Source organism: Camellia sinensis, chromosome 4, assembly GCF_055761805.1.
Source record: "Camellia sinensis isolate YWXY chromosome 4, ASM5576180v1, whole genome shotgun sequence".
Classification (NCBI taxonomy): Eukaryota; Viridiplantae; Streptophyta; class Magnoliopsida; order Ericales; family Theaceae; genus Camellia; species Camellia sinensis.
Window position 1 is genome coordinate 185715572 of NC_138964.1, and position 144179 is coordinate 185859750.

Sequence of the window (144179 nt, forward strand, 5' to 3'; positions counted from 1 at the left end):
AGAATAAACGTTTAGTACAATTTTCAGAATAGTTTCACCAAATATTCAAATAATTTTCATAATAATATTCGATGTTGTTTTATACTTGACCCATATTTTATTTTAAGAGAACAGGAAAGTTACGAATAAATATTTATGATTTTAAACGATTCGATAGAATTAAAAATAAACCAACAGTGATAGAGGGTTACTTACCTCAAACAGCTAAACTAATATTTCCCAAACTAATCTCAAATACTCAACTCCACCACTTCAATCGCACGAACCTAATAAATATAACCTCAAACAAGTTAATATTTTTGTGTCTTTCACATATCCATAAGAACCCACTGCATATATGAGATGCTTTAATATACAAGAAATATCAAATCAATTCCCTTAATTTAATAGTTAAACACACCTTATCTAATATACCAAATTCTCTTGCAAAATTACACCTACATAATAATTTGCACTGTGTCCAATAACCCATACAATTGCACATACACGTTGTTCCATGCATCCAAACTCTCAATATTTAGGTATCCACACAAATTTCCTTCCCAAAACCATCTGACTACCTATTAACCCCTGTACATAATATAATAAACAATTGATCCCTTTACATAAAGTAAACAATGGGGCAAAAAATACCTCAGTCAATGGGCAATCAAGAAAATTTAGTGGCTTCAATTTCCAACGGTCGTTCCTCCTAAGGATGCACTGCGCAGCCGCGATAAAAAGAAATATGACCCCCTTTTCCCCTCTTTTTCATTATTTATATATATAAATATATATATATATATACATATTTTAGGGTTATCAACCTAATTTCTTAAAATTACAAGACTACCCATCTCAGTAATAGAAATTATCATGCCACCTCATAACTAATTCTTGATATTACTAAGTGACCCATATAAATTAATGTAATTACCAATCTATCCAAAAATAATAATATTCAAAACTTGGGTTTGACAGTTATATTAGTAGAAAAATACTAAAATAACAATTCCTGAGTTTTTATAGTACTCTTTGGATAAATCGCATCAGGTTTGGAAATTTTTTTTCTATCAATAATTGTCACTATTTTGATGATATTTATCATCTTTGAAGAGGTTAATTTCTGTTGTCGCTATCTATTTTGGTTGGTAGATTAAGAAGCCCTTTTCTCAATGAACTCAAATTCTTTCTGTTTTGATACGTTTGTTAATCTTCTCCCATGTATATATTTTTTGTCAGCGACATTATTTAAATCCAAATCTTTGTATAAAACAGTTTGTTATTATTGAACTTTTGTCTTGTTTGCTTTTTTTATTTTTTCTACACTGAACAAATGTTTTGTACTCATTACTCATCCTTGTAGCATGATACAGGAGTGCTTCTTAATATCAGTTCCAAGTTCCAATAGTCAATGTTCTCTGTTCTATCATTCTCCATGTGTGTTGTGTGTGTGTGTGTCTCTCTCTCTCTCTCTCTCTGCAGGTGTCTTTCTTGATTCTTATTTCTATATACGAATTTTTCAGTACTCTTATGAAGTCAAACATGAGTGGTGCGAGAACTCTTATCCAACTGAGGCTTCAATGAAGATGTTGATCAGTGAAGAAATGTCCAAAGGACCAAACACCAGACAAAATGTACCGAGTGTTGTGGCCCGTCTGATGGGAATGGATATGTTATCATTCGATACAAAATCTATAGCTCGGCAGGATTGAAAAAAGAATCAAAAGCCAGGAACCAATTTGCATAAGAAGGAACAGAATAAAAAAGGCTCAGGTGGCCATGTCCATTGTAACTCAAATTCTTCTAGACAGATGGAGTTTAATTCTTTTCAACATAACAAGGACAAAGATCCTGATAGTCAGCATGTTCACATGAAGTTGAAAAAGCCAAGGTCACGAGAACATCCTCAAGAGGAGGAACTACAGAAGTTTAAGAAAGAATTTGAAGCATGTCAAGCAGCAAGGATCAGGGAATGCTCAAAGGTTGTTGAACTTGACAGAATTCCTAGCCAGTGGCTTGCTCAAGAAGCCCTCAACAAGGAAAAGGTTGCTCTCTATTCAAATTCAAGAAGAATTACAGCAAGTGAGAAGCCTATAGATTTTATGGGTCATGCAGTAAAAGCAAGCCCATGTGAAAGTGGGTTGCAACATCATGGATTTAGGGAGGAACTTTTTCCATCTGAGCAGAAGGGATCATATTCTTCAAGGAACCGAACCCTAATTAGAGATTTTGAGCAGCCATCTCTGATTAATTCTGACCAGAAGCTGGATATATCTTCTGCTCCAACAAGGATAGTGATCCTGAGGCAACTGAATGAACTCGATGCTGATGGCCCCAAGAAGACAGTCACCAAAGAGCAGCCCTTGGAAACTGAAATTGCAGAGTTAGAGGATGAAGCAGAAGCTTACATCCGAGACTTGCTTGTTGCTTCAGGTCTGTACGATGGTTCATCTGACAAAGTTTTATCAAGATGGGACCCACTAGCAAAGCCTATAACCAACGACATCTTTGAAGCAGTAGAAGAGTCTTACAAGAAAATGACCAAGGATAATGAAGGGTCCAGAAGAGATCACAAGTTGTTGCTTGATTTGTTAAATGAAGCACTTTCAGTTGTACTTGGACCACCTGTGACCATGTCTAGATTCAGAAAGGCTATTGGTCCTGCACTACTTCCTCCACGTGGACAGAAGTTATTGGATCGTGCATGGGAGATTGTTCGTGCACATCTATACCCTCCAACAGACAAATTTCATTACTGCATTGATGATATGGTGGCCGAAGATCTGGGGTTCACCACTTGGTCAGGGTTGATGAATGATGACATTGATGCTGTGGGGAAAGAGATGGAATCCCAGATTACCGGATATCTGATTGAAGAAATAGTGAAGGATATACAGAGTCATAACGGTGCATAGAAAAGCCTCTTCTTCTGTGTTGTGGCCATTCTGATGGTCAAAGGGACCGTGGTAGAGGGTGCAGAAAGTGCTGAAAATTTCAGCTCGCGATGTGGGATCTCTTTCCTCACAGGCAGAGGCAAAGGCAGAGGCAGTGTTAGTTATTGTAGGCAGTGTTAGTTATTGTAGGTGAGTGTCAACAAAATATTGCATATCTTTTTTCATTGGGGATGGTTGTGATATAGGATATGGGTTGGTTTGGGGTTCCTTTTGAGTGTATATTGAGTTTATTATTTGATACATTGACTATTTTTTTGTATTGGACCAGTCTGCTGGACAATCCCAGATCAGTAGAAGATTGTGAACCACCGTATTTGTTTGGGTAAATTATATTACTCCCCTTGATGTCTGAAAAAAATATAATAAGTCTTACAAATTTGAAGTAATTATATTTGGTTTTCTTAAAATTTTAATTCATACAACATGTAAGCTATTTTCATCAAGAATTCATTACTTACATAGATGAAAAAATAATATTATCATCTCTTTTACATAAAATATATGTTCTATCTTGTATATATTTTTATTTTCATACTATTTGTATTAATTGAGTCTTTTTAATCTTAAAAAAAAAAAAAGGTACAATTAATGTAAGTTACTCTATTTTTTTTTTTTTTTTTTTTTTGTTGAGGTCGTAGGATTAGGGGTACAACTCAGACGGGTTCAACCCGAGCAATTCGAATCCAGTCTGAATTTTTTTTAAGGTTTGGATAAAGATATTTTCAAATTCGGTACAGGTTTGCGTAAAAATTCATAAGACCGAATTAAATTTGGGCGGGCTTGAGTAAAGACGTCAAACAACCTGAAACTCGAATTATATATATATATAGATATATAAAAATATTAAATATACATATAAATTATTAGTCATTACATGATGTTAAAATAATTTAGATTATTAAATCATAGTGAATATATATTATATATACAAATAACATAAAATCTTACTTTTTTATTTTCACTCATAAATTGTACTTTCTGCTTGTGGGTTTAGTGAAAGAAAGCTTTTTTGTTGCTACTTTGTTTGAGCAACTGTTTTGTGTTCATGGGTGTACCTATTTGATGCAATGCAACAATCTTGGGAACTTATAACAGTAAAAAGGGTGTTTAAATTTCTGGGTATCATCAACATACATGTAAATCTTGGAAACTCTGCTAAAGATATTCAATTTATCTCAATGCCAGAATGATGATTTACAAGATTTTACTTGTGGAGTGTGTATGTGTGTGTACTATTTGAAGAATATCACAAAATGTTTTTGTTATGGGACCCGAGTTATGCGTGATAAACTCTGACCTGATGATCCAACAAACAACAGGATGGATCAATTCATGTACTTCTTTGGAGCTTATTTTTAAGTGCATTCCTTGTCAAACAATTTATTTGGAAGCCTGTTGAGAAAGGTGAGAAGCTAGCAAAAAGGGTTTCTTTGCTCTGAACTTCTGTTTGCAGGATTTAATTTGTTTGGTTTATATTATTAGTAATAGCTTCAAGTTAATTTGGACTGTTATCCTTGTTTGGAGGCATTGCAAAAGCAGAGGGCATTTCTTTGTCATTATCATAAGTTTATTTATCCTGCATTCTCCTTGTCTATCATCATTTTCTTGTGAAAATGGTTTAGTTCGCCAAAGTTATTGCACTATTCGGACCATATGATCAAGATATGAGAGTCAGCTGAGTTGTTTAAAAAACATTAACAATTTTTTTACATGTAACATGAAGTGCTGGACCAATCCCTTTAATTAACATATTGCACTTTGTTTAAAAAGTTACAACTGCAGAGTTCTTTGTTATGGTTTCCCTACCAAGAATTGACATGTCTAAAACTTATTGACAGATCATATGTAATCAGGCTTGTCCATCACCAATTTAGGCGCTCACATTAGTCTATCTTTATTTGCTTCAAAACTGTGTGTAAGTTCATTTGTATTATCCTGTCTATTTCACAACTTTTGTGAAATTATATTCTTCAGTATTTAATTGTTGAGGACATATTGAAACACATTGCTGAGCAGCACGTGTATTATTTATAATATTTGTCTGGTATTTTTAAAATTGACTAATGATAACTCTATTGTCCTTCTAAGCAACACAAAGAAAACACAAACATAAACAAGCATACATATATCATACAAGCCTACAAGGGAAAGAGGATTTGTGAACATGTATATTGTCTTGCAGCATAAGGTTCTCTCTCTCTCTCTCTCTCTCTCTCTCTCTCTCTCTCTCTTGGTCTGCACAGCATAAGGTTCTCTAATTCTTGAAAACACAAGCCATTTGGTAATTACATATTTTTTTCCACAAATTTAGACTATTACACCGGCCATTTTTTCTGAATTGTATCTATGTTTTTGATATATGGACTATTAAAAAGTGGTTATGAGAACAAGTTGGATAACATTCTCTGATATTTATCCACTCTCTCTCTCTCTCCCCCCCCCCCCTAAAAAAAAGATAGTCTACAAACAAATTAGAGTAATTCCCAAACAAGTAGTATGAGGATAAGAATGCTTGCTGTCCTAAATTAAATCTTCATTATGTTATGTGCAGTTGATAGCTGGTTTTTTATGATGCAAGATTGCGGCTGTTACTTAGCTTCCCTTATATTTTTTCCTTTTTTTAACTTCCCCGCAAGATAAGCTAGTTGTTTATTTGTTTCATTTTGGGGAGGTATTTTCATTACCTGTTCACTTTGTTTTATGTCTTAATGTTTCAGAGTCCATCATAATCATGCCAGCTTTTGGAGTCCAGCTTGAAACTCACTACAGCAGGTACTTCCTTATTTTTTTTATGTATGAGAATTTTTCATTTATTGAGAGAGTGGATCTAACTCCCATTTGCAAATATATGTTAGGTGTCAAACTGGGAAAAGGAAAAGTTGGTTCAATGGTACACTCTGTTTATTAGAATGTCTCTGCTGGTTCTTTGAATAGCAATGTCCAAAAAAAAATATATGGATATTGATTGGTGCCTATTGGGACTGCAAATGAATCAAACTGTTCATGAATAGGCTCGGCTCAGCTCGTTTAATAAACGAGCCAAGCTCTAATAAGTTCGGCTCGTTTATCTTTATTTAAATTATATAATAAATATTTATATATTCAATAATATATAAATAATTACATTATTTATATATTCAATAATATAAATAGTATTTTTTATTTAAATAATACAAATAATATTAAAAAATATCTTATCGAGCTGAGCTCGAGCCCAGTTATTTATTGAGCCAAGCTTTGAGTCCAGTTACTTATCAAGCCGAGCTAGAGCTCAATAAACGAGCTCAATAAGCAAATGAGCTGAGCTCGAGCTTAGCAAAGCTCAGCTTGTCTCGGCTCGGCTCGGCTCGTTTGCAGCCCTAGTGCCTATATCTTAGGATGCTTGTTTTTAAACAAAACAAAAGCTATGGAACTCATCCATTCATAAGTATATTTGTGATATTAAACTTAAAAATCATATCTATCAAACTGAAGCAACAGTTACAAAAGAGCACTGGTTGGAGTATCTCTTCTTCCCTTTTTTTCCATAACCCAAAACATTCTCCAGTTTTTCTAGCCTAAAAAAGAATATGGCCAACCTTGCCTTTAGCTGCTCAATAGCACCACTAGAGTAGTTTATGCTTAGGATCTCCCTTCTATTCACCAGTTCAAACAATCACGAAGAATAATATTTTGTTTTGCCTGTTATATGTATTTTTTCTCCTTTTGTCATTTCTAATCATCGGCTTCACTAATACTACTCTTTTTTTCCTCACATAGTGGGAGAATAATCCACCGCTTCATTCCCATTGAAAAGATTTTGAAACCTGTCCTGAATGAATGTGTGACCCCAGTCACTTGTTATTGGAACTTGTCTCTGATTGTACGTGAGGAAGAAGAACTTGTGTTAGTTTTCAAGGTAAAATGATGTTTTCTCATTTGTACTTTCTATGCTTTTCGGAAAAACCTAATGATGATTATAACTTAAAAAGTCACAAAGAACAAGTGAGCCTTGAAGTGCATATTATAGTGCATAGAGGATTTTCACACCCCACATGTGGGACCCATCCTATGTCCCATTCTGTGAAGAACAGCTGATTGCTAAAGCAGTTGAATAGGGTGATTTATTGTTTAATAAATAAGGAACTATTTTTTGCAAAGATGTTGCCCCTTGTTATTTCCATTCAGCCCCCACTCTCCCTCTTTGTACTGACTCAAATAGGGCTTGAATTCTTGTCCAGGAACTTCACCCACCAGTGAAAATGTTAATCCCAATCTGGAAGGCGTTATGTGCTGCCACTGACAACCCGGTCACTCAAGTTCCAAGTAGATTAAATAATCAATGGTGTTGAACTGTTTCGAATAAAGAGCTATGATGCACCACAATCTACCTTCTCGGACAGTTCCTGGTCAATGGTACCTGATATAATATAACATCATTATGAGATTGGCGACTGTGCTAAATTTTGTTCCCTCAACTGAGTGTTTTGTACATGATTGAATTGATATACATTTCATATTCTGCAAACGAAAGATGGGAAATTTTAAGAAATTGATTTTACCAATCTATTCATTAGAAGAATCAATATAGTGTCTGCTTTAATCCTTTTACTGGTCACTGCACTTCAAAATATGTAAATCATAGGGAATACCTGCATGGACATCATTAGCATGCAGTAGATTAAGCCCACCTGGTTGTTGGATGATTGAATTGCTGCTTCTTTGAGAAAGATGGTTGTCAAATTTTTTCATTCAATTATATCTTCTGTCCAGCTGCCGTGCTGTGTTGATTTAACGTCTATTGTGTTCTGGATGATATACATTGGGAATTTTTATTTTTATTTTTTTTTGTTGTCCAACTTCATTCACAGTAATGGGGTTATCTGGAGGTATTTACTTCAAATTTTGACGTAGTCCATGTATGATTTTAGCACTCATAATTTTAGTATATTTGCTGGACAAAGAAAAAAAAAAAAAAGAAAGGGACAAGAGAAGAAGCAACTATATCTAGCTGTTTTGATCACACATCTGCCAAGTAGCTTTGCCTTAAATGATTTTAAAAAAGAGGTGAAAAAATAAGGTGTGATTTTATTGTGTGCAAATAACTGTCGTTACAAACTACAAGCGACTCTGTTACACTGGTACAACATATTATTGGTACTTCAGCGGTCAGAATGAGAACTATACATAACAAATTGAAAGAATGGGTTCACAGTGGCAAGGAAAAAAGGCGCGTTGGTGGAGAACCACAGCCACCACTGAATCTGGAAAACCAACTGGTTACTCATCAAGACAGACCTCTGGCAGAGCTCAAACGCTGTGCTGCACGTTCTAAACTGGGTTCATGCTGATGTAACCCATGCCACAATTCATTAGAACCACCATTCCACAATCCAAGCTTAGCTATCTGCTTATGCAATGCCTCCAAGTTGACAAGAGGGACAGTTGTTGGTCGCCCGTGAGCACACTGCAAAACAAACTCTCCAGAATTATCAACAATGCAGCTAAGCAATCTCTCTCTCTCAGCTAAGCAAAACAAACTCTCAATTTTTTGTATTGATTGACAAATAGACTAGGATACTGTCAACTCACTTGGAAACACAATGATGTTTGCTTCAGCTCTTCAACAATTAGGGAACACTCTGAAGGTAGCAATGTGTCCCCAAACATTATTGCACCTAAATAGTAAAACCAATAAGCAAAATTAAGAACATAATCCCCAAGAAAGAAGCTTTCACCCTTTTAAGAGCAGGAAATACAACTCCGGTGCAGCTAAAAAGTTGCTAACATGCTGGAAATTTGAGATGTATCAGGAAGCAAGAAAGAAAAACCACGGCAAATGGCAAATGACACTAGTCCATATGAGAATATTTTGTGGACAAGCATCACCTCGCATAAAGCATTAAATAACTTAATTTGTGGATGATTGGTAACTAATGCAACTTTTACACAGACTAGCATTTTTCCTAAAGATTGAGGTTATTATACCTCTACATGCTTTGGAGTTAAGGACCCGATGAACGGATGGCGGTATAGTTGATGATCCATCTGTATCAGCAAGCTGTTGATCACAAATACAAACTGGAGTGAGAAAATCAACAAATATAGTTTGGGAAAATTTTAGATAATGAATGATGAATCAATAAACTCCAGAAATCATGGAAATGGAACTGTAAAAACTTCTCTTTATTACCTGTTGAAGAAATTCCAAGAGATCTACATCAGTCAAATTGACTCCTACAATACACGGCACCTGCACATTAAAGTAATTGTGATATTCAATAAAGAGACAAAATAGAGATTGTGGATCTCTGAATTATGTCAATAATGTTATACATCTTGAGTAAATATACAACATTGAGGACACTTAAACATTTAAAGCACCTGGTTGGTCAATGTGTATGTCTATGGAAGTAATAACAATAACTTCTCTGGCAATAATATTTTCCTCTATATATGCATGTATATGTACGTAGTTGACAGACTAACTAGTAATACAATCAAGGGAAAAAAAAATAAAAATTTAAGCTTGTAAAAGAAGTTCAATGGCTGAGAGAGAGAAAGAGAGAGAGGGGCAGGAATGTTCTTCACCACATTAAGTGTGACAACAGTTGGCTGCCTGTGTAGAAGATTCAGATTCCTGTAAAAACACAAAAGGGTGTACACCAAAAAAATCTCAGAATTTAAAAGATGAATTGTATAACAAGACAAATGCAATATATCATGCATTCTCTAACACCATCCATTTAGCGGGGAAAAAAAAAATCATCCCAGTAAATCCTTAACGAAAGATATGAAGCAGGAGATCCAAAAGGTTCTCCAAAGTCATCAGCACAAACAAAAATCTGACAAACTTGTTCACCAACATTGGTATGGGGTTAATATCTTTGAAGGTCATTCACACAATGATTGACACATAGATCAACAGTACTAATTAAAGATTTTCTAGACACAGAACACAGAAAAATTACTTTTTAAAAGACCTTGAACCCAGAGAACGAATGTTGCAGAGCCAACCCCAATTTTGAATCTGATCAGCATAGTTGTGCAACAACTGATACCCTATTTCAGGCAGGACCTGTTTACAGTTTCGAAAACAATAAAAATCAATAGTGAAGATCTAAAAATTTTCAGATAAATGTTTAACTTGGCACAGCATCTAGGGCTGTAATAGAACCCCGACATATACTGTGAAATGGAAATACCAATTTTTGCTCAGTATCTAGGTAAGTGACTGTCTTCATTTCTCCAGATAGCACCTACGAATTTCACTAGTCTATTAGCCACACTGGATTTGTCATTTTAAAAAGTTTGAACTACAAAAGCATTTTACCTTCTGACGTAGTTCTTCCAAGCGGATCCTTTCATCTGCAGCGTGCTGTAAAAGACAATCACTTGCAAAGTAAGAAATGCAGCCAAATGCTGGAAGCAGACTCCAAAACCCTAAGCCAATAAATATGATTATGTGTGTTGGTATGTACACGAATCAAGCCCACACATGTTTGCATGTAGATGTATATATACTACCAGGCATCTACTGGCTAATGCTGACACGAGAGATTTCCCAGTTACAAGATTCTCATATGAGAAACTGTTAACCATTCCATGTCCTCAATCCACTTCTAAGATTTCCTGTGCTATGTACATCTCAACAATTGGTGTCATTGAACATTCTGCCGAGATAAAATAGGCCTCGACTGAGAATCATGAGAAGCAGTACTAAACTATGTTACACGGACTCGGGTGTAGATATTGGGTGTGGGCGCAGGTGCAGGTACATCTAGGGGTCGGATACTTCAAAATTAAAAATTGAAAATACATAAATATGGATCCAAATTTGGATACGAGTACGGGAATACGGTAAATAGTTATTTTTTAAATATATTTATTATATAAAGATGAGTTAAATAGTTATTTTTAAATATATTTATTATTTTTATCTTATGTATTATTTTTATTGATAATATTTTTAATTTATTTATATAATTTATTTTTTTTATTTTTAATTGATATATATATTATAAATAAAAAAAATATAACAAATAAAGAATAACAAAATATGTTAAAATAAATAAAAAATAAAATTTGGATGATTTATTTTATAGATTTTTATAGATTTTTTTTTTATTATATATGATTTAATTAGATTTATTATTATATAACAAATTATATTATTTATTATATGTTAAAAACGGGAGGGGGGAGAGATAGAGAACACAAATCGACGAGAGAGAGAGAGAGAGAGAGAAGAAGAAGAAGAAGAAGAAGAAGAAGAAGAAGAAGACGAGGAGGAGATGATGAAGAAGAGAAGACAGAGAGAGAGAAGAGGAGATCGACATAGATGAAGACAGAGACAAGACGACACAGAGACACAAATCGACATAGATCTTCACCCTGTTGCTACCATTGCTCCACTATAAGTTTCTCTCAACAACCCTTCTTTCTCCTCTCATGTCAGCCATGTCCAAGAAACCCATGCCGAATCTGACACATATCTCACACCCGCACCCATGTCGTATCGTGTCGACACGGGTACTCTGCCCTAATCTAGCGAGTCCATGTAACAGAGGTACTAAATAGTCCACAATTACAACGTCCATAGCATAATGTTTTAACTTGTGAACTAATGTTCTATTTGGCTCACTAGAATAAGATGGAATGGAATGGAATAATCATTCCTTAGGCTCCCCTATGGAATGATTAGTCCATTACAATGATGAATGATGATTCCATTTGCAATATATTTTTTAGTCAATCAAACATGGGAATGGATATTTTGATGGAATGATAATTCCATTCCATTCTATTCCAGTGAATAGAACACTACCTAAATATATCATTTGACTACGGTCTTTCAAAAATTTAAAAACATGAGATAGATAGATCTCAAGAAGAAAAAAAGAAAGAAAGAAGAGCAGTGCTTAAACCTGGTCAATAATAGCAAGCACTCCACCACCCACAATTGGAATGAACTTCTTATCCACCTGTTGGAGAACTTTGGCATCCTCCAGACAATTCTTATTGATAGATTCAGGAACTAATGAATCACCAGCCAGATGCAAGATCCCAGAAGAGACATCAAGTATATTACTCTCATTGTGAAGATTATGTAATTTGTCTCCCCTCTGTATAGAAAACAAAATCACTTTGTAACCACTAATTTCATAACTTGACAACCCCAAGTTCTTTTAACAAACTGGTAATCATGATAGAATGTGATTTCAAAAAGAAAAGAAAAAACGCTAAGGTACTCAATTGCAGTCCGTAGACAGCTCTTCTGCCATTTTAGCCCAGAATCTAATGGATCATGAGATTCATTCAATGTGCAGTCTGAAGGTTAAGAGAGCATAAAATCAGAAGTATATCATTTATATGGGTATGATGAAGGTATAAAGTGATAAGCAACAAAAGTAATAATCAAATAATGGTGAAGAAAAAAAAAACAAAGTTAAATTTATTCTAGGGTTTTTTACTTTTTTAGTCCCTGAAGTATGCAATTTGTCATTTGGTCACAAATGTCTAAAATTTGTCCCTAACGTATAAAAAAGTGTTTCACTTTAGTCCCCCAACCTTACTCTATCGGGAAGTGTTGTTAAAGTCAATGGTAAATGTGGAAACTCAATTAATAAAAACACATTTTTAGTCCAGTTAATTCCATTTGCACACCCCTCATTTTCTCAGTGCCCACACCATCTTCTAATTTTTTTATTACAGTTTTGTCCCTCAAACAAATTACTCTTTTGGATAAAAACCTAAACCCTAATTTCTCTATGCACCCATCTGTAGGGCTCGCAAATGTCGGAAGCAACATATATATACATGTTGGATGGCAGGAATATTTCCTTCTAAAGATGTTGGTTCTTTTTTTTGTTTTTAGCAGATATGTAATTATGATTTTAACGCTTTACCCCTAGTTCAGACGGAGAGAGACAAAATTATGTTAGGGGACCAAATTGAAACACTTTTTATAAATTGGGTAGTAAATTAACACAATTTAAACATGGGGGTCCAAAATGACACGGATCACTACTTTGGGAGCTAAAAGTGTATTTTTTTTAATTGAGTTTCTGCATTTACCCCTAAATTTAATGAAGTCTACAGACAAAGTTAAGTTGGGGGACCAAAATGAAACACTTTTTATACATTGAGGGCTTAGGCCTCACTTGGAGAGTAACTATTTTGGTCAAAAAGTCACTATAAGTTGTCATATGACTCCCTCTACTTTTCTGCACATCTTTTCGTAAAAAGCAAAAAACTTACTAAAATAGCTTGTTCCCAAACTAGGCCTTAATTGACACAATTTAAAATTTGGGATCACAATGACACATCACATTCTTTGGGGACTAAAAAGGTAACTAATCCTTCATTCTATAATACATTATTCATAAATGCTTCCATATTGTGGGAGAATAGGCAAAATAATATTAACTGTTCAATCTACAATCCTACATAATGCTACATAATCTTAACAGATGGAAATCTACCTAAAAAAATCTGGTACTCACCCATAGATCAATGGGAAGCATAACTTTTGCCTACACATAACAGAATTATTTTCAACTGAATCCATGCCGTAAATGTGGAGGCGCTTTGACTTTTTGCATTTTAAATTTTTGAATGTCAATTATGTCTTACGATGCTACATAATACTAACACAATCATAATAGATGGACACCTGCCTAACAAACATGGTAGCTTCTCCCATAGATCAATGGGAAACGTAACTTTTGCCAACACATAACAACGGCATTACCTTCAACCAAATCCTTACTGTAAATGTTAAGATCCTCTGATTTTTGCGTATCACATTTTTTAATGTCCTTCATGTCATGTGCTTTCTTCTTATCTGGTCTGAAAGCAAAACCTCAGTGAAGTTAGCAACTATCAGATTTGATCTAGCATTTTAAGCTTGACATGGAAATACTAAAAGTAATTATACCTGGTGTAGATCAATGGATCTTCCACAGAATTTGGCTCAGAATATAGTTGACATTCACCAGATGATTGTTGAGGATGCTTCAACCCACTCGTTTCTGCACAATACACATAAATCTTAACTGGTCTAGCTTATTTGCACCACCACCAAGTCCTACAAACAGTTTGTATTAAAGCAACACCTTGTGAAGTAGGGGCATTATTGATGGCCTGGGCTTTGAGTTTTTTTTCTTCCATGGCCCAATGTGTATTTAAGGTGAAGAATTTTTTCTTGCCTCTGTAAAAAGGTGGAGTTGAATGGCTTCTTTTTGGCCTTCTCTTACAAACATATCCTTCTTGTTGATATATAATCGGATCCTTTAGGCCTTCATCCACAACATCATAAATTGCTGAAGAAATATGGTGTGACGTTACTGCAGAACAGTTGGCATTATATTTACCATGCGAGTCTAAACATAACCACTCTGTTTCATCAATAAATATATCGGGACATTTTGAAAAGAGAACATCATCTAGATTATGTTGTTGGATAAATCTACAATTATCTTCCTTGGAACGAACACAACTTTCAAAACCTGAGCACATGTTTGCAAAACTTGTTGAGAAGTCTTCTTGGCTTGAGCTTTTTCGCAAAGAATCATCAAAATAAAAACCACGGTCCTTAACAACCCTTTCCGCTAAATAGTCATATCTATTGTCATATTTGATACGCCTCTCAAGTGCATTCTCATCAAAGAAATTATCCACATTCTGAGATTTGGTCCTAAATAATGGATCTGACATTACAGAAGACCATTCAGATTTAAGAGACTGACGACTTGAGAAAAATTTTCCAACACGTGCAATTGAGTCTGGTGGAAGGTCATTCTCTCCAGCTAAACACTCTCCACCTATTGCAGAAGACTCTATTGAATCCCTTGACAAAAAATCCAGACCTGTAAGCACGTCACACTTAGACATGGGTCCGGGGGAAGACCAAGCACTTGCTGCCTCATCCTGCCATAGAGTCCCTGGAAGGAAATCAAACCTCTGGTTATTGTCATCAATTTCTCCAACACAAACCCAATCATTAGGTTCAAGACTCTTTCTTTTGGCTCCAAAACCATTAATCCGAAAGTCAAATCCTTCAGAGCTTGCAGGTGATGCCCCATCAACTGGAAGGCTTCTCCTACAGGAGCAATTATGCAGAAAGGGCTTTAGATCCTCGCTGATCTTGTCCACATCATCACCTATTTCAAAACAATCAGGAGATAATGCACTCCCATTAAATCCATTACTTATGCTGGCATCCACATTGAAATGTGCATCCTCCAATCTAGAACCCAAAATATAGTCTGTGTGCTCACTGGATCTTTTTTCCCCAAAGAACTTATTCCCCAAGAAATGGTCTTCAGAAGAGAAAACATTATGGTCAGTTGCCTGCAGATAGCTAGCACTCTTTTGGTTTACAGTTACTCTGGATGGGGCAAGCAATCCATCACACAATTGGAATGAGTAGTCAGTTTGATACAAAGATCCCAACCTGATCTGGTGTTCTGAAGCATCTTGACAAGAAAATCTATTGTCTTTCCAGTGAAACATATGGTCACTTTCTTCAGTTGGCATCTCCAGCTGGGGGGAGAGAAGGCCAAAAGAAGCACGGTGATTGTACATCCTGCACCTCCTTTTTGCAATTTCATATTTTTCTGGCAAATCTACCAATGTTTGGCAACAAAAGAAATCTTAGGATACACATGAAGGAAATCGATTGGGTAAATTACACCTTTGCTCCTTGTTTGAGCCAAATTTCAGTTTAGTCCCTATAGCTTCAATTTCATCAATTTAAACCTCATACTTTCAATTCCGTACCAATGTGGTCAGCTGTCATTAACATTTTGGATGGAAAACATGTGCGAAACTAGAGGGACAACAGTAGAATTCAAAAGAACTATAGGGACCACAGGTGTAACCTATTCATTTTTCTTTTTGTGCAGGAATTGCTAAAATTTCCACATGTTGCCTTTTTCCGTTCAAAATGCTAACCACAATGGACAGAGGAACCACATTGAAACGTAATTGAAAGTATGAGGTTTAAATTGATGAAATTGAAACTACAAGGACCGAAGTGAAAACTTCACTGGACCTAAAGGGACCAACAGTATAATTTACCCAAACAGATTTTTTGCCAGTTCACAAGCAAGCTATATAAACATCATTCATGAAATTTTGTTACTCTGGAAATGTGTTCTCTCTTCTCCAAATAGTTTTGAGGAAAGTAACTATTGAAACAACTAGATCAGGGTATTCAAACTCTATATACAGAATTATCAGAAGCAAGACATTCAATAATAAAATATAGATCCTACCTTTTCCTGGTGATGAAACATCATTACCTTCCCTCCAGGTATTGTCTTCTTCTGACATAACAGTACCACGGCTGGAGGAATTTCCTTGAAACATATCAAAAGTCAAGACAAGTTTAAGAAATGAATTAACAAAAATAATGTTAACAGACAGGAAAAAGATTATTCACAAATTTAGCAGTTTACCGTGAGAAAATTTTTCAGTCCACAAGTGTGTGATGGCCTTTTCAATAAAATTAATAATGGGAGACCAATCCTGAGTGAGAGAGAGAGAGAGAGAGAGAGAGAGAGGATCAAGGGAACAATTAGATTCCTAAATTACTTCACAACAGAGTGATAACCAAACAAATTAAATTAGTAAGACTAAAGCCCTGAAGGAAATACTAGCACACTGTAAGTGAGAAGAATGAGGTAGACAAGCCATCTACAGCATTTAGGCAAATGAATCACACACATGGAGGAAGAAACAACACCAATCATCCAAAATTGACAGAAGGAAGGAAAATATATGTATATATACTGCTATATCAAGTGTAATGCACAAATGAAATTTTTTCAACAGAAGCATCAATCCCCAAAAAATCCCTGTTTCAACAGAAGCATGCGATCAACAGTGATCGATGTGAAATCGATCCCTCACTTTGAAAGTGATCGATCCCTTATTAGTTGTGATCGATTGCCACCCTAGTTTTCACAAATCCTTCGTAAATTGGTTTTGGAAGCTGAGTTTCAATATAAACACCTCTATAACTTGGTTTTCTATATCCCAACCATTGTTTTTTCACAGTCAAAATTCTGTAAACTCTAGAAAAATTCTGAGCAAATATTTTGATCATTGTGAGAGAATTTTCTCAAGATAGTTTTCCAAAAACCTTACATATCTTTGCATTGTTGTGTTCTGCACACAGGGTTGATTGGGTAATTGGATCCGTTCAAGAATAGAGATCGAGGTTGTTGCTTCGTAGTGTCCAGAAGATCAAAAAGGCTGACTAAGTCAAGCTATGCTCATGGAGTAACTACAAGTCATCAGAGTTGTAGATAAACCTAGGTATATGGTTGTAAGTTTTCTCAACTGTGTCCTGTATTCTATCATCGTTTGGTGGATTTTTGTTGGGTGTTGTGGCCATGGTTTTTCCCTTTTGGGCTTTCCACGTAAAATCTGTGTTATCGTGTGATTGCTATTTACTGTGGTAAATTTTGATTAAAAGGCTAAAATAGGGCTAATAAACATAATTCACCACCCCCCCCAACCCCTTTTCCGTTTCTAGGCACATTTTACTTAAGTCTCCAATATTTCAACTTTTTGAGAAATGACAAAAATCACTTTTCCACTCAAAACAATCTAATTGACAAAGGGCAAACAAACTTCATAAGCCAGGAAAATTCTCAATCAATTAGCTAATTATATATATCACAGTTCATGATCAAACAAGAAGAAATGTTACCTTGAATTCAACAGAAGTCTTTGATGGTTCAAATGTTATATCATACCAAGATCTTGGGCAACTTAAATTCAAAATGTATGTTTCATAAGTTTGAGACCTACTTTGCTTCCCATTTTGTAACTTCATGTTAGCCTCCTGCAGATCCGAAGAGTTGAACCTAGTGACCAACTCATTCAGCAGTTTATGAATTGGGCCCTTGCAGATATAAAGAGAGTTGATGTCTACATAAGTGAAGGTCAAGAAAATCAAAATTCTCAATTATCTCAATTGCCAATCTTTTTGTTTTATCAGTATCTTAATTGCTAATCTATCTAGTGCAATATAACCTTTGCACACTAACAAGATAATCAACTTCACGGATACAGACAAATTGACAGGCCTGCAAGAAAAAGGACCCTCAATTAGCACTATTGACAGTGGGGAATCAGTAAAGCATATCAAAACAGTTAAATAGTTATATCATCAAATGAAGTATACCTTCACAAATGAAGTATCACGAGGACTAGACATATATCCAGAAAGCTTTAATACACCATCAGAGACATTTAATTCATGTAGAGAGCTGAAAATCTCAATTCCAAAACCACTCGTCAACAGTGACAAAGGAGATGAGGAAGGAGTCGTGCAGAACAACTCATCCTCACTGCATGCAGGTAAAACAAAATGTAAGCAAACACATATATGACCCTCCAAGTGCTATATTGACAAATGTAGAGCAGGAACACCTCTCAATATCAACAACTTCGAAGAATACTTTTGGATGAACAATGGCAATTCTAAGAACACATTTTTTGACTGAGTGCAAGACCTTCTTCGGGCTTCCAATTTCATTATGTAAATCACAACCAAATCAAGTTAGTGCACATCATCACGAGTAAAATGATCATATCAGCTAAGGTAGTTGGCTATATCATTAATAAATTTAAACCCAAAGCAAAATATGTGCAAAGTAAGAGGAACCTAGATTGGATATGCTTCCTCCGAACTGGTTGGTTGTAAAATAAATCCCGAACAATGACTGCAAGGACCCAAGACTATTCTTAGAAAACAAATCAAAGCTTATCTGCATCATAATCAACAGGAAAAAGGAAAGGCAAATTTATTCACCATATAAAGCAGTTACAAGCCTACAATTCACATACACTCTAGCATTCCTAAAAGCCAATATCATTTGAAAGAAAGATATAAGAAAACTGGGACAAATACTCAGAGTAGTTCATACAAGAAGCACAAAGTGACCCAACTTTACAATTTTAATGGACAAATCCAATAGTACTTTGGTAACTCTTGCCCATTGATATGATTTTTGTGTTGTTTGACTTCCTCAAAATAAGCTACAAAAATGGATTCACGCTGCAAACATTGATGCTTTGATGATCAGTTTAAACAAACTTGTAAGGCATTGACACAAAGTGTGTTTATAAATTCCACCTCTCCTTTTCACTAGACAATCTACCAAAGTAACCTTTTATAAAGGACAATTTCTCAATGTAATGTGAAGAGAACAATGTTATGGCAGATTAAAACAAAAATAGTTATTTATATAAAATTTGGAAACAATAATGTGATGAAAAGCAGTCATGCGACACTAGAAAGACGCTAATTAGATGTTATTAAGAGGAGGCTTCTAAGTGGAATTTCTGGAAGGCTGATCCAATCCTGAATTTGTTCATTTTCAACACTGAGCTAATTAAGCCAGAAACTCCCTGTTCCAAACAATTCAAAACAAAGAAAAGGAACGGTGATTAAAAGCGGCTTATCATTTTGTTTTCAGGTGAAGTTCCAGTGTTGTTCTTGTAATGCTAAAGAAGCAATCTTTACTTGTGCACACATAAGGCCAGCTCCAATCTATTTGCTTACCTTCTACCAAACAGAATAATGCTCTCCACCATAATATACTTGTGCAGGTTCTTGTTACTTACAAATCCAATTTTTGTTTTATTTAAACTTGTTATCAAACATTTAACAGTGTCAAGAAAGAGAAGAAAACAACAGGCAAAAAAAGCACAAACAGATCTTCCAAATGGGAGAAATAATAGACTACACAACAATTTTTACCTGTTGTGCCTACATCTTGCCTACCATCATCAATTCCAAGATACAAACATTTGCATCCCTGAAAAGAATGATGGGAAGTCAACCACCAGGATACTTGGAAAAATGGCAGTAAAGACGATCAAAATTGACAAATGAAAAATTAAATTCGAAACATTGAAGAACAATCCATGCCTTCATGACTTTACGATATCCATTTGGCCTCCCATGAGCTTTTGTAATGACTTCTAACAATGAAACATCAGAAATGGAGCTCAATGCTTCTCCTTGATAGCCAAAGCTTCCACTAATAGCATTAGTATTAGCTAGCTGATCAACTTTTGACGTTGCTGGTCTCATAGTAAACACACAAATCATTAGATAACATGGTCAATAAATAAATTGTATTTGTAGTTATCCCCACATGATAGCAATGGTTAAACAGTCCAACTAAGCACCTACATTCCAAAAACTAAGAAGTAGGCTATCAGTCATCAATACTTTCAAAAGTAAAATAATGCCACACTTTCCAATGTATAAGATTTCCCTGTGCTTATTCAATGTTCTATAATAGCATATTCAACAGAAGAAATGCTATGGGTCGTGCAATAGATATACTCTTTCTTTTCACCAACACATGGGATTGACCAGTTTTCTTAAAAGAAGAGAGAATTTTATTCCAACTGGCATTCATATACGAGACAGCCATATATAGGCAGCTAAGAAGCACAGATACTCCAAGATTGGTGCTGTGTTCATATGTGCCACGACGGGGATGTGTGTCCTTGTGTCCGACGCACCACGTGGCATGTCAATTTTTTTTTTATTATTTTTTTTGTAGGGCATGTGGGGATTCTTCATGAACACACGCGTCCTGTGTTTGGACATCAAGACACCTTTGTAGATTTATTTATTTTTTTATAATTTTAGAAAGATGATTTGGGGTCAAAGTAAAATAATGGAAAATAAAAATATAAAAAATAAAAATACACCCAAATATATATCGATGCTTCTCGTATCTATACATTCTAAATTTATATTCATATATATAATAAATAAATAAACAAAAAATTGCCGTATCCCCTCCATGTCCATATCCAACAAGCAAACACACACACACACACACAACCAAAAAAAAAACACACTCGTTGGCTTATTAGTTGATTTTCACACGCATTCCATCTAGAAAAAATAAATAAACAAGGACAACAAAAGAGTATGTGAAACTCAAAATTTAAGGTAAGTGTCCCTATTGGAATGAGCACTATTAGGTGTTCCATGATGACTTAAAACAGGTTTTTGCTAAAAATCCCAATTCATATTGAGAATTTTTACATCTGAAATTGCGAGATTGGTTCCCTCTAAGATTTATGACACGTCCTATGATCAACAAACTATAAATTCTTATCCCTCACTATTATTTCCTATGTTACATGGACTATTCTAAATGTGCAAAATACCAATGCCGGACACTCAACACATGGATAAGGGTATGGAACAAAGGTCAGACATGTATAGTTGGGCATGCATCCAACAAGCTTGTATGGATCTACTTGTTTGCATCGTGTCAAGAATCTCAGCAGCCAAAATAGAAGTTTTTCAGAAGAAGAAAGATATTCAGTTACCGTATCTTTCTCCCAACAATACCAACCCATCCCAAGTAATACCACATCCTGCAAGTAAACAGACATAAAAGGCAAAAAATCAACTAGAGAGCTCAGGGTGCAATGTGAGTTAACTATTGAGAAGGGGGAAAATACAACTAACCATTGTCCACTACTTTAATGTAGTGGGTCCCAACACCAACTGCAACAGACACCTGAAAGAACAAATTAGTCCTCAGTGGAAAAAAAAAAAAAAAAAAACAAATGTAAAAATCATGCATAGAACAACTATATAATGGTAAAACTTACGTAGTGGTTTAGCAACGGTCTAATTTCAACTAAAGGGATACACAATTCTTGTTAGGGGTGTGCATGGGTTGATTTGGTCCGAGTTAGTGCCAAATCCAAAACTGAACCAACCTATTCAATTATCATTTTTAGGACCCAAAACCAAACCGAAAACCTTTGTTATCAAAATATGACCATTCACAATTCAATTCATGTGACTCTTGAAACTATCAGGCCCAACAAATGGCAACCTCATTTTCCTCTCTTTTTTTCTTTTTCTTTTTTTTTTTTTCTTTTTTTTTTTTTTTGTAAATATGTCATAATACAACTTCTCAAAGTGTTTAGTACAAAAATAATCAATATCTAATCATGATTTGTTGTTATTTTAGTGATCACAGGGTTAATAGGATCCAATATGAAAAATGTCAAAATACATCTAGATGATTAAGGCTAAAGTAACTTGCACCCATGAATTATCTATTGCTAATTTGGTAAAATAAACATGGTTTAATATGGTATGAGACAAGCCAATTGGACACAACGATTCCACAACTTTTTTTTTTTTTTTTTTAACTTTCTTTTAACAATAAGTATAAACAATTTTAAAATGTTTTAGGTTTTAAAATAAAAGGTTTCAACTTATTTTTTCTTCTTATTCTATGCTATTTAGGGTTTTTAGGTCCATTTTTGAATATCAAAGGATAATATATTATGATTTTTAAATGCTTTTATGGTTGATGGGATTTGTACTTATATCGCTTACAATTAGACAATGTAATCACGTCCTTATATAAGAACTATTGTATAACATATACCAAAATCAATTTATTTTATGTTTGGATAATGGTCAAAAAACAGGGTGCCCCCTCCAAGTTTAATTTGTGACACAACCCTCCTAGGTTCAATACCATATTGAAAAAATGAATGGTTGATAGAATAGTTAAAAAGACAAAAATAACCCTCTTATTTCTTCTCTTTTGCTTATATCCTCTCTTTATCTTTCTTTGCCTCATCTCACCACCATCACCATCCATTGGCATCACTAACACCCTCCACGACCACCAAAATCACAATTACCATCCACCACTACCAATCGCCTCCACCCAAAACCACTATCACCACTCATCACCACCACCCAAAATCACCACAACCACATAGGCTACCTCATTCCCCCTTCCCCATTCTCCTAACCCCCATTCTCCCTCCTCCACCTTACCTTATCCTTTGATTCTTCTTATAACGACTTCATCATCTATCATTCTAGCATCAAAGGTGTCCCATCGTCATCTACTAGTGAACCTTTGACATTGCCACTAACAACATTGACAGCAGCTCTATACCCTAGCCAACTCAGTTTGTAGTTTACACCCATCACCACCACCACCACATCGCTTGACCTCTTCCCTTTCCACCCACCCCCAATCTCCCTGCTCCCCACCAAAATAAGTTGGTTGCCCCTTCCCCTTTTCCCCAACCTTTGACCTACCTCCTTCCTATTCCCAACCAATCAATTGCCTCCTTTCCCAACTTCTCCACCTGTTCTCCCTCTTTACAACCCCAACCAGTTGGCTTCCCCCTCACCCACCACTGTCCTCCCTCCTCCCACCCCAACTTAGTCAATTACCATTCCTCCACCATTGTCCTCCTTCCTCGCATGACAACATAGTCAACTATCCTCTCCCCCACCATCATCATCCTTCTGCACTAGGGCCAATCAGCTAGCCATGTCCCCTACCACCCTCCTCCCTAAGCCAACCTAATCCACTGCATGCTTCATCTCTATCCACCACCTTCTTTCCTCATCCTACCATAAACCAATTATTGCCCCCTTACTCCCTCCTACACCTTAAGCTAGTCGTTAACCCCTTCCCCTCCCCCCCACCCCAAGCCAATCATTGCCCTATTCCCCCCAACCATGTTCTCCCTCCTCACCCCTAGCCAATATGCAGCTTTGAACCCTTCAGAATGGCAGAATTGAAGCTTAAAGAATGGCATGTTTAAGGTTAAACAAAGGAATAATTGGGGGCAAGAAGGCATAAATATCATTTCAAAATTTGAATAATTCAATTTAAAATTAAAACAATATTTGACACGTCACGCCTTGGTACTGTTAATTTAGATGGAAATAGTCATTTTTTTCATTTTGATATTGACCTAGGGGGAATTAATATCACAAATTAAAACTTCAAGGGGCGCTATGTTTTTTGGCATAACCACATGAGAGTGAAATGTAATTACCCCTTTTTTCATCTATACAATTGTTTAATTAAACCAAACAACAAATGGATGTCAAAAAACAAATGGAACTTAATTAAACCAAACCAAGAAACCTTGGTGTCGTTCGGGGTAACCCACAATTCAAGCTATAAGTAAATATTTTATAAGGCTTGATAGATGTCCATTGTAATTTGTAAATTCTATTTTTACAATAATTCTCTTATATGTGATGATAACATTTTTTACTAATAACTTGAAAATATCACATGTACATTTGTACATCATACAAGTCTTTTAACAAAATACATAGAGGGGCGGATCTTGGTTTTGTTCAGGTTACTCAAGGAATGAACCCAGAACCAAGCCGAGCCTCTCCCATGATCAAATGAACCCAACACAACCCCATGGTTGGAACCAGACGTTGGGTTGGTTAGGTTCACAGGTCACATGGTTCTTTTATATAGCCTACATCCTTTGATTACATCGGTTGTCCTTATTTATAACAGTATAAAACCAGACCCTTTGAAAAAAGAAATTCTATTGAAAGGGTTTCAAAGTGAATACTTCAATAGACATTAAAGCAACACATGGCATCAAAAGTACTAAAAAGTACGAAGTGGAAATTATTTCGGTTTCACATTGATCCATGTTCCAAAGAGGTACCCCACTCCTATCTTTCCTTAATAAGTATAACTCTCCTGAATTCAACCTATTAGCTCCAAGGATGGGCAATCCTAGCACAGGGTAAAAACCAGCTTGATCACTACACAGGTTAACATAAACTGCTTATTCTAGGCATATTTTGTCATCAAAGAGTCTACCAATTGTCCAGGTAGGTGTTGAATATTTTGCCATTAATAAAATAAACGTCCGCCGCAGAAATCTTATTCCTCTAAAAGGGATAAAAGATCAAGACGTTTGAGTTATCAAACAAAATTGTAGCTAAATCATTATTTACATATGCACACAGATATAATCTATCTTCTTCTGCTATCTATATCTATCTATCTATCTTCTATCTTCTATCTTCTATGTCTATCTACCTACATCTATCTATACTATCATAAGGGGAAGGCGTGAGTTGGTATTGATGTCTCATTTTTTGGGTTTTCCCAAAATATCCCTACAGCAGTTACATGGCCATTTATACCTAAATTCAGTTTTTTTTTTTTTTTTTTTGGAACTTCTGATTTTTCCAAATTCATTTCAGTTTTCAGATTTTAAATTCATACATTTTACAATCTTATAAAAATACATTTTAAAATTTTACCTTGGTTGCACGAGCATCAAGACTGTTGAAAATCAGCTCTTCCACGACTCTGGTCAAGTTGAACAAGACAATGCCAGAACGAACCGAGCTGCGAACAGCCTCAGGCAAATGCTTGATGTCCCTCATACTGACCCCAAATCATAATAATTCTTCAATCATTTCATATCTGAACTACAAAACCCATAATTCATACATTTACAGGCAAACCCCACAAACAAAAACTACCTGCAATTACAGACCCAAAACGAAAATTTGAAATTCGTAATAGCTAGTTGCTAACCTGAAGACGACGATAATTTTCGCCTAGGGTTAGGGTTTTGATCGATCTTCGAAGACAAAACAGAGAGGAATGAGAGGTTCGATTTTGGTGGGCATGGATTTCGAAACCTGAAGAAAAAAGGCGGTTTAGAGCTCGCGGGAGTGTGTGCGCCGGACTGTTCTAAGTTGCGCTTACAGTGTAGTGTAACTTGCGGGGAAACATTAAAGATACTCGCGGGGTACTGTTTGTGTGGGTGACCGATGATTACGTCACCCAGTTAAAAGTTGAAGTCACACGTGGATTCTGATTGGTCAGCAAGTACCAACTCCGGTTGGTAGCTCGAAAAATGGATTGCTAATGCCCCGAATCCAAAATGACATTCATATTGCTTGGTTACCACTTTTTAAAAATGCTTTTCAGAAAATTTTACTTTATTCTTTTTCGTGTTTTTTTATTTTTACTGAATTTTTTTAATATTTTGAGCAATTTTTTTAATTTTTAGACATACTTAACATAAATATACTTAAAAAGTAAAAAAAAATTGAAAAAAATCTTTTAAAAATTCACTAAATACCAAAAATATAAAAATAAATACGAGAATTCAGTACATTTTTTATATTTTTATATATTTATTAATTTTTTTAAAAAAAATTCACAAATTTTTTACTTTTTTGATACATCTAAGTAAGGTGTATCTAAAAAAATAAAAAAAATATTTAAAATTTTAAAAATATTCACTAAAAACAAAAAAACACGAAAACCAAAAAATTCAATTTTTAAAAAACTTAATTCAAAAAACTCAAACCAAACACACTGATTGTTGTGATTTTTTATTTTTTTCACTTTTCTTTCCTGTTTTACTGAAGATGAAGAAGATGAAGGTGAAGAAAGAAGCAGCAGCAAAGAAGAAGAATAAGAATAAGAAGAGGAGACAAGAAAGAGAGATAATCAACACATCATCATCTTCAACAAACATCAATACAGAGAGAGAGAATCAACATCTTCATCAACATTATCATCATCATCAACAACAACATCTTCATCAACACATCATCATCATCAACAATAAGATCAAGATCCAGATTCAGATCTACTAGAAAGGGGAAAAAAGAAAAAGAAAAAGAAAAAGAAAAAAGAAAGTAGAGAAAATAGAGGAGGCGGTCGGCGATACCCATCGGCATTACCGTCGATCCCCATCGGCATTACCGTCGATCTTCCTTCTCTTCCTCCTCCGCCATCACCGCCATCGCCTCTTCTCTCTTCCTCTTCTCTTCTCTCTCTCTCTCGCCTCTTCCCTTCTCTTCTCTTCTCTTCCCTCTGTCTGTTTGTATTTGAAACCAGGAAAAAGAAAAGAAAAAAAAATAAAAATACAAAACGACGTCGTTTTGTATATTCAAGCCAATTTCAAGCCACCGTTTTCGAGCAACGAAGTATTATTCAGCAAGTACGTTACATACACTTCTGTTGCTGTTTTGTGATTGGCGAAAGCAAAATATGATTTTTATTACACTTTAGATTTCGTTTGACAACTTAATATTTTAATTTAAAAATTTAAAAGTCACTCAAAAAATTAAAAAATTAAAAAATCAACAATATATATCAAAAAGTTAATGATTCTTTTTTCTCTCTACAAAAATTCATTTCGAACATACTAATTTTATACCTCATATTTTAGCTAAAAAAATAAAAAAGTTACTAAAATAACCTATTCCCAAATGAGGCCTTATTATATTACCAAAATTAACCCTAAAGTAAGACTCTTCAAAACTCTTTTATCTCTTTACACTAATAGTTTTTTAAGGGAAAATAAGAGAACAGAGAAAGACGCAACAAAGGGAAAGAGAAAGATGCAAGGAAGATACTGAGTGGAGCCCACAACGAAGTGCCTGTTCGGTCACACAGTGCTAAACAATTTACATTCCTCAGGTGTTATGTTGCCGGAAAAAATAGATTTCTCCAACGTTTTGTTGCTATACATTTACAGAGCAATTTTTTTTTTCCAAAAAATGATTTTTAATTTGTGTCAGGCCTGTTCGCTAATACAATGCTAATAAATTTGAATTAATCCAATGTCATGTTACCAAACAAACTTTTTTTCCAAGCAATATGTTGCCGTTCGATTGGATGATAACAATAAATTAATTCGAGATCACTTGTGAAGTGTCTATTCGGTGATACGTTGCTATATAAATTAGATTACTCTAGTGTCATATTGTCAAATTATAATAGATTTGTTTAGCCACTTATCGCTATATGTTGAAATGTTTACTTTTTCCCTCAAGCATATAAAAAAAATCCATAAATCAAATACGCATCCATAAAATCATATATAAAAAGTATCTATAAAAATATTCATAAAAATATCAAGTGTACAAACATCCATAAAATCTGTCATTGTTTGCATCTATCAATCAAACATGTTATCACAATTCCTCTATATCGATGGTTTCGGTAGTTACTACATCAGGATCGACAAGCGTATGTAATTGATGAATACAAGTAGTATAAGTTTTCTCCCATCCACTAGCATGTGGGTGATGAAAACAAATCCAGTTGTTTGACATCTGATGTCTTTATAACAATGTCAAATCTAGTATTATTCCCAACGTCAGAAACCCATTTAATTAATACTTGACTACTACTAAAAATCTAAAAATAATAAATACATTTATATGTCAAATTATTAATAAAACTCAATACAAATTAAAAATAAGAAAAAAATCGTATTCATAAAAAAACTTAACAAATCTTGTCTGTAATAAATTTATGACTGGAGTCCACTAATAATACAATACTTACATTATTACAATGAGTATAAGCATAATCATAATCCTTTCAATCAAAAAAATAAATAATATAAAAAATAAAACTAGAAATACATGGTAATGAATAGCTGGACAAATTAAAAACATTCGGCCTTGGATTATCGAAAATGTGTCTTTTATTTGGCAATTGGTTACCAGACATATATTTTTTGTTCGGCAATGTAATGTTGGACTATTTTAATTTGTTTGATTTCGAAATACCGAACAAAAGTCGAAGAACAGTCCAGAAAAATGAAACAAAAACCTACCAAATAAATAATAATAAAAAAAACTCAATATTTCACTTTTTTCATGGTTCTTCGCCACAATTATTTCATTCATTGCTTTCTTGTATGATCAAAATACTATGATTCTCACTTTTTGAAAATAGATGTGTAAGAGAGAAAAAAAAAAAAAAAGAAAAGAAGAAGAAGAGTAGGCATTGAAGACTAAGAGGTGTAAAGAGATAATAAAATATATTTAATTTTAGTATTTTGTCCTTAAAGGTAATTTCACACATAGGTAAAATTGGAGAGGGGGGGAAATCTCATATGGAGGGTGTAAAGAGGTAAAGTAGTGATATAAGTAGAATCACTTGAAAAAAAATTGAAATGGAATGTGCAATTACGAAATTATCCTAAGGTTAGGTTTGTTTGACTATTTGAGAAAGATGATTGAATTAATAGTATGTGAAATTCACTTAAAGAGTGTTTTGTTGAGAACATGAGTGAGATGATTAACTATTCCCTTGTACTAATAACCCCCCATGTAGTACGACTAACAAAGCCATGGAAGCCTTGAGATTATAAATTGAGTGAGGGAAAAAATACTAAAACTTAAAAAAATATTAATTTTATATATTAATATTATATATAGTATTACTAATCTAGTGGTGTACAAATAAACATTTTTTATCCTATATCTCTAACCTAATACCACCATATTAATAATTTTCTCAGTTAATTCCACCATATTTTTAATCTCCTCCATCTAATAAAACCAAACCAACGTGACCTAAGTTGTTAAGGTTGCTTAAAATTTGTTAATTTTTCTTTTCCAAATTTTAATTACCCAAATAACAAAAAAAAAAAAAAATTAAGACTCCTAAAATGTTTCTCCGAATTTACCATGTAAGTCCCAAATTCTCTTATCATGGAAGCTGTTTGGTGTAACTTAAATCAGTTGCTTATAATTTATTTTAGGATAAATTACAGTAAATCTTATTAAATTATAGGGGTATTTGGTATAGCTGTTAAAACAAATTATAAATTATAACTTAACGGACTATAAAATTATAGCTTTTGTCATAAGTTATTGTTCTATTTGGTGAAGCTGCTTAATTATAAATTTAAATTGTTGAATAGTATTTGGTAAATAAGTTGTAAAATAATTTTTTGATGTGTAAATGCATTTTTACCCATTGTTAATTATAAATTGAATTAACATTTATTAGTTATAAATTGAATTAATTTTTATTTTTTGTTATTTACTCATATTACACATTTTCCATTTAAAAAAATAATAATCTATGGCCATTTTGGGTCTTTTATATTAAAAAAAAAAAAACTAAAGGTATAATTATAAATTAACATGTCCACGACAGAAACTGACAATCAAAAGTAGGGGGTGACCAGTTTCTTAGAGTTAGATTTTTTGAGTTAAAATAAGTAGCTAAATCAGAAATTATTTGAAATAAATTTATCCAAACAGTCCAAAATAATTTTTTTAAAGCTAAAATCTATAATTTGGCCAAAATAATCTATGCCAAACACCTCCTATGACTCATATTTATTTTCCTTCTTGAACTTCAAAACGCAGTTGCTAATTGTAGACACCCAATTTTTGACCGCCCTTGCGACTTGGACGTTAGCGCTTGCACACCCAATGATGAGTATATATGCTCGTTTAAGTGCTCGAAGTCCTCAGCGGAATATCACAATTTTGAGCCTTTAAACCCTACACACCTGTTGCCTTATTTTTGGACCAACACCATAGATTTTCAAACCTGCAACCTCTTGTGGCCTGCCGGCCACTGCTTCTGGTTGCCGGCCACAAGTGTGTTTTTGTAGATATTTTTCTGTCAACTGTGCCAGCAGTTGGCATAGATGTATGTACTTTCTTACACGTGTATGTATTGATATTTCTGAGGGAGTTGCATGATTTTCTATAAATAGGAGGCCTTCCCTTTCATTTTCAAGGTTGGAATTTTTAGAGCAAAAATTCTCTCTCTCTCTCTCTCTCTCTCTCTCTCTTACAATTTCTTAGCTTTTTGCAAGCTTTTGCCTATACACTCTTGATCAAACCTCTCCATCTTTAAGCTGAGGTACCTTTGAACCTTGTTTGAGCTCTCAAGGGTGTGTTTGCTTTGATTTGTTGCCTAGAATTGGTCTTCTCTTCAGGATGTATAAAGCCTTCCTTCTCTACTTGCTTTAATCACTCTTTTTCCTACTGTTTTTGGGCTGTATAAACTCTGTATTTTTGGGCTGAAACTTGGGTTTTAAGCCCAATAAGGGTTGAGGGGTGGTTCACCTTTCTTTACACCTTGCTCTCAAGGCCTTTACCCTTGTGTTTTTCATCTTTACACTATCTTTTTTTGAGCTTTTAAACACTAATTTTTAAAGTTATTTCAGTGGTTAAAATGTTGTTTTGAAGTCCAAAATTAGAGGGGTTAGCCACCCCTCCTTGTGTTTTGCTTACTAGCCTAGCATGATCTATGTTTTAGCTTATTATTCTAGTTAATTCCAGCATGTTTTAGGACTATTTAGTACTATTTTAGGACTGTTTTTAGTGATTCATTGCATTTGAGCCTTATATTGTATGCTTATAGTGTGATTATCCTCACAGGCTTGGTGGTTCAGGCTTTAGCCACCAACCTATTTGAGTTAATAGCATTTGTTTATGGTTTTCCATACTTGTTTCACCCCTAATCACTTTTGCAACCTCCCTCATTTCTTGGCTTTTGCTTTGCTTTGCTTTGAAAGTTAGTTTAAACTGGTTGCTTGTTTAAAGCATGAGATTGAGGTGTCATGCTTAATGGTTTAATCCCTTTGGAGGTTCATTACCAATGGTATGATGTTTCTTTTATGCCCAAAGCAACACTTGGTTTGAGCCCTCTTTCCATTAGAGGACTTAAACTCACTTTTGGACTTAATTGATTAAAGAATTGAAAGGTAACTAAAATGGAGTAATAAAATTGGTAAATAAAAAGGTGCAAGATAGTAATTTGGTTAGGGTTCAATCGGACGTTAATTGAACCCTTGAGTCTTGAGTCGTTTTATACTCATTTGTGATGAAAACGGTTCAAGATTCATTGTCAACTACTTCCCTTGATATTTTATGATAGGGAGGTGGTTTTGAGAGTCTTATTTTGTTGCATTCATTGAACTTACACACTTGGTTCATAAGCCATCATGCAATGAAATTGTATCTATTGGTGGTTTGTGAATCAAACTTACTATTCTTTTGAGCTATTTGATGATAACGAGGGGTGAGTTATGCAAACAAACCCTTGAGAATACCCTGTTCCTACTCTGTTTGCTCTCTGTTGCAGCAGGAAAGTCCAGTCATCAGTGGCTGGCAAGCCACTTGCTGGCCACCTTCTGTGGCCAGCAGGCCATCACTACTAGCATGCCGGCCACCAGTGCAAAATCTAGCAGTGTACTTTTGAAGAATAACATAGTTGGTTCTGAGGTGGAAATTAGTGCAAGTGTTCTACTGTGCAACAGAGGCATTTGACAGCAGAAACAGTGGCTTTTTTGAATGGAAAGTTCGTGCATGCATGAGGATTCCTCGTTTCCCGAGGCGGAGTAATTAGAATAACTAGCTTAGCACCCTTTTTACGTTGTTTTCATGTAAATAATTTGTTCATTTTGATTTGTTGTAATAGTTAGTTAGCTAGAATAGTTAATTAATTTGTTATAATAATTAATTAAGTAGTTTAGCTAAATTATTCATTTGGGTTTGTAATAACTACTTAATTAGTTTAGCTTCAATTAGTTAGCTAGTTAGTTCATTCGAACCCTCCTGTGTGAAGGCACAAATGTTGTAATAATGTGTATGTCTTCCAACCCTACGTCCTTCTCCCTTTTATTTAACTATTTACAATGGTTAGATTAGAGCATCATGCTTTGTTTAGCATAATCCATGTTTGCATCCACTTGTATTGCATGCATTGAGCTCGGCGCATCAGTCTAACTTGCATTGTCATTTAAATACTTCTTTGAATACGTGCTTAGACCGTATGCTATCAAATTGATTCATATGCTATATTAGTAAGCTGAGCCTAGTAATTGCATATCGCATGTGTTGCATTAGTCATGTTGCATTAGTTAGGATCATGCATATTTTCTAACTCTTTTGCTTGTTTTGGCTCACCTCGGAGTACTAGGTGAGTATTTTTGTACTTTAGCATATCGCATGAGTGTGATTGTTGCCATGTCTATCATGCTTGCCATGAGGCTAATTGCTTAAGTGATAAACTGTTTGAATACCTGTGGATAAAGGCTAATTGCTTGAATTAGAATAATTTCAGTAAATGTTCATACGCGATCACTTTTTCAAGTGGTACATATTTCAAAACAAACATGAAATCAAGTGTTTCAATTTTTGCAAATTAGTCTATACTTATATGTGTGCGTATCACATAGTAATGCTAGCTTAATAATCGGAACAAGAGCTTATAATATAAATAAGATTCACATCATGATTAGTAGAGGCTGATCTTTTGATCAGGCAAGCCGGGGTGCTCAATTCATGACCTTCTCCTCTCGTACCTAAGTTCTCGAGTCGAGACAATCTTGGTGATGACGGACACGTGGCCTTTGGCACAAGTTATGAGTTTCCTAACTTTCTTAAAAATATTTAGGTGGCGACTCTGTATCTGGCAAAACAGTCAATTTTTGGCAATTTGATTCAAAATCGATTTTCTAAAAGATTTGTCGGATTTGGACTCTTTGGTATTTATCTATTTCACATTGCACTTGTGAGATCAGATTCAGAACCGCGGGAGTCCGATACTATAGGGCTTATTCATCTTCCGAAAGGGGGCACGAAAAGTCGAGTTACAGTTTCTGACAGCTCTGCTGGGGAAATTAGAGAACTTGACTAGAAATTCATGATGTGAAATTTTATCTACACTTATATGTTTCTTTGCATTGCATTTGCATTGGTGCGCTTAAGTCACTTTGCTTGCCATCTGCTATTCTTGAACGGTTTACTGGAGGCTTGCTTAAAAGCTTGCCAAAAGGCTGACTAGTCATGGGCTCTGCCATGATAGGAACACAACCCTTGGATCTGGATTACCGCTGTACCGTTTGATTCTCCTTTCACTTCTCGGTGTTAGGTGTGAGAGGTATATTAGGTAGTCTTGCTGAGGTACTCTTTGACCATTCAACCTAGTTACATATCGAAAAGTCATAGAGACTGTTCCAAACTAGGACAGGATACTTACCCGAATATAGAATTGTGTGAAGATGCTTTGTTTGAATAGTGAACCCTAGTTCTTGACGAAACTAGGATAGGGTAACCCTATCCTCTCATAGGGGTGTTTTGGTTCTCACTTAACTGGTATGTGCTTTACAGTGAAATTGTACAGAAATGTGCACATCAGTTGCGAGTTTGGTATCTGTTTTTGGGGCAGAATTCAGTGTTGAGTGCAGTTCTACAACTTTGATTACATCTGTGTTTGTAACATCATTAGCTAAGGTGCTGTGCAATTTCTGATTACTATTTTTTTTTGCTTTATTTCTTTTTACTAGGTAGTTTAACACCATAGCTTTAAAAAGTTAGGATATCCCCTGAGTACTCTGGACCCGAGTCAGAAGGCTTTGCAAAGCTGGAGATCTTGTTCGAGGACAACCGGTGTTTACTTCACTCCCATTGGTTACAAGACAAAGGAAAGTCATGCAGAGTTCACCGGTCCAGTTTTTACAACAGTCACCCCTCAATTCACCTGTATCCAGTCAGGTTCAAGGACAATCTTTTACCTCTAGTCCAATATAAGATTACTCGCCTATTCCGATGACACAGTATCCCCCAGTCAGTATGGAGGAATTGATACATCATCTTCAGCAAACAGTTGAAACCCTACATCAAGATGTTGCCTGTTAGGCTGAGGTCATAGCCCGTCAGGCTGAGGTAATAAACAGGTTACAACAATAACAACCATAGCCGGTAGCGGCCTCTGCATCCCATGCACCTCCCACGAGTATCCCTGCACCCGGAGCCACTGCCCATACTGCTAATGTCCAAGAAAATCAGGGCAATCCAGCAGAGCCGATCCCAGCACAAGCCTCCAAAGCACCTGTGTATCAAACTGAGGCTCAATTTGAGTTTGAGGTGGACCCGACTATGCTTAAGGTTAATAAACTGGAGAAACTATTCAAGAGAGCACAGGGTGTTAACTTCATTCTCGATATAGAAGATAAGTATACCGACTTTGCAGTGACATTGCTAGATCGGTTCAAAATGTCGCACATCAACCGGTTCGACGGCTCCAAAGATCCCATGGTTCATCTACGGTTGTTTTCAGACATCTTGTAGCCGATGAGCCTGACTAGATTACAAAAGCTGTCACTATTTGGCCGTACCATGTCTGGTATAGTGATTATTTGGTATGCGAAGTTGGAGGATTTTGTTAAGCAAAATTGGGAGGAGATGGCCGAGGCCTTCATCGCACAATATTCGTACAATACACAAATCGAGGTCACAATTCGTGATCTCGAGGCAACGCGCCAAGAGTCGAAGGAGGACTTTTCGGAATCTGTGACGAGGTAGAGAGCTAAGGCCTTAATGATGACCACAAGGCCTTCTGAGAAGGATTAGATAAGGATGGTAGTCCATAATTGTAGACTCGCCTTTTTCCGCGCCCCGCCTTTCGGAAAGGTTTGAAATGAAAGGCCTCACAGTTCGGACTCCCGCGGTTCTGAATCTAGTCTCACAAGTGTAATGTGAAACTGATAAATAGTCCGAATCTAGCAAATCTTTTTGGAAAATCGATTTTAAATCAAATAATGCCAAAATTAGACTGCTTTGCCAGATACAGAGTCGCCATTTAAATATTTTATTTTTGAAAAATTTAAGAAACCTTGACTCGTGTCGAAGGCCATGTGTCCTTTATCACCAAAGTTGCCTCGGCTTGGGAACTTGGGTATGAGGGGGGAAGGTCATGAATTAAGCACCCCCGCTCGCCCGATCAAAGATCGACCTCTACTAATCATGATATGAGTTTTATAAACATTATGTGTTCTTATTTTGATTATTAAACTAGCTTTACTATGTGATGCGCACAAGCAAGTATAGACTAGTTTGCAAGACTTGAAACAATTCAACTCATGTTTGTTTGTGAAAAGGATTTGAATTTGCCACCTCAAGTGGGCTTAAAGATTGTTGATTTGCCACTCAACAAAGTGGGCTTAAAACATACATTCGTTGAATCGTTCCAATCCAAACAACAAGCCTTCATCCACAGGCATTCATGCAGTTTAGCATTTAAGCACATAGCCTCATAACAAGCGTGTTAATCATGGCAACATGGCAATCACACTTATACAAGTATGTTAAAACGTAAAACTCACCGAGTACTCTAAGCCAAAACAGAAACTAGTTAGAAAGATTGTCACGACGCAAACCCACCCCTATAGGTTTAGCATCATAACCGACCAGTAATCCTTGGATTACTGAAGGCCTCTGAACTGATTAACAGAATTAAGGGGCTAGCGAAAGCAAATACATAAATATAGTTGTCCAATGAGCTGTGCAGACTCATATAAAATAGAATCCACAACTGCCCCATAGGTTCTATTATCTCGCCATCCTGAGGCGATGGAACCTATATCTTTTTTTCTATTTAGCACATCGGCTAAGCTCACTTTGTCTTTTATTACCGAGGTCATCATACGTGGGCTTAATACGACCAAGACTTAGTCTGTTTTGTCAATGCCTTAGAACCAAAACCCCAAATTTTTTCAAGTTCTTTGGCCGAGATCATACCCATAACCGAGATCTTGCTCTATTAAATCAAGAACTCCAAGAGTTCAACACGTGTATGAGCTGTCACGCACAGAATTTCAACCGTTTCTGCCACGCGTCCTTCCCCTACTGAGCCGTTCTCGACACGCGCCATCAAGTCGCATCGCTCTTGCGTGCGCCGTCTGACAAGCACGTCATCCTAAGCATAGTAATTGCGTTTTTGCCGCCATTTCATGTGTTTGATCAAAACTACATCTCTCTCTCTCTGTCTTTTCACTTTTTCACCATCATTTTTCTGCAAACACTCTCTTTCTACTCTCAAATCCTCCATTGTTTCAAACTCTCAAGGTCTGCAACCACTCCGTTCACCTCCTCCGACGAGACTTTTGCTGCCCTTCTCTGATCGCTGTTATCATCTGACTCCAGCGTATCTCACTCCGGCTTCTTGTTCTTTAGTGAGTTACTTTTTCCCCCTTCTTAAGTTTTTCATACTTCTGTTGCCTCTGCTTACTTGCCATGACGAACACATTCATGTTCTTCAGTCTCTGTCTGTGATTTAAACTTCATCATTCGCATGTTTATTCGATCTACTTTTGATCTATGACCTTTATGTACACATTGTTCATACACTTGCTTATTTTGCCACTGTTCCTGACCTAGTTCACCTGTACAAACTGTACTCAGTGTTCTTTGAGTTCTTACTCATTTTCTTAAGTCTGAATCATGTTCTTGTTTTTGTTTCTATTTTCTGTGTGTTTTCCAGATTCTTGCCTTCAATTTTTGTTTCCATAGACTTAGGTTTTGGGATTTACCTTTAGAACTTCCAGATTTTAGGAAGAATTGAAACAAATTTCCTTCAGATCCTCAAAAACCCTTGCCCCAGCATCCGTTTTGAGTTTAAGCCGAGGTCCTTAAAACCCCAAAAAACACTTTCTTCTAAAATCAACACCCTTCCTATTTAGCCGACATTATGGGTATGTTCAGGTGGAGAGTAAATACCCCAACCAAGTTAGAATACTTTAGGTAGGAGTTTTCCATCCCTGTCGACGTTCATCTTAGGTTGGCTGGGAAGGACGACTCCATCATGCCCAAAATAGATTCCATGCCTTTCCCAGTGGTAGCCTTTCTAGAGTGTGGACTTAGGCTCCCACTTGACATCCTTTTCTGAGAAGTTCTACACTACTACAAACTGAACCCAATGTAGCTTGCCATTAACTCTTACCGAGTTATCAATGGCATAATTGCCTTAGCCAAAAGAGAGAACGCTAGGGTTACCCTTGCCGACATCCAATACTGCTACACCATGTGTGGCCTTAAGTTAGAGAAAGGTTACATCTACTACCTTAAGCCGAGGTCGACAGAATACAAATTCGTTGCCGACCTCCCAGACTCAAACAAGGGTGCTTGAGACGATTACTTCATTGTCTCGGGCAACTGGGAGTTTCAACCAGTTGATGACCTTCACCTCTATCCTCTAAGCCGAACAGTTTTCAGAGAGGGAGACGGTAAAAGCCAAGTGTCACTTTTTCTAGCTTTTAAGTCTTTCTTATTTTGATATTCTTGCATGTGTTGACGTCCGTTCGTTTTGTCTCTGCAATTCTTCCTCAGCCCCCGAAGGACTTCCGAAAAAACTTCTACCCCAACAAGGATTTCAAGAAGCTACTGGACTTGCCTATTAACAAGCGCAAGGCTCCTTTACTTTTGAATTTTATCCCAACTTACAGATCTGTACTTCCCGACGTCCCAAGGAAAAGCAAGAGCAAGTCTCCTCGATCAGCTACAACTCCACAAGCTGAATCGTTAAGGCCTGACCAAGGATAAACTTCTGATCTAGCAGAGCAACCATCAACCTCCGCTCCACAACTAATCCCACATTCGCAACGCAAATTTCAACGTAAAACTGTAGCCGCTGCCAAGATGGGTCGTAAGAAGGCTATAGCAGATGACCTTCTAGCCAACATCCCCACCACTATTACGGCACAACCATCACCATCCCAATCTCAACCAAAGCCCAAAAGGCTGAAGAAAGCACAACCCAAGGAAACGGTAACTTAGATTGACTCTGAGGACACCTTGCCGATCTCCTAAATTGCTGAGGTGGAAAAAAGTGCCTTAGTGGCTAAAAAGAGGCCCGCCGAGGCCGCACCCTCTGAGTCAACCAGGTCAAAGAGACTGAGGTTCGAGTCGGCAACAACCTCGGGCTCTCTGAAGTCTAATGCCCCCTGGGCTCCCCCAATCACCATCGAGGACAAGCCGGTCAGAGCTTACGACAGTGCCGACGACATTGAAGTCGGCGTTGCCCTCTCTACCGCCTTGCTCCTTCCCAATGATCTCAATCGCAATGCCGAGATGAGTGAGTATGAAAATTTTGCTTTGATGCTGTAGCGCTCCGTACAGGTAAGCCCCCATCACTTGGTACTCTCCACTTCTGTCTTTTTATACTTAGAGAATTTTTACTAACATTTGTTTTTTCCATTTCTTCTAGGCGATCCAATATAGCCACTCCTTTGCAATGCAAGCCTTTGCTATCAAGAAGGAGTTGGCCAACAAGACCAGGGAGGCTGTTGGCTTGCAGAAGACCATCAACAAGGCCGAGGCAAAGATGAAAACCTTGACAGATCAGGCCGAGGCAGCCAAGAAGGCTCAGGATGAAGCCAAGGAAAAGGCTGATGCTGCAGAGGCCATTGCCAAGGTCCTCGCGGCTGAAAAGAAAGAGGCCGAAGCAAAGATGATCGAGGCCCAAAAAGAGCTTCAAGATGCCTTGGCCATAAAAGAGGCCAAGATCAAGGCGGTAGATGAGAAGGCATACGCCGAGAGGGTGGCTGACGTCAAAAAAGACTACAAGAAGCAAGTAAAACAGGCATGCAACGAGGGTTTCACCCTTGGTTGGATGGCTGCTTTGAAAGAACTGGTTGTCCCTGAGGACTCCCCTCTTAAAGACAAAAGCCGACTCGTTCCGCCATTCCCCCCTACTCCAAGCCAATTCAAGGCTGAGTCCGAGGAGGAAGCTGAGGCCGAGAAGACGGAAGAGGCTCCAGGGGCCAAGTCCTCAACTTTGAATGAGCAAGTTGACTTAACTCAGGATGAGGAAGATAAAGTCTCAAAGGGTGCCTCATCCCATAAGACAACCTCCGAGGTGCCTATCACCGAGAAGAGCATCGATCTGACTCTTCAAGAGATCGACGCTAAGCTCGAGGCTGAGAAGGCTGCCGAGAAGTCTTCCCAACTGTCTTCTGGAACCGAGACCCAGCCTACCGAGTAGTCTTGTTATAATCTTTTTCGTTGTTTTTTGTACCTTGTACTTTTTTCCTTACTTTTGAAACAATTGTTATCTTTAATTTGGTCAACGTGCCTCCTTTGTAACCCGAACAAGTAATCTCTTTGTCAGGCCGAAGTGCCTTTTTTCTTCTTTTAATGCAAGTACAGCTTCCTCTTTCTTTTACTAAGTGTTTGAATGCTTGTCTATCTTGTATGCTTCCATGCTTAGAATATTTTGCATGTTTCTTCAAAGTACACCTTAACTGTGTAATTTTTCCGGGGTAAAATACCTCGGATATACTTACTAGTAGTTTTATCTCGGCCTTGAACTAACAGTTGAAAATATTTTTGATATTATTTTCGCAGGTGTTATTTACTATTTGCCGACTCACTCTTACTTACCAAGGCTTCTGTCTTCCACTATTTTTCAAATCTTGGTAATATGGTAATCTCGGCAATATTTTACAGATACTTCTTTAGAAATAACTTTGGATTAACTTCAACTTGTAAATTCTTCTCAAAATTTCAACAAATGTTAAACCAGTTTTAGCATGTAAACTCCAACTTCCAAGCATTATTCTCAACTCTCTGCCCCCTAATATGAACTTAAGTTCCACTTGGGTTCTCATTAAGCATGTGGCATTGATCTTGTCATCGAGATCAGATTCAAACAGAGGCTAGCCGAGGTCATTAACCTCGGTCTCCCTATTAATCTAACTGATATAGGTTAATTCAACTTTTGGCATCCCCTAAATAATCCATCTTTTTATCTTTTTATCTTTTTTCCATCACATCACCTCTCTACTTTTTTGCACATCTTTTCGTAAAAAGACAAAAAGTGCACTTATTTAGATCATCCCAAACAACCCCATGCAAGTAAAAACTCTGCCATATAATAAGTCTAAGTTATTCGTCATTTTCAAATAGAAACATCGCCAACTTAGTTCAACTCTATTATATGCAAGTAGAAACTCTGCCATATAATAAATCTAAGTTATTCGTCATGTTTCAATCAGAAATGTGGGGACATGATTTTTGAATAAACAACACGTGGCCGAGGTGGTACTGGAGTGCCAACCGAGGTGCCACGTGTCTTGGACATGACGCCAAGATAATGTTGGCTAGGCCGAGATTATCTGCGAAGATACCGGAATTCGAGATAAGCGAATAAGGGACAAGAGTCCTAGAATGAGAGAGGACTTCAGTTTGGGTAAAGATAAGACTCTTAGAGAGTTTATCCCAATCTAACTGGGAGTCCTGGATTAGCATTGAGCCAGAGACCATTGAAGCTAGGCTTCTATTGGGATTAGGTCAGTGTTGGCTATAAAAGAGAGGCACCCTCGTGGGTCTAAGGTACGCTTTTTGTATTTTGAATAGTGAGTTAAGCACTTTTGCTATCTTTGAGAGATAACTGACTTGATCGTCGGAGTGCCCCTGGGTGGACGAACCACCGCTGGAGTCTTTTCTTTTTGTTTACAGGTCATTCGGGCTTAATCTATTCTTCCAGTGTTTTCCAGCTAAGTACCTGTTTGGCAGTGTGGTCGGAAATTGACACACACAATTTGGCGCCGTTTGTGGGAACGAAAGAAGAATAGATGGCTAACGACGGACATAAAGAAAAGGTTAGGGACGACATCCCTACTGGGAGTGGTAAACATATTGACCTTGACGTCGAAGAAGATAATTGCAACGAAGAAACTCGGGATCCGAATCCCGGAGAGAAAGACGTCGGCAAGGAAGGTGACGTACCAAAGAAATCAGACCGCAGCGGGTATTATAACGAGAACGACCTCTAAGTATAGAAAGATAGATGCCTGCGTAGGGACGAAGAGATAAAGGGAATGATAGACAAATTAGCAGACCTGCAAGCGGTCGTCAATTTCATGATGCAGAACAACGTCATGCAGCCACTGTTCCCATTACAAGACACACCGATTCCAGCGGCCAAGAACAATACCCAGAAGGGAGGGCAGAAAACAGTCCCAATAGCCACCCAGCACGCCAGGACCAAGGAACACTCACACCGGCCTTCAAGGGAGGTCAGGTGAGGAGATTCAATGAAAGGAGATTCACGGAGGACACATCATACCAAAGAAGCTGACCCCAAAGAACATCGGCATGTTCAAGTGAAAAAACTTTGTTTTAACGCAACTAACGGAGAGAGATCCAAGAGGACTCACAATGACACAGGAAGCAGCACGTCGAAAAGGCTAAAATTTGGAGATAGTTGAGCTCCAGAACGGACTAAGGAGGATCTGAGGGATTACCTCCAGAGGAAGTAACAAAATGCCAAGGTAACCTCCCCGGTTAAGCCGAGAACGCCCGTTCTCGGTAGAGTTGGACAAATTCGAGGCCCCGAAAAGGTTCAGTATGCCAAGGTTCTAGATATACAATGGTAAGTCAGACCTCAACTTTCACGTCGGCCTGTACCTAAACTCGATGGCACTATACACTGGGAACGAGCCGTTGCTTTGCAAGGTGTTCCCCTCGTCTTTCGAGGAAATAGCATCGGACTGGTTTCACAAGTTGCCGAAAGGAACTGTGAAAACTTGGGAAGGCCTGGCCGAGATGTTTGTGGCCAGGTTTGTGACAAACAAGCTACATCCATTAAGGGTGGACTCCCTAATGGCTCTAAGAATTAGTGAGGATGAAAGCCTAAGGGCCTATGCCAAGAGGTACTATACAGTATTCAACAGGATACCAGGATACAACCAAGAGGTGGTGGTCGTGTCTTTTAAGAACGACATAAAATATGATTGTTTGCTTAGAAAATCATTAGCAAAGACACTGTCAAAAAGTATGGAGGAACTGATGGCCAAAATTAAGAAGTATGCGAGGGCCGAGGAAGACACGCCGGGGACAAAGGCGTCGAAACAAGAGAAGGGAAACGGCTCGCCGAAACGAGGCCGAGGTAATGGCGGGTACAACTAGCAAGAGACAGTATTAATGGCTGCGCAGACAGGATTAATGGCTGCGCAGGCAGTCACAACTGTATTCCGAATCCCAATTTACAAGGTCTTGGAGAAAATCCGAAATCAGCCTTATTACAGAGCACTAGTAAGGGCCCTTGGTGAATTTATGAAAAGAAGCCTTGGCAAGCACTGCGCTTACCACAACGAAGATGGGCATCTGACTCAAGGATGCAGAGCCCGGAAGGAACATCTAGAAGACCTGGTAAGGCAATATCATTTAAGGGACCTTGTAGCCGAGGTCATGACAAGGGAAAGCAAGCAAGACTACTGCAGGCACCGGCAGCACCGCCTCTTCCAACACCCCAACCGCAGGCTGGCGGATCTCGGGTGATCAATGTGATTGACTCGAAGGTCAATGAGTATGAAATATGTGGGGAGACTCAGAAGGTAAAAAACTTGCAACATGTGTACCGGGTCAGGTAGAAAAGACCTAGGGCAAACAAGTGCCAGGGACCAGTGGTGTCCTTTACTGAGGAAGACCTGGAGATGGTGCAACATCTACACAACGATGCCTTGGTAATATCCCTCCAGATTGGAGAATGCTAGGTAAAGCGAATTCTAATCGATCAGGGTAGCTCTTGTGACATCTTTAGACACCCCATTTTTGACCGCCCTTAAGACTTGGGCGTTACTGATGGTTTACTTGGTGGAGAAAGGTGTGCAGGGCAAAAGTTCAGTTTCTTCGGCAATGAGAGAGCCAAATCTCAACTTCACACCCCATTTTGGACCAAAGCTATTTTGGATGGTTTTTAGACTTTAAAACCCTCTCTTTCAAAACATTTTTGAAATAAAATTCCTACAATGCTCTGAGACTCACATTTTGTCAAATAATGCGCTTTTCGATAAACTGAGCAAGGACAAAGTGGAAATTAATGAAAGAGAGATGAAGTATTTGAAAAATATTTCAAAACACCTTACTTAGGGGTTTGAAGTTGAAGAAAAGAGGAGAAGAGGGGAGAAAACAAGTTGGAGAAGAAGTTCGGCAAGGATCCGGGTAGAAGAGAGTCGAACGACCCTCGCTGAATCAGGCTTATTCATCTGCATACTTGGATTTTAGCTATGAGGCCACCACCGTTGGAAAGCTTACTTCCGGGGCTTCATTTTACACTCAAGAATCTCCTAAAGCCAAGTCTGGGTGGGGGAGATATGGTTAGTTGAAGTTGGGCATCGTCCCGGTTGGATTGAATCTGCGCGGCTTCACCAAAAAGGGCATAACGTTTTTCACAGGAGGAATTTTAATGCCAGGTTTGCGGCATTGGAAAGCTAACTTCCGGGGCTTCAATTTGGACACCCACTGGCCATTTTTTGACCTTGGCAGCATCTATTGGCAATCTATTTAGCCGACCGGCAATTTATTGTGTTGACCGGCCATTCATTTTGGCCGACGACCTCCTTTTTTGGCCGGTTTGACCTTTTTGCACCTTCCAGGCATGGTGCATGCCAGTTGTGCCAGCTGGGATGCACAAACCCGTCCCCCCATACACATAGGTGGTTGTTTTAAGCCATTGACCCTTTTTTTTTGCACCCTTTGCTCAAGGCTTCTTGAGGAAGCCTTGGCCCCTTATCTTGGCTTCCTCAAGAAGCTTACCAGCTATCCTAGCTTTTGTGAGAAGCCTTGGCCCTCTTGCCCCCCCTTGACCCTTTTGTGTAGCTTCTTTGAGAAGCTTTATGCCATTTCCTTGCTCTATAAAAGAAACCCATCCTCCTCCATTGTTTTGGTTCAGCAAAATCAGACCTAATACATAGATACAACATATATATCACCCTCTCTCTCTATATCTCCCTCTCTCTCTACATTTGGGTGTGTTAGAGTGTTCAAAGACCCTTGTTCTTGGCCTATTGCACCACACCTCATAGCCATACACCACTACCATTGGACTGAGGTTCTTGGGAGGGTTTATTGAGCTCCAAAAGCTGGTTTTTGGCCCCTGAAGCTGCTGGTCTCGAATTTGGTCTTCAAGGGTAAGTTTCTTCCCCTTTTTAGCACTTTCTTGTACCTCATTTTAGCCTGTCTTGCTTGCTGATTTGAGTTTGGTTTATAACATAAAAAAGTTTTATTTTTTTGTGTTTAAGATACTTCATTAAGACCACTTTGGTGTTTGGGGTTGTTTGACCCCTCTTAGGCCTTGTTTGGCCTCATTTTTGTGCATTTTTAGTGAGCTCCGGGACCACCTTGTTTGGACCTCCTCACCACTGAAATCTTGAGGGATTTCAGTGGTGAGGATGGTGGTTTAAGGTCCTAAGAAGGAGAGGGCCATCCCCTCTCCTTGTTGTCTTGTTTGATGCCCTTTTTGGCCTTACAAAGGGGCCTATATTTGCACACTTCTTAAGCTTGGTTCAGGCATTTTTCAGTGGGTTTTAGGACCCCCATAAGCCATTTCCAGAGTTGTTTTGGTCATATTGAGTGTCCCTCTTGCATGTGTATAACAACCCCTTGCATGGCCTTCCAAAGGAGCACCTCATTCTAACATGTGTTGGCTCTATTTCAGTAGGTATTTGGTGTTTATTTAGCATGTTTTACCTCTGTCCCATGTCGGTTTGTTGACCCTTGGCATGCATCATACACTTGCTTTGTATTCCTCTATTTCGCCTAGAAATGCATCTTGCCTTTGGACCACCATGCTTGCATATTTTGGCTTAGCTTTGTGAAGTTTTTGGTCATGTTTTAACATGCTTAAGGTCTGTCTTAGGTCTTTGGATTCATGTTTTCCATGCTTTGTATAGCTTCTTTGCATTCTAGCTTACTAGCCTTAGGTGTGTAGGTCACTAGTATGCTTTGCTTGGCTTGTTTTCATGATTTGGCATCATTGGAGACCACATTTCAGTCCATGTTCCATGCTTGCATACTTGCATTTTCCATCCCTTTCATGCTTTGAAGAGTTGATGGCTTATGCTCCATGTTTAAGGCCTTGTGCATGCATGCTTGTGTGTGTTTTCATGCCTTTGTTGCATCATTTTGGCCACTATTTGGGACCTAGTAGAGAGCTGTCCAAGTTAGTGTAAGACCATCCTTTGCATGTTGATGCATGCTCACCTTGTGTGTTGTGGCATACTTGTGTGTTGTTGCATGCTTAGGTTGCTTAATATGATGCATGCCTTGCACACTTGCATGCTTAGATCACATCTTGTATGCTTGTCACTCCCATTATTATTCCATATCTTGCATGCTTGCTCATTTAGGTTGTGCGCCTAACATGCATTGTGCATTACTTGCTTGCATGCCTATGTTGCATACTTAGTTAACATGCCTAGGTCGCATTGCATGAGCATACATGCCTTGCCTCTTGAATTGAGTATGATAGAGGTTGGATTTCACTTGTTTGTTTGATGTGCATCTCATTTGAAATCAAAGTGCATACTTGGTTTCTTGGGCCATCACGCATTGAAATGCGCGATTGGCGGTCCGAGAATCGAGGACCATGTCCCTTTGAGTCATACACATGATGAGGGATAGGATTAATGCATACATTGCTTGAATTGCATTGCCATGCTCTGCCTTGCCCTCTGTTGCTGTCAATTGTAGATTCTGCAGGAACTTTCTGCCAACCGGCAGTGTTTAGTGCCGACCGGCAATCCTTCCTGGGCCGATAGCTTCATGAACAGCCGATGATTACACACCACAGCCGGTGATAATTCTATTCAGCCGGTGGTGTCTCCCGATGTCCAGGGAAGCAATCCTGAGACTTTGGCAGTCTCTAGAGGAGTATAGCAGGGAAAACAGAGGCAGCTTGTGTATGGCAGTGTACTTCCGAGCAGGACCGAGCATGCATTGCATTGGGCTCTCTTCCCGAGGCGGTTTATCTGTTTTCCCTAGATTAGTTAATCTGCTTAGCTAATTAGTGGCCTGTAATATTTAATTAGCTTGTAGGTTAATTATCTGTAATATTTATTCGGTCCCTCCGAGCAAGGGCAAATTTGTAATAAGTGTGGGTGAGTGTGTGCATGTCTTCCAACCCCCGTTTCTTTCTCCCTTTTAGTTACCTGCTTTCGATGGTTAGTGTTAGGGCATATTTAATTTAGCATACCTTATGCTATGCATGCGTGCATCCATACATTTGTCTTGCATGTATCGGGCTCGGCGCATCATACTAACTGCATTGTACTTCAATTCCAAGTCGAATACATGTTAGTTGTATCATCATCATATGCCATCCTAGAATAGCTGAGCCTGTCTAGATTGCATCTTTGCATGTGTTGCACTAGCCATTTTTAACATGAACTAGGATCATGCATGTGATTACTAACTAGTTTTTGTTTTGGCATGGAGTACGATGTAAGTATTTATGCTTTAGCATCCTTGCATGCATGTGAGTGTTGCCATGATAGCATGATTACCATGAGGCTAGTTGTTTATGTGATATAACTGCTTGAATGCCTGTGGGTGAAGGTTGGATTGTCTGAGTTGGGATGACTCATTGAAATCCGTGTTTTAGCCTACTTGCGAGTAGCAAATTCCAAAACATTTTTCCAAAACAATCAGATATGCAATGCTTATTCCCAAATTAGGCAATCTAGTCTATACATGTTTGTTGTGCACATAACATAGTAATTCTAGGCTAATAACCGGAATAAGAACACATAACGTTTTCAAAAACGGATATCATGGTTAGTAGAGGCCGATCTTCGGATCGGGCGAGAGGGGGTGCTCATAGCTGACCTTCCCCAATCGTACCCAAGTTCCCGAGCCGAGGCAACTTTGGTGATGACGGACACGTGGCCTTTGGCACCGAGTCAGGGTTTTCTAAATTCCCCCAAAATAAAATTTTTAGGTGGCGACTCTGTATCTGGCAAAGCAGCCCATGTTTGGCACTTCTTTTCAAAAATCTATTTCTCAAAACGATTTGCTGGATTTGGACTCTTTGGTTCAGATTAAGAACCGCGACAAACAAAATTGAGTCCGAACTGTAGTGAGGCCCACGGGCGCATCTACAACATCATGTATGTCAGATGTTACAAGGAGCTTGACCTCCACCAAGATGATTTGGAACAATTCAATGGTCCAATGGTCGGGTTTAATGGAACGCTGACATGGCCCCTGGAAGCAGTTAGTTTGGAGGTGCAGGCTGGCACCAAGAAGGTAAAAACTGAGTTCAGAGTAATTGACACTCCCTCCCCTTACAATGCTATCCTAGGAAGACCATGACTGTATGCAATGGGGGCTGTTCCCTCAACATTGCACCAGTTATTGCGATTCCCAACAGAGCATGGAATTGAGGAGGTCAGAGGGGATCAAGTACAGACAAAGAATTGCTCCATGGCAGCAATGAAATCCACCTACAATATACGAGAAGCAGAATCAGCAGAGATTGACGATGAGGACATGGAAGTCCTGGAGGACGTCGGCAAAGAGCAAGCCGAGAAGAGTGAGGAAGACCTGAAGAAAGTCCTTGTCCAACAAGGGGATGAGGAGCGCTACTTCCTTCTCGGCTCGGGCTTGGCCGAGGAAGAGAAAAAAGAGCTAGAGGCATTCTTGAGAGAAAACCTTGAGGTGTTTGCCTGGACGCCGTACGGGATGCCTGGCATTGACCCCGAGGTCACTTGCCATAGACTGAATGTGGACAGGTCGGCTAAACCTGTCATCCAACGAGCAAGAAGGCCGACATTGATGCATGTCGAGGTGGTAGAAGAGGAAATAGATAAACTTCTGGAGGCCAGGGCCATTCGAGAGGTAAATTACCCGACATGGTTATCAAACACAGTGGTTGTGAAGAAAAAGAATAGCAAGTGGAGGGTCTGTGTGGACTTTACTAGCCTGAACAAGGCTTGTCTCAAAGACAGTTTCCCACTACCCAAGATTGACCAGTTGGTGGATGCCACTTCAGGGCATGGAAGGATGAGCTTCCTGGATGCATACAAGAGGTACCATCAGATAGCTATGTACCCCCAGATGAGGAGAAGGCTGCATTTATCACCCCAAAAGGGCTGTATTGCGACAAAGTGATGTCGTTTGGATTGAAAAATGTAGGAGCAACTCACCAGAGATTGGTGACTAAGATGTTCAGACATCTGATAGAAAAAATGGTGGAGGTATACATAGATGACATGGTCGTGAAGACCAAGGAACTTGAGGATCATCTGGAGGACTTAAAGGCAGTTTTTTATATCCTTAGAACATATCGGCTATGACTCAATGCATCAAAATGCGTATTTGGAGTTGGGTGTGGTAAGTTTTTAGGATATTTGGTTACCAGAAGGGGAATTGAGGCTAGCCCCGATCAAATCAAGGCCATTTTGGAGTTGGAGAGCCTAATATCGGCAAAACAAGTGCAGATGTGGGTTGCAGCCCTGAATAGATTCATCAGCAAAAGTTCTGACAAATGTAAACCTTTCTTCAGTTTAGTGAAGAAAGCCACAGACTTCTTATGCACAGAAGAATGCAAAGCCGCCTTGGATGACTTGGAAAAGTATTTGACCACAACTCCAGTTCTCTCAAATCCAGTACCAGGAGAGGAGTTGTTCTTATACTTGGCAGTGTCAGAATATGCAGTGAGTGCAATAATAATCAGAGAAGAAAAGGGAGAGCAAAGGGTAGTTTACTACGTGAGTAAGACCCTAGCAGATGCAGAGACTGGATATCTACCCTTGGAGAAGTTAACACTGGCTTTAGTAATGGCTTCTAAGAAGCTGAATCATTACTGTCAAGCCCACAAAATTGTGGTGTTAACTGAGCATCCCTTGAAATCCCTACTACAGCAAGGGGATCTCACAGGTAGAATAGCCAAATGGGCAATGGTGTTAGGCCAATATGACCTAGAATTCAGACCTAGAACAGCAATCAAAGGCCAAGTTTTGGCCGACTTCGTGGCCGAGTTCACACTAGGTGCCATCACACATCGGGCTCCGTTAAGCCGAGGTGAACAAAAAGAAACCCAGTTGAGGATAGCCAAACAGAGGAAATAAGAGAAACTCAGGCCATGCAGTATTTACATCGGCGACTCCTTCTGGCTGTTTGTTGATGGGAGTTCAAACTGACAAAGAACGAGAGCAGGAGTAGTGCTAGTATCACCAGATGGACAGGTATTGGAACAATCCATTTGTTTGGGGTTTAGAGCCTCTAACAATGAAGCAGAGTATGCGGCACTGATCGCAGGGTTAAAGCTGGCAGTAGCAATGGAAGCTGACGAGATAATAGTCTTCTGTGACTCCCAGCTTATTGTCAATTAGGCAACAGGCGAATACGCAGCCCGAGATGAAAAGATGTCGGCCTATGTAAAGGAGGTAGGCAGACTGGTAGCCTTATTCCAGAATTGCTGACTACAGCAAGTTAGCCGAGATGACAACAACCATGCTGATGCTCTGGCCAACCTGGCTAGTGCAATGAAACCTGGAGAGGCAAGGATGATAGTGGTGGACTACTTGTCAGGTCCAAGCATAGAGCCACTGAACACAGAGCATAAAGCAATGTGTGTGGAGATGGAACCAAGCTGGATGGATACTATAATAGCATTCCTTAAAGAGGGAAAACTGCCAGATAATCATAAAGAAGCACATAAGATCAGACTGAAGTCAGCAAGATTCAGTTTGATAGCAGGGGGCATCTCTACAGAAGGTCTTTTACTGGTCCCCTTTTGAGGTGTGTACATCCTTCACAAGTTGAAGACTTCTTGTATGAGATACATGGAGAAGTATGTGGAAGCCACACTGGGGGCAGGTCACTTGTTCATAAGGCCATTAATCAGGGGTCCGGTGGCCCTATATGTAGAAAGATGCTGAAGCCTATGTCAGAAAATGTGAGAAGTGTCAGAGGTTTGCACCTTTGATACACCAACCAGCAGCAGATCTGAACCTAGTGTCCAACCCTTGGCCATTTGCCCAATGGGGCATGGATCTTGTTGGACAATTGCCTTAAGCAATTGGACAAAGGAAGTACCTACTAGTGGCAACAGATTACTTCACCAAGTGGGTGGAAGCTGAACCCCTCGCAAAGATCCAAGATGTTGATGTGAAGAGCTTCATTTGGAAGAACATCATCACCAGGTTTGGGATCCCAAGGGCAATAATAGCAGACAATGGTACACAGTTTGACAGTAAGCTAATCAAAAGCTTCTGTGCAAAGTACAAGATCAAGAATTACTATTCCACTCCAAGTTTTCCTCAAAGCAATGGACAAGTAGAAGCATCCAACAAAGTTTCTGGAAAATCAAGCTAAGTCTTTATTATTACTTCGGCTAATAACAAGAAATTCAAAAAATCTAATGATAGAAAAACTTCAGATTGCAAGTATTCCAGGTTCTTGGCAACTCTTTGCCTTCACTGCCTTCAAGCCGATATGCACCATTGCCCAGGACCGAGGTGATTCTATAAGGTCCCTCCCAGTTTAGTCCAAGCTTGCCCTCTCTGGGATCCTTCTTGTTACCGATGACCTTTCTCAAGACGAGGTCCCCAACTTGAAATTCTCGTGGGTTAACATTTTTATTATAAGCCCTGGCAAGCTGCTGTTGGTATGACCCCAGCTGAATTGTTGCATTCTCCCTTCTTTCTTCAAGTAGGTCCAGATCTCGGGCAAAGAATGCATCATTAGTCCCATTTTCTACTCCCTGGGTTATGATCCCTGGGATGCCGACTTCCAGTGGAATAACTGCTTCTGTGCCATAAGCCATAGCAAATGGGGACTCCCCAGTTGATCTTCTCGGCGTAATCCAATATGCCTAAAGTACACTGGGTAACTCATCCACCCACTTTCCCTTAGCTGCTTCCAGACTCTTCTTGATCCCATCCAAGATGACTTTGTTGGATGCTTCTACTTGTACATTGCTTTGAGGAAAACTTGGAGTGGAATAGTAATTCTTGATACTTTGCACAAAAGCTCTTGATTAGCTTACTGTCAAACTGTGTACCATTGTCTGCTATTATTGCCCTTAGGATCCCAAACCTGGTGATGATGTTCTTCCAAATGAAGCTCTTCACATCAACATCTCGGATCTTTGGGAGGGGTTCAGCTTCCACCCACTTGGTGAAGTAATCTGTTGCCACTAGTAGGTACTTCCTTTGTCCAATTGCTTGAGACAGTTGTCCAACAAGATCCATGCCCCATTGGGCAAATGGCCAAGGGTTGGACACTGTGTTCAGATCTGCTGCTGGTTGGTGTATCAAAGGTACAAACCTCTGACACTTCTCACATTTTCTGACATAGGCTTCAGCATCTTTCTACATATAGGGCCACCAGACCCCTAAGTAATGGTCCTATGAGCAAGTGACCTGCCCGCAGTGTGGTTTCCACATACTCCTTCATGTATCTCATACAAGAAGTCTTCAACTTGTGAAGGATTTATACACATCAAAAGGGGACCAGTAAAAGACCTTTTGTAGAGATGCCCCTCTACTATCAAACTGAATCTTGCTGACTTCAGTCTGATCTTATGTGCTTCTTTTTTATTATCTGGCAGTTTTCCCTCTTTAAGGAATACTATTATAGCATCCATACAGCTTGGTCCTATCTCCAAACACATTGCTTCATGCTCTGTGTTCAGTGGCTCTATGCTTGGACCTGACAAGTAGTCCACCATTATCATCCTTGCCTCTCCAGGTTTCATTGCACTAGCCAGGTTGGCCAGAGCATCAGCATGGTTGTTGTCATCTCGGCTAACTTGTAGTAGTTAGCAATTCTGGAATAAGGCTACCAGTCTGCCTACCTCTTTTACATAGGCCGACATCCTTTCATCTCAGGCTACGTATTCGCCTGTTGCCTGGTTGACAATAAGCTGGGAGTCACAGAAGACTATTATCTCGCCAGCTTCCATTGCTACTGCCAGCTTTAACCCTGCGATCAGTGCCTCATACTCTGCTTCATTATTTGAGGCTCTAAACCCCAAACGAATGGATTGTTCCAGTACCTGTCCATCTGGTGATACTAGCACTACTCCTGCTCCCGTTCCTTGTTGGTTTGAACCCCCATCAACAAACAGCTGGAAGGAGTCGCCGATGTAAATACTGCATGGCTTGAGTTTCTCTTCTTTCCTCTGTTTGGCTATCCCCAACTGGGTTTCTCTTTGTTCACCTCGGCTCAATGGAGCCCGATGTGTGATGGCGCCTAATGTGAACTCGGCCACGAAGTCGGCCAAAACTTAGCCTCTGATTGCTGTTCTGGATCTGAATTCTAGGTGACATTGGCCCAACACCACTGCCCATTTGGCTATTCTGCCTGTCAGATCTCCCTGCTGTAACAGGGATTTCAAGGGATGCTTAGTTAACACCACAATTTCGTGGGCTTGAAAGCAATGATTTAGCTTCTTAGAAGCCATTACTAAAGCCAGTGTTAACTTCTCCAAGGGTAGATATCCGGTCTCTGCATCTGCTAAGGTCTTACTCACATAGTAAACTGCCCTTTGCTCTCCCTTTTCTTCACTGATTATTACTGCACTCACTGCATGTTCTGACACTGCCAAGTATAAGAACAACTCCTCTCCTGGTATTGGATTTGAGAGAACTGGAGCTGTAGTCAAGTACTTCTTCAAGTCATCCAAGGCGACTTCGCATTCTTTTGTCCTTAAGAAGTCTGTGGCTTTCTTCACTAAACTGAAGAAAGGTTTACATTAATCAGAACTTTTGCTGATGAATCTATTCAGGGCTGCAGCCTTTCCAGTCAACATTTGCACTTGTTTTGCCGATATTGGGCTCTCTAACTCCAAAATGGCCTTGATTTGATCGGGGCTAGCCTCAATGCCCCTTCTGGTAACCAAATATTCTAAGAACTTACCAGACCCAACTCCAAATGCGCATTTTGAAGCATTGAGTCGGAGACGATATGTTCTAAGGATGTCAAAAACTGCCTTTAAGTCCTCCAGATGATTCTCAGGTTCCTTGGTCTTCACGACCATGTCATCTATGTATACCTCCACAATTTTGCCTATCAGACGTCTGAACATCTTAGTCACCAATCTCTAGTAAGTTGCTCCTGCATTTTTCAACCCAAACGGCATCACCCTGTAGTATTACAGCCCTTTTGGGGTGATAAATGCAGTCTTCTCCTCATCTGGGAGGTACATAGCTATCTGATGGTACCCCCTGTATGCATCCAGGAAGCTCATCCTTCCATGCCCTGAAGTGGCATCCACCAACTGGTCAATCTTGGGTAGTGGGAAACTGTCTTTGGGATAAGCCTTGTTCAGGCTGGTGAAGTCCACACAGACCATTCACTTCCCATTCTTTTTCTTCACAACCACCGTGTTTGATAACCATGTCGGGTAATTTACCTCTCGAATGGCTCTGGCCTCCAGAAGTTTATCCACTTCCTCTTCTACTGCCTCGACATGCATCGACGTCGGCCTTCTTGCTCATTGGATGACAGGTTTACTCGACCTGTCGATATTCAGTCTATGGCAAGTGACCTCAGGGTCAATGCCAGGCATCTCTTACAGCATCCAGGCAAACACCTCAAGGTTTGCTCTCAAGAACGCCTCTAGCTCTTTTTCCTCTTCCTCGGCCAAGCCCGAGCCGAGAAGGAAGTAGCGCTCCTCATTCCCTTGTTGGACAAGGACTTTCTTTAGGTCTTCCTCACTCTTCTCGCCTGGCTCTTTGCCGACGTCCTCCAGGACTTCCATGTCCTCATCGTCAATCTCTGCTGGTTCTGCTTCTCGTATGTCGCAGGTGGATTTTATTGCTACCATGAAGCAATTCTTTGTCTGTACTTGATCCCCTTTGACCTCCTCAATTCCATACTCTGTTAGGAATTGCAACAACTGGTGCAATGTTGAAGGAACAGCCCCCATTGCATGCAGCCATGGTCTTCCCAGGATAGTATTGTAAGGGGAGGGAGTGTCAATTACTCTGAACTCATTTTTTACCTTCTTGGTGCCAGCTTGCACCTCCAAACTAACTACTCCCAGGGGCCATGTCGGCGTTCCATTGAACCCGACCATTGGACCATTGGATTGTTCCAGATCATCTTAGTGAAAGCCAAGCTCCTTGTAATATCTGACATACATGATGTCACAAGAGCTGTCTTAATCGATCAGAATTCGCTTTACCTGGCATTCTCCAATCTGGAGGGATATTACCAGGGCATCGTTGTGTGGATGTTGCACCATCTCCAGGTCTTCCTCAGTAAAGGACACCACTGGTCCCTGGCACTCGTCTACCCTAGGTCTTTTCTGCCTGACCTGGTACACATGTTACAAGTTTTTTACCTTCTGAGTCGCCATGTATTTCATTCTCATTGACCTTCGAGTGAATCACATTGATCACCCGAGGTTCGCCTGCCTGCGGTTGGGGTGCTGGAAGAGGCGGTGTTGCCGGTGCCTGCGGTAGTCTTGCTTGCTTTTCCCTTGTTCTGACCTCGTCTACAAGGTCCCATAAATGACCTTGCCTTACCAGGTCTTCTAAATGTGCCTTCAGGGCTCTGCACCCCTGAGTCAGATGCCCATCTTTGTTGTGGTAAGCGCAGTTGTGGACCCGGCCCGAACGTCCCGGCGCTCCGCGGGCAAAAATGGCGTGGGATTCCGTTTTGTCCATTGGGCTTATTACAGTTCGGACTCAAATGTCACGGTTTTGAATCTAATCTCACAATGTGCAATGTGAGACCGATAAATCACCAAAGAGTCCAAATCCAGCAAATCGTTTTGGAAAGCTGATTTTTATAAAGAAGTGCCAAACATGGACTGCTTTGCCAGATATAGAGTCGCCACCTAAATATTTTATTTTAGGGGAATTTAGGAAACCCTGACTCATGCCTAAGGCTACGTGTCCGTCATCACCAAAGTTGTCTCAGCACGAGAACTTGGGTACGACTGAGGAAGGTCATTTAATGAGCACCCCCGCTCGCCCGATCAAAGATCGGCCTATACTAAGCATGATATCTTGTTTTTGAAAACACGTGTTCTTATTCTGGTTAGTTAGCTAATCTTACTATGTGATATGCACAGCGAACAAGTATAGACTAGATCGCCTAATTTGGAACAACACATTGCATATTCATTTGAAAACGGTTTGAAGTTTGCTACTCGTAAGTAAGCTAAAATGCGGTTTTCAATAAATTGTTCCAATTCGAGTAATCCAACCTTCACCCACAGGCATTCAGGCAGTTAATCAACTAAGCAGTTAGCCTCATGGCAAGCATGCTTTCATGGAAACATTAACACACATGCAGTATGCTAAAGCGTAAACACTCACAGTCTACTCCGAGCCAAAACAAAGAACTAGTTAGAAATCATGCATGATCCTAGTTCATGTTAAGATGCCTAATGCAACACAAGCGAGAATATAACTAAAATAGGCTCGGCTATTTTAGAATGTCATGTGAAATGCAACTTGGTACATGTATTCAAATTGGAATTGAAATACAATGTAGTTAGTATCATGCGCCGAGCCTGGTGCATGCAAGACAGATGAATGGATGCACGCATGCAAACATAAGGTATGCTAAATGAAATATGCCCTAAAACTAACCATCGTAAGCGGTTAAGTAAAGGGAGAAAGAAATGGAGGTTGGAAGACATGCATCACACACACGCACACTTATTACAATAATGCGCCCTCTTGAAAGAGGGACCGAATAAGAAACTAACTAGCTAATCTAAGCTAATTATTACACAACAAATTAATTAACTAATCATAGTTAACTAATTATTACATAACGAATTGAATAGCTAACGCATTAACTAATTAAAGTACAAATCAAAGCGAAAGCGAGCTATCTAAGCATGGTAGCTAAGAAAAGCAGTAAATCAAGAGCCTCAGAGGAAGAGGAATGCATACAAGCCTGGTCGCCTCGTTTGGAAATCCAATGCGATGCCCCGATTTGCCTCTGTTTTCATCTGTCCTCAGAACTCTGCACCAAGCTCTAGAAAGATGAAACTCCACTTAGAGAAACCTGTGGGAGGGTGGCCGACCACTTTTGGTCTCTCCAGACACCTGCCGACCACTTTTGGTTGTTGAAAAACCAGAAAAGTGGTCGGTCAGCTAATTTTTCTGACTGGCCGGCCAGTTGTTGCTGCTGAACTGCAATTTGCTGCAACAGAGAGCAAGAAAGGGCAATGCAATGTATTTGCAAGATATGTGTGCACAACCACCCTCCCTATCATGTCATGAACTCAAGGGGGTGTGGTTCTCGAGCCTCGGGCCACCAATCGCGCATTTCAATGCATGATGGCCGAGAGGCGAAGTTGCACAATTCAATGTAAAATAAATGCACAAGTACACACATAAAGCCTAGAACTCTATCATGTATGAACAAAAGCTTAACAAAGATGCTCAAACATGAGGCATATGATGCAAGTAAACAAAATACAAGGAGAGCGGATGATCCTCTCCTATTTAGGACACCAAAACCACTTTTCCACCACTGAAAATCCTCTAGATTTCAGTGGTAGAAAGGTCATGCAAAGGCTTCAACAAGAGCCTAAAGGGATGGCTCAAAATAAGGCCTAACAAGGGGTAAATCACCCCAAACGAAAAAGTGACTTTAAACAAAGATCTTAAGCATGCAAAAACAAAACTTTTTCTAGTTAAGAGTTAAGCTTAAAAATGTATGCAAGAAGGGCTAAAAGCTTAAGCAAGAATGGGGGATTTAAGGGCTAAAGACTCACCCTTGAAGACCTCCTTTATAACTGCAACTTCATCAAGTTTTCCAAGCTTAAACCAACCCAAGAACACCAAAAACAACTTCAAGAAGCCTCAGCAACACAAGTAAGGTGTTTGAGTGTGTGTTTGTGTACAAAAGTGAGACAAATCTACACTTTAAGGCACAAAACAAGAGAGAAATGAAGATGTATAGATATATATTATATGTATGGCTCAAGGAAGTTTTTTTTGAACCTAGAGGAGGGAGGAGGAGCCTCCCTCTTATAGAAACCAAAAGGCAAAGCTTCTTGGAGAAGCTAAGCTTCAAAAAAATCCCTCCATACACGTGTATGGAGGATAGCTCTAATGCCCACCAGCTGTGCCAGCTGGAGGAAAATATCGTCAAAAGGTGCCAAAAAGCAGCCGACCACTTGAAGTGGTCAGCCTGCTACTTAAAGTGGTCGGCTGACCACTTTAAGTGGTCTTCCAGAGCAACAACTGGTCGGCCATAGGTGAGAGAGGTCTAGAGCATGAAAGAAGACTAGTGGTGTGGTGGCCGACCAGAAAATATGGCCCAAAGTTCAAGCAAGCCAGTTATCCGACCAGAAAACTGGCTGACAGAAGGAAAAGTGGTCTCCAAAGAGAAAAAATGGTCTCCCACCCTTGTACCACCTTCCAAACAAGGAAAACAAGGTTTGTACAAAAAAAAAAAAACCAACGCAGATGCAAGACGAGAGATCAGGAGGCAAAGCACGCGGCCGAAAGCCCCGAAAACTAGCTGACGAGCATCAAAAGTGGTATGCCACCACAAAAGTGGTCTCCCGGACCACAGTGTTCCTCTAGGCAGAGGCAACAAGGTGTGGTTCAAAAACTACGTCAAACGGAGAGCGTTAAGCAGTTTCGAGCCAAGGCGCGCAGCCGAAGGCTCCAAAAACCGGAAACTAGTCTCCAAACAGGAAAAGTGGTCTACGACCACAAAGAGATGGTCTACAAGATCACTCCCTCCCTTCGGGAAGAGAAAACAACATTCGGTCCACAAATTGAGCCGAAGCACAAAAGAGTTCAGAGGCCCGGAGGCAAGGCTCTCAGCCAAAACTCCGGAGACTCAAAATGAGCACAACATGCGCCATCACCGAGCGCTCAATCGATGACGTCTAAGTCTTAAGGTCGGTCAAAAATGGGGTGTCTACAGTTGCCCCTCTTTGACAGAACTCGAAAGTCATAAGTGACGGAAGTGAATGTCAAAGCCTAGAGATGACCCATTTTTGACGAGGCTGAAGACTTAGACAAACATGCAAGATAATAAAGAGATGTGCCCGCAGGCTGGGACAAGGTGCAAATGACATGCACAAAGCTGAAACTTATGATCATGCAAGAAAGCTGTAACGAAGCAAATATACACAATAAATGCAACAGTTTAAGCAAGCGAGAACAAATCAAACTACATTATATGCAGAAAAGATGTAAGAGAATTATACAATTCTCACTACGTCTCACATGGAGTACATACAATACCGTCCGATTCGTTTGGTTGCACCAGCTTCAAATGAACCGTACATACAATATCGTGCCTGCAAAAGAAGGAAACTCAACAGGTACAATATCGTTAAAAACATGCATAGCAATGCAAGTGAAAAGTGCGTGACAACGCAAGTGGAGGGGTGCATGACAATGCAACCTAAGCGTGACGCATAACAATGCGAAAGGGATTCAAAACAATGCAATCTAAGCGTGACACATAACAATGCGGAAGGGATGCAAAACAATGTAACCTAGGTGTGACGCATAACAATGCGAATGAAGTGTACAAAACAACGCAAAGCACTAACAAGTGCAGGTAAGGTGCGCAAGATAGCACGAATGATACTATGTAATGCGCAAAACAGTGCAATGTGCTAAACAGCGCGATAAAATGCATGCATAATGCAAGTAATGGACATAGCGCAAAATAGCGCGATGCGCAAAATTGGGCGATAAAATGCATGCACAATGTAAGTAATGGACACAGCGCAAAATAGCGCGATGCGCAAAATAGCGCTATGAAATGCATACACAATGCAAGTAATGGACATAGCACAAAATAGCGCGATAAAATGCATACACAATGCAAGTAATGGACATGGCGCAAAATAGCGCGATAAAATGCATGCACAATGCAAGTAATGGACACAGCGCAAAATAGCACGATGCGCAAAATAGCGCGATAAAATGCATACACAATGCAAGTAATGGACACAGCGCAAAATAGCGCGATGTGAAATTGTACAGAAGATGCAAAGGGGTATGTATTCCAACCACACTTGGAATGAAAATAGAGGGAAAAACAAATCCCAAAACAACCAATCAGGAGTGTGCTCAATGCAGCCTGAGACAAATTCCAAACACGCTAAAATCGTGTGAGGAAGAACCAAACTCTAACCACGCTGAAATCGTGAGAAGAGGTCAACAAATTCCAAACACGCTGAAATCGTGTGAGGAAGAACCAAACTCTAACCACGTTGAAATCGTGAGAAGATGTCAACAAATTCCAAACACGCTGAAATCGTGTGAGAAAGAACCAAACTCTAACCACACTGAAATCGTGAGAAGAGGTCAACAAATTCCAAACACGCTGAAATCGTGTGAGGAAAGGGACAGAGAGAGAAACAAAGGGACATATCCCAGTGTTTCGGAAAGGCATAAGCATTGGAACGTATTCCAAATGCTCTTAACCGAAAAAGGAGAAACATAGGGACATATCCCGGTGTTTCGGAAAGATACAAGTATTGGAACGTATTCCAAATGCTCTTAACCAAAGAGGAAGAAACACAGGGACGTATCCCGGTGTTTCAGAATAAGAAGGAGAAACATAGGGACGTATCCCGGTGAAAGAAGAAGAAACAAAGGGACGTATCCCGGTGTTTCCAAAAGAAGGAGAAACAAAGGGACGTATCCCGGTGTTTCCCGAAGGAAGGAGAAAGCAAAACAATGCAACAAGAGGAAAGGCGCACCTCTCATCGTATCACACGCGAGAGAGGAAAGAGAAAACCTCTCAGCGTAGCACACGCGAGAGAGGAAAGGTAAAACCTCTCAGCGTAGCATACGCGAGAGAGGAAAGGTATCCAAATGCGCGCCAATACGCGAGAGGAGAAAGGTACCAGTCAAACTGGACCGAAACTTCTCTGAATGAATAGCACACACAATACCGTGCATGAATAAGAAAGAAACTCGATATGTACAGTGCAATACAATGCACGATGCTAAAAGAATGCAATAAACAAATATAGCGGTGCTTTAAAAAGGACCTCACGGGGTGAGTGGCGATAAACTACTCTACTCTGACAGGGATCTCCCCTTGTGTTCTTCGAACTCTTACCTTCAACTCACAGTACAAAGGTCCTGAAATGCTGACAAGAAGCAACGTCTGCTGGGGAAGCCACGGATGCCGCTTTTCTTTGTGATCATACTCACAACTTTCCCTATTCTTCAACGGGGTGACAGACTAGGTTGATTCAGTATCCAGAATCGAGAGATACATGCTGCCTTAACCTATTGGGCTTCCATACAGATTTCAAGCCGGGGATACACCCCTGGGTATTTAAACCAGACTTTAGTCTCGGAAATTCCAAACCTTTGTGTTCTAGGCATCAGCAATTCGAACTCTAGTTTCTACCGTCGCAGTTGATCTCCTAGGAACTCATCGCAAACACAGCCAAGATGCCCCTGGCATGGAACGATACTCAAGAAGAGAACTTCTGATTGCCATTCTGGCTTTGAAACAGTCAACACAGTATTCTGTTCACTTCGAACACACAGTTTGTACAACACACTGCTCATTCTGAACACACAGCCCATAACACAGTACTCGGTTTATTTGGCACACAGCTCATATAGCATACTGCTCACTCTGAACACACAGTTCATTCTGAACATGCTGGATGCAATAACAGCACTTGAAAAAGTTGAAACAAACTCGGATGCTCCAAATTTTTCCTCTTTTCTTTTGCTTCGCGGTCTGGAACCTATGTAGCTTCAGATAGGTCCTTGTTCTACTATTTTGACATGACCTGGGTTGAACCCTGTGGTTTTATGAAAGGACAAATCCTGTTTTGCACAAATGTGGAGAACGGCACGGCGCTCTGAACACAAAACGATTTTTTGAAATTGAGAAATAAGTTCTCGACCGGGTATTGAAAAGACTCAACAACGGAAAATAAAGGTAAACAACCTAAACACATCGAGAAACACTCGAAACGACTCAAAGTAAGAATCGAGACAAACAAAATAATAGACACGACACTCAGACGTGTACCACCAGTAGGAGACTCCTCAGTTCGCGAGGACCCTGTTTCTTCGGGTATTGCTTCCCATCCTTTCAATTTGTCTTTCTCACGTCACTCGACCATCAGGCTCTGTTTTTCTAAAAAAGCCCTTTTCTCACTTTTTCTCTTAGCGCACATCTCTCTATTCTTCAATCTCTCATTTTTTATCCCTCCCTCTGGGTGGTTGATGGATAAACAAGAAGTTGTGGGCTCTTGCCCCTGGCATCTTGCTAGATTCTCATTCTTCTACGCATAACTAGTGAATTTTCCCACAGAGGAGTTGCGACAGGATGTGCAATAGATCTATAGCTGACAACGGTTGGCCAGTATGGATATGATCACACCTGTCTAGATGAGGGAGTGGAATATCCTAATCCATTCCAATTTGTGCTTCGCACTTAGCTTGATGCCTCACTTCTTGGAGGGTGAGAGAGCTTCCAGCCCTTGGCTGTTGGCTTCAGTTGCGCCCTTCTCTGGTAAGTAGAGTGCCTTTCCTGGCAAGTAGAGTGCTCTTTCTGGCAAGTATGTTGACAATGGGGAAAAGACAGAACATCTGACTCAACTGTGCCCCTAGTTCATCATTTTGACCATTTTTTGTTTTTGCTTTCTACTAAAACAATTTTTGACCAATATGAGAGTTAGATTAACATACTTATTCAGTTTTCTGATTTGAAATCATGCAAGTCAGGCTATGAGCACTGAAAATTTTCCTTTTTTGGGTCCAAGAAATGGTCCAGATTTGGAAAAATGGAGCAATTTTTGAGAAAATTAGTCAACCTCAATAAAAATTCTCAAAAACTGTTTTTGCAAATGGCCATTGCTTGACCAAAGCAAAATCTACTCTTGAGATGCATAACCTCAGATCCGAAGGAAAATTACCCCCTGTCTGAACGGCACTGTATGGCAATGGAAAATTGCCCCTTGTTTGAATAGCACCACAGCGCACTGTATAGCAACGAAAAGTTGCCCCTTGTTTGGATAGCGCCGCAACACACTGTGACCAGCTCTCATAATGAAGGTGACAACCGAACTCTCGGATACAGAAATGACAAAGATGATCTAAACCATTACATAGACACAATTGATTTGGAAGTGTTTATGGCTGGACTTCAGAATGAAGTTGCCTACGTATCCCAAACATGGGAATCAAGCCTTACGTAGTTTCGGTTTAAGGTACACTCGAGTATTAACCTCGCCTTTTGCGCTCTAACTTTTGCCAAGTCCGCCCTTCTGGGTTTTCAACCTTGCGAGCTATGTTTTTCTTTTCTTTTCAATTTTTTCTTCTTTTTTTATCTTTTCTTTTCATTTTCTTCATTTGTTCTTTTTCAATTCTTTTTCATTTGCTCTAACTTTTGCCTGGGTCGCCCTTCCTGGTTTTCGGCCCAGCAAGCCTCTCAAAGGTAAAAGTGTAGCTTTGTCCATGTCAAATGGTTTTAGGATCTCGAAGCCATCTGAATCCAGAAGAATGGCTGCTATTTGTTGATGATGTAGAAGTCCATCCAATGGGGGCTGAAGTTACCCCTGGTGTTGTGGATAGGAACTCGGTTGTCCTTCAGCAATACTTTCTTCTTTCCTCCCTTTTGGGATTTGGCATTCTTGTCGATCATCATTGGCTTGAGAAATGTCGCAATTTTTCGCTCTTCCAGCACATTTGAAATTATTTCGCCCCTAGTTCGAGGGTTGCTTCTGATCTAGCTTCATAAGTTTCTTTTGAAAACACCTGATCTTCTTGATCTGATTTTCTTTGCCCTAGTTCGAGGGCTGCTTCTGATTCGGCCACACAGGCCTTATATTTTGGTTGACCGTTGAATATTCTGAATCTAAGTTCAAGGTTTGAAAGCAAAAGGGGGTCGAGTCTCGAGGCTGAGAGCGATCCTAGGTTGCACAATCTCAAGAGCGATTCCACACAGGTCTTCGCAAGACCGCGTAAAATATTTTTTGAAATCTTTTAAGAAAGCGACAAATTGCTCGTGTTGAAAAGAGTATAGAACCAATCTAGATCAAGCCAGGATCCTTCTCAGTACTCACATTAACAAACATGATCTCATTCATTAAGGGCTTAGCACGCCTCTCTTTCTTTTAAATGATCAAATTTTGCAAAACCTGAGGAATTCCTTCCTCTTTGTTTTCACCACAGTGTTCAAAAAGTTTTGAAAAACTTAGGTCACAGCAATGATTTAAAAGGCGCAGAAAAGCAGATGAAAAGCATTGCCGTTTCATTCAAACTTCTGGCTCAACTGGCGTAAGGCAGAAGCAATTACGGCTGTTTCATTCAGATCTATTGGGACAACTGGCTCCAAGGCAGAAACAAACTCAAAAGAAAGCAAAAAGACAAACACGAAACAAAATAGTGATGTCCGAGGTAACACCCCCGGAATCACTCGACTCCTATGCAACAAGACTGACTCGATACAACAAGATAGACCCAACTGACATAGTACGAAAAGACTGACTATATACAAGACCACAAAACTGACTGAATACCCAAGTCAGAAAGTACAAAAACTAGCATTTGTAAATGCTCAAAATAGTGCGTGCCATATACCACATCTGAAGTAAACTGAGCGCTGCCTGCAGGTGGTTCATCCCCTGATCACATCACATTATCTTTCAGATTCACTGATCCAGTGGCAATAGACTTTGCTGAGCTTGGTGGGAGGACGAACTTGCTGTCAAACAAGTCTTGTACTTCATGGCGAAGACGGAAGCAATTGTCGGTGCTGTGACCAGTCTGTTGATGGTACGCACAGTACTGGATAGTATCATGACCTAGTGCAAGACGAGCAGGGAGAGGCCGAGGCTCGAGGGGTTTAAGATGCCCCTTTTCAACAAGGATTTGAAGAGCCTTGGACAAAGGCATATAGAGGGCATGAAAGACCCTGCAACCTCAGGGTTGATACTTCGAGGTTTGTGGATTTTTACTGGATGCACTAGCAAAGGGGTCAGCAGGTGCTGGCTTGGTTTTCTGATCTTTCCCGAGTATAGAATTAGGGTTGGGAGTAACAGTTCTGGTACGACAACCCTTTTCCCGATTTTCCCCTTGGCTCGAACTGCCCTCGTTCTGAGTGACAAAGGTATCATCCACAGTTTTGGTAGCAACTGCGAGCACTTTCTGTTTGTTCAGTCCCCTGGCTTTCAAAGCCTCAACAGCCTGCAGAAGTCGTTCATAGGGATCAATGTATGCCCCCACCTTGTTCTTACCGCTCGCCTTAGCTTGGTCGAAGGTTTGGGTTGCTGCATCAGTGCAAAGCCCTGTTGTTGTCAACATGTTATTGCTGGAACTTAGGATGGCTTCAGGTTGGCTGAGTTCAATTACAATCTGTCCCAATAGTGGGGGCTCCTCTGGTATGAAGTTCTCGACATGTGATATGATCGATGGCGGAGCCGACATTCTAAAGGCTAGATCAACCACAAACCTCTGAAGATTGCCGATCATTCCCATCAGCTCAAAAATGGTGGGCTCACGGGTTTGGAATAATTAGGGTTCCCAGATTGGATGTGCGGCAGGTGACCTGGGTGGACGTTGCATTTCAACATTGGTCTCACCCTGCATGGCGATTCCCTGGTTTAATGCTGCTACCATGATCACAATTTCTTCTGAATTTTGCGTCATCACGAGTATGCTGAACTGAACAGAGGTGATGTGACTGGTGACTAATGGGTCAGATGAACCAGTGAGCCTTGATTGGCCTTTCTCTACCTTGCCTCAGCGAAAGAAAATACCAGCTGCTCTTGAACTGAATCTCTGACCTGACAAAGTCTATCAGCATAAATCTAATGAACCTCGGGGGATATTGGAGCCTTCTGAAGCTATGTTTCCAAGACTACCTAGCAAAAGAGAAAACAGGCAGCATCTCAGCCCAATTTCACCAAAACAGATATGAGTGTAGCTGAACGACTATGCTCTCTATTGAATTCTTCCCAAAATGCTGCCTGTAAACGGATACCCTCAGGTAAAACTAATTCCCTCAAAAAATACTGATGCCCTCAGGCCTGATACCCAGACTTGCAAACTGATATATGCATCCCTGTAGAGGCACACTCTAAAAGCACATAGCAAGAAAATGAGAGACAAAACACCCCTATGTTGGGGTAAGGTTTCCCTATTCTATTTTGTCAGGAGCTAGGGTTTCACTACGCACACAACGATTTCAAAAAACCTACAATCGGGTAAGCAACCTATCCTAGTTTGGCATAGTCATTATGGATTCCGATATGCACTAGGTCGAATGGTCAAAAAGGGTGCTTCGGTAAAAACTGAGGTTTGTGTTCCCGTCATGGCAAAGCCCGCAACTATGGCACATTTCTTAAAGCGAGCGTCCGGCAAACCGTTCAGGAATAGCATATGGTAAACACGGTGTCCTAGGCACACCAATGCAAATGCAATGCAAAGAGACACATAAGTGTAATCAAAACAAGATATCATGTGTTCGAGTCAAGTTCTCTAAATCCCCAGCAGAGTCGCCAGAAACTGTGGACTCGCCCCGAACGTCCCGGCACTCCACGCGCGAAAATGGCGCGGGATTCTGTTTTGTCCATTGGGCTTACTACAGTTCGGACTCAAATGTCACGGTTCTGAACCTAATCTCAGAATGTGTAATGTGAGACCGATAAATCACCAAAGAGTTCAAATCTGGCAAATCGTTTTGGAAAACTGATTTTTATGAAGAAGTGCCAAACATGGACTGCTTTGCCAGTTACAGAGTCGCCACTTAAATATTTTATTTTGAGGGAATTTAGGAAATCCTAACTCGTGCCTAAGGCCATGTGTCCGTCATCACCAAAGTTGCCTCAGCTCGGGAACTTGGGTACGATTGGGGAAGGTCATTTAATGAGCACCCCCACTCGCCCGATCAAAGATCGGCCTGTACTAAGCATGATATCTTATTTTTGAAAACACATGTGTTCTTATTCCGGTTAATTAGCTAATCTTACTATGTGATGTGCACAGCAAACAAGTATAGACTAGATCGTCTAATTTGGAACAAAACATTGCACATTCATTTGAAAACGGTTTGAAGTTTGCTACTCGCAAGTAGGTTAAAATGCGGATTTTAATAAATTGTTCCAATTCGAGTAATTCAACCTTCACCCACAGGCATTCAGGTAGTTAATCAACTAAGCAGTTACCCTCATGGCAAGCATGCTTTTATGGCAACATTAACACACATGCAGGATGCTAAAGCATAAACACTCACAGTGTACTCCGAGCCAAAACAAAGAACTAGTTAGAAATCATGTATGATCCTAGTTCATGTTAAGATGGCTAATGCAACACATGCGAGAATGCAACTAAAATAGGCTCGGCTATTCTAGAATGTCATGTGAAATGCAACTTGGTACATGTATTCAAATTGGGATTGAAGTACAATGCAATTAGTATCATGTGCCGAGCCCGGTGCAGGCAAGACAAATGAATGGATGCACGCATGCAAACATAAGGTATGCTAAATGAAATATGTCCTAAAACTAACCATCGTAAGCGGTTAAGTAAAAGGGAGAAAGAAATGGAGGTTGGAAGACATGTATCACACACACGCATGCTTATTACAATAATGCGCTCTCTTGAAAGAGAGACCGAATAAGAAGCTAACTAGCTAATCTAAGCTAATTAAACTAATTATTATACAACAAATTAATTAACTAATCCTAGTTAACTAATTATTACAGAACGAATTGAATAGCTAACGCATTAATTAATTAAAGTACAAACCAAAGCAAAAGCGAGCTATCTAAGCATGGCAACTAAGGAAAGCAGTAAATCAAGAGCCTCAGAGGAAGAGGAATGCATGCAAGCCTGGTTGCCTCATTCGGAAATGCAATGCGATGTCCCAATTTGCCTCTGTTTTCATCTGTCCTCAAAACTCTGCACCAAGCTCCAGAAAGATGAAACTGCACCTAGGGAAACCTGTGGGAGGGTGGCCGACCACTTTTGGTCTCTCCAGACACCTGCCGACCACTTTTGGTTGTTGAAAAACTAGAAAAGTGGTCAGCCAACAAGTTTTTTTGGCTGGCCGGCCAGTTGTTGCTGCTGAACTGTAATTTGCTACAACAGAGAGCAAGAAAGGGCATGGCAATGTATTTGCAAGATATGTGTGTACAACCACCCTCCCTATCATGTCATGAACTCAAGGGGGTGTGGTTCTCGACCCTCAGGCCACCAATCGTGCATTTCAATGCATGATGGTCGAGAGGCGAAGTTGCACAATTCAATGTAAAATGAATGCACAAGTAAACACATAAAGCCTAGAACTCTATCATGTATGATCAAGAGCGTCGGCGACCGAGAATTGAGGCACGTTTCATCACTTGGAGTACGAAACATCCCTCGTTCCTCGTGTTTGGACTAACGTCTATTCCAAACAACAATGCAACACATTACATGGCATACACAATGCGACTCAAGCATACAAACATGGGAGGGATAAGCATGCAAACATGCAATTAACATACTAGCATACACAATGCGAATGAACTATATGGCATACACAATGCAATGACTAACATAGCAATCTCAATGCAATATGATCATGGCATACACAATTCGAATCAAGAGCATGGCATGCGCAATGCAAACAACAACATAACATGCACGATGTGATGTGACATGGCATACACAATGCTCAATGGGCTTAAACCGAATGTGGGTAGACCTCAGCCATGCCAAAACAGAGGCCATAATGCTAAAATGAAGACACCGAAAACACATACAAGCATGCATGCCAATTGGCTCACCAATTAAGGCACTAAGGTGTAACTCTCAAGAACACTTAAAAAGTAAAAAACATGGAAGTGTAGCAATACTAAGTGCACTGAAATGAGCTAAGAAATGATGCCAAATCATTCAAATAACATAAGTATGGCATGTTAGGGTCCTTAAAGCATGAAGCTAGTAAAGAGGACTACAAAGGAGGCATGCAATACATGGCACAAATGCATGAACTAAGTGTGGACAGAGCTCAAGTAGGTCAAAATAAGGACCTAAACATTAGCTATACTTGCAAGCATTTTCGAGCTTTGACATAAACTGAAAAGAGTCTTATTTTGAGTCCCTCTTGAAGTTTGTTTAAGGAAATTTTTCTGTTAGAGGTCATCTACCCCCTTGTATGCTCCATCCCTCTTTTAAGGCTTATTTTACTTCATATCTTAGCCTTACTTGGAAGCATTTTCGAGCCTTGACATAAACTGAAAAAAGTCTTATTTTGAGCTCCTCTTGAAGATTGTTTAAGGTTATTTTTCTGTTGGGGGTCATCTACCCCCTTGCATGTTTATTTGCATCTTATTTTGAGCCTTGCATCTAGGCCTTGGTTTTGTGCTTTGTTTGGCCTTCTAGCCACTGAAATCCAGTGGATTTTTAGTGGCTAGAATACTATTTTGAGAGCCAAAATCAGAGGGGGGTGACCCCCTCTCTCCTTGCCATGTTTGTTGGCCCTTTTGGCCTTACAAAGGAGCCCCTATTTTAATGTTTTCAAGCCATGTTTCAGGCCACTTTTTGTGAGTTTTATGACCTGCATGAACTCTGTCCAGATTTGTTTTTGCCATATTAGGTGTCCCTCTTGCATGTGTAGAGTAACCTTCTTCATGGCCTTTCAAAGGAGCCTTTACTTGCATGCTTCCTAGCCTCATTTCAAGCCCTTTTCAGTGAGTTTTAGGGCCTTCATAACCTCTTTCCAGAGGTGGTTTTGTCATATTGAATGTCCATCTTGCGTGTGTAGAACAACCCCTTACATGGCCTTCCAAAGGAGCACCTCATTCTAACATGTGTTGACTGAGTTTCAGTGGGTTTTTGGCCATATTTTGGCATGCCATGTTTCTTTTTTTGGCTGGTTTGGTGACCTCTCATGTGCTACATATGGTTGTAGTGCAAATCATGGTTCACTAGCTTGTATTACATGATCTTTTGGCCCTCTTTCCTAGCATATTTTGGCCATGATCCAAACTATTTTTCTTCATATTTTAGGCTTCCCTAGCTCTGTTTGAAGTGTTTTAGGTTATGCATGCATTGTTGTATATGATCATAGTTCAATCAAGCTTACTAGGTTTGCATATCGGGTCCACTAGCATGCGTTGTTTAGGCCCTTGACATGTTTTGGCATCATTGTGTATGACATTTCAGACCTTATACTTGTGCTATACTTCCACATTTTCCATGCTTTAAGTGCTTTCTAGAGTTATGCTTGTGTGCCTCATTTACCGACCATTGCATGAGTTTCGTTTGAATGCATTCCGAGCCACCATCCCAACACATTTTGCCACTGATTTTGGTCTGCATAGGGACTGTTTGGGGTTGGTTTCATCATTTGAGCATTGGTTTGCATACCTATAGTGTAATCCATTCCACTAGTTTCGGTATTCAGGTCATCTAGCATACATCGGGTGAGGTGTTTACATGTTTCGGGACCATCTTGTATGCTATTTTAGAGCTGGAATTTGTGTCATTGTATGCCATATGTCATCCCTTGCCTTGCCTTGGTAGAGTGGCATTTGATGCCTTAGGTTCGGTCCCCTGCATTAGGCATGTTTGCATAAGCGCTCTTGTCTAAATTCAATTGTGTATGGCTGCTGATTTGGGGTGTGGCTGAGGTCCACTCACATTGGTATAAGTCCGTCTTGCATTGTATGTGCCATATAGTTCATGTTGTTGCATGTTTGGCCATTGCATTGTGTATGCCTTGATCATCTCATCATTTGTCTTCGTATGTGCATTGCGTATGCCATTTAGTTTGTGTGCATCGAGTATGTAATTCTTAGTTCATAGCATTGCGTATGCTAATTGCATGTGTGCATATCATCCCTCGCATGCCAGCATGATTAGGTTGCATTGCATTTAGGGTTGCATGTTAGTCACATTGTGTATGCCATCTCATTGCATTGTGTTTGGAGCAGGGCTAGTCCAAACACGGAAAACGAAGGATGTTTCGTACTCAAAGTGACGAAACGTGTCTCAATTCCCGGTCGCCGACACTCCGGATTACCTATGATGGAGTTTAGGCCTTGTTATGTTTATATGTGCATTCATTTCATATTGAGTCATGCAATTCGACTCATCGGCCATCATGCATCGAGATGCGTGATTAGTGGCACGAGAATTGAGGTCTACACTCCCTAGAGCTTGTGCAATTACGAGGAGAGTGGTCGTGCATACATATGTGAAAATACTTTGCCATGCCCCTTTCTTACTCTCTGTTGCAGCAAACCGGAAACCGACAGCAAAAACTGGTCAGCAGCCTTCTGGAGCTTTGTACAGCGTTCCAGGATCAATTGCAAAATAGAGGCAAATTGGGGCATCACGAGGAATTTCTCGACAAGGCGACTCGAATATGCATGCATCTTTCATCATTCGGAACAGAGCTAAGGCAGTCCATTCATTTAGCTTGCATGCTAATTTATTTTGCTTTCTTAGTTAATTTGTTAATTAATTAAGGTTGTGTAATAATTAATTTAATTAGCTTAGATTAGCTAGTTGGTTGTATATTATTTATTCGGATCCTCTGAGGAGGGCAATGTTGTAATAAGTGTGCGTGTGTGTGATGTATGTCTTCCAACCCCATGTCTTTCTCCATTTTATTTACTAGCTTATGATGGTTAGATTAGGGCATGTTTTAATTAGTATACTTATGCTCGCATGTTTGCATCCATTCATCTGTCTTGCATGCACCAGGCTCGGCGCATCATACTAACTGCATTGTATTTCAATTCCGAGTTGAATACATGTTATTTGTAGCATCTCACATGCCATTTTAGAATAGCCGAGTCTATCTTAGTTGCATCTTGCATGTGTTGCATTAGCCATCTTAACATGAACTAAGATCATGCATATGATTACTAACTAGTTTCTGTTTTGGCCCAGAGTACTCGGTAAGTGTTTATACTTTAGCATCCTTGCATATGTGTGAGTGACTGCCATGATAGCATGCTTACCATGAGGCTATGTGCTTATGTGATATAACTGCCTGAATGCCTGTAGGTGAAGGTTGGGTTATTTGGATTGGAACAATTCATCGATTGCGAGTTTTAAGCCCACTTGAGAGTGACAAATCATCATGTTTTCTAAGCCCACTTGAGAGTGGCAAAATTTGCATTTTAGCCTACTTGCGAGTAGCAAACCGTTTTTCAAAATAAACATGAGATGTTTTGTTCCAATTCAAGCAACCCAGTCTATACTTGTATGCTGTGCGCATCACATAGTAATTCTAGGCTAATAAACCGGAATAAGAGCACATACTGTTTTCAAAACTCGATATCATACTTAGTAGAGGCAGATCTTTGATCGGGTGAGCGGGGGTGCTCATGAAATGACCTTCCCCAATCATAACCAAGTTCTCGAGCCGAGGCAACTTTGGTGATGGCGGACACGTGGCCTTAGGCACGAGTCAGGGTTTTCTAAATTCCCCAAAAATAAAATATTTAGGTGGTGACTCTGTATCTGGCAAAGCAGTCTATGTTTGGCACTTCTTTTTAAAAATCTATTTTCAAAACAATTTGCCGAATTTAGACACTTTGATGATTCAGCGGTCTTGCATTACACTCTGCGAGATTAGATACAGAACCGTGACTTTGAGTCCTGAACCGTAGTAAGCCCATAATAAACGAAACGGGATTTCCCTCCCGGGGCGTTCGGGGACGTCTATAGTTGTCCATTCGCACATGCTCATTAATCTGTAAAAACAGAGGGAAAAAAAAAGTAAAATAAAGAAATAAAAAACAGTAACATAGTAAATGTAGAATGTTCAACGGATAAAAAAAATTAAAAAAAAAAAAATAGTAAGAATGGTCTTACCATAGCACTACCTTAAGCTGAAGGTTCTTTTTTCACACTCTAATGGTGGACTAGATTCGAAACAAAAAAAGGACACTACAAAATTTTCTTGCTGAAAATTAACTTAAAAAAAATTTCATAATAATTTTTCCAGATTATAGACATAGATTGGTGATTCCAAAATTTCAAAGTTTCATCAGTATCCAAGGCCAAAAAAACTAATTCAACAAAGTCATAAAACCATCGTTATAAAAACCTCTTGTACTGTTGAAACAATTTAAGGAGTTTTTTTTTCATTAGATTATACTATTATAAATCTCCAACCTTCTGCAATCGATGTAAACATCTAACGATCGAAATCACCCTGCGTACGGATCTGTAGATTAGCGCTGGTAACCAAAACACATTCCGTTGAGCCGATCTACATCGGCGGCGAGTTCGACGGTGATGAAACCGACTCTGACTCCAATGGTATTTGCAGTGGTGGTGGGGAGGAAGAGAAAGAAGGAGAGAGAGAAGAAGGAAAGAGAAAGGCGGGGAGAGAGGTGGCGGTCGGCGGCGAAGGCAGTAGTGGTGGTAGAGCAGTTTTCATTGCTAGTAACAGGAAACCTCTAAAGGTCTCTAATTATGAAGCAAACCCTAGAGGTCTCTCTCTCTACTCTCTCTCATGGTGTCGATCAATCCAGCATTGACATGCTTCGGTGATGCTACGCGTAAATGGTGATGAGCGAGCGAGAGAGAGACGAAGTGGACAGAGAGAGAGAGAATGAAAGTGGATGTCGATGGCTTCTAGAGACAAAAAGAAGAGAGAGACTTGGGTTTGGTAATGGATTCAACAGATAAATTTGTGGGAATACATAATGGTAATGGCTTGGTTTTTAGTTTTTTTTTTATTATTATTTGAGGCTAAAAAGTCTCGTTTAGAATAGATTTTTTGATTTTTTTAACTTTTTGTGAAAAAAATAAAATGATTATGAGTTAGATGTGATATTTTGTCTTATTTGACTAAAATAATCAATTTTATCCTGTATAACTATTTTGATCTAAACTTGCTTCCCAAACAGAGCCATAATAAAGTAGTACCTACACCATTAGACAAACGAAATTTAAATTTTTGACCCGAGCGTCCTTTTTTAAAGAGTGAATTACAAATACACTCCTTGATATTTGCTTAAAATATAGATTGTCCCTTGTGGTTTGGATAATTACAAATACCTCATTGTTAGTATTTTTTATTTAGCAAAATTAACTAAAAAAATGAAATTCATAATTATTCTACTATACAATAATAAAATTACATAAATCATTAATTGAAACATATTTTTAATATCATTAAAAACTGTTAATTGACTTGATGATTTAATAATAAAAGGGGTAATTTGTTATGAAATTTAGAAACGTCAGGGGTGAAATGTAATTTTCAAAATCACAAGGAGCGATTTGTATTTTAATCAAATTTTAGGTGGTGTATTTGTAATTTACCTTTTTAAAAACTTATTAAATAGTTTTAACTTGTAATCATAAAACAATTTAAATATTTTTAAAAAAATTAAGAAAAAACAAAAACAAATAAAATTTTATAATTTTTTTTAGGGTAAATTATAACTTAACCCCCTGCGATTTGCCTAAAAAATACGGAGCCATCTTATAGTTTTATTTGTAACACTTAAATCCCCTATACTTCATACTAAAGTGCAATTTTTGATGGAACTATTTGTTTAAACGGAACGTGTGTTGCACGACCATGAATGGTGAGTGGAGTAGTTTTTCCTACCCAAAAACATATGGCAAATGACCAAAACACCCTTATTGCCCTATATATACATAGAATGGTATAGTGCAACAGAGCATGAGTTACAGTCTTGGACCATCACACAGGTTCTCTCTTCCTTATTATATAAATATGCAACACCATCACCTTCCATACAAAACAACCACCATCACTTTCCATACAAAATCACAACCAACCAACATCACCACCACAATATTCCATGCAAAACCACAACCAACTTCTTATTCTATGCAAAACCACCACTCAAAATCACTACCACAACTTCTCTCTCTAAAAATTATCCAAACTCACTTTTCTTCTTATAATTCATATTACTAACAAACCCAACCCATGAAATCAAACAATTAATATGTGTAAATATTTAGATTTTTGAAATAGCATTGATGGGATTCATACCAACCAAACTCACTTTTTCTTCCCGTTTCTGACATTTCTTCGCTTTTGGACTCCATAATTTTCTCGATTCTTAACAATTTTATCTCGTTCTTTCACCAATCTCCTCACCTTACTTTATACTTCATCTTACGCTACCTCGTTTTCTCACTTCTTCCTAAAATGGGTGGTTTCGGCATGTCGAAAGTTGTCCGAAAACTAACTTCACACATTTCAAAGAAACATCTCCAAATCTATTTCTTTTTTTTTCATCATCTACCCTCTTCTGTTGCTTCATCTATATAACTTTGTAAAGGGTGGTTCGTGGTTTTGATGGAGGATATATATATAGAGAGAGAGATACGAAGTAATATAAGATCGCTTTTCCTTATGCAAGATAACTGTTAAAATAGGTATTATATATATCAGTTAATATGTATATATATATATATATATCATATATGTATAATTGAAACTACTCATCAATTCTTTCATATGTATTATTTATATATTATATATATATATCATATATGTATATTATTTATCAAATATGTATCATATATATATTATATATGCCAGTTAATATGTATATCATATATGTATAATTTAAATTCTAGAGAGGGAGAGATGAGTATTTTTTGGTCTAAATTCTAGAGAGAGAGATATGTATTTGATGATAATATGAGAGGTGTGTGGTTTGCCATGGGATGAAGAAGAAGAAGAAGAAGAGGCATACAAAAAATATAAAGAAAAATTAAAGAATATTCTGATTTGTAATAGGAGAAAATTAGAGAAATAAATAAGGGTAATTTAGACTTTTTACAATTTCTGTTATGTCGGTCCAAAATTACACTTTGGTACGAAATATAGGGGATTTAAGTGTTACAAATGAAATTATATGAGAATTCCGTATTTTTTAGATAAACCACAGAGAGTTAAGTTATAATTTACCCTTTTTTTATTTATAATAATCTATATGGATTTAAAAAGTAAACTTTTGTAACTCAAAAAAAAGGGAATGAAATTTTTTGAAACATCAAGAAAAGAAATTTGTTTTGCCATTTATACAAAAAAGAAAAAAAAGGAAAAAAAAAAAAGGAGCTTGTTTGGCTTCACTTTTTAATATTCACTTTTTAGAAAATTAAAATTTTTAATTTTTATATTTTTTTATTTTCACTAAATTTTTTTAATATTTTAATTAATTTTTTAATTTTTAGATATACCTAACATAAATACATTTTAAAAAATATAATATTTGTAAAAAAATTATAAAAAAATTCACTAAATATAAAAAATATAAAAATTCAATGCATTTTTATATTCTTGTATATTTATTAATTTTTTAAAATATTTTTTTTATAAATATTTTATTTTTTAAATACATCTAAGTAAGATGCATTTAAAAAAATTGTTTAAAATTTAAAAAATATTCACTAAAAATTAAAAAAAAATATATGAAAAATAATGAACTAAATTTCTAAAAAATTAAATTCAAAAAATTTAAACCAGTGATTATTATTAAGAACTCAACCAGGCCTTTCGAATTTCTTTTCGTTAGAGAGAATCTTATAGATCAGTAGAAGAGAATTTTATTTGTATAAGAATAATTTATACCAATTATATTAAAAAGAATAATGTTTGGTAGCTTGAGGATTTTGCCCCCCGAATCCCCCTAATGCCCAAAACGACGTCGTTTTGGGCATTAGGTTTTTTTTTTTTTTTTCCTTTTTTTTCTTCCATTTTCGATCTGAAACCGATCTGAGAAGAAGAGGAGAAGAGGGAGAGGGAGAGAGAGAGAAGAAGAGGGGAAGAGGAGCAGCTGGTGGTCGTCACAGCTCCCTGCCGTCATCGCAGCTCCGGCCTGCCGTCATCGCCTCGCCGCCAGCTCGTCACAGCAGCAGCTCCAGCTCTAGCCGCCGTCTCCATCTCCGGCCTCGCCTCCTCCCCTGTTATTAGGCCCCCTCCAGTCCTCCTCCTCCTCCTTCCTCCTCCTCCTCTCCTCTCCTCTCCTCTCCTTCTTCCTCTTGATTTCTGCTTCTTAAAAAAAAAAAAAAACAAAACAAAAAAAACGGCAACATTTTCGATTAGAGGGATTCGAGCTACGTATCATGACTGTATTAAAAAAAAAGTTTAAAGTTAAAATAAAATAATAAAAAAAAAAGAAAAAAGGCCATCTCTCTTGAGCTCCACTACCCTATCGTTTATTCACTCGCGGCAACAACAACAACAACGATCCAATCTAGAGAGGGAGATGGAGGAGGAGAATGAGGTGGGTAAAGAGAAGGGAGGAGATAAAGAAAGCCCTAAAATCAACAACCAAACCCTAGAAGAAAATCTCAAGCAGAAGATGAACAACAAGGCAAAGTCATGCAAGGGTTGTCTTCTCTATTCCTCCACCCTTAACTCCAATTCTCGCAACCCTCTCTGCCTCGGCATCCTTCGTTCTCTTCCCCAAGGTCTCTCTCTCTCTCCTTCATACATACATACATACATACATACATACATACCCATTTGATATGTATGTACTTGCATAGAAAACCCTTTTTATAGTAGGTATTTTGTGAGTTTTGTAGCTAATATGAAACTAAAACTCCTATTTGTGGAAACAAATTTTAGTTTGGATTAGAGATATGATCAACTCTGGTTTCAAGGCACAATAGTTGTGGTATCTTTTGAAAGGTACCTTATTAATTGAAAATTAATTTATTAAATGAATAAAAAGTTGAGTAAATAATAGATATCATTTTCAGAACAACCATTAGTATTGAATGATTTGAAATCATAATGTTTTCTAAAATAATTTTTACATTTGAAACAAGGGTTAATTATTTTTTAAATCAACAAAAATATGTCTTGAATTGAATTTGAACTGTATAAAATAGATTTGATTTGAAAATAAAAAATCATTATAGAATGGAACTAATATGGTTCTTACAGAAGCAACTAGCATGGTCCTCTGAATTGTTGATGTGGCCAGTGGCCCTATGAACTTTAGGAATGAAAGAAAATTAGCAATTTTGGAATCGGTCGTATAATTCAACTAAGAATAATCACTCAGTAAATAACAAGAATATACAATTAGATTTAAACAATATGCCGAACAAATTTGAATTAGTCGTGAAGGTTTCATGAATGGAAAATTAAATTTAAAATTTACTTATCAAAAAGGAATTTTGAATTGGTGCGTGTTCTTTTCCTTTTTTAACCTCTACACTCACTTTTAGAGCTATGAACCATGCTCGCTAACATATTTAAGGAGTGTTTATATAGTGAGGTGATGTCAAAACTGTAAATATGCAAAATGTCCATTTAAGGCAGTTGCGAAATTGATCTCAACTATTTATATAAACACTTAGTGTACACGTCAGAGAGCATGGTTATCCGTAGCTTTATAAGTGTGAAAGTGCTAGGTAGCTGAAAAAACAGAAAGTCCATGAAATGTAATGCACTGCTATTTGACAATTTTTTAGGTTGTTAACTAATCCTGAAAGTAGTTCAAAAAGAGGAAAAAAAAAAAAAAAAATCCTGAATGTCTTATGAGTGAGTTATGTTGGGAACACTATTATTTGTGGACTTTCTATTATGTTGTGATTGTTTTTGTTTGGTGGTTCTTAGTGCTTGAGCCCTTACCAGTGTACTTCATTGACTGCCAGTTACTTAAGAGGCTTTGGATTTGCTTAACTTGTGGAGGGAAAAAGTTTTTGCCTCTACACCTGTATGAATGTACCTTTTAGACTGAAATGATGTCACCTTTTCCAGTAGAAATTCACAAAGTTCTATTCTTTCTGCACTAACTATTTGAAGGATGTGTTTTACAGTATGGATCTTGGAATGTTGTACACCCTAGGGATTGCACAATGCATTTCTTATTAGTTTACTTCATACATATGTTTTCTGGTTGGAATTTTTTCACTGCAACTACAGATGGATACTGATTTCCAAGTGTGATGACTAGTACCACGCCACGTTGTTGGAGAATCTGAGGTGGAAGCCTCTAGAGAAGGTAGAAGCCTTGCAGAATTCAAATATGCTTGTGTTGGTTACTCTGTGTACTCAAATGGAAAAGATCCTACAGCAGATGTGCAAGAAACACAAGCAGAATTGCCGGTCTGTGTTGGCCTAGAGGTTATCATCTTGAGTTTCCTTCTTTTTTTTCATGCTATTTTGGTTCTCTTAATTTGCATAATTTTATTAGAGGATATATCAAAGACTAATGAAAGTATACACTTTTCAATGTTGTTATGTCATTTTGCATCATGTTACTCCTCTTAGTTCTTGATATGATTATTAGAGACATGTGATGCTTAATGCCTTTTGATCATTTGGGAATTTCTTTTTTGATTGATGTGTTATATTATAGTGAATCTCAATGAATCATAATCACAGTGAAGATCAAATAAAACGTATAATTAATATAAAGAAACTCCCAAAGTTTGGGGGAGGGAACCCCGAACAAATACATGGGGATTAAGACCCCATACACTGTACACAGGTGCTGCGATTTGCACCCCTGACCTCCTAGTGAGATCGTAAGGGTTCTGACCGGTGAGCTAGCTCCTGTTAGTTAAGGTTTGACTTAAACCAACAGTGTGCATATTTGCTTTATTAAATAAAGCATATAAATTTTGAATTTTTGGTGTAAATAGGAGGGTGGTGTTGGTGTATGGCTTACATGCGCATGTTTCATTATGTTTCACTGACATAATTAACCCTTGCTGCAGGTTTTGTATGACAAAAAAGTTAATGCTGCTGACTCTGTTCCTGCTCATGTTCATAGCAGAGAAGGTAATTTATTTAGATTTAGAAATGCGAAATCAAAGGTAAGAAGCTTAGTTTAGAACAATTATAGTAACAAGAAGTCATATATAATTATTTGTAGTTTTGAACAGTTTGACTTGCAATCCGAGTTGTTAAATCGGAATACAAATTGAGTATCATGTTTTTTCTCTAAATCGTGTATCGTATCGTGTGTCTAAGATACTTTAGCATCTTTAAAAATAGGTAGAAAAATAAATATCCTATAAGAACAAGACACCAAACAATGTATAATATTTAAAATTGCAAAAGTAATTTTAAAGATAAATGCATATACAATGTATTATTCTCAATACTTCATGCATATAATATAAAATAAAGAGTGGAGTTAAAACATGTATAAAATACTGTCTTAACTAACCATTTAGGTTTTAATATTTAATTTACACCTTTTAAGTTCTCAAGGTACTTGTCCATAGTAGACAACTTTGAACTTCAACCGGTGTCAGTAGGTCTAAATCAACAACACAATATGCTTAATACCTTACCAGATCAAATAAGTAGATATTTGTCAAAAAGGTAGAGAAAAATAAAAGATAAGTACCAAAAATATTCTTTGTAATAAGTTAATGAAAATTTGTAATAATATTAATTGTCATAAAAAAATTCAATTATTATTATTATTATTTTTTAAATTGCTAAAAAAATTTAAGTATTTTTGTATCGTATCATGTATCATGTATTGTATATTACATTATGATATGTATCGATTTCTCTCTAAAACTATTTAATCGTAAGATATGTATTGTGAATACTGACAACACTGCTTGCAATTAACTTAGATGGCCAAAGTGTCATCGAATTCTAAATTACAGTGTTGAAATAATGTTATTACTGCGGTGAGGCATAATTCTTTTACCTTGTGCACATGTTATAATTTTTTTTTTTTTTTTTTTTTTTTTTTAATGTGTGGTTTTGGCTTTTTAATCTTTGAGTTCTGAATTGGTAGGCTTGTTCTTCATTGTATTTCGAAGGCATTGGACATAGCAGGGTACAATTTTCGTAGGTTGACGAGGTGACATTAATCTTTGGAGTGGATTGCTTTTATTAATAGTTTAAGCTCTATTTGGTAGGTTGAGATACTGGGAGGAAAGGAAGGAGGGGATGCAGATAATTTCCATGTTTAGTAGTAAAAATAAATAGAACAGAAGGAAACATAAAGAGGTGTTAATTCCACTAGCCTACTATTTTCTTTTTGCCCAAATGTGGATGGAGAGGAGGAAGGAAAGAAGGAACCTTTTTAATCTTAGCCCTTCTTACAGAATGTTAAAATAAAACAAAATTACTGCTTTTTTCTTCTTCCTGCTCAACCAAACTAATTGCAGGAAAGACAATGTCCGTTCCTTGGGTATCTTCTCCATCCCTCGTATCTTTTAACTTCTCTCAATACTCTATTTTCCCTACAAATTGGAGCCTTATGATTTTACATTTACACAAGCCCATAGTAGTAGCAATTCTGTTATACAATCTTGTATAATATCTTCCTTTTCTTTGATGTAATTCACAGCAGACTGCCTTTGGCATAGCTTGTGGTAGTGCTTGTGCACTAATGCATCAAGTCAGCTCTGGGATTTTGTACTGTTGTGGTCTTGTTTAAATACACACACATACATATGTACACGGCTTGATCACTTGGAGGGTGTGCGATTGCCTATTTTGTGCCTTCGATCTTGGTTACTTTTTTGAACTAAAATTTGAAAGATGCAACTATACATTGAATTTATATCTCATAAGCAAGAAAAGAGTGGGCATATTTTTGTCAAAAATTGACGTGTCATAGAAATTTCTGTGCTTCTTAGGCCCTTGGTTAGGGTTGAACGTGGTTAGGGTTGAACGTGCTCTTACCACAGGTGATATGGTGGGGTTCCTGTCTCAAACTTGGCATAACCACTTGGTGAGGCTATATAGATGTACCTATATGGAGATCTCTATTTCTCTCTCTGAGAGTGGTCAGTAAGTAGGTTCCTTGGGAACATGGATGAGTAACTGGATGAATTCTAGCCACCACATCACATATCCCTAGAAGTCTCGTAGGTCAAAATCACAACACCTACCCTGAGGGATCCCTAAGTCTAACATTTCTAACATATGTTGTGTGAGAACATTAAGGTGCCATTGGAGTGAAATGACTATGCGTCATAGGATGGATACATTAAGGTGAAGAGTTGTTTGTTTGTTGAGCCAAGGAGGGTCTGAGCATTTCATCACTTAGAGTAGAAAGGACATGCTCAAGTGGAAGCTTGCTTGGTTGAGCTGAAGGGCCCCAAGCATGTTACATAGACTTTTTAAATGTGTGAAGTATTGACAGTGGGCACTCAACACTTGGTTAATGATATGAATATATGTTCAACATGTTTAGTTGGAGGGCACCCGACAAATATTTTCACTTGCAGAATTTTACTGTAAAACTCTGGTAGAACTTCCATGCTATAGATACACTGCTCTATGTTATTTTATAAACATATTTTACCCTAGAAAATGAAAAAGAATGTTAATATAATAGAAATATGTAGCCATGCCATGGTGTCCTTAGACTTCGGAATTAGATGAATTGATGTTGAGACACATCTTGCACTCTGTACTTACATCCAAGTTCATGTAACTTGTCTTGAGAGTTGAGACTAAGGTGCTATGTGCGTTAACCTCATTTAGGAACAACATAGCTTGACCAAGGGAGGAGCTAGTATGACACATTTGAGTGGTCCACATATCACCTCATGAGATTGACATGGAGGGATCTTGGAGATGATGTGGCAATGGCATGTGGCATGTGGCATGTGGCATGGTGGGACCAGGTACCCACTGGTTTCAAAAATTATATAACCTTAAGGAGGGGTTAATATGTACAAATTCGTAATTTTGATTTTGATCTTTGGCCCCCATTTTATTTTCTTCAAACCTGCATCAAGATTCAAGATGTGCTTTATCTGTGTTTAGACCATAGACATGCACGTTCTGCATGTGTCCAAAGTAATGCTGATTTTGGGTGGGGGTAAAAAAAAAAAAAAAAACTAACTATAACAATAACAGGACATGTTTGATGAGTGTTGGTATCCAATGTTTGTTGGGCATGAACATTTCTCTGAATCCATGCTCCCTAGGTTTTGGACTTCATTTTCTTGGTAAATATTTCCTTCAAAAAAATTATTGCAAGCTTTTTAGTGGCCATGTTAACAATGAAGATATCATCTTGTTTTTCCTTGTGGCATTTACTGGTTATGAAAAGTTTTCCTCTAGTTCTATCTATCAACTATTTCTTATTTGTGCTCCTAATTTTGTATCATATGGAAATTTCTCCATTTACTGGCATTTTTTTTAATGATTTGAATTCATTACCTGGAATGTTATGTGGCTTATGTTTCGGTATAATTACTGTGACTCTAATATATGGTATTTCTTTCTTGAAGATGCTCGTGGATTTCCTCAGCCTCGAATACAAAAACCTGCTTACTCCGTAGGGGATGAGTTCTTGAGCAGGCAAGCCAATTATATGATTACTTTTTCAATCGGTTAGAATTCGATGTTAATTCTCACAAGGTTTAAAATTTGTATTATGTTTATAACTGCAGATTTTCTAGAAATGCAAGCGTGGTTGCAACGGGGGTGGCCAAGAACCTGCATAGAGTAAGCAATCACATGAAACGACGTCTTGATGACATTCTATATCCGTACCGTAGTCGACCCAAGTAAAATTCCCAATCTTGTGGTCACAAGATTATGAAGAAAATAGCAATAAGTAGAAATTGGCTTTGACCTAATTATGCATTCCTTTAAACCTTAGCTTTGTTCTTCTATGCAATGAGCTATGTTCTTTATCCGAACTGTGTCATTACAATCTTGTTTTTGTACAGTGTCGGTGTTTATTTATAAGATAGTAGAGTTCCTCAGAGACTGATGAATGTACGAGTTTAGACTGCTGAGGCATTCATAATCGCACGCTGCCAAGGCATTCGCACATTCCATTTGTTTTGTTTAAGCTGGTGGTTCATTTTATACTCTATTTGCTTCATTAATGTGTGTTGTGTGTTCTAACATATTTCATAGAACACAGTAATGCTTGTGCATTATGAAATGCCAAGTATCAAATTTCTTTTTGAATATGCACTTGCTCAAATTGGTCAGCTTAACATGTTCTTGGAAGGCAATATCACTAGAGGGCTTGTGTCCTTTGAATGGTAAGAATTAAAGAGAGAGAATGAAAAACTCATTATAAAAAATTATGTTATTAGTAATAAAATTATTGTGCTATTATTATTTAAGCAGTTGTTTAATAATAAATTTTCTATAATAGAATTTCTTGGGGTTATTATTATTTTTACTCTTAAATGATTCAGGTTATCTACAAACATGAGATTATTAGGGGTAGTGTGGGATTAGATTTTTGCTTAGTTAAGAAAAATGATTACAGTGTTAGTAGGTATTATCCCATTCTAATTAGTTACAAACAGTAAAATTATAGAAATTTGGATTCACATTTTCATTTTCCCTCCAAATTTCTATCATTGGAACTAAGGTCATGTTTGTTTTCCTTACTAGGTAGATTGGGTTAGTGAGTACGGTAAGATTGAGTGATGAGATTATTTACTTGTGATTTGGGATTTACCCTAATATCTAATCATTTTAATTTTTTGATAAATTACATTGACACCCCCTAGGGTTTATATTTATTACAGTTCCCCCCTCAGCTTTTGGAAATTACATCACCCTCCTTGAGATTTAAAGTTTCATTACAGATTCTTCCTTTCAGCAATTTAATTTTTTTAAATACCAATTTTGCCCTCACTGGGTGAATTATATTGACACTCCACACATTTTGGAAATTACAATCCCCTCCTTAAGGTTTAAAGTAGAATTACCAATTGCCCCCTTGGTTAGCATTAGTTGGAAAAAAAAAATCATTGAAAAGAAAATTAATTGGAAAAAAAATTATTTGAAATAAAAATTAATTGAAAAAAAAAATTGTTAGTAAAATTTTTAAATTTCTGTTTAAAAACCAACGTAAACTCATTTTTGAATTTACGTTTTTTCCTCAAATTTACAAACTGGGACAACCATTTATAAATCAAAAAAATTATCAAACAAATTTTTATGACAGTTTTTAAAATTTTTATAAATTTAAATTGAAAACTGAATACGAAATGTTTAGGTAACGTTTGATAACGTTTACGTTTTTGGTTTATGTTTACAAAATTTTTATAAATTGATTTTTGTTTATTTTAAGAAAAATATAAATTACAAACGCGTTTGGTTTGAATAAAATGTTTAAAAAATTTTAAAAGCATAAACTAATTTATATTTATTTTTATTATTTATGATAATGGAATCACACACATTATAATTGAAAAAAATTAATTAAAAAATTAATTGGGAAAAAATTATTTGAAAAAAAAATTCATTGGAAATTTTTTTTTTTGGAAAAAATAATTGAAAAAAAATTATTTGGAAAACAAATTATTTGAAAAAAAATTAATTGAAAAAAAAATTGAAAACTGAAAACGTAAACTCATTTTTTGAGTTTATGTTTTTTCCTCAAATTTATAAACTGAGACAACCATTTATAAACCAAAAAAATTATCAAACAAATTTTTATGACAGTTTTTAAAATTTTTGTAAATATAAACTGAAAACTGAAAATGGAATGGTTACCAAACAGGCTTCCGAGACTTGTTTGGTAATCATTTCGTTTTCAATTTTCAATTTATATTTACAAATATTTAAAAACTATCAAAAAAACTTGTTTGATAATTTTGTTTAGTTTATAAATGGTTGTCTCAGTTTGTAAATTTGAGAAAAAAACGTAAATTCAAAACATGAGTTTACGTTGATTTTTAAACAAAAATTTAAAAATTTTACTAACAATTTTTTTTTTCAATTAATTTTTTTTCCAATTAAAATTTTTTTTCAATGACTTTTTTTTTCCAACTAATACTAACCGAGGGGGCAATTGGTAATGCTACTTTAAACCTTAAGAAATGGATTGTAATTTCTAAAATGTGAGGGGTGTCAATGTAATTTACCCAGTGAGGGCAAAATTGATATTTAAAAAAATTAAATTACTGAAGGAGAGAATCTGTAATGAAACTTTAAATCTCAGGAGGGGAGATGTAATTTCCTAAAGGTGAGGGGGAACTGTAATAAATATAAACCTTAGGAGGTGTCGGTGTAATTTACCCTTAATTTTTTGGGTAAATTACATTAACACCCCTTGAGGTTTATGTTTATTATAGTTCCCTCTCACCTTTTGAAAATTACACCACTTCCCTAAAGTTTAAAATTTCATTATAGATTGCTCCATGAAGTTTAAAGTTACATAACAGTTCCACCCTTACCGTAATGATCATCATACATAAAATTAAATTAACAGGGGAGTTAGCATAATTTTTCAAATGTAAAGGGAGAATTGTAATAAACATAAATTTCAGGAGTGTCAGTGTAATTTATCTTAATTTTTTATATAAATATTTTACCTAATAATTTTACCTAATAAGTTTTAAAATAAGAATGATCCAAATAATGGAAATTATGATAGATTAGGATATTTCTTTCAAAGAAATTAGGACAGCCCGCGGATCACTCTCCCTCCATATTACACCACTACATTCATATTCGGTTGCCTTTGGTGACACCACTACTACCTTCTGCCTAATTCTCTTTCATAACACACATCAGTGTTTGACGCCATTACACAGTCCATCTCTCTCTCTCTCTCTCTCTCTCAAAAATGAATAAGGTTTTTGCCGCCTTTTGGTACTCCGGCATCCTCCCCCTCTTCTGCACCACCACCATCCCAACCACTACCACCACCACTTTCGAAAACCATGAGAGCCTGTCACAGCCTCAATCCGCCAAGAAAGCTAAGAAAGCAGGGACGAAAGCGAAACAACAACAACAAAATCAATCTTTTGAGGAGTTGCAAGAAAAGCTTCAACAGTTGAGGATCGAGAAGGAGCAAACTGAGGAGCTATTGAAGGCAAGAGAGGAGACTTTGAAGATGAAGGAGAAGGAGCTTGAAGCAAGGGGGAAAGAGCGAGAAACGCTTCAGACGGAGCTGAAGAAGTTGCAGAAAATGAAAGAGTTCAAACCCACCATGGTTCGTTTTTTTTTTTTTTCCCTCTTCAATACGATGTTTGGTTGCTGAGAAAATTTGGTAAATTTCCTACATATTCTCAGAGACTGAACCCAGATTAATGGTTCAGAGTTGATGGGTATGTTTGGTTTGGTTCTCTTTAAAAATTGTTTTTGGGTGAGAGTTTAAAATTTTTTTTGGTTTGTTTGGTTGTATATTTTGAAAGTAATTTTGGAATTTGAGGGTTTGAAATGATTTGATATTTTGTTAAAACCAAACAAATTTTTTAAAAAAAAATTCCCAAATTACTTTACAAATCCAAACCAAACATACCCTAAATGTCCCCTTAACTTTTTTTTTTTATTTACGAAAAGGAGTTAATAAATAAATAAATAAATAACAAATTTTTGAACACATTAAAAGTCAAACTTAAACCGGTTTCAGAACTATCTTTTTAAGTAAATTGTTGACCATTATCTTATCTAAAAACTAAATCTTCCTACATTTTCTTGAAAACAGAACAAAGAGAAAGAGCTAGAAAAGAAAGACAAGAAGAAGAAAGAACCAAAAACTAGACGAAATGTACTGAGTGTTGTGGCCCGTCTGATGGGAATGGATATGTTATCATTCGATACAAAATCTGTAGCTCGGCAGGAAGGAAAAAAGAATCAAAAGCCAGGAACCAATTTGCATAAGAAGGAACAGAATAAACAAGGCTCAGGTGGCCATGTCCATTGCAACTCAAATTCTTCTAGACGGATGGAGTTTAATTCTTTTCAACATAACAAGGACAATGATCCTGATAGTCAGCATGTTCACATGAAGTTGAAAAACCCAAGGTCACAAAAACATCCTCAAGAGGAGGAACTACAGAAGTTTAAGAAAGAATTCGAAGCATGTCAAGCAGCAAGGATCAGGGAATGCTCAAAGGCTGTTGAACTTGGAACCATGAAAGGTAGCTAATTGATTTTGACAATTGATTTTAATCAAAACTTTTGTTAATGTACTTTGATAAATTCAGTCAATTGACTACTTCTCAATTCTGAATTTCTAGAAACCATGAAAGGTAGCTAATTGATTTTGACAGTGATTATGGAACAATAGCTATGGTTTTACCTTGGTTAAGTGTTATAGGTATCAGAATGATGTCAGCTTGAGTTTGACCTATGCCAATTGCAATTAGCTGACATCATTCTGATACCTATAACACTTAACCAAGGTAAAGGTGATTATAGACTCTTTGAATAAAAAGGATGTGCAAATCTCTTTGCTTCTCAGGGAGGAGAACCACGATTTAACTACTAATTTGACTCACAATATTGTCATATTAGATGATGCACTAGCACTCGTAAGAAAATGATTACCACCACAAGAAAACCTCATCTCACCTGGTTATGGCAAGAGAGAATAAGTTTTGAAACACATTTTTCCATTTGAATCTCTTTTGTGCTTTTTAAATTAGTAGGGTAATGATGCTGATACAACTATACAGGCTTAGAGGCTCCTCAAAACAGCCTGGAGCTTCCAGTAGAAACTTCGCAGAGCTATTACGCTGTTGGAGACAATATCCCGGTAATAACATCATCGCTTACCTTATTTTATTTGAGCTTTATACTATGTTTATGGGGTGGAACCTTTGAACGGTTTACTATTTCTTGTCGTTATTTTGTGACTAAGAGAGGATAGGATGTTAGCTTTTGATGTAAACTGTATTTGAAGTGTTCAAACTGCAGTTTACTCTCTGCATTCTTCAGAAAGAAGGGATTTATTGTTGCTCTAGCTCATGGTGTTCATTTTAAGAGATTGCTTGACCCGATTCTTTTTAGTGTAGGCTCACAAGAACTGGGCAACAGCTCTTGTTGGAAGGAAGTTTGTTTTGAGGTTTTACAAACACTTTGATGGCTCACCAAAAATAAAATAAAATAAAACTTGGGGTTGAAACTTTTACAATTACCATTGTGCAGTGCAAATTGTACTTGGATGAAATTTCCAAACAAGAAATTAAGGGTTCAAGCCAAAATGGTTATTGTTAAAGTAAAATTGAATGTTGTTATATTAGTAGAAAAATACTAAAATAACAATTCCTGAGTTTTTATAGTACTCTTTGGATAAATCGCATCAGGTTTGGAAAAAAATTTTCTATCAATAATTGTCACTATTTTGATGATATTTATCATCTTTGAAGAGGTTAATTTCTGTTGTCGCTGTCTATTTTGGTTGGTAGATTAAGAAGCCCTTTTCTCAATGAACTCAAATTCTTTCTGTTTTGATACGTTTGTTAATCTTCTCCCATGTATATATATTTTGTCAGTGACATTATTTAAATCCAAATCTTTGTATAAAACAGTTTGTTATTATTGAACTTTTGTCTTGTTTGCTTTTTTTATTTTTTCTACACTGAACAAATGTTTTGTACTCATTACTCATCCTTGTAGCATGATACAGGAGTGCTTCTTAATATCAGTTCCAAGTTCCAATAGTCAATGTTCTCTGTTCTATCATTCTCCATGTATGTTGTGTGTGTGTGTGTGTCTCTCTCTCTGCAGGTGTCTTTCTTGATTCTTATTTCTATATACGAATTTTTCAGTACTCTTATGAAGTCAAACATGAGTGGTGCGAGAACTCTTATCCAACTGAGGCTTCAATGAAGATGTTGATCAATGAAGAAATGTCCAAAGGACCAAACACCAGACAAAATGTACCGAGTGTTGTGGCCCGTCTGATGGGAATGGATATGTTATCATTCGATACAAAATCTGTAGCTCGGCAGGATGGAAAAAAGAATCAAAAGCCAGGAACCAATTTGCATAAGAAGGAACAGAATAAAAAAGCCTCAGGTGGCCATGTCCATTGTAACTCAAATTCTTCTAGACAGATGGAGTTTAATTCTTTTCAACATAACAAGGACAAAGATCCTGATAGTCAGCATGTTCACATGAAGTTGAAAAAGCCAAGGTCACGAGAACATCCTCAAGAGGAGGAACTACAGAAGTTTAAGAAAGAATTTGAAGCATGTCAAGCAGCAAGGATCAGGGAATGCTCAAAGGTTGTTGAACTTGACAGAATTCCTAGCCAGTGGCTTGCTCAAGAAGCCCTCAACAAGGAAAAGGTTGCTCTCTATTCAAATTCAAGAAGAATTACAGCAAGTGAGAAGCCTATAGATTTTATGGGTCATGCAGTAAAAGCAAGCCCATGTGAAAGTGGGTTGCAACATCATGGATTTAGGAAGGAACTTTTTCCATCTGAGCAGAAGGGATCATATTCTTCAAGGAACCGAACCCTAATTAGAGATTTTGAGCAGCCATCTCTGATTAATTCCGACCAGAAGCTGGATATATCTTCTGCTCCAACAAGGATAGTGATCCTGAGGCAACTGAATGAACTCGATGCTGATGGCCCCAAGAAGACAGTCACCGAAGAGCAGCCCTTGGAAACTGAAATGGCAGAGTTAGAGGATGAAGCAGAAGCTTACATCCGAGACTTGCTTGTTGCTTCAGGTCTGTACGATGGTTCATCTGACAACATTTTATCAAGATGGGACCCACTAGCAAAGCCTATAACCAACGACATCTTTGAAGCAGTAGAAGAGTCTTACAAGAAAATGACCAAGGATAATGAAGGGTCCAGAAGAGATCACAAGTTGTTGCTTGATTTGTTAAATGAAGCACTTTCAGTTGTACTTGGACCACCTGTGACCATGTCTAGATTCAGAAAGGCTATTGGTCCTGCACTACTTCCTCCACGTGGACAGAAGTTATTGGATCGTGCATGGGAGATTGTTCGTGCACATCTATACCCTCCAACAGACAAATTTCATTACTGCATTAATGATATGGTGGCCGAAGATCTGGGGTTCACCACTTGGTCAGGGTTGATGAATGATGACATTGATGCTGTGGGGAAAGAGATGGAATCCCAGATTACCGGATATCTGATTGAAGAAATAGTGAAGGATATGCATGCAGAGTCATAACGGTGCATAGAAAAGCCTCTTCTTCTGTGTTGTGGCCATTCTGATGGTCAAAGAGACCGTGGTAGAGGGTGCAGAAAGTGCTGAAAATTTCAGCTCGCGATGTGGGATCTCTTTCCTCACAGGCTGAGGCAGAGGCAGAAGCAGTGTTAGTTATTGTAGGCAGTGTTAGTTATTGTAGGTGAGTGTCAACAAAATATTGCATATCTTTTTTCATTGGGGATGGTTGTGATATAGGATATGGGTTGGTTTGGGGTTCCTTTTGAGTGTATATTGAGTTTATTATTTGATACATTAACTATTTTTTTGTATTGGACCAGTCTGCTGGACAATCCCAGATCAATAGAAGATTGTGAACCACCGTATTTGTTTGGGTAAATTATATTACTTCCCTTGATGTCTGAAAAAAATATAATAAGTCTTACAAATTTGAAGTAATTATATTTGGTTTTCTTAAAATTTTAATTCATACAACATGTAAGCTATTTTCATCAAGAATTCATTACTTACATAGATAAAAAAATAATATTATCATCTCTTTTACATAAAATATATGTTCTATCTTGTATATATTTTTATTTTCATACTATTTGTATTAATTGAGTCTTTTTAATCTTTAAAAAAAAAAAAAAGGTATAATTAATGTAAGTTACTCTATTTTTTTTTTTTTTTTTTTGTTGTTGTTGAGGTCGTAGGATTAGGGGTACAACTCGGACGGGTTCAACCCGAGCAATTCGAATCCAGTCTGAATTTTTTTTAAGGTTTGGATAAAGATATTTTCAAATTCGGTACAGGTTTGCGTAAAAATTCATAAGACCGAATTAAATTTGGGCGGGCTTGAGTAAAGACGTCAAACAACCTGAAACTCGAATTATATATATATAGATATATAAAAATATTAAATATACATATAAATTATTAGTCATTACATGATGTTAAAATAATTTAGATTATTAAATCATAGTGAATATATATTATATATACAAATAACATAAAATCTTACTTTTTTATTTTCACTCATAAATTGTACTTTCTGCTTGTGGGTTTAGTGAAAGAAAGCTTTTTTGTTGCTACTTTGTTTGAGCAACTGTTTTGTGTTCATGGGTGTACCTATTTGATGCAATGCAACAATCTTGGGAAATTATAACAGTAAAAAGGGTGTTTAAATTTCTGGGTATCATCAACATACATGTAAATCTTGGAAACTCTGCTAAAGATATTCAATTTATCTCAATGCCAGAATGATGATTTACAAGATTTTACTTGTGGAGTGTGTATGTGTGTGTACTATTTGAAGAATATCACAAAATGTTTTTGTTATGGGACCCGAGTTATGCGTGATAAACTCTGACCTGATGATCCAACAAACAACAGGATGGATCAATTCATGTACTTCTTTGGAGCTTATTTTTAAGTGCATTCCTTGTCAAACAATTTATTTGGAAGCCTGTTGAGAAAGGTGAGAAGCTAGCAAAAAGGGTTTCTTTGCTCTGAACTTCTGTTTGCAGGATTTAATTTGTTTGGTTTATATTATTAGTAATAGCTTCAAGTTAATTTGGACTGTTATCCTTGTTTGGAGGCATTGCAAAAGCAGAGGGCATTTCTTTGTCATTATCATAAGTTTATTTATCCTGCATTCTCCTTGCCTATCATCATTTTCTTGTGAAAATGGTTTAGTTCGCCAAAGTTATTGCACTATTCGGACCATATGATCAAGATATGAGAGTCAGCTGAGTTGTTTAAAAAACATTAACAATTTTTTTACATGTAACATGAAGTGCTGGACCAATCCCTTTAATTAACATATTGCACTTTGTTTAAAAAGTAACAACTGCAGAGTTCTTTGTTATGGTTTCCCTACCAAGAATTGACATGTCTAAAACTTATTGACAGATCATATGTAATCAGGCTTGTCCATCACCAATTTAGGCGCTCACATTAGTCTATCTTTATTTGCTTCAAAACTGTGTGTAAGTTCATTTGTATTATCCTGTCTATTTCACAACTTTTGTGAAATTATATTCTTCAGTATTTAATTGTTGAGGACATATTGAAACACATTGCTGAGCAGCACGTGTATTATTTATAATATTTGTCTGGTATTTTTAAAATTGACTAATGATAACTCTATTGTCCTTCTAAGCAACACAAAGAAAACACAAACATAAACAAGCATACATATATCATACAAGCCTACAAGGGAAAGAGGATTTGTGAACGGAAAAACGACTTTTAGCGGCGTTTTTACGCCGCTATATGTATGAAAAACGCCGCTAATTTCTTTAGTGACGCTTACCACCAAACGCCGAAGACGCGGCCGTCGCTATAAGTTTATGACGCTTTAAAAACGTCGTAAAATAAGTATAGGCGGCGTTTAAAAACGCCGCTAAATATGGCAGCCAACAGTAGCATCACGTCACAGTCATTCAGCGACGCTTCAAAAACGTCGTAATAGCTTTTTTATTATTTTAAAAATATAACTATAGTGGCGTTTTGAAAAACGATAGATTTTAAATTTTTTTTTTTAAACTACTAATTTTGTAAGATTTAACTTTAAAAATATACCTATAAAATAGCAATAATGAATAAAACTTTGTACAGACATATATTTCTGTGAGATTACTATTCCCTCACATCTATAATAGTACCCAATACAACATTCTTCAAGAAAAAAATCCAATAAGTTCAATCCCAATATCATTCTACCTGTGTATGTTTTATCTTGGGCAAAAGCATTAAATAGAGAGAGTATAATATCTACAAAAAAGCTCATCGTCAACAATCCAATAGAAATTAAAAGAAACAAATGCCAAAGGAATGAAATTACATCCCGCCAAATGCATTTAAATTGTTTATTGATAGAACATCTCTGTTGTGTTTTCCTTAGCCACCTGAAAAATGAAAATCCAAATTACATTAACAACCTGTTTTTATAGCATTAAAGATCGAAATTTGACTAAATACTTGAATATTTTCTAAAGGGGTGAAACTGAGGCACATACCAAATACATGTAATCGTCATGCCCCCACGATATTTTCCAATGGGTTCCTACTATTCCAGGGATCGTGTCAATCAATTCATGCTCGTTGAGATCAACAAAACATAGAAACACCAAATACCAAAATTTGTTAAGCCATTACACAAACACCCTTCAAGAATCTCTAATTCTTTTCTCTTTTTTTTTTTTTTTTTTTGATAAATATTCAAGAATCTCTAATTCTAAATACATATTCAACACAAATCATAACCTTAATTTAAATTAATATCCCTTCAAACTTCAACTGGAAAAAAGTTGAAAACAAGAAAACCAATTGGAAGCCAATTTGGTTTATGCACAATCCCAATACTCTCTCTCTCTCTCTCTCTCTCTCTCTCTCTCTCTCATAATATAACAGAACCATTATAGAAATTAGTCAAAAAACAAGATAACCCAATAGAAACATAGTAAGACAAGATCCAAAACCAAAGGTAGTTGCCAACCTTGATTCAACAGTCGGCTGCATATGGGAACGCCTTGCATGAAAGGTTCAAGCTTCTGGTGCTTTGCTAAGAGCTATGCCAAGTACTGACTACAAGAAATTAAGAATACCCAGAAACATATAAAACCCAATTCAATCAAAGCTGTTGCTGTAGTTCATTCATATGAAGATGGCATGCCTGCTGGATCTCTTAAGACCAGACTAACAGCTCTGAATGTATGTCTGTTTGGACCTTAATATTGTTGCATTTGTCTCCTTGATAAATGTTCAGCTTGGCTGTCTTTCTGTAGTAGGAAGAATATAATGCAGTTTTTTTGAGAATGCAATTATTTTCTGATAGTTTGTTAAAATAGGTTCCCCCTATGGGTTTGTTCTACCCTATGCTTTTGGTTCCAGATGTGCATCCTCCTCCACCCCGTTTTTGGTGTGTAACTTTCAAGATTTATGGCTTTACATTGTTAAGTTACTTGTGCTGAATTACTTTTTTTCCTTTTTCTTTCTCCTACCTTCTAACATACTGATTTTACTTCACTAGGTTTAATGACCATGAAGATATGCTGGAAGATACATGGCATATGGAATTTCCAAGAAGAAGTGATATGTCAGATGGTTTGTATTCCAGCATTAATGGTGGGTTCCCAATGTGGGACAGCTACTCATTTTTTCAATCTAAACCAAAGAAAGAAGATTGCATTGGCCTTGCAGAAGCTATCACAAAGAGCATTCTTTCAACAGGTAGATTGCTTTCAAAAGTGATATGCTCTCATAGGGGAAGATTTACATCAAGAGTTATCTGTTTGGTTCTCTATTGACAGGGCGTATAGGCCTCCAAAGAAAATTATTTTGTAGCATACAACTGGTTAGTTTCGGAGTTTGTGTAAATTGCGCAGAGTACTACTTTACATATACTAGTTTTGGCATAGAATTAATGATACTGTTATTTGTTTTAGTTTGGTGGTGTTGCTTTGACAGCTGGTCTCATTTCTGCTGCAGAAGAGAGGTTTGTTTAACTCTTGCTTATGTAGTATTAAAGAAAGTACTAACTTATATAATCTATTATGATGCTTTACACATTACACAATTTGAAGAGATTCGTAATTTAAGTCTGAACAAGCAGAAACACATTACAATAAGTTCTCATCTTAAAAGTTAACCAGAAACGACAGCTACTTAGTGGTTTCATCTGAGGGAATATACGAAAAGCTAACCGTGAGGCATTCCAAAGGTTATGAAATGTTGAAGCTATTCCCTTCTTGCGATTATCCATCAGCCGAATGCATAGTAAAGACTGCCTTTGAAGAAGGCAGCATGGATAACTTGTCGACCATTGTGGTTCCATTGAAGTCAGCTAGTCTTCTGTATAAGAACCTGCAAAATAGAAGCAGCAATGACGAGGCATTCAGTCTTTAGCTTTGCATTGCTTAGGATATTGTACAGTAATGACAATATACTAATTGGTTGAATTGGATTTTATTTTATTTTTATTATCAATCGACACGAGATGAGCTACAAAAATTACAAATATTACGCGAAGTATGTTAAACTGGACATTCACGAGTACATCATCATTATTCTACACTCAAATGTATTGACAAAAAAAATTCTTTTCCTTTCCCTTGAACAAATCCTAGGTCCCAAACATAGCATGGTAGTATTCTACCCACAATGTAGCGATTATAAAAAATATAAAAAAAAAAAAAAAACACTCCAAAACCTCAATAGTACATGAAAACTCTAAAACTCTTAACTTTCAAAAGTTATCAATCCTATCTCAAATGAGTTTCAGAGCAAATGAAAAACATGCTCTGTTTGTCAAAGTAGAAACTTGAAGAATATCGATCTGATTGCAGATGCCTTTTGAAAGGCTAAAATGGCTGATTTTCCAAAATCACAAATTCTGTCCAGCGGGTTCTTGGGGAAAACCAGTAAAATTCAGTGGAATTACAACAGCTGACAAGTTGTCCCTACTGCCTTTCTTGAACGCTTTGTTGACAATGCGGTCAGCCAATGAGGAAGAGGATGAACATGAACATGAGCTTTTGGACATTTCATCTACTTGGACATTTGCATCCCATAAAAGATCACAAACTTTCTGTGGTTTCAAACTCTTGAAGATGCCATCAGATGCAACAACCAAATAGCAATCATTGGCAGTTAAATGCCGCCAACCTATCACTTCAGGCACGGGACTAACACCATATCTGACAGTTAAAAACAAAATAAACTGTGAAAAAACGTCTCATCCCTAGTTATATCAGCCATGTAATAATGATCAGTGCAAAGTTCACACGTTTGACAGAGAATGATAATATCAGAGATCGGCAATGGGCTCACCAAAACTATTTGAAAATTACATAATTCTCATCATTACCATAGGATGATGGCTAAAGAGCAGAACTAACAGCAAAACATAAAAAAGTGAAGAGGAAAAAGATGAGCAGACTAAGCTAACTTTAGCTTCCGAAAATTCACCTTTTTAAGTACACATCACCAATAGATCGGGATACAACTAAGATACCATTGACACGAGGCACACCCCACAAACGTACAAACCCACCAGCAGCTTCTATTCGGGCTCTCTCATCATCTCTATCTGGATGATGATCTCTTGTCAGTTCTTCCACATCAAGCACTGTTATTGAAGCACCTGTTATGTCCAAATGGCTTGAAATAAGACTTCTAATTATGGGTATACATGTAGATTAGTTGTCATATGCTAATAACATGCAAGACAAGTGTATTTTTTTAATCTAGCAGTGCCTAGTGAATGTGAGTCCAACCACAAAGGGACTTGATAATAATGGGAAGAATTAGACCTTCATCCCCCAAAGCAGACTTGATTTTCTCCAAGCACAGGAGTGCTTTTGAATCACCAACACTAGCAACTAAAATTTGACCATCCACCAAGAGAACGATGGTGGCCGTGGATCCAGAAATATATCTGTTATTGAAAGCTTCCTGGGAATGTAGGATGATCACAACAAACTAATGAGAAACACTTGTTTTGAGAAAGAAAAATGTAAAGACTGAATACTTACCAGTGAAAATTTTGTATCAATATCATGAATTGTCCTCAACAAAGCTTTTTGCAGAATTTCATGCATTGATTCATCACCAGATACAGGTAGATCTTCATCAGAACTATGACGACATAACAAAAATAAATCAGATATCACTAACCCATGCTAAAGGTGGTATTCTTATTTTAAAAAGTCAAACGGGTCGATATTTGAACGATATAAATAATACACAAACAAACAAAAAATAAAATTTAAAAGTTCAAGTGGATGCAATAATAAAACTACAGAAATCTCAGAAAAAGGGTCACCATGTGGATAAAATGGAAATACTGAAATGCAATTATAAGCAGAGACTTTTAAGATGAGTATGCAAATAAATTCAAAAGCAAAAACTATGCTTGAGAATAAAAAGCTTCAAAATTTTGGGGAAAGCTTATGTAATATTCCGGAGAGGTCACTGCTGGAAAAAATCAAATTTAATCAATACCCAAATTAACCAATAGACAGACTGAATTTTAAATTGGTCCCAACTCAAACCATCGTCTGATTCTATTTATATAACTACAGCAAACAAGATAAGTAAATCTTTCTACCCATCATCTTAACAATAATTTTGTCAATAATTTTGGCCTATCATAAACTCAAATTTTAGCCTATCTTTCTACCTCTTCCAAGGTTTTCCTCCTATTTGTTATTGGAGCTGCAGAACATAAACTCAAATTTTGGTCACTCTAAATACTCTGCGGGTCCATCAGATAAAATCCAATAAAATTTTGATGCACATATAAACAAACACACAGATACATGGCTTTTGAAGACATTAAAATTTATGGAAAGTAGAAGAAAAACCAAATGCACAAACGACAGGGCTAGACAGATCATAAGCAAGGTAAGGAAGGAGGGAATCAAAGAAGACTCACCAGAGTGGAAATCAGGTGTCTGCAGTGCACAAAACCCATTGTGAGGAAAAGAGACATTGCTGCTACAAAGATTGACACAGTATGGTTGTGATGGTGGTTCTGTGACTCTATACACAAACGCAATAGAGATTAGCCTCAATAGACTAACCCTAGAATTGCATACAAAGCACAAACGCAAAGATCACCACGAACGAGTCAGAAATAGAGTTGGTTTGAAGATGTTAATATGCGCATAGGGACTCAAACTTACAGATCTGAACGAAAGCAATCAATCGATCAAATCCAGAGAAGAGTGTTCGATCACGATCAATAAATTAAAAATCAATCAATCGAGATTTGCCTAAAAATCAATCAACAGAATAAAAATCGATCGCGATCAATAGACATAAATTAGTATATATATATATATAACAGATTTGAGATCGTAGATCTAAGTTTGTATATAAACAAAATGAAAAAAATCAGAGGACTCACAAAATTAATCTTCAAATCGGACTGATTGAGAGCTTTGAGCCAAGATGGAGAGAACCAGATCGTGAATCGGAGCCTACCAAGCTCGATCTAGTGAACTTTCACCATAAGAAAGAGGAGTGATGAAGAGATAGAAAACCTAGATCTATCAATTGCTGCGTGAAATAGAATAGAAGAATGAATAACGCGTGGGTCTTAAAGGGAAACATGTTCGTACACCAAAAGCACGCGTGTTTTTTAAAATGAGTTATTTACAAAAATATTTTGAAAATCTTTAAAACGACGTTTTTTAAAAAAACGCCATAACAAAAGCGTGGTTATATGCTACTTTTCTTGTAGTGCTTGCAGCATAAGGTTCTCTCTCTCTCTCTCTCTCTCTCTCTTGGTCTGCACAGCACAAGGTTCTCTAATTCTTGAAAACACAAGCCATTTGGTAATTACATATTTTTGTCCACAAATTTAGACTATTACACCGGCCATTTTTTCTGAATTGTATCTATGTTTTTGATATGTGGACTATTAAAAAGTGGTTATGAGAACAAGTTGGATAACATTCTCTGATATTTATCCACTCTCTCTCTCTCTCCCCCCCTAAAAAAAAGATAGTCTACAAACAAATTAGAGTAATTCCCAAACAAGTAGTATGAGGATAAGAATGCTTGCTGTCCTAAATTAAATCTTCATTATGTTATGTGCAGTTGATAGCTGGTTTTTTATGATGCAAGATTGCGGCTGTTACTTAGCTTCCCTTATATTTTTTCCTTTTTTTAACTTCCCCGCAAGATAAGCTAGTTGTTTATTTGTTTCATTTTGGGGAGGTATTTTCATTACCTGTTCACTTTGTTTTATGTCTTAATGTTTCAGAGTCCATCATAATCATGCCAGCTTTTGGAGTCCAGCTTGAAACTCACTACAGCAGGTACTTCCTTATTTTTTTTATGTATGAGAATTTTTCATTTATTGAGAGAGTGGATCTAACTCCCATTTGCAAATATATGTTAGGTGTCAAACTGGGAAAAGGAAAAGTTGGTTCAATGGTACACTCTGTTTATTAGAATGTCTCTGCTGGTTCTTTGAATAGCAATGTCCAAAAAAAAATATATGGATATTGATTGGTGCCTATTGGGACTGCAAATGAACCAAACTGTTCATGAATAGGCTCGGCTCAGCTCGTTTAATAAACGAGCCAAGCTCTAATAAATTCGGCTCGTTTATCTTTATTTAAATTATATAATAAATATTTATATATTCAATAATATATAAATAATTACATTATTTATATATTCAATAATATAAATAGTATTTTTTATTTAAATAATAAATAATATTAAAAAATATCTTATCGAGCTGAGCTCGAGCCCAGTTATTTATTGAGCCAAGCTTTGAGTCCAGTTACTTATCAAGCCGAGCTAAAGCTCAATAAACGAGCTCAATAAGCAAATGAGCTGAGCTCGAGCTCAGCAAAGCTCAGCTTGTCTCAGCTCGGCTCGGCTCGTTTGCAGCCCTAGTGCCTATATCTTAGGATGCTTGTTTTTAAACAAAACAAAAGCTATGGAACTCATCCATTCATAAGTATATTTGTGATATTAAACTTAAAAATCATATCTATCAAACTGAAGCAACAGTTACAAAAGAGCACTGGTTGGAGTATCTCTTCTTCCCTTTTTTTCCATAACCCAAAACATTCTCCAGTTTTTCTAGCCTAAAAAAGAATATGGCCAACCTTGCCTTTAGCTGCTCAATAGCACCACTAGAGTAGTTTATGCTTAGGATCTCCCTTCTATTCACCAGTTCAAACAATCACGAAGAATAATATTTTGTTTTGCCTGTTATATGTATTTTTTCTCCTTTTGTCATTTCTAATCATCGGCTTCACTAATACTACTCTTTTTTTCCTCACATAGTGGGAAAATAATCCACCGCTTCATTCCCATTGAAAAGATTTTGAAACCTGTCCTGAATGAATGTGTGACCCCAGTCACTTGTTATTGGAACTTGTCTCTGATTGTACGTGAGGAAGAAGAACTTGTGTTAGTTTTCAAGGTAAAATGATGTTTTCTCATTTGTACTTTCTATGCTTTTCGGAAAAACCTAATGATGATTATAACTTAAAAAGTCACAAAGAACAAGTGAGCCTTGAAGTGCATATTATAGTGCATAGAGGATTTTCACACCCCACATGTGGGACCCATCCTATGTCCCATTCTGTGAAGAACAGCTGATTGTTAAAGCAGTTGAATAGGGTGATTTATTGTTTAATAAATAAGGAACTATTTTTTGCAAAGATGTTGCCCCTTGTTATTTCCATTCAGCCCCCACTCTCCCTCTTTGTACTGACTCAAATAGGGCTTGAATTCTTGTCCAGGAACTTCACCCACCAGTGAAAATGTTAATCCCAATCTGGAAGGCGTTATGTGCTGCCACTGACAACCCGGTCACTCAAGTTCCAAGTAGATAAAATAATCAATGGTGTTGAACTGTTTCGAATAAAGAGCTATGATGCACCACAATCTACCTTCTCGGACAGTTCCTGGTCAATGGTACCCGATATAATATAACATCATTATGAGATTGGTGACTGTGCTAAATTTTGTTCCCTCAACTGAGTGTTTTGTACATGATTGAATTGATATACATTTCATATTCTGCAAACGGAAGATGGGAAATTTTAAGAAATTGATTTTACCAATCTATTCGTTAGAAGAATCAATATAGTGTCTGCTTTAATCCTTTTACTAGTCACTGCACTTCAAAATATGTAAATCATAGGGAATACCTGCATGGACATCATTAGCATGCAGTAGATTAAGCCCACCTGGTTGTTGGATGATTGAATTGCTGCTTCTTTGAGAAAGATGGTTGTCACATTTTTTCATTCAATTATATCTTCTGTCCAGCTGCCGTGCTGTGTTGATTTAACGTCTATTGTGTTCTGGATGATATACATTGGAAATTTTTATTTTTATTTTTTTTGTTGTCCAACTTCATTCACAGTAATGGGGTTATCTGGAGGTATTTACTTCAAATTTTGACATAGTCCATGTATGATTTTAGCACTCATAATTTTAGTATATTTGCTGGACAGAGAAAAAAAAAAAAAAAAAAAGGGACAAGAGAAGAAGCAACTATATCTAGCTGTTTTGATCACACATCTGCCAAGTAGCTTTGCCTTAAATGATTTTAAAAAAGAGGTGAAAAAATAAGGTGTGATTTTATTGTGTGCAAATAACTGTCGTTACAAACTACAAGCGACTCTGTTACACTGGTACAACATATTATTGGTTACTTCAGCGGTCAGAATGAGAACTATACATAACAAATTGAAAGAATGGGTTCACAGTGGCAAGGAAAAAAGGCGTGTTGGTGGAGAACCACAGCCACCACTGAATCTGGAAAACCAACTGGTTACTCATCAAGACAGACCTCTGGCAGAACTCAAACGCTGTGCTGCACGTTCTAAACTGGGTTCATGCTGATGTAACCCATGCCACAATTCATTAGAACCACCATTCCACAATCCAAGCTTAGCTATCTGCTTATGCAATGCCTCCAAGTTGACAAGAGGGACAGTTGTTGGTCGCCCGTGAGCACACTGCAAAACAAACTCTCCAGAATTATCAACAATGCAGCTAAGCAATCTCTCTCTCTCAGCTAAGCAAAACAAACTCTCAATTTTTTGTATTGATTGACAAATAGACTAGGATACTGTCAACTCACTTGGAAACACAATGATGTTTGCTTCAGCTCTTCAACAATTAGGGAACACTCTGAAGGTAGCAATGTGTCCCCAAACATTATTGCACCTAAATAGTAAAACCAATAAGCAAAATTAAGAACATAATCCCCAAGAAAGAAGCTTTCACCCTTTTAAGAGCAGGAAATACAACTCCGGTGCAGCTAAAAAGTTGCTAACATGCTGGAAATTTGAGACGTATCAGGAAGCAAGAAAGAAAAACCACGGCAAATGGCAAATGACACTAGTCCATATGAGAATATTTTGTGGACAAGCATCACCTCACATAAAGCATTAAATAACTTAATTTGTGGATGATTGGTAACTAATGCAACTTTTACACAGACTAGCATTTTTCCTAAAGATTGAGGTTATTATACCTCTACATGCTTTGGAGTTAAGGACCCGATGAACGGATGGCGGTATAGTTGATGATCCATCTGTATCAGCAAGCTGTTGATCACAAATACAAACTGGAGTGAGAAAATCAACAAATATAGTTTGGGAAAATTTTAGATAATGAATGATGAATCAATAAACTCCAGAAAAATCATGGAAATGGAACTGTAAAAACTTCTCTGTATTACCTGTTGAAGAAATTCCAAGAGATCTACATCAGTCAAATTGACTCCTACAATACACGGCACCTGCACATTAAAGTAATTGTGATATTCAATAATGAGACAAAATAGAGATTGTGGATCTCTGAACTATGTCAATAATGTTATACATCTTGAGTAAATATACAACATTGAGGACACTTAAACATTTAAAGCACCTGGTTGGTCAATGTGTATGTCTATGGAAGTAATAACAATAACTTCTCTGGCAATAATATTTTCCTCTATATATGCATATATATGTACGTAGTTGACAGACTAACTAGTAATACAATCAAGAAAAAAAAAAAAAATTTAAGCTTGTAAAAGAATGGCTGAGAGAGAGAAAGAGAGAGAGGGGCAGGAATGTTCTTCACCGCATTAAGTGTGACAACAGTTGGCTGCCTGTGTAGAAGATTCAGATTCCTGTAAAAACACAAAAGGGTGTACACCAAAAAAATCTCAGAATTTAAAAGATGAATTGTATAACAAGACAAATGTAATATATCATGCATTCTCTAACACCATCCATTTAGCGGGGAAAAAAAAAATCATCCTAGCAAATCCTTAACGAAAGATATGAAGCAGGAAATCCAAAAGGTTCTCCAAAGTCATCAGCACAAACAAAAATTTGACAAACTTGTTCACCAACATTGGTATGGGGTTAATATCTTTGAAGGTCATTCACACAATGATTGACACATAGATCAACAGTACTAATTAAAGATTTTCTAGACACAGAACACAGAAAAATTACTTTTTAAAAGACCTTGAACCTAGAGAACGAATGTTGCAGAGCCAACCCCAATTTTGAATCTGATCAGCATAGTTGTGCAACAACTGATACCCTATTTCAGGCAGGACCTGTTTACAGTTTCGAAAACAATAAAAATCAATAGTGAAGATCTAAAAATTTTCAGATAAATGTTTAACTTGGCACAGCATCTAGGGCTGTAATAGAACCCCGACATATACTGTGAAATGGAAATACCAATTTTTGCTCAGTATCTAGGTAAGTGACTGTCTTCATTTCTCCAGATAGCACCTACGAATTTCACTAGTCTATTAGCCACACTGGATTTGTCATTTTAAAAAGTTTGAACTACAAAAGCATTTTACCTTCTGACGTAGTTCTTCCAAGCGGATCCTTTCATCTGCAGCGTGCTGTAAAAGACAATCACTTGCAAAGTAAGAAATGCAGCCAAATGCTGGAAGCAGACTCCAAAACCCTAAGCCAATAAATATGATTATGTGTGTTGGTCTGTACACGAATCAAGCCCACACATGTTTGCATGTAGATGTATATATACTACCAGGCATCTACTGGCTAATGCTGACACGAGAGATTTCCCAGTTACAAGATTCTCATATGAGAAACTGTTAACCATTCCATGTCCTCAATCCACTTCTAAGATTTCCTGTGCTATGTACATCTCAACAATTGGTGTCATTGAACATTCTGCCGAGATAAAATAGGCCTCGACTGAGAATCATGAGAAGCAGTACTAAACTATGTTACACGGACTCGGGTGTAGATATTGGGTGCGGGCACAGGTGCAGGTACATCTAGGGTTCGGATACTTCAAAATTAAAAATTGAAAATACATAAATATGGATCCAAATTTGGATACGAGTACGGGAATACGGTAAATAGTTATTTTTTAAATATATTTATTATATAAAGATGAGTTAAATAGTTATTTTTAAATATATTTATTATTTTTATCTTATGTATTATTTTTATTGATAATATTTTTAATTTATTTATATAATTTATTTTTTTTTATTTTTAATTGATATATATATTATAAATAAAAAAAATATAACAAATAAAGAATAACAAAATATGTTAAAATAAATAAAAAATAAAATTTGGATGATTTATTTTATAGATTTTTATAGATTTTTTTTTATTATTATATATGATTTAATTAGATTTATTATTATATAACAAATTATATTATTTATTATATGTTAAAAACGGGAGGGGGGAGAGATAGAGAACACAAATCGACGAGAGAGAGAGAGAGAGAGAGAGAGAGAAGAAGAAGAAGAAGAAGAAGAAGAAGAAGACGAGGAGGAGATGATGAAGAAGAGAAGACCGAGAGAGAGAAGAGGAGATCGACATAGATGAAGACAGAGACAAGACGACACAGAGACACAAATCGACATAGATCTTCACCCTGTTGCTACCATTGCTCCACTATAAGTTTCTCTCAACAACCCTTCTTTCTCCTCTCATGTCAGCCATGTCCAAGAAACCCATGCCGAATCTGACACATATCTCACACCCACACCCATGTCGTATCGTGTCGACACGGGTACTCTGCCCTAATCCAGCGAGTCCATGTAACAGAGGTACTAAATAGTCCACAATTACAACGTCCATAGCATAATGTTTTAACTTGTGAACTAATGTTCTATTTGGCTCACTAGAATAAGATGGAATGGAATGGAATAATCATTCCTTAGGCTCCCCTATGGAATGATCAGTCCATTACAATGATGAATGATGATTCCATTTGCAATATATTTTTTAGTCAATCAAACATGGGAATGGATATTTTGATGGAATGATAATTCCATTCCATTCTATTCCAGTGAATAGAACACTACCTAAATATATCATTTGGCTACGGTCTTTCAAAAATTTAAAAACATGAGATAGATGGATCTCAAGAAGAAAAAAAGAAAGAAAGAAGAGCAGTGCTTAAACCTGGTCAATAATAGCAAGCACTCCACCACCCACAATTGGAATGAACTTCTTATCCACCTGTTGGAGAACTTTGGCATCCTCCAGACAATTCTTATTGATAGATTCAGGAACTAATGAATCACCAGCCAGATGCAAGATCCCAGAAGAGACATCAAGTATATTACTCTCATTGTGAAGATTATGTAATTTGTCTCCCCTCTGTATAGAAAACAAAATCACTTTGTAACCACTAATTTCATAACTTGACAACCCCAAGTTCTTTTAACAAACTGGTAATCATGATAGAATGTGATTTCAAAAAGAAAAGAAAAAACGCTAAGGTACTCAACTGCAGTCCGTAGACAGCTCTTCTGCCATTTTAGCCCAGAATCTAATGGATCATGAGATTCATTCAATGTGCAGTCTGAAGGTTAAGAGAGAATAAAATCAGATGTATATCATTTATATGGGTATGATGAAGGTATAAAGTGCTAAGCAACAAAAGTGATAATCAAATAATGGTGAAGAAAAAAAAAACAAAGTTAAATTTATTCTAGGGTTTTTTACTTTTTTAGTCCCTAAAGTATGCAATTTGTCATTTGGTCACAAATGTCTAAAATTTGTCCCTAATGTATAAAAAAGTGTTTCACTTTAGTCCCCCAACCTAACTCTATCTGGAAGTGTTGTTAAAGTCAAGGGTAAATGTGGAAACTCAATTAATAAAAACACATTTTTAGTCCAGTTAATTCTATTTGCACACCCCTCATTTTCTCAGTGCTCACACCATCTTCTAATTTTTTTATTACAGTTTTGTCCCTCAAACAAATTACTCTTTTGGATAAAAACCTAAACCCTAATTTCTCTATACACACATCTGTAGGGCTCGCAAATGTCGGAAGCAACATATATATACATGTTGGATGGCAGGAATATTTCCTTCTAAAGATGTTGGTTCTTTTTTTTGTTTTTAGCAGATATGTAATTATGATTTTAACGCTTTACCCCTAGTTTAGACGGAGAGAGACAAAATTATGTTAGGGGACCAAATTGAAACACTTTTTATAAATTGGGTAGTAAATTAACACAATTTAAACATGGGGGTCCAAAATGACACGGATCACTACTTTGGGAGCTAAAAGTGTATTTTTTTTAATTGAGTTTCTGCATTTACCCCTAAATTTAATGAAGTCTACAGACAAAGTTAAGTTGGGGGACCAAAATGAAACACTTTTTATACATTGAGAGCTTAGGCCTCACTTGGAGAGTAACTATTTTGGTCAAAAAGTCACTATAAGTTGTCATATCACTCCCTCTACTTTTCTGCACATCTTTTCGTAAAAAACAAAAAAGTTACTAAAATAGCTTGTTCCCAAACTAGGCCTTAATTTGGGATCACAATGACACATCACATTCTTTGGGGACTAAAAAGGTAACTAATCCTTCATTCTATAATACATTATTCATAAATGCTTCCATATTGTGGGAGAATAGGCAAAATAATATTAACTGTTCAATCTACAATCCTAAATAACGCTACATAATCTTAACAGACGGAAATCTACCTAAAAAAATCTGGTACCCACCCATAGATCAATGGGAAGCATAACTTTTGCCTACACATAACAGAATTATTTTCAACTGAATCCATGCCGTAAATGTGGAGGCGCTTTGACTTTTTGCATTTTAATTTTTTGAACGTCAATTATGTCTTGCGATGCTACATAATACTAACGTAATCATAATAGATGGACACCTGCCTAACAAACATGGTAGCTTCTCCCATAGATCAATGGGAAACGTAACTTTTGCCAACACATAACAACAGCATTACCTTCAACCAAATCCTTACTGTAAATGTTAAGATCCTCTGATTTTTGCGTATCACATTTTTTAATGTCCTTCATGTCATGTGCTTTCTTCTTATCTGGTCTGAAAGCAAAACCTCAATGAAGTTAGCAACCATCAGATTTGATCTAGCATTTTAAGCTTGACATGGAAATACTAAAACTAATTATACCTGGTGTAGATCAATGGATCTTCCACAGAATTTGGCTCAGAATATAGTTGACATTCACCAGATGATTGTTGAGGATGCTTCAACCCACTCGTTTCTGCACAATACACATAAATCTTAACTGGTCTAGCTTATTTGCACCACCACCAAGTCCTACAAACAGTTTGTATTAAAGCAACACCTTGTGATGTAGGGGCATTATTGATGGCCTGGGCTTTGAGTTTTTTTGCTGCCATGGCCAAATGTGTATTTAAGGTGAAGAATTTTTTCTTGCCTCTGTAAAAAGGTGGAGTTGAATGGCTTCTTTTTGGCCTTCTCTTACAAACATATCCTTCTTGTTGATATATAATCGGATCCTTTAGGCCTTCATCCACAACATCATAAATTGCTGAAGAAATATGGTGTGACGTTACTGCAGAACAGTTGGCATTATATTTACCATGCGAGTCTAAACATAACCACTCTGTTTCATCAATAAATATATCGGGACATTTTGAAAAGAGAACATCATCTAGATTATGTTGTTGGATAAATCTACAATTATCTTCCTTGGAACGAACACAACTTTCAAAACCTGAGCACATGTTTGCAAAACTTGTTGAGAAGTCTTCTTGGCTTGAGCTTTTTCGCAAAGAATCATCAAAATAAAAACCACGGTCCTTAACAACCCTTTCCGCTAAATAGTCATATCTATTGTCATATTTGATACGCCTCTCAAGTGCATTCTCATCAAAGAAATTATCCACATTCTGAGATTTGGTCCTAAATAATGGATCTGACATTACAGAAGACCATTCAGATTTAAGAGACTGACGACTTGAGAAAAATTTTCCAACACGTGCAATTGAGTCTGGTGGAAGGTCATTCTCTCCAGCTAAACACTCTCCACCTATTGCAGAAGACTCTATTGAATCCCTTGACAAAAAATCCAGACCTGTAAGCACGTCACACTTAGACATGGGTCCGGGGGAAGACCAAGCACTTGCTGCCTCATCCTGCCATAGAGTCCCTGGAAGGAAATCAAACCTCTGGTTATTGTCATCAATTTCTCCAACACAAACCCAATCATTAGGTTCAAGACTCTTTCTTTTGGCTCCAAAACCATTAATCCGAAAGTCAAATCCTTCAGAGCTTGCAGGTGATGCCCCATCAACTGGAAGGCTTCTCCTACAGGAGCAATTATGCAGAAAGGGCTTTAGATCCTCGCTGATCTTGTCCACATCATCACCTATTTCAAAACAATCAGGAGATAATGCACTCCCATTAAATCCATTACTTATGCTGGCATCCACATTGAAATGTGCATCCTCCAATCTAGAACCCAAAATATAGTCTGTGTGCTCACTGGATCTTTTTTCCCCAAAGAACTTATTCCCCAAGAAATGGTCTTCAGAAGAGAAAACATTATGGTCAGTTGCCTGCAGATAGCTAGCACTCTTTTGGTTTACAGTTACTCTGGATGGGGCAAGCAATCCATCACACAACTGGAATGAGTAGTCAGTTTGATACAAAGATCCCAACCTGATCTGGTGTTCTGAAGCATCTTGACAAGAAAATCTATTGTCTTTCCAGTGAAACATATGGTCACTTTCTTCAATTGGCATCTCCAGCTGGGGGGAGAGAAGGCCAAAAGAAGCACGGTGATTGTACATCCTGCACCTCCTTTTTGCAATTTCATATTTTTGTGGCAAATCTGCCAATGTTTGGCAACAAAAGAAATCTTAGGATACACATGAAGGAAATCGATTGGGTAAATTACACCTTTGCTCCTTGTTTGAGCCAAATTTCAGTTTAGTCCCTATAGCTTCAATTTCATCAATTTAAACCTCATACTTTCAATTCCGTACCAATGTGGTCAGCTGTCATTAACATTTTGGATGGAAAACATGTGCGAAACTAGAGGGACAACAGTAGAATTCAAAAGAACTATAGGGACCACAGGTGTAACCTATTCATTTTTCTTTTTGTGCAGGAATTGCTAAAATTTCCACATGTTGCCTTTTTCCGTCCAAAATGCTAACCACAATGGACAGAGGAACCACATTGAAACGTAATTGAAAGTATGAGGTTTAAATTGATGAAATTGAAACTACAGGGACCGAAGTGAAAACTTCACTGGACCTTAAGGGACCAACAGTATAATTTACCCAAACAGATTTTTTGCCAGTTCACAAGCAAGCTATATAAACATCATTCATGAAATTTTGTTACTCTGGAAATGTGTTCTCTCTTCTCCAAATAGTTCTGAGGAATGTAACTATTGAAACAACTAGATCAGGGTATTCAAACTCTATATACAGAATTATCAGAAGCAAGACATTCAATAATAAAATATAGATCCTACCTTTTTCTGGTGATGAAACATCATTACCTTCCCTCCAGGTATTGTCTTCTTCTGGCATAACAGTACCACGGCTGGAGGAATTTCCTTGAAACATATCAAAAGTCAAGACAAGTTTAAGAAATGAATTAACAAAAATAATGTTAACAGACAGCAAAAAGATTATTCACAAATTTAGCAGTTTACCGTGAGAAAATTTTTCAGTCCACAAGTGTGTGATGGCCTTTTCAATAAAATTAATAATGGGAGACCAATCCTGAGAGAGAGAGAGAGAGAGAGAGAGAGAGAGAGGATCAAGGGAACAATTGGATTCCTAAATTACTTCACAACAGAGTGATAACCAAACAAATTAAATTAGTAAGACTAAAGCCCTGAAGGAAATACTAGCACACTGTAAGTGAGAAGAATGAGGTAGACAAGCCATCTACAGCATTTAGGCAAATGAATCACACACATGGAGGAAGAAACAACACCAATCATCCAAAATTGACAGAAGGAAGGAAAATATATGTATATATACTGCTATATCAAGTGTAATGCACAAATGAAATTTTTTCAACAGAAGCATCAATCCCCAAACAATCCCTGTTTCAACAGAATTCAACAGAAGCATGCGATCAACAGAGATCGATGTGAAATCGAGCCCTCACTTTGAAAGTGATCGATCCCTTATTAGTTGTGATCGATTGCCACCCTAGTTTTCACAAATCCTTCGTAAATTGGTTTTGGAAGCTGAGTTTCAATATAAACACCTCTATAACTTGGTTTTCTATATCCCAACCATTGTTTTTTCACAGTCAAAATTCTGTAAACTCTAGAAAAATTATGAGCAAATATTTTGATCATTGTGAGAGAATTTTCTCGAGATAGTTTTCCAAAAACCTTACATATCTTTGCATTGTTGTGTTCTGCACACAGGGTTGATTGGATAATTGGATCCGTTCAAGAATAGAGATCGAGGCTGTTGCTTCGTAGTGTCCAGAAGATCAAAAAGGCTGACTAAGTCAAGCTATGCTCGTGGAGTAACTACAAGTCATCAGAGTTGTAGATAAACCTAGGTATACGGTTGTAAGTTTTCTCGACTGTGTCCTGTATTCCATCATCGTTTGGTGGATTTTTGTTGGGTGTTGTGGCCATGGTTTTTCCCTTTTGGGCTTTCCACGTAAAATCTGTGTTATCGTGTGATTGCTATTTACTGTGGTAAATTTTGATTAAAAGGCTAAAATAGGGCTAATAAACATAATTCACCACCCCCCCAACCCCTTTTCCGTTTCTAGGCACATTTTACTGAAGTCTCCAATATTTCAACTTTTTGAGAAATGACAAAAATCACTTTTCCACTCAAAACAATCTAATTGACAAGGGGCAAACAAACTTCATAAGCCAGGAAAATTCTCAATCAATTAGCTAATTATATATATCACAGTTCATGATCAAACAAGAAGAAATGTTACCTTGAATTCAACAGAAGTCTTTGATGGTTCAAATGTTATATCATACCAAGATCTTGGGCAACTTAAATTCAAAATGTATGTTTCATATGTTTGAGACCTACTTCGCTTCCCATTTTGTAACTTCATGTTAGCCTCCTGCAGATCCGAAGAGTTGAACCTAGTGACCAACTCATTCAGCAGTTTATGAATTGGGCCCTTGCAGATATAAAGAGAGTTGATGTCTACATAAGTGAAGGTCAAGAAAATCAAAATTCTCAATTATCTCAAGTGCCGATCTTTTTGTTTTATCAGTATCTTAATTGCTAATCTATCTAGTGCAATATAACCTTTGCACACTAACAAGATAATCAACTTCACGGATACAGACAAATTGACAGGCCTGCAAGAAAAAGGACCCTCAATTAGCACTATTGACAGTGGGGAATCAGTAAAGCATATCAAAACAGTTAAATAGTTATATCATCAAATGAAGTATACCTTCACAAATGAAGTATCACGAGGACTAGACATATATCCAGAAAGCTTTAATACACCATCAGAGACATTTAATTCATGTAGAGAGCTGAAAATCTCAATTCCAAAACCACTCGTCAACAGTGACAAAGGAGATGAGGAAGGAGTCGTGCAGAACAACTCATCCTCACTGCATGCAGGTAAAACAAAATGTAAGCAAACACATATATGACCCTCCAAGTGCTATATTGACAAATGTAGAGCAGGAACACCTCTCAATATCAACAACTTCGAAGAATACTTTTGGATGAACAATGGCAATTCTAAGAACACATTTTTTGACTGAGTGCAAGACCTTCTTCGGGCTTCCAATTTCATTATGCAAATCACAACCAAATCAAGTTAGTGCACATCATCACGAGTAAAATGATCATATCAGCTAAGGTAGTTGGCTATCATTAATAAATTTAAACCCAAAGCAAAATATGTGCAAAGTAAGAGGAACCTAGATTGGATATGCTTCCTCCGAACTGGCTGGTTGTAAAATAAATCCCGAACAATGACTGCAAGGACCCAAGACTATTCTTAGAAAACAAATCAAAGCTTATCTGCATCATAATCAACAGGAAAAAGGAAAGGCAAATTTATTCACCATATAAAGCAGTTACAAGCCTACAATTCACATACACTCTAGCATTCCTAAAAGCCAATATCATTTGAAAGAAAGATATAAGAAAACTGGGACAAATACTCAGAGTAGTTCATACAAGAAGCACAAAGTGACCCAACTTTACAATTTTAATGGACAAATCCAACAGTACTTTGGTAATTCTTGCCCATTGATATGATTGTTGTGTTGTTTGACTTCCTCAAAATAAGCTACAAAAATGGATTCACGCTGCAAACATTGATGCTTTGATGATCAGTTTAAACAAACTTGTAAGGCATTGACACAAAGTGTGTTTATAAATTCCATCTCTCCTTTTCACTAGACAATCTACCAAAGTAACCTTTTATAAAGGACAATTTCTCAATGTAATGTGAAGAGAACAATGTTATGGCAGATTAAAACAAAAATAGTTATTTATATAAAATTTGGAAACAATAATGTGATGAAAAGCAGTCATGCGACACTAGAAAGACGCTAATTAGATGTTATTAAGAGGAGGCTTCTAAGTGGAATTTCTGGAAGGCTGATCCAATCCTGAATTTGTTCATTTTCAACACTGAGCTAATTAAGCCAGAAACTCCCTGTTCCAAACAATTCAAAACAAAGAAAAGGAACGGTGATTAAAAGCGGCTTATCATTTTGTTTTCAGGTGAAGTTCCAGTGTTGTTCTTGTAATGCTAAAGAAGCAATCTTTACTTGTGCACACATAAGGCCAGCTCCAATCTATTTGCTTACCTTCTACCAAACAGAATAATGCTCTCCACCATAATATACTTGTGCAGGTTCTTGTTACTTACAAATCCAATTTTTGTTTTATTTAAACTTGTTATCAAACATTTAACAGTGTCAAGAAAGAGAAGAAAACAACAGGCAAAAAAAGCACAAACAGATCTTCCAAATGGGAGAAATAATAGTGACTTGCTTGCCAATAGTGACTACACAACAATTTTTACCTGTTGTGCCTACATCTTGCCTACCATCATCAATTCCAAGATACAAACATTTGCATCCCTGGAAAGAATGATGGGAAGTCAACCACCAGGATACTTGGAAAAATGGCAGTAAAGACGATCAAAATTGACAAATGAAAAATTAAATTTGAAACATTGAAGAACAATCCATGCCTTCATGACTTTACGATATCCATTTGGCCTCCCATGAGCTTTTGTAATGACTTCTAACAATGAAACATCAGAAATGGAGCTCAATGCTTCTCCTCGATAGCCAAAGCTTCCACTAATAGCATTAGTATTAGCTAGCTGATCAACTTTTGACGTTGCTGGTCTCATAGTAAACACACAAATCATTAGATAACATGGTCAATAAATAAATTGTATTTGTAGTTATCCCCACATGATAGCAATGGTTAAACAGTCCAACTAAGCACCTACATTCCAAAAACTAAGAAGTAGGCTATCAGTCATCAATACTTTCAAAAGTAAAATAATGCCTCACTTTCCAATGTATAAGATTTCCCTGTGCTTATTCAATGTTCTATAATAGCATATTCAACAGAAGAAATGCTATGGGTCGTGCAATAGATATACTCTTTCTTTTCACCAACACATGGGATTGACCAGTTTTCTTAAAAGAAGAGAGAATTTTATTCCAACTGGCATTCATATACGAGACAGCCATATATAGGCAGCTAAGAAGCACAGATACTCCAAGATTGGTGCTGTGTTCATATGTGCCACGACGGGGATGTGTGTCCTTGTGTCCGACGCACCACGTGGCATGTCAATTTTTTTTTTATTATTTTTTTTGTAGGGCATGTGGGGATTCTTCATGAACACACGTGTCCTGTGTTTGGACATGTCTCAAGACACCTTTGTAGATTTATTTATTTTTTTATAATTTTAGAAAGATGATTTGGGGTCAAAGTAAAATAATGGAAAATAAAAATATAAAAAATAAAAATACACCCAAATATATATCGATGCTTCTCGTATCTATACATTCTAAATTTATATTCATATATATAATAAATAAATAAACAAAAAATTGCCATATCCCCTCCATGTCCATATCCAACAAGCGCACACACACACACACACACAACCAAAAAAAAAACACACTCGTTGGCTTATTAGTTGATTTTCACACGCATTCCATCTAGAAAAAATAAATAAACAAGGACAACAAAAGAGTATGTGAAACTCAAAATTTAAGGTAAGTGTCCCTATTGGAATGAGCACTATTAGGTGTTCCATGATGACTTAAAACAGGTTTTTGCTAAAAATCCCAATTCATATTGAGAATTTTTACATCTGAAATTGCGAGATTGGTTCCCTCTAAGATTTATGACACGTCCTATGATCAACAAACTATAAATTCTTATCCCTCACTATTATTTCCTATGTTACATGGACTATTCTAAATGTGCAAAATACCAATGCCGGACACTCAACACATGGATAAGGGTATGGAACAAAGGTCAGACATGTATAGTTGGGCATTCATCCAACAAGCTTGTATGGATCTGCTTGTTTGCCTCGTGTCAAGAATCTCAGCAGCCAAAATAAAAGTTTTTCAGAAGAAGAAAGATATTCAGTTACCGTATCTTTCTCCCAACAATACCAACCCATCCCAAGTAATACCACATCCTGCAAGTAAACAGACATAAAAGGCAAAAAATAAACTAGAGAGCTCAGGGTGCAATGTGAGTTAACTATTGAGAAGGGGGAAAATACAACTAACCATTGTCCACTACTTTAATGTAGTGGGTCCCAACACCAACTGCAACAGATACCTGAAAGAACAAATCAGTCCTCAGTGGAAAAAAAAAAAAAAAAAAACCAAATGTAAAAATCATGCATAGAACAACTATATAATGGTAAAACTTACGTAGTGGTTTAGCAACGGTCTAATTTCAACTAAAGGGATACACAATTCTTGTTAGGGGTGTGCATGGGTTGATTTGGCCCGAGTTAGTGCCAAATCCAAAACTAAACCAACCTATTCAATTATCATTTTTAGGACCCAAAACCAAACCGAAACCTTTGTTATCAAAATATGACCATTCACAATTCAATTCATGTGACTCTTGAAACTATCAGGCCCAACAAATGGCAACCTCATTTTCCTCTTTTTTTTTCTTTTTCTTTTTCTTCTTCTTTTTTTTTTTTTTTTTGTAAATATGTCATAATACAACTTCTCAAAGTGTTTAGTACAAAAATAATCAATATCTAATCATGATTTGTTGTTATTTTAGTGATCACAGGGTTTAATAGGATCCAATGTGAAAAATGTCAAAATACATCTAGATGATTAAGGCTAAAGTAACTTGCACCCATGAATTACCTATTGCTAATTTGGTAAAATAAACATGGTTTAATATGGTATGAGACAAGCCAATTGGACACAACGATTCCACAACTTTGTCTTTTTTTTTAACTTTCTTTTAACAATAAGTATAAACAATTTTAAAATGTTTTAGGTTTTAAAATAAAAGGTTTCAACTTATTTTTTCTTCTTATTCTATGCTATTTAGGGTTTTTAGGTCCATTTTTGAATATCAAAGGATAATATATTATGATTTTTAAATACTTTTATGGTTGATGGGATTTGTACTTATATCGCTTACAATTAGACAATGTAATCACGTCCTTATATAAGAACTATTGTATAACATATACCAAAATCAATTTATTTTATGTTTGGATAATGGACAAAAAACAGGGTGCCCCCTCCAAGTTTAATTTGTGACACAACCCTCCTAGGTTCAATACCATATTGAAAAAATGAATGGTTGATAGAATAGTTAAAAAGACAAAAATAACCCTCTTATTTCTTCTCTTTTGCTTATATCCTCTCTTTATCTTTCTTTGCCTCATCTCACCACCATCACCATCCATTGGCATCACTAACACCCTCCATGACCACCAAAATCACAATTACCATCCACCACTACCAATCGCCTCCACCCAAAACCACTATCACCACTCATCACCACCACCCAAAATCACCACAACCACATAGGCTACCTCATTCCCCCTTCCCCATTCTCCTAACCCCCATTCTCCCTCCTCCACCTTACCTTATCCTTTGATTCTTCTTACAACGACTTCATCATCTATCATTCTAGCATCAAAGGTGTCCCATCGTCATCTACTAGTGAACCTTTGACATTGCCACTAACAACATTGACAGCAGCTCTATACCCTAGCCAACTCAGTTTGTAGTTTACACCCATCACCACCACCACCACCACATCGCTTGACCTCTTCCCTTTCCACCCACCCCCAATCTCCCTGCTCCCCACCAAAATAAGTTGGTTGCCCCTTCCCCTTTTCCCCAACCTTTGATCTACCTCCTTCCTATTCCCAACCAATCAATTGCCTCCTTTCCCAACTTCTCCACCTGTTCTCCCTCTTTACAACCCCAACCAGTTGGCTTCCCCCTCACCCACCACTGTCCTCCCTCCTCCCACCCCAACTTAGTCAGTTACCATTCCTCCACCATTGTCCTCCTTCCTCGCATGACAACATAGTCAACTATCCTCTCCCCCACCATCATCATCCTTCTGCACTAGGGCCAATCAGCTAGCCATGTCCCCTACCACCCTCCTCCCTAAGCCAACCTAATCCACTGCATGCTTCATCTCTATCCACCACCTTCTTTCCTCATCCTACCATAAACCAATTATTGCCCCCTTACTCCCTCCTACACCTTAAGCTAGTCATTAACCCCTTCCCCTCCCCTCCACCCCAAGCCAATCATTGCCCTATTCCCCCCAACCATGTTCTCCCTCCTCAACCCTAGCCAATATGCAGCTTTGAACCCTTCAGAATGGCAGAATTGAAGCTTAAAGAATGGCATGTTTAAGGTTAAACAAATGAATAATTGGGGGAAAGAAGGCATAAATATCATTTCAAAATTTGAATAATTCAATTTAAAATTAAAACAATATTTGACAAGTCACGCCTTGGTACTGTTAATTTAGATGGAAATAGTCATTTTTTTCATTTTGATATTGACCTAGGGGGAATTAATATCACAAATTAAAACTTCAAGGGGCGCTATGTTTTTTGGCATAACCACATGAGAGTGAAATGTAATTACCCCTTTTTTCATCTATACAATTGTTTAATTAAACCAAACAACAAATGGATGTCAAAAAACAAATGGAACTTAATTAAACCAAACCAAGAAACCTTGGTGTCGTTCGGGGTAACCCACAATTCAAGCTATAAGTAAATATTTTATAAGGCTTGATAGATGTCCATTGTAATTTGTAAATTCTATTTTTACAATAATTCTCTTATATGTGATGATAACATTTTTTACTAATAACTTGAAAATATCACATGTACATTTGTACATCATACAAGTCTTTTAACAAAATACATAGAGGGGCGGATCTTGGTTTTGTTCAGGTTACTCAAGGAATGAACCCAGAACCAAGCCGAGCCTCTCCCATGATCAAATGAACCCAACACAACCCCATGGTTGGAACCAGACATTGGGTTGGTTAGGTTCACAGGTCACATGGTTCTTTTATATAGCCTACATCCTTTGATTACATCGGTTGTCCTTATTTATAACAGTATAAAACCAGACCCTTTGAAAAAAGAAATTCTATTGAAAGGGTTTCAAAGTGAATACTTCAATAGACATTAAAGCAACACATGGCATCAAAAGTACTAAAAAGTACGAAGTGGAAATTATTTCGGTTTCACATTGATCCATGTTCCAAAGAGGTACCCCACTCCTATCTTTCCTTAATAAGTATAACTCTCCTGAATTCAACCTACTAGCTCTAAGGATGGGCAATCCTAGCACAGGGTAAAAACCAGCTTGATCACTACACAGGTTAACATAAACTGCTTATTCTAGGCATATTTTGTCATCAAAGAGTCTACCAATTGTCCAGGTAGGTGTTGAATATTTTGCCATTAATAAAATAAACGTCCGCCGCAGAAATCTTATTCCTCTAAAAGGGATAAAAGATCAAGACGTTTGAGTTATCAAACAAAATTGTAGCTAAATCATTATTTACATATGCACACAGATATAATCTATCTTCTTCTGCTATCTATATCTATCTATCTATCTATCTATCTTCTATCTTCTATGTCTATCTACCTACATCTATCTATACTAGCATAAAGGGAAGGCGTGAGTTGGTATTGATGTCTCATTTTTTGGGTTTTCCCAAAATATCCCTACAGCAGTTACATGGCCATTTATACACTAAATTCAGTTTTTTTTTTTTTTTTTGGAACTTCTGATTTTTCCAAATTCATTTCAGTTTTCAGATTTTAAATTCATACATTTTACAATCTTATAAAAATACATTTCAAAATTTTACCTTGGTTGCACGAGCATCAAGACTGTTGAAAATCAGCTCTTCCACGACTCTGGTCAAGTTGAACAAGGCAATGCCAGAACGAACCGAGCTGCGAACAGCCTCAGGCAAATGCTTGATGTCCCTCATACTGACCCCAAATCATAATAATTCTTCAATCATTTCATATCTGAACTACAAAACCCATAATTCATATATTTACAGGCAAACCCCACAAACAAAAACTACCTGCAATTACAGACCCAAAACGAAAATTTGAAATTTGTAATAGCTAGTTGCTAACCTGAAGACGACGATAATTTTCGCCTAGGGTTAGGGTTTTGATCGATCTTCGAAGACAAAACAGAGAGGAATGAGAGGTTCGATTTTGGTGGGCATGGATTTCGAAACCTGAAGAAAAAAGGCGGTTTAGAGCTCGCGGGAGTGTGTGCGCCGGACTGTTCTAAGTTGCGCTTACAGTGTAGTGTAACTTGCGGGGAAACATTAAAGATACTCGCGGGGTACTGTTTGTGTGGGTTACCGATGATTACGTCACCGAGTTAAAAGTTGAAGTCACACGTAGATTCTGATTGGTCAGCAAGTACCAACTCCGGTTGGTAGCTCGAAAAATGGGTTGCTAATGCCCCGAATCCAAAATGACATTCATATTGCTTGGTTACCACTTTTTAAAAATACTTTTTAGAAAATTTTATTTTATTATTTTTCGTGTTTTTTTATTTTTACTGAATTTTTTTAATATTTTGAGCAATTTTTTTAATTTTTAGACATACTTAACATAAATATACCTAAAAAGTAAAAAAAATTGAAAAAAACCTTTTAAAAATTCACTAAATACTAAAAATATAAAAATAAATACCAGAATTCAGTACATTTTTTATATTTTTATATATTTATTAATTTTTTTAAAAAAAATTCACAAATTTTTTACTTTTTTGATACATCTAAGTAAGGTGTATCTAAAAAAGTAAAAAAAATATTTAAAATTTTAAAAATATTCACTAAAAACAAAAAAATACGAAAATCAAAAAATTCAATTTTTAAAAAACTTAATTCAAAAAACTCAAACAAAACACACTAATTGTTGTGATTTTTTATTTTTTTCACTTTTCTTTCCTGTTTTACTGAAGATGAAGAAGATGAAGGTGAAGAAAGAAGCAGCAGCAAAGAAGAAGAATAAGAATAAGAAGAGGAGACAAGAAAGAGAGATAATCAACACATCATCATCTTCAACAAACATCAATACAGAGAGAGAGAATCAACATCTTCATCAACATTATCATCATCATCAACAACAACATCTTCATCAACACATCATCATCATCAACAATAAGATCAAGATCCAGATTCAGATCTACTAGAAAGGGGAAAAAAGAAAAAGAAAAAAGAAAGTAGAGAAAATAGAGGAGGCGATCGGCGATACCCATCGGCATTACCGTCGATCCCCATCGGCATTACCGTCGATCTTCCTTCTCTTCCTCCTCCGCCATCACCGCCATCGCCTCTTCTCTCTTCCTCTTCTCTTCTTTCTCTCTCTCTCGCCTCTTCTCTTCTCTTCTCTTCTCTTCCCTCTGTCTGTTTGTATTTGAAACCAGGAAAAAGAAAAGAAAAAAAAATAAAAATACAAAACGACGTCGTTTTGTATATCCAAGCCAATTTCGAGCCACCGTTTTCGAGCAACGAAGTATTATTCAGCAAGTACGTTACATACACTTCTGTTGCTGTTTTGTGATTGGCGAAAGCAAAATATGATTTTTATTACACTTTAGATTTCGTTTGACAACTTAATATTTTAATTTAAAAATTTAAAAGTCACTCAAAAAATTAAAAAATTAAAAAATCAACAATATATATCAAAAAGTTAATGATTCTTTTTTCTCTCTACAAAAATTCATTTCGAACATACTAATTTTATACCTCATATTTTAGCTAAAAAAATAAAAAAGTTACTAAAATAACCTATTCCCAAATGAGGCCTTATTATATTACCAAAATTAACCCTAAAGTAAGACTCTTCAAAACTCTTTCATCTCTTTACACTAATAGTTTTTTAAGGGAAAATAAGAGAACAGAGAAAGACGAAACAAAGGGAAAGAGAAAGATGCAGGGAAGATACTGAGTAGAGCCCACAACGAAGTGCCTGTTCGGTCACACAGTGCTAAACAATTTACATTCCTCAGGTGTTATGTTGCCGGAAAAAATAGATTTCTCCAACATTTTGTTGCTATACATTTACAAAGCCATTTTAATTTCTCCAAAAAATGATTTTTAATTTGTGTCAGGCCTGTTCGCTAATACAATGCTAATAAATTTGAATTAATCCAATGTCATGTTACCAAACAAACTTTTTTTCCAAGCAATATGTTGCCGTTCGATTGGATGATAACAATAAATTAATTCGAGATCACTTGTGAAGTGTCTATTCGGTGATACGTTGCTATATAAATTAGATTACTCTAGTGTCATATTGTCAAATTATAATAGATTTGTTTAGCCACATATCGCTATATGTTGAAATGTTTACTTTTTCCCTCAAGCATATAAAAAAAAATCCATAAATCAAATACGCATCCATAAAATCATATATAAAAAGTATCAATAAAAATATTCATAAAAATATCAAGTGTACAAACATCCATAAAATCTGTCATTGTTTGCATCTATCAATCAAACATGTTATCACAATTCGTCTATATCGATGGTTTCGGTAGTTACTACATCAGGATCGACAAGCGTACGTAATTGATGAATACAAGTAGTATAAGTTTTCTCCCATCCACTAGCATGTGGGTGATGAAAACAAATCCAGTTGTTTGACATCTAATGTCTTTATAACAATGTCAAATCTAGTATTATTCCCAACGTCAAAAAGCCATTTAATTAATACTTGACTACTACTAAAAATCTAAAAATAATAAACACATTTATATGTCAAATTATTAATAAAACTCAATACAAATTAAAAATAAGAAAAAAATCGTATTCATAAAAAAACTTAACAAATCTTGTCTGTATTGAATTTATGGCTGGAGTCCACTAATAATACAATACTTACATTATTACAATGAGTATAAGCATAATCATAATCCTTTCAATCAAAAAAATAAATAATATAAAAAATAAAACTAGAAATACATGGTAATGAATAGCTGGACATATTAAAAACATTCGGCCTTAGATTATCGAAAATGTGTCTTTTATTCGGCAATTGGTTACCAGACATATATTTTTTGTTCGGCAATGTAATGTTGGACTATTTTAATTTGTTCGATTTCGAAATACCGAACAAAAGTCGAAGAACAGTCCAGAAAAATGAAACAAAAACCTACCAAATAAATAATAAAAAAAAAAACTCAATATTTCACTTTTTTCATGGTTCTTCACCACAGTTTTTTCATTCATTGCTTTCTTTTATGATCAAAATACTATGATTCTCACTTTTTGAAAATAGTTGTGTAAGAGAGAAAAAAAAATAAGAAAGGAAGAAGAGGAGTAGGCATTAAAGACTAAGAGGTGTAAAGAGATAATAAAATATATTTAATTTTAGTATTTTGTCCTTAAAGGTAATTTCACACATAGGTAAAATTGGAGAGGGGGGGGGAAATCTCATATGGAGGGTGCAAAGAGGTAAAGTAGTGATATAAGTAGAATCACTTGAAAAAAAATTGAAATGGAATGTGCAATTACGAAATTATCCTAAGGTTAGGTTTGTTTGACTATTTGAGAAAGATGATTGAATTAATAGTATGTGAAATTCACTTAAAGAGTGTTTTGTTGAGAACATGAGTGAGATGATTAACTATTCCCTTGTACTAATAACCCCCCATGTAGTACGACTAACAAAGCCATGGAAGCCTTGAGATTATAAATTGAGTGAGGGAAAAAATACTAAAACTTAAAAAAATATTAATTTTATATATTAATATTATATATAGTATTACTAATCTAGTGGTGTACAAATAAACATTTTTTATCCTATATCTTTAACCTAATACCACCATATTAATAATTTTTTCAGTTAATTCCACCATATTTTTAATCTCCTCCATCTTATAAAACCAAACCAACGTGACCTAAGTTGTTAAGGTTGCTTAAAATTTGTTAATTTTTCTTTTCCAAATTTTAATTACCCAAATAACAAAAAATAAATAAAAAATTAAGACTCCTAAAATGTTTCTCTGAATTTACCATGTAAGTCCCAAATTCTCTTATCATGGAAGTTGTTTGGTGTAACTTAAATCAGTTGCTTATAATTTATTTTAGGATAAATTACAGTAAATCTTATTAAATTATAGGGGTATTTGGTATAGCTGTTAAAACAAATTATAAATTATAACTTAACGGACTATAAAATTATAGCTTTAGTCATAAGTTATTGTTCTATTTGGTGAAGCTGCTTAATTATAAATTTAAATTGTTGAATAGTATTTGGTAAATATGTTGTAAAATAATTTTTTGATGTGTAAATGCATTTTTACCCATTGTTGATTATAAATTGAATTAACATTTATTAGTTATAAATTGAATTAATTTTTATTTTTTGTTATTTACTCATATTACACATTTCCCATTTAAAAAAAATAATAATCTATGGCCATTTTGGGTCTTTAATATTAAAAAAAAAAAAAAACTAAAGGTATAATTATAAATTAACATGTCCACGACAGAAACTGACAATCAAAAGTAGGGAGTGACCAGTTTCTTAGAGTTAGATTTTTTGAGTTAAAATAAGTAGCTAAATCAGAAATTATTTGAAATAAATTTATCAAAACAGTCCAAAATAATTTTTTTAAAGCTAAAATCTATAATTTGGCCAAAATAATCTATGCCAAACACCTCCTATGACTCATATTTATTTTCCTTCTTGAACTTCAAAATGCAGTTGCTAATTGTAGACACCCAATTTTTGACCGCCCTTGCGACTTGGACGTCAGCGCTTGCACACCCAATGATGAGTATATATGCTCGTTTAAGTGCTCGAAGTCCTCAGCGGAATGTCACAGTTTTGAGCCTTTTAAACCCTACACACCTGTTGCCTTATTTTTGGACCAACACCATAGATTTTCAAACCTGCAACCTCTTGTGGCCTTCCGGCCACTGCTTCTGGTTGCTGGCCACAAGTGTGTTTTTGTAGATATTTTTCTGTCAACTGTGCCAGCAGTTGGCACAGATGTATGTACTTTCTTACACGTGTATGTATTGATATTTCTGAGGGAGTTGCATGATTTTCTATAAATAGGAGGCCTTCCCTTTCATTTTCAAGGTTGGAATTTTTAGAGCAAAAATTCTCTCTCTCTCTCTCTCTCTCTCTCTCTCTCTCTCTCTTACAATTTCTTAGCTTTTTGCAAGCTTTTGCCTATACACTCTTAATCAAACCTCTCCATCTTTAAGCTGAGGTACCTTTGAACCTTGTTTGAGCTCTCAAGGGTGTGTTTGCTTTGATTTGTTGCCTAGAATTGGTCTTCTCTTCAAGATGTATAAAGCCTTACTTCTCTACTTGCTTTAATCACTCTTTTTCCTACTATTTTTGGGCTGTATAAACTCTGTATTTTTGGGCTGAAACTTGGGTTTTAAGCCCAATAAGGGTTGAAGGGTGGTTCACCTTTCTTTACACCTTGCTCTCAAGGCCTTTACCCTTGTGTTTTCCATCTTTACACTATCTTTTTTTGAGCTTTTAAACACTAATATTCAGAGTTATTTCAGTGGTTAAAATGTTGTTTTGAAGTCCAAAATTAGAGGGGTTAGCCACCCTTCCTTGTGTTTTGCTTACTAGCCTAGCATGATCTATGTTTTAGCTTATTATTCTAGTTAATTCCAGCATGTATTAGGACTATTTAGTACTATTTTAGGACTGTTTTTAGTGATTCATTGCATTTGAGCCTTATATTGCATGCTTATAGTGTGATTATCCTCACAGGCTTGGTGGTTCAGGCTTTAGCCACCAACCTATTTGAGTTAATAGCATTTGTTTATGGTTTTCCATACTTGTTTCACCCCTAATCACTTTTGCAACCTCCCTCATTTCTTGGCTTTTGCTTTGCTTTGCTTTGAAAGTTAGTTTAAACTAGTTGCTTGTTTAAAGCATGAGATTGAGGTGTCATGCTTAATGGTTTAATCCCTTTGGAGGTTCATTACCAATGGTATGATGTCTCTTTTATGCCCAAAGCAACACTTGGTTTGAGCCCTCTTTCCATTAGAGGACTTAAACTCACTTTTGGACTTAATTGATTAAAGAATTGAAAGGTAACTAAAATGGAGTAATAAAATTGGTAAATAAAAAGGTGCAAGATAGTAATTTGGTTAGGGTTCAATCGGACGTTAATTGAACCCTTGAGTCTTGAGTCGTTTTATACTCATTAGTGATGAAAACGGTTCAAGATTCATTGTCAACTACTTCCCTTGATATTTTATGATAGGGAGGTGGTTTTGAGAGTCTTATTTTGTTGCATTCAATGAACTTACACACTTGGTTCATAAGCCATCATGCAATGAAATTGTATCTATTGGTGGTTTGTGAATCAAACTTACTATTCTTTTGAGCTATTTGATGATAACGAGGGGTGAGTTATGCAAACAAACCCTTGAGAATACCCTGTTCCTACTCTGTTTGCTCTCTGTTGCAGCAAGAAAGTCCAGTCATCAGTGGCTGGCAAGCCACTTGCTGGCCACCTTCTGTGGCCGGCAGGCCATCACTACTAGCATGCCGGCCACCAGTGCAAAATCTAGTAGTGTACTTTTGAAGAATAACATAGTTGGTTCTGAGGTGGAAATTAGTGCAAGTGTTCTACTGTGCAACAGAGGCATTTGACAGTAGAAACAGTGGCTTTTTTGAATGGAAAGTTCGTGCATGCATGAGGATTCCTCGTTTCCCGAGGCGGAGTAATTAGAATAACTAGCTTAGCACCCTTTTTATGTTGTTTTCATGTAAATAATTTGTTCATTTTGATTTGTTGTAATAGTTAGTTAGCTAGAATAGTTAATTAATTTGTTATAATAATTAATTAAGTAGTTTAGCTAAATTATTCATTTGGGTTTGTAATAACTACTTAATTAGTTTAGCTTCAATTAGTTAGCTAGTTAGTTCATTCGAACCCTCCTGTGTGAAGGCACAAATGTTGTAATAATGTGTATGTCTTCCAACCCTATGTCCTTCTCCCTTTTATTTAACTATTTACAATGGTTAGATTAGAGCATCATGCTTTGTTTAGCATAATCCATGTTTGCATCCACTTGTATTGCATGCATTAAGCTCGGCGCATCAGTCTAACTTGCATTGTCGTTTAAATACTTCTTTGAATACGTGCTTAGACCGTATGCTATCAAATTGATTCATATGCTATATTAGTAAGCTGAGCCTAGTAATTGCATATCGCATGTGTTGCATTAGTCATGTTGCATTAGTTAGGATCATGCATATTTTCTAACTCTTTTGCTTGTTTTGGCTCACCTCGAAGTACTAAGTGAGTATTTTTGTACTTTAGCATATCGCATGAGTGTGATTGTTGCCATGTCTATCATGCTTGCCATGAGGCTAATTGCTGAAGTGATAAACTATTTGAATACCTGTGGATAAAGGCTAATTGCTTGAATTAGAATAATTTTAGTAAATGTTCATATGCGATCACTTTTTCAAGTGGTACATATTTCAAAACAAACATGAAATCAAGTATTTCAATTTTTGCAAATTAGTCTATACTTATATGTGTGCGTATCACATAGTAATGCTAGCCTAATAATCGGAACAAGAGCTTATAATATAAATAAGATTCACATCATGACTAGTAGAGGCTGATCTTTTGATTAGGCAAGCGTGGGTGCTCAATTCATGACCTTCCCCTCTCGTACCTAAGTTCTCGAACTGAGACAATCTTGGTGATGACGGACACGTGGCCTTTGGCACAAGTCATGAGTTTCCTAACTTTCTTAAAAATATTTAGGTGGCGACTCTATATCTGGCAAAACAGTCAATTTTTGGCAATTTGATTCAAAATCGATTTTCTAAAAGATTTGTCAGATTTGGACTCTTTGGTATTTATCTATTTCACATTGCACTTGTGAGATTAGATTCAGAACCGCGGGAGTCCGATACTATAGGGCTTATTCATCTTCCGAAAGGGGGCACGAAAAGTCAAGTTACAGTTTCTGGCAACTCTGTTGGGGAAATTAGAGAACTTGACTAGAAATTCATGATGTGAAATTTTATCTACACTTATATGTTTTTTTGCATTGCATTTGCATTGGTGTGGCTTAAGTCACTTTGCTTGCCATCTGCTATTCCTGAACGGTTTACTGGAGGCTTGCTTAAAAGCTTGCCAAAAGGTTGACCAGTCATGGGCTCTGCCATGATAGGAACACAACCCTTGGATCTGGATTACCGCTGTACCGTTTGATTCTCCTTTCACTTCTCGGTGTTAGGTGTGAGAGGTATATTAGGTAGTCTTGCTGAGGTACTCTTTGACCATTCAGCCTAGTTACATATCGAAAAGTCATAGAGACTGTTCCAAACTAGGACAGGATGCTTACCCGAATATAGAATTGCGTGAAGCTGCTTTGTTTGAATAGTGAACCCTAGTTCCTGACGAAACTAGGATAGGGTAACCCTATCCTATCATAGGGGTGTTTTGGTTCTCACTTAACTGGTATGTGCTTTACAGTGAAATTGTACAGAAATGTGCACATCAGTTGCGAGTTTGGTATCTGTTTTTGGGGCAGAATTCAATGTTTAGTGTAGTTCTACAACTTTGATTACATCTGTGTTGGTAACATCATTAGCTGAGGTGCTTTGCAATTTCTGATTACTATTTTTTTTTGCTTTATTTCTTTTTATTAGGTAGTTTAACACCATAGCTTCAAAAAGTTAGGATATCCCCTGAGTACTCTGGACCCGAGTCATAAGGCTTTGCAAAGCTGGAGATCTTGTTTGGGGACAACCGGTGTTTACTTCACTCCCATTGGTTACAAGACAAAGGAAAGTCATGCAGAGTTCACTAGTCTAGTTTTTACAACAGTCACCCCTCAATTCACCTGTATCCAGTCAAGTTCATGGACAATCTTTTACCTCTAGTCCAATATAAGATTACTCGCCTATTCCGATGACACAGTATCCCCTAGATAGTATGGAGGAATTGATACATCATCTTCAGCAAACAGTTGAAACCCTACATCAAGATGTTGCCTGTTAGGCTGAGGTCATAGCCCGTCAGGCTGAGGTAATAAACAGGTTACAACAATAACAACCATAGCCGGTAGCGGCCTCTGCATCCCATGCACCTCCCACGAGTATCCCTGCACCCGGAGCCACTGCCCATACTGCTAATGTCCAAGAAAATCAGGGCAATCCAGCAGAGCCGATCCCAGCATAAGCCTCTAAAGCACCTGTGTATCAAACTGAGGCTCAATTTGAGTTTGAGGTGGACCCGACTATGCTTAAGGTTAATAAACTGGAGAAACTATTCAAGAGAGCACAGGGTGTTAACTCCATTCTCGATATAGAAGATAAGTATACCGACTCTGCAGTGACATTGCTAGATTGGTTCAAAATGTCGCATATCAATCGGTTCGATGGCTCCAAAGATCCCATGGTTCATCTACGGTTGTTTTCAGACATCTTGCAGCCGATGAGCCTGACTAGATTACAAAAGCTGTTTCTATTTGGCCGTACCATGTCTGGTATAGTGATTATTTGGTATGCGAAGTTGGAGGATTTTGTTAAGCAAAATTGGGAAGAGATGGCCGAGGCCTTCATCGCACAATATTCGTACAATATACAAATCGAGGTCACAATTCATGATCTCGAGGCAACGCGCCAAGAGTCGAAGGAGGACTTTTTGGAATCTGTGACGAGGTAGAGAGCTAAGGCCTTAATGATGACTACAAGGCCTTCTGAGAAGGATTAGATAAGGATGGTAGTCCACAATTGTAGACTCGCTTTTTTCCGCGCCCCGCCTTTCGGAAAGGTTTGAAATGAAAGGCCTCACAGTTCGGACTCCCGCGGTTCTGAATCTAGTCTCACAAGTGTAATGTGAAACTGATAAATAGTCCAAATCTGGCAAATCTTTTTGGAAAATCGATTTTAAATCAAATAATGTCAAAATTGGACTGCTTTGCCAGATATAGAGTCGCCATTTAAATATTTTATTTTTGGAAAATTTAAGAAACCTTGACTCGTGTCGAAGGCCATGTGTCCTTTATCACCAAAGTTGCCTTGGCTTGGGAACTTGGGTACGAGGGGGGAAGGTCATGAATTAAGCACCCCCGCTCGTCCGATCAAAGATCGACCTCTACTAATCATGATATGAGTTTTATAAACATTATGTCTTCTTATTTTGATTATTAAACTAGCTTTACTATGTGATGAGCACAAGCAAGTATAGACTAGTTTGCAAGACTTGAAACAATTCAACTCATGTTTGTTTGCGAAAAGGATTTGAATTTGCCACCTCAAGTGGGCTTAAAGATTGTTGATTTGCCACTCAACAAAATGGGCTTAAAACATACATTCGTTGAATCGTTCCAATCCAAACAACAAGCTTTCATCCACAGGCATTCATGCAGTTTAGCATTTAAGCACATAGCCTCATAACAAGCGTGTTAATCATGGCAACATGGCAATCACACTTATACAAGTATGTTAAAATGTAAAACTTACCGAGTACTCTAAGCCAAAACAGAAACTAGTTAGAAAGATTGTCACGACCCAAACCCACCCCTATAGATTTGGCATCATAACCGACCAGTAATCCTTGGATTACCGAAGGCCTCTGAACTGATTAACAGAATTAAGGGGCTAGCGAAAGCAAATACATAAATATAGTTGTCCAATGAGCTGTGCAGACTCATATAAAATAGAATATTTAAAACTTTATATACATATCCAAAAGTCAGTCTTGCATTATACCCACACACATAATGGCATCTTAAGTACAGCCAACAAAAACAAAGAAAGTCTTATATGCATAAACAACCCGAACTCATAATACGTAACACTTCAGGAACCTCCATGTGAGGCATGGTGGTTGGCTGACAACAGAACACAGATCCAGACAAAAACCTTCAGGCTCGATCTCCAGAATGCCCACCTATACATATATATACACATAGTGAGCTAAAGCCCAGTGAATAACATTAAGGTAAAGGAGTTAGTGAACGAATTCCGAACATTTCATAATCATAAGACAAATCATAACATAATCATTCTCATATCTGAACATACTAATGGTACATCCCATAGAACACATCATACATCGTCTTTTGACTAAAGTAATCGGTTCCAGATACCGATTAAACACATATCACCACAATGAAGTGGCTAACGAGACCTCGTATCATATTTATGTCATGGACTCGCATTTATATGTCGTCCTCCATGACTTGGGACTATCTATAGATGCCATAATAGATTCACAAATAGGACATTCGTTCACATAATCAAGATAGCATTTCAAGAAGCCATAGCTTATCGATAACAATTAAAACATAATTTATATCAACATATCTTTATAGAAATGTTACTCACAGTGGGCTTCCAAAAACGGTCAATCGATCGTCGAACGTTGACCTACAAACACAAAAGTACATAACACAAACATATCTTATCATTACATGTGTTCACGTGGCCGTTATGGCTTAGCTCTCTTACTTAACTTCTTATTCATTTCATGCCACATAACTTGTTCATATTACCCATATACTTGGATTCGACACATATTTTCTAATTCACTTTACATACATCGATTCTTAGCTCATGACTCTTTAATAATTCATAATTCATGTCTACATATGCTCAGAAATGGATGGAAATGAAATGCAGAACAACTTGTCAAAATGCACTAAAAATGGCTTGGTCGCTCAAGCGCAACATTGGTCGCTCGAGCGAACCGGCTTGTTTGAAAAAGTACTGGTTGGTCTCAATCTACGCTCGAGCCATAACTCCCACGCTTGAGCGGTTCAACAAGATACAAAAGGTTTGCTCGAGCGCAACTTTGGTCGCTCGAGCAGAGTGATTATGTTTGCAAAAGTGCTGAGAGCTCGCATTGATTGCGGAATTATGAGTTTTCAAAAACAGAGTTTTGAGCTTCCAAATGCAATTTCAAAGGTAAACTCGTGTAAGGCTTGTCTTTAAAGCTTGAAAACTTTTCTAAAACATGAACACATGATCCTTTATAAACCCTTTAGCTCAAAACTCATGATTTTAGCCAAAATTGAGTTCAACTTTCATTTATGTAAACCTTCAAGCTCTTTTCTCCAAAACTCATGAAGTTAACAAAATTTGAGTTCATAAACTCCATGCATGTAAGGAATTATTTTCCAAAACATGAAACCAAGGTTCAAACATGCATGTGTCAATGATCCAAAATTTCTACATGAATGATCAAAATCAAACTGGATATAGCAAAACCCAACATGTTTTGGCATGCATGTAGAATTTTCTTCTTAATTCTTTCCTAAGACTCCTCAAACATGGAAATTTACTTACAAAACTTGTTGACATATGCATGCATGTACATCTCACACTCCAAACTCAACACAAATGATAAAACTCATGATCAAAGTGATGATTTAACACTTATATATACATGCATGTTAGAATTATAATCAAATTCTTCATCTTCTTAACAAACATATATGAAATACATGCAAATGATCATAATAACTCCATGAATTCATCTCTACAATACATAATCTTCATGAATTAATAGTCAAAGGCTTACCTAGAGTCTTGAATCACTCTTATTCTAGCTTAATTTTGATGGATCCTAGCCATGATCTTCAATTCTTCTTCAATCTCTTCTTTTCTCTCTCTAGAATTGCACTTTCTCTCTCTCTCTAAAATAAATTCTCAGATTTTTCCACTCACTTGGAGCAAATTGAGCTCAAGAATGAGCTTAAGAGCTCATAAATATAGTTGTGATGCCATTATACAATAATTAGGACATTGGTCCATACAAACACAACTTAATTTACCAAACCGAATTAATTTTTAATAAAAGTTTCCAAATGATTCTAAAAATCCCAAATAACACATCCATGTAATCAATTCCAGTTTTGAATGACGATAAGGCTTTCAATTTTTAGATCAATACAGAATTCACAACAAATATTACTACAAGTAACAGATAGAAAGCCAAATAACATACAAAATACATGATAAACACATAATTTATTTTAACCACTTAATTAACATCCTTAATTACGGATCGGGCTATTACAAAGATGCATGATCTTAACTATGTAAGATGTCTAATGCAACTGTCACGACCCAAACCCGCCCCTATGGGTTTAGCATCGCAACCGACTAGTAATCCGTGATTACTGAAAGCCTGCTTAACAGTAATGATAGTAATACAGAGTAAAAGGGCTGGCGGAAGCCAAAACAATAAATAAAAGATGTCCAATAAGCTGTGACAATCTGGATGCAAAAAGACTTTTTATAAACATGCCACATTGATAACCAAAACATATGTACATGCATCATATACAAACATCGTTGCCAAGGACCAAATCCCTAACTAAAACTGTACGGTTAAGTCTTAACATTCATTACATGACATAAATGAAAGGGTGAATCAGGACACCCCAAAACAGCCGTGGCTTGAACGGACTTGGAACCTCGAGGCGAGGCATAAAGGTTGGCTTGACAAAACATAAGCTTAACTTAACGCTCCTAGCATCGATCTGGTGCCTGGACACCTATATATAAATATAAACAGTGAGCTAAAGCCCAGTGATTAACATATGAGTAAAGGGGTTAAGAATGAATGTCCTTTCAGTAATCAAAACAGTCCATTATATCAGTAAATCAGTTATTCAATTAGTGGCTCATATTTCATGCCATAACAGTCATTTAGAGAACATAATAGTCATAAGTGGTACATCCAATAGCAAAACAGTGCAGTAGGTCTTAACAGACTGAACAGTCAAATGATGGCCATTATAAAAGTAAACAGTGGTACTTCCAAGCATGGGAACTAACAGAGATCTCTGTGACAGTAGCAGTAACAGTACAGTAACAGTAAATTACTATGGATGCCACGACTACAGTTTACAAATAGGACAAACATTCATTCAGTAAGTAGTGTCATTTCAGAAAGCAGTATAATCAGTCGTTCAGAACTAGTTGTAATTGAACATATCTTTACGACATTGTTACTCACAGAGTACTGGGCTACAGATAGGCTAGTCAGCGTCCTCGGGTGCCAACCCTACATAGTTACAGAATGAACACACACTAAGTTACACGCTTGGGAAACAATAACTTAGTCCCTATCTTGACTCGGTGTGGTTCTACAACAATATCCTCTTTAAGATGCCTTAAAATAGGCCTAAGAATGCCTAGGATGAAATGAGGATGCAAAGATGCGCTTAAAAACACTTTTCAAAATTTGCTGAAAACAAGGGTCTCGCTCGAGCGTCGCTTTCTATGCTCGAGCGAGCTTTCCAAAACAGAGGGGTCGCTCGAGTGTGGACTTCCTCGCTCGAGCAGTCTATAAAAATGCAAAAAGTGCTGGATGTTGAAAATCTTCGCTCGATGCTCGCTCAAGCGTGAGACACAGCTCTTCGCTCAAGCGTGCGTCTGCGTGCACCAAAAACCTGAGAGCTTGCAATCTACGCTCAAGCCAGAATTCCTTCGCTCGAGCAGAGCCCTGAACAAAAGACGGTCGCTCGAGCGTGGAATCCTTTGCTCGAGCGAGGAAGCCAAATTCTGGGTTTTCCAAATTTGCCTTCGAAGCTCAAACCAAGCATTCAACACATCAAAACTCAACCTTTTGGGCCCATTTTCTGGAAAACACTTGAAAACTCATATTACAACATATTTTGAAGATCAATTTTGTAAAATCAAGCCCAAAGGTGAGACAATTGCACACAATTTCAATTAAAACTTCAAGAATATGATTTAAATATATCATACATGTGTTCATTTGAATTCAAAGCTTCTAATACATGATCAAATGAGTTAATACCTACAAAAACATAATGAATCCATGGACCACAACTAAAATGTGGACATGCATGTAAGAATTTTCATGAAAACAACCTCAAAATGCAAGAACATGTACATGCATACACACAATGCCTCATAATTCAACACCTTGAGCTAAAACTTAACTCTAATCTCCAACATTTCCATGAACCATGCAAGATACAACTTAAATTCACAATTATGTGGGTGAGTTTCCTAACTTAAGTCTTGAATTCCCAATGTAGAAGCCTAATTATGCAATTCCCCTTCAAGTCTTCTAATTTTCCAAGCTAATTCTTATTGAACCAAAGCTCTCCTACTCTCCCTCTCTTGCTCACGGTTTGGTCTCAAGAAGATGAGCAAATGGTATGGCAATAAGTTCCAAACAAGGTTTAACAAAGTGGCCCACTTCAATGGCACAAATGTAATCAATTTAGGATTTCATCCTAATCAGTTACTTATCATGCTTAATCATAGATTAGCACTAATCAGAGGTGAGGGTCGTCACAGCAACACATGCAATATGCAGTTAATAGGCTCGGCTACTAATGTGGCATATGAATTGATTTGAACAACATGCGTTTAAACATGTGTTCAAAGAAGTATTGAAATTGCAATGCAATTTGTATAATGCACCGAGCCTTGGTGCATGCAAGACAAATGAATGGATATAAGCATGAGGTATGCTAATCAAAACATGACTCTAATCTAACCATCAAAAGTGATTAAATAAAAGGGAGAAAAACTTGGGGTTAGAAGACATACACACACGCACGCGCACTTATTACAACATTACGCTCTCGTAAAGGAGGGTCTGAATGAATAAGCTAAGCTACACTAAGCTAAGCTAACTATTATAACACAATATTTAACTAATTACTCTAAGCTAATTAAATATAACAACACTTAACTAACTAATTACAAAGCAATTAAATTAATTAATTACGACATAAATTAATCAACTAATCTACTTAAACATTTGTAAGCATCAACTACAACTAATTAACTAGGCAAGTTAACTAAACAACCTCGGGAAACGAGGGATGCATGCATGCTCAGTTTCTCCACCCGAAAGCCATCGTTTTGCTGCTGTGAGCCTCTGTTTGCACATCTAAACACCAAAGAATTCGTCCACTTCCAGAACACCTTTGCTCCACCTCAGGAACACACTGTGCAAATTTCATTGGTGGCCGACAGGGGGCTTGCCGGCTACCAATGGTTGCCGGTCGGCTGCTAGTGGTAGCTGGTCGGCCACTGATGACATGAACTCTTCTTTTGCTGCAACAGAGAGCAGACAGAGCAAAACAGTGTATTCTCACAGATTGTTTGCACACTTTGCCTCTCCTTTTCATGGGGAAATCAAAGGAGGGACAAAATTTGGATTTACAAACCATCAATCAACAATTTTGTTGCATGATGGCTTGTGAAACCAATTGTGCAAGTTCAATAAATACAAAATGAGACCAAAGGACCATCACCCTATCATGCATGATCAAGGGCAATGGTGACCAAGGAAAATGGCACATTTCATCACTTTTGAGTATGAAATGTCTTATTTTCTTTGTGTTCAACTTAACGTCCGATTTGAACACATGCAATGCAACACAAAAGATGTTTATCTTGCCTCTTTTACTTGTCCAATTTTGTTTACTCATTTTAATTACCAAAACCATTCTTTAAGGATTTGTCCATCAGTGAGTGTCCTCTAATGGAAAAAATGGCCCAAACCACATGGTGTTTTGAGCATGAAAGAGGCATTACATTGTTGGTAATGAACCCCCTAAGGGATTAAACCATTAGGAGTAGCACCCCCATTTCACTCTTAGGTAAACAAGTGGGTTGAAACCACTTTCAAAGCAAACAAAAGAGTGAAGAATAGAGGGAAATTGCAGAGATTTTAAGTACTGAAATGAAGTGCAAAACAACACTAAAACATGCTATTAACTCAAAACAATGATAGTTAAAGCCTTAAAGCACTAAACTAGTGAAAGAATTAACACTATAACTATGCAAAACAAGCCTCAAATGAACTAACCAGCCCAAAACAAAGCCAAAACAGGTTATTTCAGAGGCAAAAACATGCTAGACTTAAGCTAAATTAAGCTAGAGAAACATGCTAACATGTGAAGCTATCAAAACATGCAAACAAGACACAAGGAGAAGAGACTAACTCCTCCAATTTTGGACTTCAAAATAAGGTTTTTACCACTGAAAAACCTCTAAAATTTAGTGGTTAAAAGGCCCAAAAAAGTTGATTTGAAAGTGATGAAAAATGGTACAAAAACTTAACAAACAAAGGAGCAAAAAGGGTGGACCACCCCCTAACTCAAAGAGACCTCAAACCACCATTTTTAAGTCACAAAAATAGAGTTTTTGACAGTTCAAAATCAGCCCAAAAATAGTTGAAATAGATGGCAAAACAAAGATACAAAACAAGTATAAATGAGGTAAGTCCTATACCTTTGAAGCCAAACACAAAATAGCCAATAATCCAAGCTCAAACCGCCTTCTAGAGCTCAAACAAGACTTCAAATAATCTTAGCCCAGAGGTGAGAGTATCTGGTTAAGGGTTGGTATGCAAAAGCTAAGGACTTGTGAGCAAATGTGTACAAAATATCAAGAGAGAAAGAGAAAGCTAGAGAGAGATATTTTTGCTCTCATTTTTATAACCCTCCAAAATGGGGGAGGAACCCCCTTATATATAGAAAAACACCCATTGAGCTTAGAAACATCTCACCATACACGTGTATGGAGATCCAGCTCAATATGCAACAGCTGGTACAACTGTCAATAAATATCTGGAAAAAAGCAATGGTGGCCGTCGGCCACCAATGATAACCGACCGACCACCACTGGTGGCCGACCAGCCACACCCATGGCCGACAGCCTTGGGTGGTGGCCGATAGGTCACCAAAAGGTCCAAACACCAAGTTTTGGTTCAAAACAAGGAATAGAAAGAATAAGGTTTAAAGACTCAAAGACAGGGCATTCCGCCGAGGACTTCGAGCACTCAAAACGAACACAAACACACAATCATCAAGTGCATGAGTGATGACGTCTAATTCTTGAGGACGGTTAAAAATGGGATGTCTACAGCAATCTGCATGGGAAGTTGTTACAGAAGATGATCATCCTATCCTTGTTCACATTCACCGAGCTCCATGAGATAGGGATGCAAATCGAAGATGCCATGAAACAGGGGTTGATTACGGATGAGAAGGAGCCAGCGAATGATAGTACAACTCGAAGTTGTAATCCTCCATAAATTCCATCTATCTCTGTTGGCGTAGATTCATGTCTTTTTGGGAAAGCAAATACTTTAGGCTCTTATGGTCGGAGAAAACCTCAAACTTCTCACCAATGTCTCCAAATTTTCAAGGCAAAAATTACCGCCGCTAATTCTATATCATGAGTGGGGTAGTTTTTCTCATGAGTTTTTAATTGTCGTGAGCCGTAGGCCACAACCTTCCTTTCTTGCATCAAGACACAACCAAGACCATCTCGGGACGCATCACAATAGACCGTGCAACCCAAACCTCTTTCCGAAATTATCAAAACCGGTGCGGTGGTCAATCTAGTCTTAAGTTCTTGAAATGACTTTTCATAAGCTTTACTCTAAACAAATTTGACACTCTTCCTTGTCAACCTAGTCAAAGGTGTAGCTAATCTAGAGAATTTCCTTACAAAATGACGATAATATCCGACTAATCCCAAGAAACTCCAGATCTCAAAAATATTTTTAGGCTGTTCCTAATCCTGCATGGCATCTATCTTTGAAGAGTCTACAGTTACTCCTTCGCTCGACATTATATGTCCCAAAAACTTCACCTCGGTTAACCAAAACTCACATTTCCCAAACTTGGCATACAATTGGTGCTCTCTCAACAAATCAAGCACTAACCGCAAGTGGTTCTCGTGTTCCTCATCGGAGACTGAATAAATTAAGATGTCATCCACAAAGACGACCACGAAACGATCCAAGAATTCTCAAAAAATTCGGTTCATCAAATCCATAAAGGAAGCAGGTGCGTTGGTCAAACCAAAAGGCATTGCAAGAAATTCATAGTGGCCATAACACATACGAAAGGTCATTTTCTGGTTGTCCTCCTCCTGGACTCTCAACTGATGGTATCCCGACCTCAAATCTATCTTCGAGAAGCAGCGAGACCCTCTAAGTTGGTTAAATAAATCATCTATTTTGGGTAGAGGATACTTGTTCTTAACAGTAACTCGATTCAATTTGCGGTAATCAATACATAACCGCAACGACCCATCATTCTTCTTCACAAAGAGAGCCGGCGCTCTCCAAGGTGATTGTAGACACCCCATTTTGACTGCCCACAAGACTTAGGTGCTTGGTTCGATACACTCAATGATGAAAGTTGAATTGTGTGCTTTGAATTCACAGTGATTCGGATTCAGTCAGGCTCTCGAAATAACCTCAAATCATCAACATTTACCTTGTTTGAATTTTTGAGTCTCATTTTTGGACCTTTTGCCACCTTGAGCTGAGTTTGAACCAAAAAAAATAGGGGAGGGCATCAAGGCCCAGCCGTGCATCAGTGATGGCCGGCCGTGGCTATGAATGGTCGGCCGGGCCTTGGTGGCGAGAAACACTGTTTTGGGCAGGAGGCCGCCAGCTGTCCATTTTTGAAGATATTTATCACCTTTTGAGTTCGAATTCTATAAAAATGAGGTCAAGCCTCTGTTTTGGGGGTTGAACAAAATTTAGAAAGCCTATATACACCTTGAGAGCTTCTTCTTCCTCCTTCTTCCATTGCAAGCAACCTTTGAGTTGACCTACTCCCTTGTGTCATCTCCATACACCATATACAACCTTGTCTCACTATCTTAGAGCCTTGGTTGATCTTTGAGAAGCATAATTCAAGCTTGAGAGTGGGTTGAGACTAAGTTTGAATCATAATCAAAAGCTAACTTATTTGCAAGGTACAAGCTGTTTTTATCTTCCTTCTTGCTTTCATATCTTCCATTTCCTACCTAATTATTATTGTTTTGTGTTGCTTTGAGTTTATTCTAAGTGTTTAAGTTTGGGTTTGAAGAGTAACCAATAGAGTAGAGAGAGTTCACACTCTTTCTATATCTTTACCTATAGCTCAAACCTTTCTTTTACACTCTTTTTCTTTGATATCTACACTAATTTTCAGAGTTTTAAAAAGGCTAAAAACCATTCTTTAAGGTTTGAAAAGTGGAGGGGTGGGTTTGCTGGCCTTGATTCTTCTCCTCATTGTTTAGCTTTTTAGGCTCTTTTCATGCATTTTTTTAGCCTCTGTTTTTCATTTATTCATGGCTGTTTTGGGGTTATTCTAACTTGTTTAATTAGTTTGAGCTTTGGATAGTTCCTTTGTTGTCTCATGAATTGACATACATAACTTGTTGCATGTTGTTCTAAGCTTTCCTTTACTTACTTTCCATGTCTAAGAGTCTCATTCTAACAAATCATCTAACCATCTACCATCTTTCATTCTTGAGAATGATTTCAACCAATTGAGGTTGCTCAAAACATGTAAGAGAGACTTCTACCTAATGGCTTAATCTTTTCAAAGATTCATTGTCAATGGTATAGTCTCTCTCTCTCATGCTTTAGAAGAACCTCTTGTTTGACATTACTTCTTGTTTAGAGGACTTTAACATCACTATGGACAAATGGACTAAAGAATGGCAAGGCTTCATAAAATTGGCTTAAAACTTGGAACAACCCATATAAAGAAAATGGTTAGAATCGCTTGAACTTGGCCGGACGTTATGCTAAGTTCCTTGTGTCGAGAGTCGTCACATGTTAATTCATGGCATTTTGATGATTCTTGAAGCATTGCAACCTCTCTCTTTAGGCTCACTCTATGACAAAAGGGAGTGGTGGTCTTATTTATTGCATTCATTGGCTTTTTGTCCAAACTTGTATCCGGAATCATCAAGCAATCAACTTGCTCGTTGATGGTTTTGGGGACCAACTTCATTATTCTCTCGACCCTCTCCATGACAGAGAAGGAAAGATGGGACAAACAGAACTTGAGAACACTCTATCCGCACTAGTTCACCTCAGAACTCAAAAATAGAGTTTTGCACCAAATTGAGGCATGACCGGCCATCTGTAGACCCGGCCAGCCATCACTGATCCACAGCCAGCCCTCAGTGTGTGGCCAGCAGTGTAGTTTTGCAGAAAACAGAGGCAGTGGCTGAAGGTGAAACAAAGTTGGCTTAGACAGACATAGTAGCTCTCAGGCACTATGCATGCAACCCTCATCCATCTGCACTTACCCCTTTGTCAAATGCGATTAATTGTTTCATTAATGTTATAATTATCATAATTATCATAGCTGTAAATTAATCTTATTGGAATTAGTATGGTTGTAGCCATTGCTTATTGATAGCTGGTATAGCTAGTTAAATTGTTGTAAATAAGTAGTTAATTAGCTATTGGTATGGCCAGTTAAATTGTTGTAATAAAGTAGTTAATTAGCTTAGTTAAGTTAATTATTATTCATTCGCTAAGTTTTGTAATAGTTAGTTAATTTGAACTTTCGGACATTGATTCGCACCCTCCTGCGTGAGGGATCAAATGTTGTAATAATGTGTATGTCTTCCAACCCCACGTCTTTCTCCCTTTTATTTTTTTACTTACGATGGTTAGTATAGAGCATCACATTTTGAAAGGGAGATTTATGATCTGGAATTGGGCCGAGGTAACGGCCGAGCGGGTTGAGAGCTTAATGGTGCATGGGGCCGAGATGACCGGCGATCCGCCCGGAGATGGACTGCCAGGACTTGGGCCGGGCAGGAGTTGGGCCAAGTATGTGCCGCCCCAGACCATAAAGAAGCTGCTCGGCAAGGCAGTGCTTGGTTGGATCGAGCTGCATGATTAGGCGATGGTGGAACCAGTCAAGCTGAGTGACCGGCGCCCGGAAAGGCGTGGTCAGCCGAGGTAATCGTTTGATCGGCAGGAAAGCTGACCACAGGAGGTGCCCCGGGCTCGGCTTTGCCGAGATGCCGCCTAGCCCGGTCCTCCTTGGGCTTAGCCAGTAAAGTGCTTGGGTATAAAGCACAGCACGGCCGTGGATAGAGCAGCTCGGCTGCCGAGCTCCAGCTGAGAAGGCAGGCAGTTGAGATTAGGTGATGTTCAGCAAGGTTTACGCTGACAGATGGGATAGCGAAGCCACGTGTCAGGAGATGACTGAGAGTGGATATGGGGCGCAGAGGGTATATAAGTGCGCCCCCCATACATAACAGACGAACATTCTGTAAGGAATTCCTACACTCTTACACTCCTCTCTCTCTCTCTCCATCCTAAGGTGTGTGCTAACTTGATCGTCGGAGGGTTTTTCCGGCCACACACTGCCGGGTAGCTCACCATTATCTGCTCGCAGGTGATCGGACAGAAACGGAGCTCGGAAGAAAGGAGTACGGGCTCGCCTGAATATTTGCTCCCCGTACAATTGGCACCGTCTGTGGGAAGCTTGACAGACAAAACCTTGTCTTCTAGGCCCGTCTGATCGCCGTCCATGGCGAACAATGATGAGTTTCCGTTGTCCGCCATAGACGGAGCCACCCCGGAGTACACCCGAAGGAGAGAAGGACCTCCCGCCGTCCATCCAATGGCGGACTTGGGGACGGCCACCGGAGGACAGTCAGGAGACGCACGGGATAAGCGCGGAAGAAGTCATGGTCATTCACGGAGTTCAGACGGTCACCGGCGGAGGAGAGACCCACACGCCAGACGTCTGGAAAATAAGTTGAGGGACCAAGACGCTGTCATCCGGCGAATGGCGGCGGAGATGGAGGAGCTCAAGCGGCATGTCAAAGGGAAGGGTGTAGCTGGAGTGGGTGACCACAATGAACGCACCCCATCCCGCCGTTCAGGCAGTCAGAGTCAGCGACGCACTCCATCCATCTCTATTACCAGAAGTTACCAGGTTGGTGATTCCGACGTGCATGCAGAGAAGTCTAGCGTGCAGGATAGCACATACCAGCCCTCGCGTCTGGTGACGACGTCGAGGTACTCATATTCTGCTCACTCAGAGGATTTGCGGGCAGTCTTGAAGGAAAGAGCTCGCCGACGGGAGGCACAAAGGGTGCCGGCGTTTCAACGGCTATCCTATGGGGTTCACGCCAGCGAGGAGGTCGGAATGCCTCCACCCCGCCCAGCAGCTCCACTCTTTGTAAATACGGACCTGGCCAGGCTGAGCGCCACCCCTTTTTCCCTGAAAATAGAAACAACACCGCTTCCGGCAGGCTTCCACCAGCCTAAGTTCACACTCTACGACGGAAAAACCGATCCTTACATGCATGTGAGCCACTTTCGACAGGTCATGGCCGGACATAGGCGAAATGATGGACTTATGTGCCTGATCTTCCCGTCGAGTTTAGGCGAGCTGGGCTTGAAGTTGTTCGAGAGGTTGCCGGAAGGGAGCATACAACAGTGGCATCAGTTGGCCGAAGCCTTTGTGACGCGCTTCAAAACCAACACAAAAACACCAAAAGAAGTAGATCATTTACTTAGTGTCAAGATGGAACCGAGCGACACATTGAAGGCATACAACTCAAGGTATTGGGAAACCTTCAACGAGATCTTGGATTGCCCGATCAACCTTGCAATCACGCAATACAAGCGTGGTCTTCCGGTCGGACATAGACTGCGGGACTCGCTTACCATGCACCAACTGACATCCATGGGCCAACTCATGCAACACATCAATGAGCATATTTGAGTTGAGGACGACGCGTCGGCGTCTACCGCAAAGTCAGTTCCGGCAGCGATAGACAAGAAGGCTGGAAAAGTGCATACAGCCGAACAAGAGTCCGACCGATCTTCTGACTGCGCTGAGGAATCAGACAATGGATCGAAATGGAAAAACCGGGGTAGAGGACGTCGGACTGACCGGGATGACTACCCCCGAGATGACGTAGCGGACGCAAACAGAAGGTTGAAGGCAAGGACTGGCATAACCACGGTCTTCAAGATTCCAATCTATCGCATACTTAGTGAAATCCGAGACGAGGAGTATGTCCGGTTTCCTGCTAAGTTGGGCGATGGACAGAAGGGCTACAATCCGTGGTATAGTTGCACATTCCACCGGGAGAGAGGCCACCGGACTGAGGATTGTTTGCCTTTAAGGTAACACTTAGAAGAGCTGGTCGCGGCCGGGCACCTAGACCTTTACATTGATGGCGGCGTAAAGCCGAATCAGGCTCCGGTCGATCCCAGGGGACAGGATGACCGAGACGCACCACCACAGGGAGTTATTAATGTCATCCACGGTATCGTGGAACCGGAGCGTGTTTGCGAACTCCGGGGCATGATAAAAAAGGCAGAACATATGAGGGAAGTTTTGTCGGTACAGTCTGCCATCAAAAGGGGGAAGACTGAAGAAAAAGACGTGATTAGTTTCACCTCAAGGGATCTAGAGTGTATCCAGACGCCGCACAACGATGCCCTAGTAGTAACACTACGCGTCAAGGAATTTGATGTTAAACGGATCTTGATCGATCAGGGAAGCTCGGTCGAGATCATGTATTATGATAAGTTCAAGCAGCTCAAACTCCGGGAGGCAGACTTGGCTCCGGCAACTTCGCCACTGGTTGGATTCAACTCACAACCGGAGTGGCCCTTGGGAAAGATTATCCTGCCGGTTAAAGTGGGATCCGTTGTCAAACAAGTGGAGTTTTGGGTGCTACAAGTGCCTTCAATGTACAACCTTATCCTTAGAAGGGGATGGCTTCACGCTATGCAAGCCGTAGCGTCGACCTACCACCAGGTGATGAGATTCTCCTCGGCTATGGGGGCAATCAAGGAGATCTGGGGGGATCAAGTCATGTCCAAACAGTGCTTCGTGGCGGTCAACGGGAGCCGGGCTTCCAAAGGATTCGTGCAAATGATAGAAGGACCGGAAGACCGAGGAGTTCTGGAGGATGTGGGCACTAAGGCAGAAGACAAAGCTGTGAAGGACCTGGTTGAGGTGCGACTCGATATAGAGCGGCCGGATAAGTTCTTCCTGCTTGATTCCAGCCTTACTGCCCAAGAGAGGACCGAGATGGTTGAGTTTTTGATTGCCAACATCGAAGTCTTCGCATGGTCGCCTTACGACATGCCTGGCCTCGATCCAAGTTTTATCTGCCATCACCTCAACGTCTTCCCTGGAGCAAAGCCAGTCATCCAGCGAACAAGGAGATCGGCACTGCATCACGCCGAGGTAGTTGCAGAGGAGATGAAGAACCTGCTTGAGGCACGAGCAATTCAGGAAGTGCACTACCCTCGGTAGATTTCCAACACGGTAGTGGTGCCCAAGAAGAATGGAAAGTGGCGAGTTTGTGTTGACTATAAGACAGTCAACCGAGCTTGCCCCAAAGATAGCTTCCCTTTGCCACGAATTGACCTGCTTGTGGACTTGACGGCTGGACATAATAGGCTCAGTTTCTTGGATGCCTACCGCGGCTACCATCAGATCGCCATGCATGGGCCTGACCGAGAGATCACCTCTTTCACGACTCTAAGGGGACTCTTCTGCTACCGAGTCATGCCTTTTGGTTTGAAGAACGCCGGGGCAACCTTTCAGAGGATGGTGACCAAAATGTTTGCTCCTTTGCTTGGCCGGACAATGGAGGCTTACATCGATGATATGGTGGTAAAGAGCCGCCATGAGGCAAACCATTTGTCCGACTTAGCCGAGATGTTTGCCATTCTAAAGAAGCACAAGCTGCGCTTGAATGCGTCAAAGTGTGCCTTTGGCGTGGGATCCGGAAAATTTTTGGGGTTCCTAGTCACGAACCGAGGCATCGAAGCAGACCCTACTCAAATCAGAGCCGTGCAAGAGTTGAAGCAGCCCAGCTCGGCTAAGGATGTACAGTATCTGGCCGGGATGGCCACCGCGCTTAATCGGTTTATAAGTCGGTCATCAGATCGCTGCCGCTCTTTCTTTCAAGCATTGAAGTCAAAGTTCTCGTGGGACGAAGAGTGTGACCGTGCTTTGGCCGAGCTCAAGGAATATTTGTCTACTCCGCCACTATTGGTTACACCAAAGCCGGGTGAGGAACTCTACCTTTACCTTGCCGTCTCCCAGCACGCAGTCAGTGCGGTGCTAGTCCGCGCTGAAGGAATCAAGCACCTCCCAATTTTCTATGTCAGTAAGACCTTGCTGCCGGCTGAGACGAGGTACTTGCCGCTGGAAA

General features: G+C 37.8%; 6 protein-coding genes and 2 long non-coding RNA genes across 22 annotated transcripts in view; 4 read left to right on the plus strand and 4 right to left on the minus strand.

Annotated features, from left to right (window-relative positions):
- Positions 1–736, minus strand: part of LOC114293952 (uncharacterized) — an 8014-nt gene extending 7278 nt beyond the window's left edge. Inside the window, exons 1-2 of the mRNA XM_082867116.1 lie at positions 634–736; positions 196–266 (exon numbers count right to left, since the gene is read on the minus strand). The gene's annotated coding sequence lies outside the window, so the exon portion shown is untranslated. The remainder of the gene's footprint in view (positions 1–195; positions 267–633) is intronic.
- Positions 737–4009: 3273 nt separating this feature from the next.
- On the plus strand, positions 4010–7526 carry LOC114303206 (uncharacterized). Of its 4 annotated transcripts, none has more exons than XR_014328080.1 (4): positions 4010–4340; positions 4775–5708; positions 6696–6834; positions 7157–7526. It is a non-coding gene; the product is annotated as an uncharacterized LOC114303206 (long non-coding RNA). The 4 variants fall into 4 exon arrangements; XR_014328082.1 differs by having other exon boundaries at positions 4023–5124; positions 5654–5708; XR_014328081.1 differs by having other exon boundaries at positions 4024–4340; positions 5654–5708.
- A 457-nt stretch (positions 7527–7983) lies between these two features.
- On the minus strand, positions 7984–118550 carry LOC114266759 (DNA mismatch repair protein MLH3-like). Of its 11 annotated transcripts, none has more exons than XM_082867123.1 (27): positions 118326–118550; positions 118046–118211; positions 114433–114484; positions 114291–114338; positions 112857–113011; positions 112686–112743; positions 111568–111625; positions 111335–111427; positions 111087–111252; positions 110973–110988; positions 110610–110830; positions 109342–109411; positions 109159–109242; positions 106996–108507; positions 106818–106911; positions 106632–106729; positions 105151–105224; positions 104822–105019; positions 103225–103269; positions 10249–10293; positions 10121–10174; positions 9887–9993; positions 9507–9555; positions 9109–9168; positions 8904–8976; positions 8508–8593; positions 7984–8382 (listed from the first exon to the last, which is right to left on the minus strand). In XM_082867123.1, the coding sequence occupies exons 2-27, from the start codon at positions 118169–118171 to the stop codon at positions 8203–8205; spliced, it is 3822 nt and encodes a 1273-aa protein (XP_082723249.1). In that variant the 5' UTR covers positions 118172–118211; positions 118326–118550; the 3' UTR covers positions 7984–8202. The 11 variants fall into 11 exon arrangements, 8 of the variants coding, with proteins under 8 accessions (XP_082723249.1, XP_082723252.1, XP_082723248.1 ...); XM_082867126.1 differs by having other exon boundaries at positions 107089–108507; positions 118046–118216; positions 118326–118501; XM_082867122.1 differs by having other exon boundaries at positions 118046–118216; positions 118326–118501.
- LOC114312610 (DNA mismatch repair protein MLH3) lies at positions 10260–25515 on the minus strand. The gene is made up of 20 exons (XM_082867130.1): positions 25331–25515; positions 25051–25221; positions 21439–21490; positions 21297–21344; positions 19867–20021; positions 19696–19753; positions 18598–18655; positions 18363–18455; positions 18115–18280; positions 18001–18016; positions 17638–17858; positions 16379–16448; positions 16196–16266; positions 15373–15544; positions 14033–15238; positions 13855–13948; positions 13669–13766; positions 12172–12245; positions 11843–12041; positions 10260–10358 (listed from the first exon to the last, which is right to left on the minus strand). The coding sequence occupies exons 2-19, from the start codon at positions 25174–25176 to the stop codon at positions 12021–12023; spliced, it is 2799 nt and encodes a 932-aa protein (XP_082723256.1). The 5' UTR covers positions 25177–25221; positions 25331–25515; the 3' UTR covers positions 10260–10358; positions 11843–12020.
- On the plus strand, positions 76147–82839 carry LOC145789767 (uncharacterized). Its single transcript, XM_082867131.1, has 5 exons — positions 76147–76487; positions 77987–78156; positions 78753–78816; positions 82254–82323; positions 82416–82839. Exons 1-5 carry the CDS (start codon positions 76283–76285, stop codon positions 82534–82536), a joined length of 630 nt encoding a protein of 209 aa, XP_082723257.1. The 5' UTR covers positions 76147–76282; the 3' UTR covers positions 82537–82839.
- LOC114266758 (uncharacterized) lies at positions 85390–90261 on the plus strand. The gene is made up of 4 exons (XM_082867117.1): positions 85390–85936; positions 86432–86867; positions 87405–87484; positions 88500–90261. Exons 1-4 carry the CDS (start codon positions 85568–85570, stop codon positions 89883–89885), a joined length of 2271 nt encoding a protein of 756 aa, XP_082723243.1. The 5' UTR covers positions 85390–85567; the 3' UTR covers positions 89886–90261.
- LOC145789768 (uncharacterized) lies at positions 90905–100444 on the plus strand. Of its 2 annotated transcripts, XR_014328084.1 has the most exons (4): positions 90905–91341; positions 98638–98692; positions 99678–99816; positions 100139–100444. It is a non-coding gene; the product is annotated as an uncharacterized LOC145789768 (long non-coding RNA). The 2 variants fall into 2 exon arrangements; XR_014328083.1 differs by lacking the exon at positions 90905–91341 and having other exon boundaries at positions 98239–98692.
- On the minus strand, positions 94817–97916 carry LOC145823516 (putative protein phosphatase 2C 51). Its single transcript, XM_082923019.1, has 6 exons — positions 97777–97916; positions 97303–97409; positions 96401–96503; positions 96179–96320; positions 95835–96009; positions 94817–95563 (listed from the first exon to the last, which is right to left on the minus strand). Exons 3-6 carry the CDS (start codon positions 96464–96466, stop codon positions 95251–95253), a joined length of 696 nt encoding a protein of 231 aa, XP_082779145.1. The 5' UTR covers positions 96467–96503; positions 97303–97409; positions 97777–97916; the 3' UTR covers positions 94817–95250.
- Positions 118551–144179: the final 25629 nt, after the last annotated feature.

Excerpts from the sequence above, each read along its gene's own strand:
- LOC114312610 (XM_082867130.1), bottom strand. The coding sequence starts at position 25,176 with ATGAGGGACATCAAGCATTTGCCTGAGGCTGTTCGCAGCTCGGTTCGT. Across the intron at positions 18,281-18,362 it reads GAAGTTGTTGATATTGAGAG|TGAGGATGAGTTGTTCTGCA; the intron begins GTGTTCCTGCTC and ends ACCTGCATGCAG. Across the intron at positions 16,267-16,378 it reads GACTGAAAAATTTTCTCACG|CCGTGGTACTGTTATGTCAG; the intron begins GTAAACTGCTAA and ends AAATTCCTCCAG.
- LOC114266759 (XM_082867123.1), bottom strand. The coding sequence starts at position 118,171 with ATGAGGGACATCAAGCATTTGCCTGAGGCTGTTCGCAGCTCGGTTCGT. Across the intron at positions 112,744-112,856 it reads GATATCGTAAAGTCATGAAG|GGATGCAAATGTTTGTATCT; the intron begins GCATGGATTGTT and ends CATTCTTTCCAG. Across the intron at positions 108,508-109,158 it reads TGTTTCATCACCAGAAAAAG|ATTTGCCACAAAAATATGAA; the intron begins GTAGGATCTATA and ends AAACATTGGCAG.
- LOC114266758 (XM_082867117.1), top strand. The coding sequence starts at position 85,568 with ATGAATAAGGTTTTTGCCGCCTTTTGGTACTCCGGCATCCTCCCCCTC. Across the intron at positions 86,868-87,404 it reads TGAACTTGGAACCATGAAAG|GCTTAGAGGCTCCTCAAAAC; the intron begins GTAGCTAATTGA and ends ACAACTATACAG. Across the intron at positions 87,485-88,499 it reads CTGTTGGAGACAATATCCCG|TACTCTTATGAAGTCAAACA; the intron begins GTAATAACATCA and ends CGAATTTTTCAG.
- LOC145789767 (XM_082867131.1), top strand. The coding sequence starts at position 76,283 with ATGGAGGAGGAGAATGAGGTGGGTAAAGAGAAGGGAGGAGATAAAGAA. Across the intron at positions 76,488-77,986 it reads CCTTCGTTCTCTTCCCCAAG|TACCACGCCACGTTGTTGGA; the intron begins GTCTCTCTCTCT and ends TGTGATGACTAG. Across the intron at positions 82,324-82,415 it reads GGGGATGAGTTCTTGAGCAG|ATTTTCTAGAAATGCAAGCG; the intron begins GCAAGCCAATTA and ends TTATAACTGCAG.
- LOC145823516 (XM_082923019.1), bottom strand. The coding sequence starts at position 96,466 with ATGCATGAAATTCTGCAAAAAGCTTTGTTGAGGACAATTCATGATATT. Across the intron at positions 96,321-96,400 it reads TTGATACAAAATTTTCACTG|GAAGCTTTCAATAACAGATA; the intron begins GTAAGTATTCAG and ends CTACATTCCCAG. Across the intron at positions 95,564-95,834 it reads GGTGATGTGTACTTAAAAAG|ATATGGTGTTAGTCCCGTGC; the intron begins GTGAATTTTCGG and ends TTTAACTGTCAG.